Genomic DNA, 144179 nt, shown 5'->3' on the forward strand with positions numbered 1-144179 from the left:
TAGAGGCACTATATCGGTTTTGGGTAATTCTTCAAATTGTAGCCTCCATCGGTTAACTTCAAGTACCAGCACAGTATCAAGCATGGCACCCATTTCCCTAATCATGTCATCATCAAAATCATGGGAGTGGGCCAGGCACGTCTCTAAAGGGTCAGAGAATAAGTTCATCAAAGTTCTATCTTCCACAAAAGAGTCAATCATGTTAATATCGTGGAAATCGTCATCATCCTCTAACTGTCTGCCTATGTTAAAAAAGATATTTAACTCCAATGTTATATTCCCGAAAGATATACTCATGACTCCATTCATACAATTAATGATTATGTTTGAAGTGGTAAAGAATGACTGACCAAGAATGACGGGAATTTGAGTGCTCATGTTACTGATGGGTTTCGTATTCAGGATGATGAAATCTACTGCATAGTAGAATCTATCAACCTGGACCAACACATCCTCAATTATCCCTCTCGGTACACAAACCAAGCGATCAGCAAGTTATAATGTGGTTAGGGTGGGTTTTAATTCACCCAAACCTAATTGTTTGTATACTAAGTAGGGAATCAGATTTACACTCGCTCTTAAGTCAAGAAGTGCGTTCTCAATTCGGTAATTCCCGATTACACAAGGTATGGTTGGGCTACCGGGATCTTTGAATTTTTGTGGCACATCTTCCTTTAGGATAGCACTCACTTTCTCAGCTAAGAAGATTTTCTTTTGAATATTTTGTCGTCTTTTGGTCGTACACAAGTCTTTCAAAAATTTGGCATATGAAGGTATTTATTTAACCGCATCCAATAAAGGAATATTGACATTCCCTTGTTTCAACACCTCTAGAATGTCCTGAGAGTTAGAGAGAGGTTTTGGTGTAACCAATCATTGGGGGAATGGAGCAATTGGCTTGTCTTGAAATTTCGGTTCTAATTCTTATGAAGCAATAATAGATCTATTTTTGTTGTCCTCTTCCAGGTCCTTAGGCTTTCCGGCCCTAACTAGAATAGTTTGGTCAATGGTCTTCCCACTCCTAAGAGTGGTGATAGATTTAACTTGCTCCATCTGATTTGAAGAGCTTGGGTCGCTAACTTCATATTGTGGTTTTGGATTGGGAAGAGGTTGAGCTGGAAGGCTCCCCTTATTCCCAATCGCACTTTTAGTCTCAAGTCCCTGTATGGCCTTTGTGAGGTCTTGAAAGGCTTATAGCATACCCTGATTGAAGAGCTCTTGCTTTTGAAGATGTTTTAAAACTGGGTCCTCTTGAGATTTCTCTTGATGTGGAATTTGATTGAAGAAACCTTAAGGGGTAGCAGTTTGTTCATTGCTCCAATTGAAGTTTGGATGATTTCTCCAACTAGGATTGAATGTATTGAAGGTAGGTCCTTTGAAAGGTCTTTGGTAATTGTTCACGGCATTGCATTGCTCATTAAACACCTCTTAAAAGGCATGTATTATTGGACAATTTTCAATTGTGTGAATGTTGTAAGCACAAACACCGCAAACAGTTTCCTTAGCCTTATCCCTTTTTAATTCCATGGCCTTGAGTTTCCTAGTAAGATTAGCCACTTTAGCACTGATATCATCGTCCTATTTAAGGAGATACATTCCACCCCTTTCCTTAGTTTGAGTCGGCCTAGACATGGTGCTTGGTTTTGGGGAGATATCCCATGATTGTGTGTCTTCAGCAAGCTTATCAAAATAGTCCCACACCTCATCGACACTTTTATGTATAAATTCCCCATTACATATCGTCTCGACTAATTAGCGCATGGGAGATGTCAATCCATCATAGAAAAAGTTTGTGATGCGCGACATTTCAAAACCGTGTTATGGGCATGAACTGACAAGATCCTTGAACCGCTCCCAACATTGGAAGAATATTTCATCTTCCTTTTGGGCAAAGTTCATGATCGACTTTCTAAGGGTGTTCGTCTTATGGTATGGAAAAATTTTCTTTATGAACTCCTTTGTCATGTCATTCCATCTACTAATAGATTGAGGACATAGTGAATGTAACCACGTCTTAGCTTTCTCTTTCAAAGAAAAGGAAAAGAGTTTCAGCCTAACCGTGTCACCAGACACGTTAGGAAAATATAGAGTGGCTATGATCTCATCAAACTCTTTTAAGTGTAAATGTGGATTTTCAAATTTAAGCCCATGAAATTTTAGGAGTTGGATCACCCCTGGCTTGATATCCATGTGTCCAGTATTTTTTAGAAAAACCATGCATGTGGGCGTGCTCACCCTCGCCGGTTGTAAATAATCTCATAAAGTACGAGGCGGGGGTTCTTAATGCACCTTATTCTCATCCTGGACTTCCCTAACCCGAGGTTGAGGTTGTCCTTCTGGTTGATTGGTCAGTTGATTTGTAGCTATAACCTCAATTAACTCTGTGAATCTCGAGTGATGTCTAATCCTATGATGGATAGTTAACCCTTCAACCAATCCATCTTCACTCAAAAGACGTCGAGTATTGTCACGGACCCACTTGGGCATGAAACACTCTCAGTCCTCAATCTCAAAATCTACTTAGACCTAAAAAGAGAAAGGAAATAGAAATCTAGAAATAGAAAGAGAAGGGGAATTAGAAAGAAGTTACCAAATTAGAAGTTCCTAATTTAAGTTCCTACAAAACAAAACAAAACAGGTTAGGTTTTAAAAACAAAAATTCTAAAATTAAAAAGTTTCTAAAAATAAAAATAGAAAGATGAGTTAATTTCTAAAAACAAATTAGGAAAGTTTCTAAACCTAGAATTGGAAAGTAAGTTAGTTTCTAAAATTAAAAGAAATTCTAGAATTAGAAAGTTACTAAAAACCAAAAAATAAAATAAAAATAAACCTTAATCTAGAAATAAAAAGAGATTACCAATTAGAATTTTCTAAATTAGGATCCTACAAAACAGGAAAGTTAGGTTAGTTTCTAAAATAAAACAGAAAAACCGTAATCCTAAAAATAGAAAATAACAAGTCATAATCATAACCTCATTCTAAAACTAGCTAATCTTAGAAAAATGGAACAATTAATCCATAGCAACGACGCCAAAAACTTGTTCACTACCCCAAGTGTAGGGTCACGATATAGTACTAATCTCGGTAAGACCGAAGTCGAATCTACGGGGACTAATCTTGTGTGTTTTCTGAAAATAATTAGAACTATAACTAGAAGAAGATGAAATCTGAATCTGGAATATGTGAGATAGTAATTGTGAAAAACTTAATTAAGAATTTGTAAAATTTGAAAGTGGGAAACTAGGGTTTCCAATAATCCACTTGTAGAGATCAGGGTAATCTATGCTTGATTCACAAACGCAACTAGAATCAGAGTCATATCTTCATCCATTTGGAAGATATCTCATTAAAAACCAAATCTGAACATCCTTTGACCTAGTTCTCAATGGATGAAAGCTATGTGAACTAGAATGGATTCCATCACAAAACCATGCCCATGAGACAGAGTAAACAACAGAATTTACCATTCCACAACCAATCTGAGAGAATTATTAAAGTTAGGAAGGATTCCATCATCCAATAATGCCCAGGAGATGATGGTGAACAACATGATTTCCCAACTTCACAATCTCAATACTGAAAAGAACATATTCAAAGCTATCACAGATTCATTGTAATTTAAGTCACAATAAACCATTAAAAACTAAAAGTGTATCTTATAATCAAACTTAAATGAAGGATAGTTCAACACATGAATCAAAGTCATAGAAAACAACCCATCACACTACAAGCTTCACCTCTTAGCCCTAGCTAAGAGGTTTAGCCAATCATAGTCATGATCAAACTAAAATCTCTTAGAAAACATAAACAAAACAAGAATTAAGAAAAGGAAGAACAACTCTTATTGATGCCAGCCAATCCTCTCTCTCTCTTTCTTGCTCTCCTCTTCACGTTCCTGCTGATCACCCCCCCCCCCCCCCCTCTATTTTTTTTTCACTCAAGAAAACGCACAAACAGCTATGTTTGATTCATTTTTAGGAGGATAGATTGCTTCACTCAAGCAATCCGACCACATGGATGTGGTCAGAATTACCTTCTCCATTGTTTGGACGGTCTGGATCAGTGTTTTGGTCCCAATCTTGATCGTCGGATTGTCTAGATCATCCGATTTTCTAGGACGTGCACTGGCTACGGAAATCTTCTTGCGCTAATGCTTGGTGGGGCCCATGATCGAATTAGACAGAGAAATTCACTCCGTCCATTGGATGCGGCTCGAGATTCTGGTCAGAAATGGATACTTTTAAATCGACATTGTTGAGGCCCACCTGATCGATCTTACGGTCATCCGTCTTGTGTTTGGCAAGCTTAAGGAGGCTTCCTGGTTAGTTTCTAGCGGATTTCAGGCAGGTCCTGGTCGACAACCTGTCACGGCTCGAATGGACGGTTCAGATCACCTATATGGGTCGATCTGGATGGCCCACTAAAATCACCCCCACCCCTATTTGCGTTTTCGCATACAGGGATTTAAATCCGGGCGGGATTGCACAGTCAACGCCCGTTGACCGCCTCTTGTTGGTCCGGTGCACAGCGGGCGCACGCCTGCTGTGTACACCGGCCATGTGAAGTAGGCCCCACCTTGATGTTTTACAGAAATCCGCTCCATCCATCTGACTTCCCATCTAATTTAAGGAGCTAAGACCAAAATTGAGGCATATCCAGAGATCAAGTGGCCCAGATGGCGATTCTTGAGCATTAAATCCATGCTTTTAGCATCCTTTGCAATCCAAGCTCTTGAATTCGCCTGAAACATTAAGCATTATCATGTTCATTAAACTAAGCAATAAGTAGGGTCCAATATGCAATATTTGACCCTCAACAAAAGGTATTCGAGAGATCTTCTCTAAGAGCTCCGAACTTGCATCCGTCCATCAAATGAGAGGGTGAAGGGGTATTTATAGGCTTTCATATGTGTAAAGCCTCGATCTATGTGCCACGGGCCCCATTCTGTGCAACAAACCCAACAAATCTACGTAACAGGTCTATCCGCACTACAAACCCGCGCAACAAGTCTGTCCCCACAACATTTCTCTAGGACTGGGAGTCTGTTTCTACACAACAGGGACTGGGATGTCTGTTTTTGCACAACAGGGACTAGGAGATCTGTTTCTGCACAACAGGGACTGGGAGACCTGTTTCTGCATAACAGACCGGGAGGTCTATTTCTGCTGCATTTTTTGTGCACCAACAGATGCCCCCTCGATCCTTCTTTAATGTGACTAAGCATAATTAAATAAGTGCTCAAAAGAAAATCCCAAACATGAGCATGTATAGTGTTCGGTTTTCCTACTCCACTCCTAACGGACGCACTCAACCCATGTGTACCACATTTCGTTACCCGAGGTTTTAAATCAGGTTCACCTCTAACTTTTACAATCCTATATATGGATCAGCTCCCACAAGAGACTCTATGTGATTTTCTATAGGCTCACCACAAATCTCAATCCTACACAAGAATGTATAAGTGTTCACTCCCGTGGGAGGCTATGGAAAGATACTTAAGTTCGTTTTCTATAGGCTAACCAACAACCTCGGTCCTAATCCAATTACCTATGTTTACTCCAACTAAAGGTTCCATTAGAGACTAAAACATACACAGCTGTGTCCAGTGGCCTACACAAGGACTTTGATTTATGTTCATAAGAATCTAGCCAAGTTTGGCAATTCAAACTCTTACACTTAATCCTACACAAGGAAGGAGTGTACATAGACTCTTATACATGACAACTTACTTGTCGAATTGAGCTTCTTTTGTAACGCCTTCTTGGGTTGCTTGATCGATGCTCTCTCATGCTTCAATCAGCTCCCCTTTTCTCTCATGATCATAATGTTGATGCATTGCTAATGCTTCAAATCCAAGATTAACCACGTTTCTTGTGATGCTCCTTTGATGTTACCTAGGTGATGGAAGGTTGGATGACTCTTCTACAACTAATGAAAAGTTATAATCCTACGGGATTCACTTAGATGAGTCTTCTAGAGAATTTAGACGAAGATTTTATTACAAGTTCAAGTCTAATCCCTAGAAAATGGTGGAGTTTATACTTATCTTAAAGGTAGAGGTTGGAATCCTTATTAGCGTATGAATCTTAAAGAAGATGACATAGATCTCATTGATTTAATGGCTTAGAATGAGGGACATGATCATGTAATTACTTAAGCTTCTATTATACCAAAAACTCATCGTTATGCCAAAAAATTGAATGCCCTTTATAAGGAGTTCAAGCTCCAATCGTTTAAAAAAATGGACAAATAACGGCTCTGTCGATGCATCGAGTATGGCTTCAATGGATCAAAAAAATTAGATTTACAGCTGAATTATTGTTGGACTGCTACCCAATGCCATCGAGTGGTCTTCAATGGGATCGAGTGGACCATTCGATATCATCGATCCTCAAGACCATCAAGAAACTCATATAAAAATCATACTTACTAAACAGATCTGAGTTACAGAAATGATTTCATCAAGTGGTCTTCGATGCCATCGAAGACCCCTCAAGGATTGCTCGATGAGATCAAGTACTACTCAAAAGTTCATTGTTTTATCTAAGTGAATCTTCGTCTTCTATCCTTATTTATCATGTTCCAATTAAAGCTTCTAATGTTAAGGGATGATCAACAAGGTTTACCTATAATGTTAAAGATCATCTAGAGGTTCAAGGAGTTGTTTTGGGTCAAGGGTTAGGATCACCAAGGCACCTCATTTACATGTTCTTTGCTCCTTGATGCTCATGTCCTCTTGTGTCTTCGATCTTCGAGTTCTAAGAGCTCAACCTACTACTTGACACATGGACACATGTGATTGATAAATAAAATGCATAAATCAATACACTAACACTTGCATCACATGCTACTCAAGTCTATTATTGCGAGGATCACAATAGATTTATAGTTGATTGGCATGTTGTTATAAATGCTCCAAAGAGATTGAATCCGGATATCGATGCATATGAAGAACATTTAGTCTCATTGGTGGGCCCTTTAACATTATCACTACGAGAAGATATGACTGAAGACAATGAAGAAAATTAATGTGTTGCATTAAGTGAGTCATCGAATTTAGTCAAAAGAAGGATCCGAAAATATAGATGAACTATGGTGACCTGATCTTATCATAATAATAAGTATATAAATAGCTCTCTCATTGGTTATAGAGAGTCCAGTATAATACCAAAAAAAAAACTCTTCATGTAACTTGCATTTTAATTGATTATGTTTTCTTCTTTCTTTAATATAGATATCAACTAATAGATTTCTAACTGCATAGTGGAGAACTTCTGTTAGTGGGTTGGTTAACAGAAGATCTTCACCAAGCAATCAAATCAATCAGCTGAGTTATACACGAAAGCAAAAAAAAAAAAAATCAATTGGAATCCAATTTACATGACGATGAATTATATATAGTGACATGATCTTATCACTATTATGAGTATGTAGGCAACTCTCTCATTGGTTGGAGAGAGTTCGGTAAAAAAAAATGATCATTTAAAAGTGATTCTTTATAACCTTAACTCAGCTATAATTTTTTCCATCGATGACTACACTTGTTATTTTTTATTTATCAAATAATAGAATTTATTTTTTGTTAATGTTAGTCCTCTGGCCAAGTAACTAGGGCTAATTTTTTTCACTAGGTGATCCTAATGATGGGTCCACTCTATTGGAAGAAGTGAATAAGTTCTTTCTTTGTATCTTATTCTTGTATGTAGACACTATGTCTCAGGAGAGTTTGCTGAAATCCCCTTCTACCACTCCGAGACTGAAAGATATTCATGCCTCATATTCGCGCTCATCGATGCCACATATGGCATCTACTTCGTTATCTGCACGTACTGTAACTTCTTCCCAATTGGCACATGAACCCTCTTATAGTACTACATCTACTGAATGGCGTCATCATGTCAATTTCAATATGATTGGGCAGCCTACTGGGGAGAACGCAATAGAATTTGCTACGCAGATTAGTCAGTATGCAATTAATGGGCAACATCTCTCCATTATACCCTTCATGAAATTAAGTCTCTCCATGCTGCTTGATTTACTTTGGCGTCTTATTCAGTTAATATTTGAAATCTTGTATAATTACTTGAAAGCATTTATTTCACTTTTTATTTAACAAATGTACATAATATTTAATTTGACTTATTTGCTCATCTTCATCACAATCCCACTACAATGTGTTAGAGGATCATTAGGATTAGTACTTAAAAAATGTGGTAAAGCCTAAAATGATTGAAATTTTAGATTAGTCAAGGATTATTAGGAATCTGATGATATTGATATAGAGTGGAAAGAGCATAAACGGAATAAGTGGGTGAAGTAAGAAGACTAGGAGAAGTTCTTCAGCTTGAGATAGACGCAGGAGTCTCAGAAAAAGAGTGTGAACTTCAAGAAACTTTAGAGCAGGATGAAGACCCCACACACCACGGGAATAAAGGGTTGTTACGATTAAAGTTGAAGAGTTGGTAAAAATTTAACCCACATTAGTTATTAATTTTTTTTATATACTTGATTGAAAATTTACGCTTATGCATTTGTTTTATAATAAATAGAAAAAGCAGAAGATGGATGGTAGACCGGTCATAAGGACCAAACTATACATCGATAGCCATAATAGGCCATACTTTGACACCATAGGCGAACGTAACCATTATTAGTGGTCATAACTTTATTTAATTTAAATCATAGTATAGTTATCTTACTTTTTATATTTTTAATGATTTTTTCAAGCATAAATAAAAAACATCACTACAGCTGATCTCACATTTGGACAGGGATTTAGAGCATGATGCCATTGTAGTAGTTGTAGGGAAAGTATGAAAGGACATATAAGGGAAATGGGAGGGGGTTATAATGATGACTGGGTTGCATCATACAACTCTACGGGATTGAATAAAGACAGTGGAGAGCCAGTTGTTCAATGTGACTTAACAAGTGTAGACAATGACAGTGGAGATGTCTTCGTTGAGGCAGCCATCTGCAGGGCCTTCCACGATGCCGACTGTAGAATTTTCTCAGGTATGAATTTTAATAGGTGTTTATTGAAGAATTTATGACTCACTAAAACTTTTATTATTGGAACATTAGTTCATGCTGAGGACCCTGATCCAACTTACTATCATGTCTGCATCGACGAGAACTTCGACCACAATGTGGAGTTGCAAGACAGGATTCAACCTGAGGGGATGACATTTGCAGATGTTGTTGTAGGAGAGGTTATTAGGTAGCTTCGAGCTATGACTAAAGTGATGAGGGGTTGACATTTTTTTAACAAGTCCTTTAATATTTTGATACTTGTTAGTTGATATTTGGATATATGTATATCATTTTTTGACACCATGTAAATTGGGAATGCATACTTGAATTTAAATGAATTTATGAATTTTTCATGGATGGGTTTATGGTTTTTATGGATTTATGATTGGATATGTTTATATTTCTTCTTTCTCTTTTACTAGATGTGCCTTTGAGGTTTTTGACTTTCGATTTGAGGTCGGTTACGATTAAGTATGAAGTTGATGATGGTGGTGGATCTGTGGTGGATGATGGATCATCTTTCGTTGAAGGAATAGATGATAATAGTGCTTGTTGGTAGGTTGTCTGGTTCATCGTCAGGCATTAAGTCAGAGCAGAAGAGTTCCAACGTTAATATTTGGATCATCTTCAGTTGAAGTCTTTTGTTCAACTCAGTGCCTGACGATGAACTAGATAACCCACCAACAAGCACTACTATCATATGCTCATTCAGCGAAAGACGATTGACGTCTTCCACCGTAAATCCACCATCGGTACCAACTTTGCGCTTGACTGTAACCAACTTTGAATCAGAAGTCAAAAACCCCAAAGACACATCTAGTGAAAGAAAAATAAACTATAGTGACATAATCTTATCACGATGATAAGTATATAGGTAGCTCTCTCGTTATTACAGAGAATTTAGTAAAAATATTTTAAACTTAAAACCTTCACTATGAACTAGTTACAATGTTAGTATATATCTTAATAACAAGTTACATTTTTTGAAAGAACTCAAACTTTGTTAAGAGAGCTGCCAAAAGGCGAGAAAATAAAACCTAACACTACATCACAAACGAAGAAGAAAGATTAATAGACTTTGCTGCTTTTATAAAAGGTGCTCATTCCAAACAAGTTACATTTTTCTTCGGTTCTTTTTTAATAAATTTTATTGTTTACTTAAATAAATAAATAAAAAAAGCACATGCATTGAATTATACTCTTCTAATATTTTATGTCACAACCTTTATAACTTAATTGTTAAATCATTATCATAGTCAAAGGTCTTTTTTTTAATGGATGTGTAGTCTAAAGTTTATTGCTGGGAATTTAACATAAATTGAATTATATTCATTTCATTAAAAATCTCTTTGTTCATATTGTTGAAGATTCAAACTCAATGTTATTTCTGAATATAAACATTGCATCTTACTTGCCTCGGTCAAATGCTGATAATGGAAGGAACATTTAATCTAGAAAGGAGAATAGAATCAATATAGAGAGAGGCAAAACATCCACTTCATCACATGTTTCCTAGGACAAAAAATAACCCAATGATTCCAATAGCTAGGTAAACTTCAGTTAACTTTTTTTTTTTTATTGATTTTCCATTTCTCACGCTCACACAACCCTGCCCTATTGTAAGGTTTGTTGGAAGGAATCTCACTCACTTCTTATCCCGAATGGATCAAGAAGAGACTTGCTTTGAAGGATTGCATCAAGCGACAAACTTTAATTTTGAGGTGTTTGTTGTAAGTTTATCCTAACCATAGGATGTCTATAATCTTGGATTTGATTACATCAAAAAGGGGATCCATATTGATATTAAAATCTGAGTTTTTTTTTTTTTGCTCTCTATCGAAAATTCTAGCAAAAAATATTTACTACTAAGGTTGAAGGCAAGACAACAGCCCACCTAGTAAGCAAAGGCCCTAGGTTTCACAGGAGTGTCTTGTGATGAGACTCCATCAAACTTGCCTAATAAGCCAAGGGAAAGTGGTTCTCGAGACGGCAATCCATTAAACTATTTGGGTCTTAAAAAATATGGCAAAATTCTAGGTGTTGAAGGGGCTTGTTTTATTAAAACAACCACAACAACAACAACAACAACAAAAGAAAGAAAGAAAGAAAGGAACAAGCAATTTCATAGAGAAATGTTGTTATTGGATGCCGGCAAAAGTCTTGCATTGCACATGTTAGGCATGCAAGACTACCCATACAATAGATTATTTATCAAGTACTTGGGACACGTGTAGTGGTGGAACACATGTAGGAGTTTAAGATGGTTGTTAACAAATGTAGCATTATGGTGCATGTGCATATTGATTGACATATGACATGTCATGCGCTTAAAGCTTGATGATGGAACATGTGACACATGTGGGTACTTAAACATGAATGGTTATGGTAAGGAAGGACTTCTTATCCCTACACATATGCAACATATATATGTGGGGACAGGAAGTCTTTTCTTATCATAGTGATAATTGCTTTATATCTTACTGTTAATCATGTGTTTTAAGCACATACAAAGCACGATGAAATTGAATACCATTTTATCATAGAAAATGTAGTATTGAGTGCTCTCGTTACATAGTTCGTCTCTTCTTACTTCTCTTATTTACAACAGGTCACCAATATCTTCACTAACCCTCTTGCAAAGGCTGTTTTTAAAGGATTGCGCACTAAATTGGGTGTGTTGTCACCACCACCCTCCAGCCTGAGAGGGAGTGATAAGAAAGAACTTCTTGTTTTCACACGTGTTGCCACACGTATCCACGTTTTGAAGAAGCCTTGCACTTGTGAGGGATTCTCCCTCTCTCTTCCTCTATTTCTCCCTCCTCTGCTTCTTTTATCATTGCAAGATCTTATAAATACAATAGACAAAACAGACGATTCACACAATTTGTATGAAAACCTCTCTCTCTCTCTCTCTCTCTCTCTCTCTCTCTGGTTTCTTTTCTCTCCATGTCGAACATGCAAAACATTTGGCAGATATGATATTTCTACATATATCATTATATTCCCACATGCACCATACAAAACTTTTAGCAATGCAGAATCCATCAAATGATAAACTACTTTTTGTGTAACGTTTTCCTCATTCTCTTAATTTTTTTTGGTATGCAGAAGGGAGCCTTAAACAGCTCCTAAATCTAAAATAGGTGGCATCCAAACATACCTAAGGCATTTCATTTTAGGGATTTTCCCAAGTTAGCCGGCCCTTACCATATCATTTTTTCCCCATTTTGAAAGATACCGAGAGCTTTGTTCAACTCCAGTGTCTTGGTTGGCTAATCCAGATCGCTCATCTGCTGGGCGTCATCCTTGATGGTCCGAATATGGCATAATTACGCAATTCAATTTGCTCATATATGGTGGGACCAATGATTCAGATTTAAAGTAGAACATCCAATTAATCGGATTTGCCAATAAATCTGACCAACGACTTGATGAAACAAAGTTACACATGCGGAAATATCTTAATATTGGTTGCCTGGAGATATATTTATTTCTTATGATGTGACTTGCACCTAATGTATGATCCTATTCCATCTATAGGTTCTGCGGCCACTACAGAAAAAAACATCAATGGCTCAGATTCATTATGTACGTATTAACAATTTCTTCATCCAACCAATGCAATTCGATGCCATGAGAAGGTAGATAGACGGTTTAGATTGGATCCAACACTAAAACGACATTGATTTTCAAAGAAGGGTTTGAAAGGGTGAATAAACCCTCTCTAAAACCTTACATTTTCAAAGAAGGGATCGTTTCGTGCGCTGCATAGCGTTAAGCCCGGACGAAGTTAGCAAAATAGCACCATTTTCCCACCGGTCCATTCCATACATTTTCTTGGAATACAAACTATTTTAACCATGCCAAGGGAGGGAACGCGAGCGAGATCCAAACCGTCCATCGACTGCAAAGCCTCATTTAACCCAGGAACCCAAAAATCAGGTGGGCCAAACCATGGCGAACATTTGGGATGGTGATGCCTACCATTCAGTGTTCGTGGGCCCAACGTGGTTTATACATGATATCCAATCCGTTTATTTGACGTATCCTACAAAGATGATGATGATGGGACATTCCAACAGGCATTCCAAAACTAAGGTATGGCCCACCACGTGAATTTACATAAGCATTATTTACATTATTACGCATTTTGTGACCAGCCTAATTTTCAGTCAGGTCTGATATTTTGGATTATGATCAGATATGGGGTTGCACATGTAATGGACGGTCTGGATGTTATCTAAATAGAACATTCCCCCACGTCAGCAGTACGCTCACCCTCGTAGGCGTAGTAGGCGTAGCTCTTGGATCCTTAAAGCTCCTGACTTCACAAGACTGGGGATATGTTTTGGTGATTACGATAGTTGGTACACATGCAACAAAAAATTGTACATCCATCTTAATTATACTACAATCCATTGGTGATGTGAGAAGGCTTTTCATAAATGCTTTGCAACATCCACATATGCTTATTATACAGATAGATAGTGTCTATGCCAAATACCATATTTCCACTGGCATGAAAACCTTATAAATCTTATCTATGCAACGCTATCCACATAGTTGTGTGATGCCTGCCAAACGGCCCCTTAATTAGTCAAGTGCAAATAAGCTGATTGTAACTGAGACCTCCACATAAAAAAATAAAATAAAAGAGTAAGGGCCTTTTCAGGTGCCACTTGACCAAAAAAAAAAAAAAAACAAAAAACAAAGAGTCAGCAGTACTTATTGTCTTGGAGATCATTTTAAATCCCTACAAAATGGAAAATCTCAAAGGGCTAATTACTGCTAACTAGCATCTCATTCATAAGTGGCACCCAAACAGACCCTTAAGAGGATTCAGCCGCAACCCATACTTGGGTTGGCCAATTTCTAATTTCCTATTTAATGCTGTTTATCACCCTCCCTTGTACATGTTTTCTTTTGTTTAAGGCCCATCGTGACAGGAGAACCCACAAAATTGGGTTGATTGAAGGCTTCATGCCGCCCTCCCTCTACATTAGCTTTTTTGTGTACGCAGAAATGTCACAAGAGAATTTGATGTAGAGGTCATGGGACCCTCCAAAATCGAGATTAAGTCATAATCCTGATCTTACAGGTACCTCACAGATGGACATTAATTGCTCTAGTTATACCTTAATTGCAGGAATTTCGAGGGTCAGTTCCAAATGGTCCCATTCCATATATAGATATATGATCAATGCTCCCACGCAACTAGTTGTGTGTCCAACTAGTTGACGTGTGGAGCCTACCAGTGTTTGTACAACATCTTACCCGTCCATTAAGATTGTCCCATCATGAAAATGAGATGCCCCAAAAATCAGGTTGATCCAACCATTAGGTAGGGTACACCATAGAAAACCATGAAACAACACCTAAAAACTCCACATTCTTGTAAAGAATCCCATTTTCATTGTTGGATTGGCCTGATTTTTTGGGGAATCCTATTTTTATGGTAGGACAACCTTGTTGGATGGACGAGATGTCATACAATCACCATGGTGGCCCCCACACGCCAACTAGTTCCGTGTGAGCATCTCCCCCTCTCTCTCTCTCCGTGCGTGTGCATGTGCGTGCACGCAGAGAAAATTGCTCACTTGCACACCTTTGCACACGTGTCACAGGGCTAAAAAGGTGCACAGGAGCCTAACCCTAACCATTTGCAAACCATGAACCAAAACCTGAACCAAGCAAATCAAGTAACTTTGATCCTTGCAACACCAGTGCCAAAAAAAAAAAAAAAAACAAAGAAAGGTAGCTCATTTTCTGTGAAAAATAAAAAGGATACAACAGGCTGTCGTGATTTCTTATATGAATTCGGAAAAGGCGAACTCTCATGTACAATGGAAGAATGACAAAGCGCATGATAAAGAATCGTGGGACTGTAAATTTATCTATTATTTCAGTTAAGTGGGGTCACTCAAACCTCCACAGGTTCAACCCCTTCTCTAATCATATTTACATGTGTGTATGGGATTTTTCTTCAGCAGATGTTCACAGACACAGGAGGCTGTAAAACACAAGGGGAATAAAAGCATTATCAAGCTGTGCTGTGTAGGCCTCCAACATGCCGCTTATTGTGACTGCTATTAGCAGTGATAACCAGTGCTGCACGCCATACAGAAATGAACAAGTCAAGAAACAAAATGGCTGATGCAAAAGAGGAGAAAAGAAGATGCTATCAAAAGCACCTACTGACTACAATCACTCAATGCTATATGCAAGGAAAGGCATTTATGGCTCAGATATTTTAGTGGTACAGGCAAGAAAAGGCACACATTGCCTAGGCATATGCAAAATAACTAAAGATGGAAAGGGCAAAAAAATTAAAAATAAAAACAAAGAAAGAAAGAAAGAAAGGAAAATAAAAGGTACTTATTGTATTTGGTCTTAAAGGAACCTTGGAGAGAAGGGTTTCTAAACCTGTGCTCAGGGCACAAATTTATTTCACAGGCGTTGCAAGAAACAAGACATGCTACAACAGTCAGCTCATAAGAAGGTTCCCACCACTGATGGGCCACAGTCCTAGAACCATATTGATTGGACAATCTGAACCATTTGATCCTCAATATTGCCAATATTGTTCTCTACTATCCATATGTAGGTCAACTGTTAGGAGGTTAAGATTGGCCAATCAGAGAACTATTATATCCTGGGTGATTCATTGCAGGGCCCACCAGACGGAGGGTTCAGATGACAGACCTTTGTGCCATGGTTTACATTATTGTGAAGCATGCATGAAAATTAAGTCTGTTCGATGCACACAGGTCCCCCATCATCAGCAGGAAATGGTACTATTGAGGTCAACCTCATGGGAGCTTCCCATGAGGTCAAGCTCTGTGGGCCCCACCACGATGTGTGATGGACATCCACACCCTGCATTTGGTAGGTCCCCTCTAGGTTATGGGATGTGCCAAAAATCAACTGTATCCAGAACTCAGGTGGGCCACACCATCTAAAGTCATAGAAAATCATGCCTAAAACATCTAAAAGCACTTGGCGGGGCCCGCCTAAGTTTTGGAATAGCCTAAAATTTGGTGCGACCTCTCATTCAAGTGGGACACACACAAGGAATGGTTAGGATTTTTAGGCCCATGGCTCACCATGCACACAGAGAGAGATGTCCCAAAATCAACTTGTCTTGAGAGGCCAGTGTCCCTGAGTTGGCCAGTATGTCAAAAGTGAGTCTAAATTGAGTCATTCCCTGACTCAGCCTAAGTCACTCTGCCACATGGCAACTGGTTGACTCATCTGGTATTTCATTCCAGAGGGTTTCATTTGAAAACTCAGTCATCTGGGTCAAGCTCACTGAATCAACTCGTCTGCTTATGGCTGGTCGTAGGCTCCACATCAATTAACCCTTTTTTCATGCAAACATGCATGATACTACATTACCAAAGGAAAATGGCCGCAACAGTTTCCCTTATTATTTCATCTACTTTTTTTTCAATCCTCCTTTTTCTAAAGAGTTAGGAGGAACCTGAGAGAGTATAAAACCAGTTGATGCTAGAAGTGGGACGAGAACTGAGCAAGCCACCAGGACGGATGTTATACCAGCTGCAGTACCTTCAACGGTTTTTTCTAGCAAGTGAACATGATGCATGTTTTAGATATCAAAAGGCAGATTTCAGCTTTAAACGCCTCAGTAAATTAACCTTACAGAAGAAGAAGAAAGAAAGAAACTCACTCCCAGTTTTGCTCCACCTGAGGATGCCATACTTGTGGCCAACCATTGATGCCTAAGCACAAAGCAACCAAACTTTATCACAGTTCAATTGTGGAGCTGCAACTTTCCATGAATAATTTACTTTAGTTTAAGGAATAAAAACTAGCAACCTTCAGTGTTTTAAACATTGATAATATCAGCCGATATTATCAGTATTGCACATGCTGATACGAGTGGTACCCCTAGTCGAATAAAATATCAATAATATCATTCAAATACAGCAATATATCAACCATGCCCCTTTATAACGCATCTCCCATTCCAAAGTTTCTAGAAAAAAAAAAATCGAAAGAAATCACTATTAAACCCATTTCTCCCCAACTTTTCTGAGGCAATCTATTTGTGATTGTTATGTATGACATGAAAATTAAATATGATATGCAAGATCTCAAGCTTTAGATCATACTAATTCAAAACAATCACATAATAATTCCACATCCTACACAAAAGCTCAAGCATTCAAACAAGGGGAATCTGCATAGGTCCAGGCCTACACAGGCTAGGGCTGGATCTGTAAAAAATTATAAACCAAACGATGCATAAAGATAAGTAATAATCATCCACACATGCACAGCAATCAATCCCTAATCTAAGGGATTCACCAATTTCAATTCAAGGAACCCTAAGGTGAGAAAATGGGCAAATAAATTAAGGATAATGTAATCTAGGGTTAAGGTTTATGAAAAACAGGTGTGAGGGTAAAATAAGAAGAAAACCTAAACCAGAAGACAGTTCCCGCGAGCGGACAACGGGCCAGGCCTGACACAAGTGCGCAAGGGCCTGACCGCACGTGCGAGGGGGTCCCACACCTGGAAACCGACTCCTTGGCTCTGGTCGGCCAGGGGTGGGCTCCAAACCCCCCAAGTTTCGGGTCGATCCGATCTACGGGCTGTGCCAATTAACCACTTGCTCTAAAAGCTCGAACTGTTAGAGTATGGCAAATTAATCATTTTATCTCATAGCCCAGGCCCCACATCTCATGGGTTTAGGACCTCGGCCGAACCCCCTTCGTGAGCCCCAAAGCACATGCGCCGCTCACCCCGAGTGTGTCCTTGCATCCCACGGGCTACCCCACTCAAGCCCGATGTGAAATGCCCATTAATCACCCCTAGTGAGGAGTCTCGAAACACAAGACCTTCCCCGTGGGCCCCAATTCACATCGGTCACCCACCCTGAATGTGCCCCTGCATCCCGCAGGCGACCCCACTCAAGCCCAGTGTGAAAATGCCCCTGCATTAATCACCCCCGGTGAAGAGTCTTGAACACGAGACCTCCCACTCCGATACCAATTTGATGTAGGACATGAAAATTAAATATGATATGCAAGATCTCAGGCTTTAGATCATACTAATTCAAAACAATCACATAATAATTCTACATCCTACACAAAAGCTCAAGCATTCAAATAAGGGGAATCTGCATGGGTCCAGGCCTACACAGGCTAGGGATGGATCTATGAAAAATTATAAACCAAACGATGCTCAAAGATAAGTAATAATCACCCACACATGCACAGCAATCAGTCTCTAATACAAGGGATTCACCAATTTCAATTCAAGGAACCCTAAGGCGAGAAAATGGGCAAATAAATTAAGAATAATGCAATATAGGGTTAGGGTTTATGAAAAACAAGTATGAGAGGGTAAAATAAGAAGAAAACCTGAACCGGAAGATAGTTCACGCATGTGGACAGTGTGCCAGGCCTGACGCACGTGCGCAGGGGGTCCCACACCTGGAAACTGACTCCTTGGCTATGGTCGGCCAGGGGTGGGCTCCAAACCCCCCAAGTTTCGGGTCAATCCGAGCTACGGGCTGTGTGTGGTGCTCCGCAGAAGTTTCAGGCCTCCTGCAGGGCCAGATTCTGAAAACTGGTTGTAAGGAGAAGATTCGCTGCAAAAACTGCTGGATTCGAGGCAAGGATGTTTGTAGAAGGTGAGAAGTATGGATGATAGGCGATAGGGGCGGATTAGGATAGATGAAGGGAGGGCTTCGCACCCAATTGGATTTTTCCACAACTCAGGAACTCAGAGGAGTAGAAAAAAATGCAGGAATTTTTTAATTAATCTTCAATGAATAAAAAAGCTACAAGGGGTGCCTATTTATAAGAAAAAACCTATACCCCAAACTCGTGCCATGTGCACAACCTATTACTTGGTGATGAAGTGAACTAAAATAAAAACTAATTAAAGAAATCTAATCCGTCCATGATATTCTAAATAACATTATTAAGCAAAACTTAAAATATGTGATCAATCAGACTAGTGAGCCACGATCATGAGATCCCATGATGGGCTTTACTTGACTATTGGGCCCACTCCAACGAACCAAAACTCCGTCTTCTAACTAGGAGGCCCTCCCTGAACGTCGTCATCAATCCAGATCGACTATAGGGTCCTCCTCCTGGCATACGTGCGTAGGGGGGTGGAGTGCGTGTGCGTATGCACGTGATGTCCCCATCAAATTGGATTTAAGCAACTCTTTTGAGTCATGTTTCAAAAGAAATCAAGTTTTGGGTGGAGAAATCTCAATCTACGAGTGGAAATGGGCTAGAACCCATTCGGTGATTTTCTGTAGTTGTTTATTATTCTTTTGTATAGATTTGGTAGATTTAATTAATTAATCCATTTCTATGCACATTTTCTATGCAAAATCATGAATTTTATGCTTCAATTTTTTAATTTGGGGAAAACTGAATAATTTGGGAAAATCCAGAAAATCTTCTATTTTCACCCATTGAAATTGCACATCAAGAAATTATATAACACTACTTGTAGGCTGATTTATAGATTGGCGGCAGTTTCTCAAATTTCAAAAAAAAAAAAAAAAAAAAAAAAAAACCCTTTTTAACTGAAAAGAGCAAAAAACTAATTGAAAATTCATCTTTTTAAATATGTTGATCAACCGAAGTTGGCTGATCTATATGTTCATTGATGAGAGTAAGCTGATCTAAATATCAACCACATTCTTTTGTAATTTAAAAAATAAAATCACTTCTAATAAAAATTAGTGTGCAATTTGTAAAATAATACACATTAATTGTACCCAATTTATATAGTCAATCTTTTGTTGTATTGTATACTTTCAAAATATATTAGGGATTTGAATATTTATTAATTGATGATGACATTGAGCCGCCTCGCAACTCTGGATTTGAGGCAAAGGTATTTTTTGTTATCTTTAGTTTATGTTTATATTTTTATTGTATTACTTGTACAGTGTACTAAAGGAAACTTGAATGATATGAATTCATTCCAGATATCTAACCGCATCACCTCTATCAGCACTTCACCACTTCTATCAGACAATGCATGGCTTAGGCCCTTATACAATGGAAACTTATTATGCATACTTGCTTTTTGGAAATTTTTTGAGTTCTAAGTATTTCACTTTGAACATTTCCTGAATTTCCATTGATTCCCAATGTTTCCTTCAAACAGTGATATGTTATCCAATACAAGGGATGTTCCCTATGTGGTACTGATATGTTTTCGTATCCCAAAGGTAAGATACATGCATCAATGCGGACACTTAAAACATTTGCAACCTTCATACCAATATACATGTAGATACATACAACTACCAAAATCCATTGCAGTACAAACTATAGTGTCATACTTGAGGATTCACCAGGATTTTTATTTAATTTAAAAACAAATATCTAATAAGCAAAATAAAGGTAAGCTTCCTAGTAGAGCATGGTACGACTCCTTAGTAATGAATTCTCCATTCAATGAGTTAAATGGTACTTGTGTAATTATTTTTTTAAAGTTGTGCCATGATGATTGCAGTATGTATGCAACATTCGATAATAATAATAATAATAACAATAATAATAATAATAAAAGATATGTGCTGCTGAGCATATGGTAGCTAGGTGCGTGCACCTGATTATTTATAATTCACTGGAGTATCACGTCCTTCCTCTCTTTCATTTTTATTTCCGAGACTAAGAGAGACGACAACGCTTCCATTTTTGTTTTTTAATGTCCTTCTGAAATGAGGGAGTAGTCTTCTCAATTTTAACAAATATGTTAAAAAGAAAAATAAATAACCAGTCAAAAAAAGTACAATAAATAAATAAAAGAAGACAATAAACATCAAGAAAATTTTAAATCTTTATAAAAGAAAAACATTTTAAGTTTTAAGCATTCATTAAGATTGTGAGAGAGATGGAGAAGGAAACTTTATGATCTTATCTTTTCTATATCATCTTTAATCATGTAGAAAATTGTTTTACATTTTAAATGCAAAACAAAACATTCTTTTTATCTTCTTTAATATGATCAACCATACTACAAATGTTTGGTGAGAGAACTCAAATGTTTTCAGGTGTCTCAAAAATTGGCTTCAGCTGAGAGAAGAATCCAGCTGGTCACATGTGTGCCAGTGATGATTTCTTCTGAGCACAAGGTACTACTGCTTTAAAAAACTCATGGAACACAGGTTCATACTGTCATACTAGATGAAATACCAAAATATCCAAAACAAACCACTTGGTTTTCAATATTCGTACACTGGAACAAGTGATGTTACCAAGGCATCTTTGTATCAAAGCTTTCTAAGCCCACATGCATGTGTAAGGCAGCAGCCCATCTACATACCACAATATGTGTCAACAAGGAACACGTGTGCAATGCCTAAGCAGTCCATCAGGTGGCTTCCACCGTAAGGATGGCTTGTCCCAAGAAAATAGGCCAGTTGATTCATTAGGTAGGCCACAGTGTTCGAAACAAATCAAGGGTAAGAAACTTGGCAATTTTTTCTTTAGCCACCTTTTTATACTGAACACTGTGGCCAGCTTAATGAGTGATCTGGCTTGATTTCAGGATGGGGAATATACATGTTGGAGACCACCAGATGGACAGCTTCAATTTGCACATGTATGCCAGGTGAGCACGTGGTGGCAGGTAGTTGTGTTGCCTTGAACGCTCATGGGTGCTTAGCAAATCTCCTCAGCATCATTGCCTTGTACACTCATGGGTGCTTAGCAAATCTCCTCGGCATCATCTTACGCTTAGTACCTAACTACATATTACACCTTGAGCACTTTCCCTCTCATCAACATTTCTGCACAAAACTGCTGATACATACACAATCAGTTTGAAGAAACCATGCCATGTACTTTGTCTTTCACGAAGGATGTAAAGTTTGACAATTCACAGTACCCAGAAAGTCTCATGTCTGGCTTTCCAAACCTGCTCAATTTCTAAAAGTAAATAACTGGAACTATTTAAAGGACTTCTCAGTTTCATATCATATCTAATCATCATTTCATACCAAATCAGCTAAATCGCAATTAGCTCTTCAAGTGAAAAGACTTAGATGATGATACCCAGAGCCTGCTAGCAATCATTTAACTAAGAATTAATTTTAGATAAAAGACATAGTTACACAGGCCATAATAACAAATCCTTGAGAGGAAAGAGAAGTTGGAAGGATCTCCCAGGTTTTTTTTTTTCTTTCTTTCTTTCTATATTTCTTGTTTTATATTAGACTCATGCTACATATTTTCACTACAAAATAAGGAAAATCTGAATTAGTACTTGAAATAGGTCATTTAGATGCCGACAAACAGAACTCCTTGAGCAATCTACCAATGCAAATACAACTATTTCTAGCTAGAAGACATTACTCACCATTGTGTCTCCAATTCCTAGACTCAATATTCCAGCAAAAGGAGTCAGTGGACGATCATTGAACCCAGAAGACAACCATTTTGGAAGTGCACAGCCAAGTAAGAGGGAAAAATGGCTGATCAGAAGGAACAAAAGTAAGAGATTTATATAAAAATAAATAGATGCAGAACTTGGCATAATCAGGAAAAGAAATGAAATATCATACCTGACAATAAGAATATCTGAGTCACGATGATCTGTAAAAGCATTCATGAACTGATGTACAAGGTGCCCCAAAGGCCAAACTCTCCAAACCTGCCTATAGATGTGACGGTTACGCAATGTTTACAGAAAATATCCTCATAAAGTCAGTAAAATGTAATGATGCACATGCAAACAGTTTTGGTATTGTGTTTATAAAGCTCCATCTCAAATGCTCCGGAAAAAAGACAATTGAAAATCATAAGAATTGAATCATAGACTTTTAGGCTGAAATAATCAAATGACAAAAATGCCTCAGTATGTTGCAGATACTGTAAATGAACAGGGTCCTCTTCGTGTACAAATTGCCCAGTCATACTGGACAATATTGACAACTATGGTATCATTGAAAGAAAAAATGAAAGAGGCTGGATATTGAGAAAAGGGATTGTTTTTTTTTTTTCAATGTATGATGGAATACCTTTACGAGTATTCTGGGCTCGAAGCCTAGAACAATGTTGAAACACACCCTGTTTAACATTGAGCAACAGGCTCGAAATATTGGAGAAAGATCTAATGTGTCATGTGGGAGCATCCCTTGTACAAAATGACGAACGATGAATACCATCTTTTTGTGAGGAACTTGGTTGTTGGAATCCACACGAAGTTACCTTGCACCAAACTCCATTAAAATACATATATAATTTTTATTTTTATTTTAAAGGCTAAAACCCATCTAGACATACTTGAAGATCTCAAAGAACTAACCGCCTGGCAAAGGAAGATTCGAGCTTCAGTTTCCCTGCCTTGATGGTGTCACACACCTTGCAAGGTCAGGAGAAAAACATCTTGATGGCCCCATTTTTATCTGTAGTAATCCCCCGACTCAGGAGGGCCTCATACAACTGACTGAAAGAACAACAATGCTGTGTTTCCGAAATACCATCAAAGAGCAACTCAAGGAGGTGATCTTCCTTGCATACTACTCAACACCACAAATTACCTTCCCCCTAACCCTATTACAGTTCCATGGTAAAAGAACAACTTTCTCTTAGAATACATGTAGACTCTTTACATCTACACATGCATACATTGGATCAGATTTTTCATCTCATTTTCTTTTTCTTTTCTTTGTTTCTTTTGTTCTTTTTTTTTTTCAGCTATTTTCTGGAATGAAAGTGTCAGTGTAAAATTTCGCCAAAATTCAATTTTTGTTATTTTGTTTTGAGTGTGGATTAGATTAGATTTTTCATCTCATTTTCTATTTTCGGCTATTTTCTGGAATGAATAGCGTCAGTTTTAAATTTTCAGCAAAATTTTATTATTTATTAATTTATTTATTTTAGTGTGGTTGGTTGGAATACATGAAGACCCATTACATCCTACACAACATGCATTAAATCAGATGTTTTTCATCTTATTTTCTTTTTTAATAATTTTTTAATTTTTGAATATTTTCTGGAATGAAACCTGTAGGTGGATTCCTAATAGGGATTTTGCAATCAATCCAAGCCTGTGAGGTTTACAAAATCATCGAACAGGTCGAGATAGCATTCTTACCAAAGAGTGGACTGTTACACTATCTTGAACATGTTCAAAACCATAAAAGAATACATATTTGGAATTGTCTAAATATTTGAAAATTTTCCCAAATATTTTGGGATTTTTTCCAAAAACAATTGACCGTTACGCCCCTCGTAACTGACATAACAGCATATAATCGTTTTCACCAAGGCTGTTACAGTCACTGTTATTGTCACGAAATACCTTGGTTGATGCGGATGGCCAGAGCAAGGGCCAAGAATAGATGTTGAGGGTTGGGCCGGACTAGACATTTTTTTGGATATTTTGTTTACTTTTTCAATTATAGAAATGAATACATATAAATGGACGAAGGATTTTCCTTTTTGAATTATACAGATGAATGCATGTACAAGGGGGAAGAGTTGACATTTTGAACTTCGCTTATAACATAGTGACACATTTATACACTTACAAATACACATTATACATTGAGCACATTATAATATCACGATTAGTACTGGTTTTTAGTAAATATTCATGAGAAAATAGATGATTGGATGTGCTTTTTTATTTTTCTCATTTATTTAGAATTTTAAAAAAAAAATTATGATAATTTTTAAGGAAAAAATAAAATCTTATGACTTGTGATACGATTTATCCCCGATTATGATTCACGACACCGTAACAAATATGACAACAGTAGTCATTATCATCATTATTAACATCACCTTAGCATTTTCCTAGTTGTATACCATTATGATTTGTAAATAACAAAATATACGAAACTGCTAAACATATGACCCTAACAAATGTGCTAAAGCCCAACCTCTATAAACCATTTTTCCAACAAAAATACTCTTTATCTTGATTTTCCAAATTTTCATACCTATGAACTCTAGTGACTTCCTCCAAACCTCTAATTTAGCATTCACTCCCATCGACTCTTATCGCATCATCCAAAAAATATACACCAAGGGTTCCCAACCTAAATATTGATTTGTTTATAATAAGTGCAAAAGGATATGGGCTTAACACTAACCCATGATGAATACCAACTGTTACGGGAAACTCATCTACCTCACCGCGAGTTGTTCTCATTCTTGTAACAACACAAAATGCCTTCAATGATGTCAATATATCTTCCCAAAACCTCTTTCCTTCTTGGAACTGCATAACCGCCCTAGATACTCCATCACATGCTTTCTCCATAACTATATTAACCATGTATAAAATTTGCCTATTCTCTATATACTTTTCCTTTAATTGTACTTGTAAGCAAATAACCTCGAATATTTACTTGGAATGAGGAATGAGGCAAAACTAATTCTCGTAAGTCCTTATTTCTTGTCTTAGTCTTTACCTCACTACCCTCTCACAGGGCATCATACTCAAAATCGCTGCAACCACCACCACCTTCATCATCATAACATAAGTTGTATATCATTTCTAACTTACATGAAATAATGTGTCTGTAGTGAGTATGAGAGTCCCAGGCTCCTGTGAGCAGTGCTACATGAGACCTTCCATGCAAGCAAAGGGGTTGACAGCCCGAATGGACCCCACTGTGATGTGTATGTGGAATCCACTCCAACCATCAAGTGTGTCACCCCATATTAGGCCCAAGAACCAAAAATAAGCCATGTCCGTAATTCAGGTGGACCACAAGATTGGAAAGAGTGCAGAGGGCAACACCCACACTCTAAATTGTTTCCCTTGGTGTGGCCCACTATAATCACGAATGGGCCTGATCTTCTAGTCCCAGGCCTAACTTTTGTTGTGGCATCTAATGGTTGGAGTGGATCTCACATAATCATCATAGTGGACCTTATAACAATCAATGGCAGAAGTCTCTCCCAACTATTTCCTTTGGTATGGTCCACCTGAATCACAAGTCAGCCTGATTATTTTAGCCCTAGGCCTAATGCAAAATGACAAATATAGTGGTCGGAATGGATTTCACATACACATCATAGTGGGCCCATCAAAATCAAGGTGGTCTCTCCCACCTATGGACAATTCCCTCCGAATTGTCCGATATCCACATGCACTCCTCATCCAGATTTATCACTGAAGTTGAGATAGCTGATTTGATGTGATGCCTAGCCCAGGCTATGGGTCATCCTCTTTACCTGCTCCTTTCCTCTCTTACCCCTTCTTTTTTTTTTCTCTTCTCGGTTGCGCCCAGGGTGTGGGTTTCTTCTTTCCCTCTTTTTCTTTGTTAGGGTTCACCCCATCTATTGTATCTTTTCAGGCTTTGCCCTAGCTAAGTAATAAGAGAGTATTGCTCGCTTTCTTTCCAAAAAAAAAATCTAAGTGGGTTTTCCCCTCCCAACTATTTCCCTTGGTATAAACCACCTGAATCACAAATTCACCTGGTTTTTTAGCCATGTTCCTAAAATTGGGTCACGCACCTAAAGGTCAAAGAGGAATTCAAACATCCTAGTGGGGCCCAGTCAGATGATGATAAACTTCTTCGTTCGAATCTCGAGCAGGTTTATGCGAATCATCTAAATGAGGACAAAATTAAGTGGAAACCAAGATCAAAGGCTAATTGGTTAAAGGACGACGACCAAAAAAAAAAAAAATCCCCATTGCATAGCAAGCGCTCGGGCAAGATGTAACAAATTGAGTAATATAACTATGGGGTCAAATAGAGTGGAGAAAAGGGATAAAGTTTGTTCGACGATAGTCGGATTCTATAAAGAACTATTGAACAAGGATGGAAGAAGCCTGGATTGGATAATTTACAATTTAATAGTTTCTCAAGCAGGGAAGCGGCCTCTCTTGAGAAGGAATTTTCGGAAGATGAGGTCAAGAAAGCTGTGGATTCTTTGGGAAGAGATAGATCGTCGAGGACTAATGGGTTTCCCTTAGCTTTCTTCAAGTTTTTTGGGAGACTGTGATAGGGAATGTGATGAGTTTCATGCAGGAATTCCATTCGAGGGGGAGGCTATCTAATTGAGCAGTTGCAAGATTATAGACCCATAATCCTAGTCGGGAGCATATATAAAATTCTTGCGAAGGTTTTAGTGACTAGATTTAGAGGCTTGCTTGCAAGCATTATTTCTAAGTTTCAAGGTGCCTTTATGGAGAGGTGGCAAGTCATTGATAGCACCCTTATAGCTCACAAGTGTATAGACTCTAGACATAAGGGCAAACAGAAAGGGTTGTTTGCAAGCTACACACTGGAAAGGCACATGACCATCTGAATTGAGCCTTCCTAGATTATATGTTTAAGACAATCAGGTCTCAGAGGAAGTGGAGGGATTGGGTAAAGGAATGTATTTCTTATGCAAGATTTTCGATGTTGGTTAATGGTTCGCCAAAAGGTTTTTCCATAGATTAAGAGGAATTCGGCAAGGGTGTCTACTTTCTCCCTTACTATTTGTAGTAGTAGCAAACGTTCTAGGAAGGATTTTTTAGCATGGTCAAGAGGTGGGTCTGTTCTGGGGGTTTTTTATGAATAGCCTAAGGTTTTCGATTTCTCATCCTCAGTTTATTGACAATACCCTCGTTTTTTGTGACGCTAATGAGACTAAGGTGGAAAATCTGAGAAGGATTATTCAATGTTATGAAGTTGTTTTAGGTCTGAAGGTAAAAATCAGTAAAAGTGTGACCTTGGGGGTTCTTAGGTCAAGGGAAGCATCAAAGTTGGCAAATGTGTGCGGGTGTGACGTAGGATCTTTTTCTTTCTCCTACCTAGATTTGCCACTTTGTATTGGGAAGCCAACCAAGCATCTATGGAATGTAGTGTTGGGGAGGGTTGGAAGGAAATTAGCGTGGTGGAAATGCTATTACCTACCGCTTGGGGTTCGCATAACTCTTATCAAGGCCACGTTATCAAATCTATCGATCTATTTTATATAAATGGTTCAACGTACGAAGTCAGTTCTAGATCAGCTTGATAGATTGAGACAAGATTTTTATGGCAGGGATCGGAAGGTACATCTAAATTCCATTTGCTACAATGGGATGAAGTGATTAAACCATATGATGAGGGAGGGAAGGGAATTAGGAGCTTGGAAGTGATGAATAGGGCTTTATTGGGGAAGTGGATTTGGAGATTTGAGACAAAGGAAGATGAGTTTTAGAGACACTGTCAATAGCAAATATGGTTGTGATGGGGAAGGTTAGTGCATTAGGGAGACATCTACTTACAGAGCCTCAACAATATGGAAAGGGATTCTCTCAGTAAAGTCATCTTTTGGGGAAGGTGTTGGTTTTGCTTTAGGGGATGGGGAGAGGAACCCGATTTTGGGAGGAAGCGTGGATTGGGGATGTGGTGGTGTAAGTTCTAGTTCTCGAGGATTGCCTACTTGTCATTGGCCCATGATATTGTGGTAGTGCGATGTTTTTCAACATGTGGGAATTCTAGTGTGTGGGCCCTCCTTGCTGCTCTTTCTTTTCAGATGAGGAGGTGGTGGAGTTGATTTCCCTATTGGACCACATACATTTCACTTGGAAGGCAGTGTGAAGAACAAGATGATTTAGCATAAGGACAAATCTGGAAGCTTCTCAGTCAAGTTGTTCTATTATATGCTTCACAATAAGATGCATGGGTGAATCATACACTGATACAAGCTATGTTTGGTCTTATGGTGCTCCCCCAAAGGTTGCAACTTTTGGTTGGCTCCTGGTCAGGAAAGGGTGCTAATGGTGGACAATTAATCGCCAAGAAGGGGGATGGTTTTACCTAATATATGCCTCTTGTGTGCAACAAATTCAGAATCGGTCCACCACCTTTTTCTTCATTGCTTGTTCACTTCCGAGGTGAGGCATAGCTTTATGTCTAAGTTCAATATATGTTGGGTAATGTCGAAGTCAACGGGTGAATTCTTTTTGGAGTGGCATAGGTTGGAGCTTCGAAAGAAGGCAAATATCTATGGTGGTTAGGTCTGTTGGCATGCTTGTGTGCGATTTAGGAGGAAAGGAATCATAGATGTTTTCGAAATGTAAGACATAACCCTAGTTGAGTGGTAGCAAAGGCGATAGGTTTTGTTGTCGAATGGAATTCGTTTGAGGGAGAGGAGAACGGTGTCTATATGTTGCTGTAATTTTGAGATGTTTCTTGGTGTTTAATTTGTCTGTATAGTTATGGCGCCTCCTCAGCGCTTTCCTAATAAAATGTCACCTTTCAAAAAATAAATTCTTGGTGGGGCCCACCCTAGCCACTAACCATTTTGCTCGCACGAAAGAGTGTGTGTGTGTGTGTGTGTGTGTGAGTGTGTGTGTGTCATGTCCCCATACCACAGTGTGTGTCATGTCCCCATACCACAACAAATATATGAAACGCCTCAGCTCTATAGCTACTCTTGCTAAAGTTGCTTTCAAAATACTCGTCTTCATTTCACTAATTTTCATTACTCTAAACTCTAGCGACTTCATCCAAGCCACCAACTTAGCATTTATGCCCTCTCAACTTGCACCTACTAGCACCACGTCATCCATAAAAATCATACGCCAAGAATTCTCTAACCAACGTTTTATTATTGGTATGATGCATCCATAACACCCTTGGGATACGAAGACATATCAGTATCGCATGGGAAATATTGCACGTGTTGAGGAATTATCGTTGTTTGAGGGAAACATTAGGAAACGTTGGGAAAATTATGGAAATTTTCAATGAAACTACAGAAGATGTTAAAAGAGACATGGTTACACATTTAGAACTTAAAACATTAAAAAATAATAATAATAAACTAGATTTCATAGTAAGTTTCCTTTGTATAGGGCAACATTTTAAATATCAATGATATCGGCCGATATATCCCATGATACATCTTGTAACCCACCTGTGCGATACAAAACACACAAGTAGTACCAATATATCCCACATGTTCTATCCGGTGAGCATTTTCAATTTTCGATCCCCTTTTTTTGTTGAAATTATGTTAAATCGGTGTGAAATGGCTACAAAATACATTGGTTCTTCATGTTTTGCATGAAAAATCATGGAGTTGGAGCTTTGATTTTGATATTCATTGGTTCTTCATGTTCTCCATTTTTTTTCGAAACTTCCCTTCAACCAACTGTCAACTAAGACTAATTTCGAAGTATTTAGGAGTATTTGATGAAATTATCATCACATACAGTTAATTTCGAAATTTGAGTGTAGGTAGTCCAATTGGGGAAAATTAGAGAAAATTCAAAATTTCCCGAATTTCTCCAAAATTGCTTGCAATGTTACACTCCAAACATGAAATCAAGCATGTATGAGGACTGATCTACTGATTTGTTTAGTCCTTGTCAATTTTTGAAAAATAAAAATCATTTTTAATTAAATAATAATAATAATAAATTATTAAAGTATTAATTTTTTTTCAAAATTTCCCTTCAACTAGTTGTCAATTGAGACTAATTTCGAAGTATTTAGGAGTGTTTGATGAAATGATCATCACATGCACTCTAAATGTTATGCGTTCAATTTGAATATAGTTGCATTAATTCAGTCAGACAACGCATAGCTTAGGACCCCGTACAAAGGAAACCTATTATGCGCACTTCTTTTTTGAGATGTTATGAGTTAAAAGTGTGTATTAAGGTCTTTATTAACAATCCCTGAATTTTCATTGAAAAATTCAACCATTTTCCCTATGTTTTCCCATGTTTCCCAAAAAGTGGGATAAATTACCCGATACAAACGATATATCCCGTGCAATAACCAATACGTATCTGTATCCCAAGGATGCGATACGTAACACGATACCGATATTTCGAACACTGGGATAGGGTACTAAACTATGTGATGTCTAATAGAAGTGATGCAACAAAATACAAAAAGAATTGTATAATTCATAAATCATACAAATAATACAAGTATCAAAACAAAAATAATACATCCAAAAACCAAAAAAAAACAAAAAAGAGGAAACAAAAATACATTTGTGCCCCTACATCGCACTAAGAGCTTTCACCAAAAAAATCCCTTTCTTTTCAAAAAAAAAAAATCAGGTTTTTTTTTAATTTTTTTGCCTCCCATGCACTGCTTCAATATCGTTGATTTGTATCGCATGTGTCAAAGATAACAAAGAATTTTAAAGGAATCCTAACAATATACCGCAATATGTCAAAATATAGTCCGATATTGTCGATAAAATGTGACATTATCAGCGATACCAGATTATTTTATAATTTGATACTGAAAACATTGGCACTACCTAATACTAGCAATCAATTTGTCTATAACAAGTACAAAAGGATATGACCTTCACACTGACACATGATGAAGATTCATGGCCATAAGAAACTCATGTCTCACCAACACAAGTTCTCGTTGTTGTAACAATGTGTGCATACCTTTAGCAATGACGATACATCCTTTCCAAAAGCTCTTTCCTTCTTGGCACCCACCACATAACCTCCCCAGGTACTCCATGGTATGCTTTCTCCATATTCATAAAAACCATGTTTAAAGGCTTCCTCTTCACTTTGTACTTTTCCATGAATTGTCTTAGCAAGAAAATAGAGCCAACCTTTTATTTATTGGGCATGAGGCCAAACTAATTCTCTCTAGTCGTCATTTCCTCTTTTCGTCTTTGATTCACTACCCTCTCACAGAGCTTCATAACACCACTAGCACCACCAGCACCTGAGCTTTGTCCTAGCTATATGCCATTTTCGACTCATAAATCACAAAATATACTAAAGTATTATATATACAATGTGTCCATATACCTTGACATGTGGGTGTCAAGTGATTCCGACACCACGCCCCAAAACGATAACCAGGTAACCTAGGCTTTGTACTACCAACAAAACTCCAACTAACTTGAGAATTAGAAAGGACAAAGGGGCCTTAAATCCCAATAATTACTAAATTCCCAAACAGGACAAGAGCAAACAGAAAGAAAGGAAACAAGTCCTTTCAAATGTCCAGGAGATTTTTTTTAACGATGAAAATATTACTTCTAATGAGCCAAAGCTCAAGCTTTACAAATGTACAAAAACTGAAAAATTACAACACCCCCCAAGAAACCAAAAAAGAACCTATGATCTTTGAGGATAAAGCCCATTCTCTTACAAGCAAGGTATTTTGTATTGGTAACGGTGGTCATAACCAGTGTTCGAAATATCAATATCGTGTTACGTATCGCACACTTGGGATACAGATACATATCGGTTATCACATGGGACATATCGGTTGTATCCCGTAATGTATCATTGTTGTTGGAAACATTGGAAATTAGTCGAATTTTTCAATGAAATTTCAGCGATTGTTAAAAAAGACATCAATACATACTTACAAATCAAAACATTACAAAAAAAAACAAGTACACAATAATAGGTTTTCTTTGTATGGGGTCCTAATCTATGCGTTGTCTAACTGAATTGATACAAGTATATTCAAAGTTTATTCATATAATTTACAAATGTAGGAAGACATGCGGAAACACAAGCAATACATTCAAAAGCAAAAGAAGAATCACTAGATCAGGTTACATAAATATTTGATTTTATGTTTGGACACAAAGATTGCAACCGATTTACGAGAAATTTGTAAAAGTTTGATTTTTTTTTCAATTTTCCACAACTCGGTCCTCCTCCAAATCCCAAAATCGAAGCTCCCAATCCATGATTTTCATGCAAAACATGAAATATCAATGATTTATAACAATTTGACAATAATTTAACATATTTACAGAAAATAAAAAATGATCGGAAATTTTTTAAAAAAAATGTTCACTGGATCAAACATGTGAGATATATCCCACTACTTTTGCGTTTCATATCGCACAGGTGGGATACAAGATATATCGTGGGATATATCGGCCGATATTGTCAATATTTAAAACACTGGTCGTAACAATCACCATCATTACCGATACGGGTATCGACTGTAATATTCAATATAGGGGCGTAACAGTTGAAAATTTTCTTTTGCCCGAAAAATTCTCAAGAAATATATAGAAAATCTAGAATAATGTAAATATTCCAAATATGTATTCATTTTTTGTTTTGAACATGTTTATGGTAGTATAACGGTCCACTCTTTGGTGAGAGTGTTGTATCAAGTTGTCTAATGAATTTGTGAACATGATTATGTCTCTAACGTTGACACATCCCAATCAAGCATTAGAACTAGAAATTATAAAAATTAAAAATTAAAATTTAAAAAAAGGCATAAATACTACTTTTTCAATTTTTTGAAAAAAAAAGGGCCCTTGGAGCTTCTATTCACTCAAATTACTTCAATTTATGGTTTTAACCTTAAAAACTATAGTAAGAGTAGTCGAAATCTATTGTAAAATTATCCAGGAAAGTTTTTGGAATGAGAAAAATGAAAAATTGATAAAAATGAATTTTAAATAGAAAAAGAAAAAGAGAGATTTTTCTCCTGTAACAGTCGTTATGCTCCGTAACGGCCTTTATGGCCACCATAACGGTAGATACGGTCCCAAAAAATCAACTGCCCCGTTTCACCCCCATATCGTGCAATGGTCATGGCCGTTACCTATACGTATCAGCCTTTACGAGCATATCGTAACAGATACAGAACACCTTGATTACAAGAGATTTTGCTCTACTAATCACCTTGGAAAACTACCTATTACCATTCCTGAAACATCAATTATTTCTTTCCATCCATATGGTCCATATGCCAGCAAGTAGATATAATCACCAGATTTTTCTCCCCATCTTCTTTGAACCCTCTCCCTGCCACGTTAGGAAGAAACTATCGACAGATTCGGTTGCGACCCATAAGACTCCAAACAAAGTATAGCATTGAGCCCATAACCTTTTTGCAAAAGGACAATGAAGGAAGAGGTGATCCACTGATTCCTCATCTCGCATACACATCAAACAAACATTCGGAAGAATTTACGTAGATTATCTATTGTAAGCACCTTCTTCCTCCCCACTAGCCACACAAGCGCCGCTACCTTTAAAGTAGCACCATAACATCAAATGAACAATGTCGAGCAAACCCCACCAAGATTTCTCTTTTAGCCAAATAAAAGAATCCACATATGAAATTACAGAGACATCTTTCATAATATTTACAACAAACTAATAAACTTTGTAATCTCTTCATCTTCCAAATTCCACCTGCATGGTGGGGCGCATACAATCTTCTCCCCTATCGAAAAACAATTATCCACCCTCAACCCCCCTTTGGCTGCTATCCAACCGATCATGGGAGAGAATGCTTAGTTTTTTATTCCCCCACGGCACCACCCACCTATCATCCCAAAATCTAACGTTCTTCCTATTCCCCATCAAGAAACCAACCCCTTCCCATACTCTATGTTTAATTGAAGCTATCGATTACCAAACATTGAGCCCTATTAATCCCTCAAGAGATGAATTTAAGTGGGGTCATCTAATCAATATAATTCAACATGCAATATGTTGGTGATGCCAAATAATATAATATAATATATTAGTGTTTTAAATAGTGGTACCGTGTTGCGTAGCGTTCAGCCTTCTGTAGCATAAGTAGCATAGCGTGTAGCGTAAGTCACATGATACTATTATTTTTTAATTTAAAATTAGAAAAAATATGATAAATAGTAAGAAAAAATTTATATATATATATATATATCAAAGATGATTCTTTTTTTCAAGTACAAGCATGTTCAAACAAGCTATTAATCATCATTTATCAAAAGCTAATTCACATACATAAACCAAATCAAATTTTTATAACATCAACAACTTTTTAAGCAAACTATAATTAATAATGTCTAATCGAAACCACTACTCACAAGTACGAAAATAAATTAAAATCCCACAGGTTGAGAGTATTAAGTATGAAATACACAATATAGTTACCATTTATTCACAAAAAAAAAAAAAAAAGGCACAGTGTACGCTACACGCACACTCAATGTTTCAAATAGCGCCCGTAGCGTAGCAGTGGCGTACGCTACGTAGCGTAGCGTGGCCGTAACACTACGTAACGCTACGTAGCGTCCCAAATAGCATAAATCCCCTATAGCATACGCTACAGGGGTCGTAGCATACGCTACAGCTACGTAGCGTAAGCTACAATGTATTTTTTTTACTATTTTATTTTTTTATAATTTTTTCATGTTTTCTTTGTTTCTAATGTTGAGGAATGTGACACTTGTATTATACTTGATGCTTTTAACCTATGAGATTTTTATTTCTTTTCATAGTTGTGACTTGTGGTTTCAATTAGACATTATTAATTAAAGTGGTTTGCTTAGAAAGTTGTTGATGTGATAATTATTTGATTTGGATTATATATGTGGATTGACTTTTGATAAATGATAACTAATAACTTTTTTGAACATGCTTATAATTGATAAAATGAATCATCTTTTAGGCATTTTTATATTTTTTTTTCCTTTTTTTTTCACTATCTATTATATTTGTCCTATTTTTAAATTAAAAAATAGAAGTATCATGTATCTTACGCCACACGCTACGTACTTACACTACACGCTATAGAGGGTTAAGCGCTACGCATCACGCTACCACTATTTAAAACATTGCACATACTACATACACTACGACACTACATACGCTAAGCATAGGCTACAACCCCTGTAGCATACACTACAAGGGATTTACACTATTTGCTAATGCTACGAGCGCTATTCAAAGCACCACACACACACACACACACACACACACCTTCATGAATATAGATTCTTTTGTATGATTATTAAGCTCTGGAAAACAATATGATATTCTTTAGGGCCAAAAGAATTTTCACTATTAACTTCATAATGCTCTCCTCTTGATGAATTGGCTTTAACGGCAAGCAAAAACCACGGGGAAAAAACCTTCACATTCGGGAAAAGATTTTCATTCTGCAATTGGAATTTGCTCCGAACTCTCGACAGAACAATCACACTGCATCGTAGAATCTCGAGGATGGGAAGAAACTAAACCAAGAGGGAGAAAGGGAAAGGGAAGATCAAGGACAAAGGCACGGCTATTCCGTTAGGTGCGTAGGAAGAGTGATGGATAGTAGTGACCAATAAGAAGAAATCCACGAAGAAGCTTACGGGTCGCTCGTTAAGGGATTTTCCGACAATGTTTGTATAGAAGTTTCCAGCAGGATGGGATGAGGATCACCTCTAGTGCATTTTTTAAGCGCTTTGGAAGTGTCACGAAGGTCATCATTCCCCAGGACAGGAAGTAAAGATCAGTCTAGGGTTTTGCCTTCATGCGTATGCAGTCAGAAAAGGAGCTCAGGAGAGTAGTTGTAGAGGTTCATGGCCGATCCTTTGACAGGAGGGCGATCGTTGTACAAAAAGCACACTTTGGCCCGAATAGGATTTCGAAAGCTAGTTTCTAGGGTAAAGGTGGGTTGGGGAAAGTAGTTAGGGGATGTACAAGAAGGTAGGAGTGGTTAAAGAGAGGGTGAGGGACCCAGTGGCAAGAGGTAAGAAGATATGGATATGGGTTCCCAAAACCTTTGTGGAGGTGAAGAAAGGTATGGAAAAAGATGCGGCAAAAGCTTTAGTGGAGTCCCAGAAGGTTTCGGAGCTCAACAGCACCTCTGCGGTTTGGGCTTGGAAGGAGCAGCAAGAAAGTAAGGGTCCGTTTGGCCGGGTGGATTGAAAGGGATTGAATGGTATTAGGGTGGATGGCATGGATTTCTAGGTAATGATGGTGTTGTCAGTTGATTGTCTTGAGATCTATGGGATTGCTATATCCAGTCTGTTTGGCACGCCCGGCCAATCCCGGGATTAAACCTTCCTATCCCTTCCAATCCCTCCAACCAAACACGTCTCAGGCAAATTTGAATGGATTAAGGTGGATTGGATGGGATTTAAAGGTAATGATGGTGTTGTCAGTGGATTGTCTTAAGACCCATGGGATTGGGATCAGATCACCTACTCTGTTTGGCACGCCCGGCCAATCCCGGGATTTAACTTTCAATCCCTTCCAATACCATCGAATCCCTTACAATCCGACCAGCCAAACGGGCCCTAAACCAGTCATTAGAGTCAGACCTGAGGTTCTAAAGAGGACAAATGGACAGACGCACCATTCTCTTTTCATCCTCACCAGAGCCAAAGCTTCCCTCAACAATATACAGGTGTGGGTTGAGGTTTGTTGCAGGCTCAAGGAAGAAGACTGCATTATCAAGCCCTTGGGTGAGATGGAGGTATGGGTGTCTGTCATGGACTCAAGGTAAACGCCAATGTAGACCAGATAGTTGTTGCAGGAGCCTTATTTAACGATGGTATTGGCATGGAGGTCCAGGGATGGGCTGAGAAGTCTTTCTTTGGAGAAGTGGAGGTGTGGTTTCTCCTGTGAGGAATCCCGCTTGAGCTTTGGGTGGAAGAGTTGTTCAAGGTAGTGGGTTTATGCTTGGGGAGGTAACAGCCACCAATCCCACCACATCAAAGGGAGAAGAAATCAGCACTGCTAAGGTTTGTGTGAGTAGACGAGCCATCTAGGTTGATCCAAAATTAGTTGATCCTTGGGTTGGAGAAGAGAAAGTGGTGGTGAGGGAGCTGAGTTAGGGGTCCCATGCAGATGGGAGGAAAAGTGGAAGCGGAGGGGACGCAGATCGAGGTCAAAACGGGTGGGTTTGGTGGTGTGAGAGGAGTATCTATTTAATATTCACGTAGTGTACGCGAGTAGGGGGGTGTTATGTGTCTTCATCTCTCTTGACACATTCAGGAGGTAATGTTCGGGGGAAGCAAAGGGATGTTGTAGATAGCGGCGGGCCGCCCACCAGTGGGGCGACAATAGATGTCATAGATGGTAGTGGGCCACCCACGTGTGGGGTGACGATAGTGGAAGACCGTCTAATTGTTGAGCCTCATCCGGAGGCTCGGGCATAACCTTAGGTTCAAGTGATTGGAATGGTAATAGCTGGAGATGGACAACCAATGGTCGATCCAGATGATAGGTTCGGAGCTTGCTCCTTCTCTAGACCCCCAACTCAGATCAATATGTGTCGTGACGAGAATCGTGGGAGAACTTTTAATGAGAGGTTTTCCTCTTTCGAAGCCAGGCGGCGTGCGTCAGAGGAGTCTCTATTGAGATCGGTAGGCAGCCCTCTCATTGTGACATGTGGTGATGACCCTTTACACGTGTTGCAAGCCATTGCACGTGCCTCTTCTTCAACAGATGAAATGGCACTCGGGTCCTTTGTGCCACACGTGACTTGTGAATCATCGAGTCAACACGTGTTGTTTAGCCGGTCATATGTATTTAACTCTTCTTTTATAAGAAAATTTGGGTGCTTTGTTTTATTCCAAACTGATAGTCTCGAGTCATGTTCGCATCTTTCTTCCAGCCAGTTAGAAGCCAGCCTAGTGGTCTCTACTTCTCAAGATTCCAAACCCGACAAAGATAAGACCTCGTCTCTGAGCTACGAGATGGTGATGGAAGTTCGTGACAAGTTCTTTCATGAGGGTGAATCTTTCCCTCATCTTGATGAGGTCATGAGTGCAAAATGCTTCGATGACGCACTTGATGATACCCCTCTACAAGCAGTGAGGGAGCTTTAGTTTGAAACAGTGAAATCTCTCTCCTCTTCTAGAAGATTCCCCATCTTTTCAAGGTGTGCATTCAATGTCAGAGAAGATTTGAGATGGTACAAGGATATGTTGGAATGTGTGAGCAAGAAGATAGGGCCCTTTTGTCGCTTTTGTAGAAGATAGAAGTAGCATGAAGTCTAAAAAAGGCTTAGTTGTAGAAGGCTAAACCGAAATTCCCAAGAGGCTACTGGGAACTTCTGAGACTTGTTCTATGAACTATGACTCCACCAGCAACTGCAATGGTGATAAGAAGGGCAATGGGACCTTGATATGGTTTCCAATGAAGATTTTGTATTGGAATATTAGGGGGCCAGGAAGCCAAGGAAAAAAAAAAAAGAATCCAAGTCAAATAGGCATGTAAGAAATATAAAGTCTAGATCCTCTCTCTAGGAGGCTAAATTGCAAGCTTTTGATGACAAATTTCTTGGTTCCATTTGGGGGATTAACAATAAGGGATAGTTAGCCTTGAATGTGGATGGTTTGATAGGAGTGCAGTGATTGCTTGGAACAAAGATTTTTGGTATTCGGAGGACAGTAATATTGGTGTATTTTCGATGTCAGTTGTTTTTAGGGAGAATTGAATCATGACAATGTATGGCCCATGCCTTCCAACTCGAAGACATTTGTTTTTGTGCATAATTGAATCAAGTCAGACTTGATTCAATCTGCCCAATGGTAAGATAGTGCGGTCTACCAGAACATCATCAGATCATCGTCCTATTTTACTGGAAGTTGAGGACGAAAGCTGGGATCCTAAGTCCTTTTGTTTTGAACTCACATGGCTGGAAGTGGATTACTTTGCTGAAATGGTGAGAAACTGGTGGCAGTCATTCTCGTTTTTAGGTTCAGCTGGTTTCCAGTTGGTCCAAAAGATTAAAGGTCTTAAAAAGAAATTGTCTGAATGGAAGAAGGAATACTTTGGAAAAAAAAAAAAAAGACTGATAAAGCTGAAAGCATCGTCAATGATCTTATTGAGATTAAGACTAAAGAAGAGGGGGTTGACCTATCTATAGAAGACCAGAATAGACATTTGTTCCTTTCGGCAGAGTATTTGAAGTACCTTAAGAAAGAAGAAATCAATGAAGAGGCAAAGATCAAGAGCCTTATGGCTCAAGGAAGGCGACAAGAACCTCTGTTTTTCCATGGTATTGCTAGTGCTCGAGCTACAACCAACTAAATCAGTAGCATCATGGTTGATGGTCAAAGACTAGAAGATAAAGATCAAGTTTGCTCCGCTATTATTGATTTTTATTCCAAGCTATTAGCTAGTCACATTCAGAGGAAACATTACTACAAAACTTGGCCTTTCTTGGAATTTCGGTTACAAAAGGCGAAGGTCTCGATAAACTAATTATGGAAGAAGAAATCAAGTGTGCCATTGACTCATAGGATAGATACAAGGCACCAGGTCCCAACGGTTTTCCCATAGCCTTTTATCAAGTTTTTTGGGATACAATAAAAAAGATGTTGTGGACTTCGTGCAAGAGTTTAGCAAAATGGGTTGGCTCACTAAAGAGATGCAGGCTTCATTTATAGCCTCAATTCCTATGAGAGAAGGGGCAGAGTCCCTCTCAGATTTCCTGCCTATTAGTCTAATTGAAAGTCCTTACCAAGATTTAGTGAAAGTTTTGGCCAATACATTCAGGTCAGTTTTGTCTTCGGTGATATCAAAAAATCAAAGCGCCTTTGTAGTGAATAGACAGATTTCAGAGAGTGCATTGCTTGCCCATGAATGCATCGATTCAAGACACAAGGCAAAAAAAGGCATGGGGTGCAAATTGGACATTGAGAAACCATATGATCATGTAGATTGGGATTCTTTGGACCAGAATATATGCTCAAAAGAGTAGGTTGCAGCAGCAACTGGATAAGTTGGATTCATGAATGCATGTTGTTGGCCTCTTTTTACTCTTGATCAATGGGTCTCCAAAAGGCTTTTTTAAAAGCATCGTTGGGCTTAAGGCAAGGAGATCCGCTTTCTCCTCTTTTGTTTGTAGTGGTTGCGGAAGGTTTGAGTGGTATGCTATTTAAAGGTCAAGCGGTAGGTCTCATATCTAGTTTTAGTGGATCAAATAATGGGAATAGATTTCTCATTTACAATTTGTAGATGACACACTATTATTTTGCGATGTGAATGTGGCCATGGAAGACAACTTAAGGAAGATTTTGGGGTGCTACGAAGAGGTTTCGGGTTTGAAAATTAATGCTAGGAATAGCAAGATGCTTGGTGTTGGGCTTTCTATGGAAGAAGTGTCTAGTTTCACAAATGTTTTTGGGTGCGGAGCAGCCTCCTTTCCATCCACTTATTTGGGTCTTCCGTTGTGTATGGGTAAACCTCCCCTAACATTTGCGGAGCAAGGTAGTAGAAAGGCTTGAATGGAAGCCTTCCAAGTGGAAGGGGAGGCATTTATCATTGGCAGTGCACATCATATCAAGGCGGCTATCTTTAACCTTCCTATATGTTTCATGTCCTTGTACAATTGTCTGAAGTCCGTGTTGGTTAGGCTAGATAAATTGCAAAGGGATTTTTTTATAGCAAGGGGCTGAAAATAAGCACAAGTTCCACTTACCCGAGTGGGAGGAGGTATGCAAACCATTAGCCAATGGAGGTGCAAGTATCAGAAATATGGAATCTATGAATGTGCCTCTTCTTGGCAAGTGGCATAGAGGTTTGCATCTGAAGAAGGCAAGCTATGGAGGAAAGTCCTTGCCTCCAAGTATGGTTTGGAAGAGGGGGGTTGGGAGGTCAAGAAGTCTTCATACCTGCTAAAGCCCTTTGATATACATTGATACACCCAACGTTTTAAATATCGACGATATCAGCTGATATATCCCACGATATATCTTGTATCCCACGTATGCGATACGAAACGCACAGGTAGTGCCGATATATCCCACGTGTTCGATTTAGTGAGCATTTTCAATTTTCGATTCCTTTTTTTGTTGATATTTTGTTAAATCAGTGTCAAATGGTTATAAATCCATTGGTTCTTCATGTTTTGCATGAAAAATGATTGAGCTATAGCTTTGATTTCGATATCCATTAGTTCCTCATGTTCGCCATGTTTTTTTCTTTAATTTTCCTTCAACCAACTATCAATTGACACTAATTTCGAAGTATTTAGGAGTATTTGATGAAATGATTATCACATACACTCTAATTTCGAAATTTGAGTGTAGGTGATCCGATTAGGGAAAATTTAGGAAAATTTTAAAATTTCCCCAAATTTTCCTAAATTGCTTGCAATGATGCACTCCAAACATGAAATCAAGCATGTATGAGGGCTGAACTACTGATTTGTTAAATCCTTGTTAATTTTTGAAAATTAAAAATCATTTTTAATTAAAAATTAATAATTTTTTAATTAAAATATTAAATTTTTTTCGAAATTTCCCTCCAACTAGCTGTCGATTGAGACTAATTTTGAAGTATTTGGTATTTAGGAGTGTTTGATGAAATGATCGTCATATACACTCTAAATAATTATTATGCATTCAATTTGAACATAGTTTCATTAGTTCAATCAGACAGCGCATAGCTTACAACCCTATATAAAAGAAACCTATTATATGCACTTCTTTTTTGAGATGTTATTATTTAAAAGTGTATATTAAGGTCTTTTTTAACAATCCTTGAAGTTTCATTGAAAAATTCAACCATTTCCCCATGTTTCTCAAAAAGTGCGATAAATTACCTGATACAAACCATATATCCCGTGCGATAACCACTACGTATCTGTATCCCAAGGATGCGATACGTATCGCAACACCGATATTTCGAACACTAGATACACCATCTTCTAACGGTTGAGCTTTTAGAGAAAGTGGTTGTTTGACATGGTATCAAAGTGAAAGGTATTGTGTTTGAATCCCGAGAGCAACAAATATGCCTCCTTAATATATTTTCCCACAGAGGGCCATTTATGATGTGAGTTGTGAGTGTCCCTCCACCCTTGCTCAGTATGTTTCCGTGCAAAGTTCCACCCCACACATGCAGGGGAGAGTGAAAGTCCCTTGATATACATTGATACACCATCTTTTAAAAGCTCGAGCTTTTAGAGAAAGTAGTTGTTTGACAATACCATCATGCTTCTAGAATTTGGAGGCCATCAACTCGATAACCCCTTTGTTAAAATCTAGGTTAACCTTTTCTCTCGGCAATAGTAATCAGATTCATGTTTTGGAGGACCCTTGGTGCGGTGATAGGCCTTTGGCGGTAGAATTCCCATTGGCAAGCTTATCCCCCTTAAAAAATATTCTGGTGGCTAGTTGCTTTTCCTCTGATGGGGGGAGGGGTGCTTGGTGCCCCCCATGTCGTAGGGACTTAACTGATGAAGAGGCGGAGGATTATGCTAGATTATTGGAATGGGTTCATACTCTCCATCCTTCTCCGGCCTCTATGGACTCCTTAGTTTGGAGTGCTTCTACATCTGGAAAATTTTCAGTCAAGTCTTTTATAAGAAGATTCAGGGCTTGGATGATGCTAGAAGCTACGAGTTTTTTCACGCTTTCTGGTTCTGCAGTGCTCCCCCTATGGTGGCTTCCTTTGCTTGGCGAGTTGGAAGAAAGCGTATCCTAACTGTCAATAACCCTCAAAAGAGAGCCATGATTCTTCCCAACATTTGCCTCCTTTGTAAGAATGACGTGGAGTCAATCAATCATTTATTCATTCACTGTCCATTTGTGAGTCAAGTGTGGTCGCACTTTCTAAGGATTTTCCGCATTCACTGGGTGATGCCTCATTCAATAGGCCATCTGTTCTGGATGTGGCATGGTATTCACCTTCGTAAGGAGAGGCCCGTCCTCTGGCGTTTGAGCTTGCTCACTGCCCTTTGGAACATTTGGGGGAGCGCAAAGCGCGTTGTTTCTGTAACACAGTGGGGTCGTGAGAAGAAGTCTTTTGGAAATCTAAAAGGGATGCATTAGATTGGGCAGCTGGACTCAGTCATGTAAATATTTGCGCTGCTCTTTCTGTAATGGGGATGTAATAGCCTTCTCTTTTTTTGTTTTTGTTGTATTCTTTGCTACCATGACTTCGTATAGCAGCTTCTTAATAAAATAAGTTCATTACCCTTTCAAAAAAAAAAAAAAAAAAAACAACGGAAATCATAGACATTACAATGTAACACATGGAAGTAACAGTTTTGATCAACCAGAAAGTTCCTGCTGGGGTTTTTTGTTTTTTTTTTACCTACCTGTGTTTCCTCTGTGTTTTTTCTTTTAATGAAATCTCACAATATTCATTAAAAAAATAAAAAATAAAATAAAAAGACCAGAAGATGGCAACATGCTGAAATTAACTGAAACCAAATTATTGAGTCTACTTTTACTGGAAAAGTTTATGTTTCAATTATTAAAACAAAAAAGGTAGCAACAATCAAAATGTAAACGGAATCTATGGCATGATGCTCCATTAAAATGTTAGCCTCACATATATATTTGCATGAAGAACGACTTACTCGAATCATTTCTAGTACCAGGAAAACTGCCAAAGCTGCACCAAATGCTAGATCCAGAAATTTTGGCTGCAGTTATTAACATGCTTAGTAATAAGAAACTTTGGATAATGTGCATGAGAATGGAAATGATCCTATAAGACTAGTTTGTGACCCATATTGCTATGGAAATAAGATGTATTCAACACATGGATACTCCAGAGAATAGATCTTGATTTTCCACCCAGTCCAACCAATTCTTGTGCAATAATGCCATAATCACACTGATCGAATAATCACTCATTTTCACAAACCACCGATCAGATGTTTAGTATTGTCCAATCAAATTGGTGGTTGATACACATAAGCACTGAGGTGGGTTCCACTGGAGTGACTGCATAGTTTGATGATTGGGACCTCTCTTGGTAATAGCTTATCTAAGTGTCCATTTTGCAAGACATTGCTCAGATGGTTACGACTGGCTAGTCAGTTTGCCTTTCGCTACATGGCTTATGCTTCATTTTTAAAAAAAAAAAAAAGGTCAGTCTGATTGGATGGAATAGATTGACAATTGGATTGTGCAGCAGTGCATGTATCCAACACAACCAATCGGCATCATAATGCACCAGAAACTAGTTTCATTAGTCCCAAATGTCTGTATGTGTATGTTGGAAATGAACCTATGAAACCAATTTGCACCTTAGTATGGTTAAAATCAGACGCAATGGACATGTGGACAGTCCAATCATCAATTTAGATCAACCATTAGGGCTAACCCACCCTTCATGGTCAACCAAACCAAAATCACAATGATCAGATGACCCTAACCATCCTTTTAACGGTTCAAAAATTGACAGTCCAGACGAGTTGCAATTTAAAAATAAAAATTTAAATTAAAAAAAAAAAAGGATATAATCACCAGAGTTAACTATTTAAACCCTCCTTGGGTTGCTTATCTCTCTCAAGAATCACTTTGACACCACGATCCTAACAGTCTGATTTGTTGTAACCAATTATAACAAAAATGCCCAGTGCTCGAACCATTTGGATCATAAGATCAGTGTGATTTTGGAATGGTAGGTCGTGAAAAATTGACTGAACTAGATGGATGGCTCAAGTGGGGAGAGGGAATGATTTTAATCAACCTAACCTGTTGATTTTAATCAACCAATGTAGTAGACTATTAGATAGCGCTTGATTGTTATCAACCTATGTAATAGTCTATTGCATTGGGCCAGTGGGAGTTTTATGCTCTCATTGCCGGTCCCCAGCCTGGATAAAGGAGGAGGATTGCATCAGGTTGGCAGCCGGTGTCAAACTTATGCCATTACTTCCAACATGAACCTGAACAATAATATTTTTGATATGTCCACATGTTCAGTCCAGTACAACTCAGTTGCACCATAATAAGGTGCAAAGCAGTTGTATACAGGAGTGTTCTCCTACAAATCATCAGATGGTAACCATCCATACAAACCAGCCCCGGCCTGCTTGATTTCAAAATCGCTTTCCTCCATCTGGTATATGGAAAGTAACAATGCCATACATATTTATGTATCATCATCTTAACCTTTCTCCCAGAAATTTGGGGTTGGCTTCTAATGGTAGAATGGAAAAAACTTTTATGAGTGGCTTGGCTACCCACTAGGCATCAACCTTTCTTTTTTACCAAGGTTCTAGGAAGAGGCCATGCTAGAGGCTCACATTGACACCAAGCACATACAAATGTATGTATATCCACATGTATGGGAATGTTGGTGCCACCAATAACATCAAATTATTTGTAAATCACCTGAAAAAGAAGAGCGGGCACAAACATTATAACTGCAACTAGATGGTAGTATTTTCGAAGAAGAATCCTTTCGATCTTGCTGTTTTTTGAAATATTGTAGAACCGCAAAACCGATGCACATATAACACATATCCAATAGATACATAGTGATAATCGTTTGAGTGGTTCCGTGAACACAAAAGTAGAAATCCTGTTGAAAACAATGAATACAGATAATTAATGCCCACAACATTCTAAATAGCAGGACTAGATTGAACATTTCTAGACAAATAGAACAGCAGAACATGAGAAAATAGACATGACACAATTATATTTTGCCAAAATAAAAGTACTCTTAAGAATCAGAATCTGTTTGTAAAACCTAACAGTTCTAATTTTTTCTCCCTAAAGCAAAATTTGAGGAACCAGTTAGGCACAAACAGGGATGGAGGAATGACACATGCAAGTAAGGTGATTTGTGCATGCCAACTTGAATAGTTTGAGCATATTTTTATTTTTTGAGATAGGTAAGTTGGGCAGGGATCTGAGACCTCAATGTTGTAACTCACATACACCATGCAAACCCCCCAGCCCGCTTTTTCTGTGTTCCCTTCCTCCTCTATGAGTGCATGTGTGTTATTTGGAATCAGCTGACTCAGCGTTATGTTTCCCCAAAGCATACTCAGGCATATCCATATGTACACACATGCATGATCCATCCATCCATACATGCATCCATACATGCATGCATGCATGCATGCATATACACACATACATACATGCATTTCATCATACAACCATGCACCCGGAAAAAAAAAAAAAAAAAAAAAAAATTGAAATGGAAATTTATTTTAATAAATAGATTTTTGGCAATGTTATCAATAATGCCACCAATACATTGGTGTTATAAGTGACATCTAGAATTTATACAGTTGAAAATATCGCGATACATTGGCGATACTTTACAATATATCGTCAATATCACCGATACCTGAAATTTCAAATACTGCTAGTGTTATCGGATATTGCCAAGCTAGCAATACCGATAATATGGGCGATATTATCGATAATATCGTCGATACTCGAAAGTACAATGCCTCTAACCAACCCAATCAAGACTCCCTGTCTCATTATTTTATCTCCAATTGGTACAACACCAGAGATTCTTTGGATGACCTTATTCTAAATTCTTTTCTGGTAGTTCCATAAATACGTCTTTATGTTCTCAACATCCTCATCTCTGCAACATTCATCCTCTATTTATGTTCATCTTAATTGCCCAACACTGCCCCATGTAACACATCGAGTCTAATGGTTGACTTACAAAATTCCCGTTATGTTACATTGGCGTACGTTGATTAAGTAGCACTCTAGAAACAAATCTCTACTTCATCCACCCAGCTATAGCTCTATTGGAAGCATCATCCTTGATCTCTCCATCATTTTAAATGATAGAACCAAGAAAACTAATGCCTCAAATATATGACTCTTCCAAATAAAGTTGCATTCCAAATACTCTAAGTAGTTAGCTCTGCTAATTTTAAAACCTCTAGAATGAAAAACCTTCCTGCAAACTTCCAATTTGGGATATCATCTCCAATCTCATCAGCCAGCACCACGTCATAGGCAAACATGTAGATCAAAGGACTTCAACAAGTTAGGCACATTAACATTTATGCTCCAACTTGAGAGGGAGTATTGAGAATATGTGCACATTTTGTATTTTGTGTATGTGTATATACTTTGTATACTCTGCTGGAGCACCAAACATGCTTATGTTTTTATGTTATGACAGTTGTGTGAATAGAGGATATACAAAGATTGCCCATGCCGTTTTCTCACTTCTTTCTCTTTTTATCCTTTCTTCCCACTTCTATTGATTTCTCCTCTAATATACTTCCACTCATAGTGCACTAAACTTCACATCGGTATTTGAACTGTTTGATAACAAGGGGAACCTCAAAAGGAATTAAAAGTATTTTATGATATTAACGTGATGCAAGTTTAAAGGCAAGTGTACCATAGCACAGGATGACCATGAAAATCCTGGACAAATTGCATCCATGTTGGAACAATTATAATCAAGGTAACTGCCATAGAAGCATAAAAGAGAATCGATCTCCCAATCCCTTCACATGTCATTCCTTCAGCTGCATGAGCTCCATGGTTGATCAGCCTTGTGAAGTGTAACCAAATTCGAAGAACAAACTTGTAAAAGATTGGCAGAAGGAGAAGGCCAAGCAACACTCCCTGCAAGAAAAATGTTTAAAGTAAATTAAAGGAATTCATAATAACTGTGTACCTTTCACAGAATCCTACCTGTGAAATGGTGCTTATCTCACTTCTTCTAATTCCAAGTTGGATAGTAGTTAATTTCGATGACAGTGCATACTCATTGATCTGTCAAAATAATGACAATGCCAGTAAAGCGTGAATAAATTTCTTCAGCAAAAGAAAGAAAATGAACACTGATCAGAACTGCACAAACCAGACCTTTGCAAGAGTAAATGCCAGCATATCACCGAAATAAAATACAAGACCACCAGTAACTAAAAGTGCTTCCCCTGCAGAGAGAAGGAAATCAAATAAAACTGATAATACTACATAATTTGGCATCATCAAACACAATACAAAATAATAATGCTCAAAAGGACACAAGTTTGGAGTAGATTAAAAGAGCCAGAGAATAATGAACAATTTAGAAAGCACAAGAGTGCATTTCCAACAGACAAACAACATGGAACTCCATAAAAGACAATTTATACTATTTGTCAGCATTGTTGCTAGAATAAAAGGACATCTTCCACCTTATCTCCTTTTGTTTCTTGTGAAGGACGAGTGTATCCATTGATCATACATTTGACTTTTATTTATTTTCCAATTATATGGAAAATTGCCAGAGCAATATCACATCATTCCCCAAGGTTGGGAAAAAACTTGGCTCCTGCAAATTCATTCTCTTTTCTTCTCTCATACTCCAGCAGTATCTCATGTATCAAATTCAAATCATGACCATGCCTTTCATCATGATCATCATCATCATCAATTCTAAGCCTCATCCCAGCTAACTGGGGTCAGCTATACGAATCCCGTTCTACCTTTGCAGTCTAATTTCGCAATTAATGACCTCAGCTTCCCCATATCAATACCAGGACAAATACTTCAGATTTGGTAATTTTGTATCTAAAAACTCCATAATCAGAAATTTCAGATGCGATATCTCGAGTCAATACCTCAGGCTGAATTTCCATCTGTACACCTGACCTTTAGGAAAATTAGGAATGACAAAAGTTGGGAGAGGCACGGGTGGTTATTTGCAGCGTAATAGCTTGAATGTCTGTAAGGCGCTGGATAGCCTTTCGATCACATCCAGTTTGGCTTCATTCAATCTCTCAAGCCAACATATCCTTATGGCTCCTCGATTATGCCTTTGTTCGGCTTCCCTACAATATGTTTCAAGTCCTCTTTACCTTACCGAGTGAGATTTCTCTTGTTAAATTAAAGAAAAGTAAGCCATACCTATACCTTTTTTATTTCCCTTTCCAGCCCTCATGGATATTCGCTAGTGTTAGTTCCAATTACTGGTGGCCCCTGACAGATCCATCACACCGCCGCAATGAGGTAAACTATCAGATGATAAATGCAAATATCCAAGTTAGTTATCAGGCGCTCAATCTTGATGTGTGAGGCACACATGTACAACATTGGAATGTCCACTTGTATGGATGGGCTAGACAGCAAAACTCACAGGTCAGGTAATCCTGGCCTCCAATTGTAAGAATATTTTCCCTTCTTGGCCTCCAATTGTAAGAATATTTTCCCTTCTGAATTTTGACCCTTGGTATCTTTTCTTACCACCCAATTGTAATTCTCAAAGAACCATTTTTAAACTGGATTTTTCTCTGAAATTCTCAATAGCATCGAGGTCCCTTCCATGACATCGAAACTTATGTTTCGATGACATAAGTTTCGATGACATCGAAGCCATCTCAATGACATCGATTGAGAGTCCAAATTGTCCAACAAGTTTTTGGATTTTGCCTCTCACTCTCTCAATGGCATCAAAGCTCCTTCAATGACATTGATGACTTGATGTTCGATAACATCGAAGGTCAATCGATGACATCAATAATGGTCCAGAACTGTCCAGCAAGAAAATATCATATATTGTTTGGATTGTTTGATAGCATCGAGGAACCCTTCGATGACATCGAAGGACCTTCGATGACATCGACAGAGCCGTTTTCTGCCCCTTTTTTACCGTTAGAGTTCGAACTTTTTATAAAGGGCATTCAGTTCTTGGGCATTTTGATGGGTTTTTGGAGCAACCAGAGGTAGGGTGATTCCATATGCATATCCCTCATCCCATGCCCCTATTCTATTGAGTTTCAAGCAATCTCCCTTGATATTTCAACTCTAATGAGGATTCTAAACTCACCTTTGGAGATATGCTTGAACTCCTCCGTTTCCAAGATATTGCGCTTAAGATATCTCGGCAAACCATTGTCCAAATCTTCTAGGACACCCATCTAATTGAATCCCCTAGGAAAACAACTTCTCATTAGTTGTAAGAGATTCAACCAATCTCACATCACCTTAGTCACCTCGAAAGAGCATCATATGCAAGGTGATTGATCGTGGAGCTGAAGCCTTGGCGAAGCAGTAGCGACATGATCAAGGGAGCATCAGAGAACTGATTAAAGCACGGGAGAGCAGAGATCAAGCAACCCAAGACGGAGCTACGAAAGGGACTCAATCTGACAAGTGTCATGTGTAAGAGTCCAAGTTTGTACTCCTTCCTTGTGTAGGTTGGAGTACAAGAGTTTGTATTCCCAAACTCATCTAGGTTCTTTCGTAGGACCTTGGCCTTTGTGTAGGGCCTAAATCCGTGGTTCTTGTGTAGGACCATTGGTTAGCCTAAGGAGAAACCAACCAAAGCCTCTTGCGGAAGCCTCCGGCGGGAGAATACGTATAGGGTTCTTGTGTAGGACCTTGGCTCTTGCGTAGGGCTTAAAAACTTAGGTTCTTGTGTAGGACCTTGACTCTAATGTGGAGTCTAAGTTCCAGGTTCTTCTGTAGGACCTTGACTCTTATGTAGGGCCTAAACATTGGGTTCTTGTGTAGAACCTTAGCTCTTGTGGAGAGCCTAAATTTAAAGTCCTTGTGTGAGGCTGTAAAGGTTAGATGTGAACTTGATTTAAAACCTCCGATAGTGAAAACTGGTACACTCATGGGTTGACTGCGTCCGCCGAGAGTGGATTAGGCAAGTAGCCAAACCACTATATATGATTGTGTTTGGGATTGTCATTTGCGCACTTGTTTAGTTATGCATGTATTTAAATGTTTAATTATACATACATGACTAGATGAATGCTTAGTGATTGAATAGGTAGCACATCCCACACACACATTCACTATCTTGATAGACTAATTGCTTATTAGCAAATCTTTTGTAGTCTATGTGATTGGACCCTCTATTGGCTTGAAAGCCTTAGAGTTATATTTCGTTGCTGAGTTTAAGCTAGGCAATTTGAATTTTAATTGGCACGTTTTTAAATAGGTCCTAATCCCAGCCCCCGCCCTCCCCTATAGGACATAGCCTTCATTCTCTAACTCCGCCAAGTTTCCGCATCAGCCTTCATTCCCTAACTCCGCCAAGTTTCCACACTTAATGCATTGCGGCAAAAACCGCAATTTCAGATTGGCCTAGCATGCAGTCTACTATGGGCTATCATATCTTTGTTAGTTGGCAAAGCAAGAAGCAGAGTTCCATGGCACATTTGAGTGCTGAAGCAAAGCGCATGGCAACGGCACGTACCATATATGAACTTATGTGGTTAAAGTCATTGATGAATGAGTTAGGATTTACAGATCAAGGCCCAATCAAGCTTCATTGCAATAGTCAAGCTTCTTCACACATTGCTAACAATTTAGTCTATCATGAGAGAACAAACCATATCAAGGTCTATTGTCACTTTTTTAGAGAAAAAGTTGCCAACAAAGAGAATTGTATGCCATTTGTGAAGTCTCGGGATCAATTGGCAGATATATTCACTAAAGCTCTTAGAAAAGCTTATTTAGATTGTCTTCACCGAGCTGGGTATAAATGATATCTATGCTCCAGGTTTTTTTTTTTTTTTTTTTTTTTTTTGGTGGGGGGGTTAGTAGACCGTGATGAACAATCATGATTGTATGTGGCCCGCCTCATATGTAAATGATGGCAAGAAGCTTATATGTGGTCCACATGTGATGTTACTCAAAGCTTTTAGTCCTTGTGAGCTATGGTTTAGATTAGTGTTATGGACCTTGGTTTACGTTTTGCTCAAGTAGAGACGATATTATTGTAATTGTACATCTAATATGGGGGTGAATGGTTACTTCGACCAGTTTTGCAACTAACTGTTCAGCTCGTAGCCCTCCTTTCATCATCCTACTACTTTTCAAATGATTGCTAAGAGGGAAATTCATTGGACTTACCCCCCACTGGACCCTAGCCCTCCACCTTCAGGGAGATCTGACAACTCCAATCCTTGGTTTCCGAAGGCATATAGCCCAATCCCCCAAAATGAAGCTCATTTAAGGCAGTCTTCTCCCCTACTTCACCGAAGGAAGTAAGAACCAAAGTTTTAAGGACATTAGGGTTTGGTCCCAATTGTACATCTATTATGAAAGCCCTATTATATTAAAGTGGGAGGAGAATGCACATGACCTCTTTGAGCTCCCTCTTTTATCATCTCTTCACTTTCTTCTCTCATTTTCTCTTCTATTCTCAAAGAACCATTTCTAATTCTAACCTTAGTGTTATAGACCTTAGTTTACGTTTTGCTAAAGCATAGAGGGTATTATTTTAATTGTACATCTATTATGAAAGCCCTATTATATTAAAGTGGGAGGAGATAGCACGTGACCTCTTTGAGCTCTCTCTCTCTTTTATCATCTCTTCACTTTCTTCCCTCATCTTCTCTTCTATTCTCAAAGAACCATTTCTAATTCTAACCTTCCTCATCTTGCCACTCATCCATATCAACATCCTAATTTCTGCTATGCTCATCCTATGAGCATGTTGTTCCTTACCACTACCCAACATTTTGTCTTATAAAGCATGGTTGGTCTTATAGCTATCTTATAACATTTCCCATTCAGTTCCATTGGTACGCGACGATCACATGAAACTCCCAAAGGCATGTCTCCACTCCTTCCACCCAACTTGAATTCTATGTGCAACATCCTTCTCGATCCCTCTGCACCCATTAATTACCAACCCAAGAAAACAAAAATGGTCATTTTGGGGTACTTGGTCAGCAATCTTAACTAGTTGCATCACTTCATAGTTCAAGCTTTGTGTTTATCTCCTCCCTCATCTCATCAATCAAAACTATGCCATCTACAAACAACAGACACCACTCACAACAATCATATCCACAAATTTATCTCCAAGAAATATATTGTTCCTCTCTTCTCCTTCCACTAGCCTCACATACGGACGACCAGTGTTCGAGTTGTCGGTGTCGCTACAAGTTTCGCTGGCCGGAGATAACGATATGATATCGTTATCGCCGATAACCGGAAATGCAGGGAAAAAGGGGGAAACATGGAGAAAATGGTGGAATTTTTCAATGAAACTTCAGGACATGCTTAAATACACATATTTACATATTCAGGAATGGAAAAATTGTAACAAAAATGCATTAAATAATAAGTTTCCATTTAATGGGGGCCAAAAGGCATGCGTTGTCGTAAGAAATCACTCAATTAGTAATCAAAATGAGTTTCAAGGGCTAAGATGTTAGATCAAATCAAAATTTCATATAAGTTACAATTGAGGAAAGAGTCTGCAGATTGCATATTGAGTAAACTTTATGGGGCCTATTGTGATTTATACATACAACATGATGGAGTAAAATTGACCCATCCACCGTTGCGGCCAATGGAATCCTCTATGCATGTGCATGTGAGAGCATGCATCCGCGTGCAGGGATGCACTCTGTGGGGCCCACCGTGATGCATGGATTTTATCCACGCCGTCCATCATTTTTTTCAGATCATTTTAGGACATGATTCTAAAAATTAGGCAATCAGGCAGTTCCAATGTTCAAGTGGACCGCCCCACACTAATCAGTTGCGTTAATAAAACTCACTGTTGAAGCCTTTGTAGGGACTACCGTGATATTTATTTTCCATCCAACCTGTTCATATGGTCATATAAACATGGATGAAGGGAAAACACAAATATCAGATTAATCCAAAACTTCTACCGCTCACAAGAAATTTTTAATGGTGGCAGTTCAATCCCCACTGTTTGGTTCACTTGAGCCTTTGATCTACCTTATTTTTAGGTTCATATCCTAAAATGACATGGAAAAATGGATTGACGGCATAAATAAAACTCATACATTAAGGTGGGCCCCACAGAGCCTTGCAAGGGCAGGATGTAATCTGCGATTTGATACACTGATTTGAAAAAACTGTGGGATCAATCACACCCACCGTTGTAACATTTATAAGGCCCACCATTATGTATTTTTTAGATCCAACCTCATCATAAGTTAACATAGAGATAGATGACGTGAAAACAAAAATATAAGCTTGATCGGAAACTTCTGTGGCCCCTAAGAAGTTTTGAACGGTGGATCACTGTCCCCACTTTTGGGGCCCACTGTGATGAACCGTATCTAAAGCTCAAGTGAACCCAGGAAGGTTTCAATGGTATGGATGGCACCTAAACATCACTGTTGAACCCAGGAAGGTTTCAACGGTAGGAATTTCCCAAACCACATTTTCCTTTAGTACAGCTCACTTGAGCTTTGGATACCGTTCATTTTTTAAAACAAGTACTAAAATGAAATCACAAAACGGATGGACGGAGAGGATTTCTCACAGCCATCACAGTGGGCCCCACCCAAGCTTGCAGCGCAGGAAGAGCGGGAAAGGCTTCCGCAATAAATCCGCGTCCCTGGTCCATGCGGAAAGGAAATCAGATTGTGTACTGAGTTACTCAGTACGCTTTTATGGTTCTGAGTAAACTCAGTTGGGCCCACCGCGAATGCATGTGGTTTATCCACACTGTCCATTCGTTTTTCTAGATCATTTTTTGGGTTCAACCCAAAATTGATGAATATACAAAGCTCAAGTGGGCCATACCACTGGAAAAAGTGGAACTATTGATTTCAACCGTTGAAAATTTTCTAAGGCCCCCAGTGATGTTTATTTGTCATCCAACCTATTCATAAGATCAGAAGGACATGGATGAGGGGAAAACACAAATATCAACTTGATCTAAAACCTCTGTTGTCCCCAAAAAATTTTCAATGGTAGATGTTCAATTTACACAGTTTCTGGTGGTGTGGTACATTTGAGGGTTGGATATACTCCATTTTTGGGATAAAGCCCTAAAATTATGTGTTAAAAGAGATGGACAGAGTGGATATAATGCATGAATGACACGGGCCCACGTAGTTTACTCAGTACGCTTACCGTACTGAGTTACTCAGTACGCAATCCGCTTCCTGCGGAAAGGGATGTGGCTACTCCCCTGCCATGCTCTGTGGGCCCCACCACGAGGTATGTGTTTCATCCATGCTATTCATCTATTTTTATAGATAATTTTATGATATGAGAAAAAAAAAAAAGCGGTATGTCCCAATCTCAATTGGACTACATTACAAGAAACAGTGTTGAATGAATGTAGACCATTAAAAGCTTTTTGGGGACGATAAAAGTTTTGGATCAAGCTGATCTTTGTTTTTTCCCTTCATCTGAGTCTTTATAAGCTAATTAACAGGTTGGATGTCAAATAAACAGTACAGTGGGCCTTGGGAGGATTTAAATGGTGGATATCCAATCACTACTGTTTTCCCGTGTTGTGGTCCACTTGAGTTTTAGATCTAACTCATTTTTTGGATAAACATTTAAAATAATATTTCAAAATTAATGGCTGGCATAGATATAACAAACAGTGTTCGAAATATCGGTATCGCACTATGTATCGTACCCTTGAGATACAGATACGTATCGGTTATCGCATGGGATATATCGTTTGTATCGCATAATTTATCGCACTTTTTGGGAAACATGGGGAAACATTAAGGAAATGGTTGAAATTTTTAATGAAACTTTGAGGATTGTTAAAAAAGCCTTTAATACACAATTTTAAATCATAACATCTCAAAAAAAATATGTACATAATAAGTTTCCTTTGTCTAGGGTCCTAAGTTATGCAATGTTTAACTGAACTAATGCAACTATATTTAAATTGGATGCATGATATTTATAAATATATCATAGTCATGTATGAAAACATAACTATTTGGAGATATCATTTTAGGCCATGAGAAAAGAATGAGTCAGATCAAAAGCTCGAGTGGACCCCACCACAGAAAACAGTGGAGAGAGTGACGCCCACCATTAAAAATTTCTAAGGACCACAAAAGTTTTCGATCAAGCTGAAATTTATTTTTTCCCTTCTTTCATGTCTGTCTTAACTTATAGACAGGTTGGATTTCAGATAACATCATAGTGGACCTTTGGAAGGTTTCAACGGTGGGCGTCCCTCTCCCCACTGTTTTCTGTGGTGGGGTCCACTCCAGATTTGGATCTGACTCATTTTTTGTCTCATGCCTTAAAATAATATAGCCAAATGTATGGACGATGTAGATACACCGCATACATCATGGTGGGCCCTATAGAACTTGGTGCGTCACTTCAGTAGCCAGTTTGGCTACGCAACTTGTCAGGACGCGGATTGCGTACTACCCCTGCCCATCCTTAGCTTCGAACGGGCGGTTCTGTGGGCGGGCCCACCATGATGTATCTATACATCCAAGTCGTCAATCCCTTTTCTCATATTATTTTAAGGCATGAGCACAAAATTGAGGCAGATCCAACGTTCAAGTGGACCACACCAAATAATAAGCTTGGTTGCATTAAAATGCACAAAGCATTAAATGTCAGTTGCATTAATGCTAGTGGTCGGTGCTCTGTGGGCCCCACCATAATGTATTTGTTTCATGCATTCCGTTCATCCATTTTTACGGATCATTTAAGGGATTGATACAAAAAATTATAGGGATATAAATCGTAGGTGGACCACGCCACATGAAAACAATAATGATTGGATATCCACCATTAAAATCCTCCTAAGGCCCACTGTACTGTTTATTTGACATCCAATCTGTTGATTGGGTCCTAAAGACCCAGATGAAGGGAAGAAATAAATATCAGGTTGATCCAAAGCTTTTATGGCTCCCAAAACGTTTTTAATGGTCACCGCTCATTCAACACTGTTTCCTGTAATGTGGTCTACTTGAGTTGCGTATATGGTTTAATTTTGGGCTCAACATCTAAAATGATCATTAAAAATGGATGGACGGCGTGGCTGGACCACATACATTAAATGTGGGCCCAAGTGAGTTTATTGAGTACCATAAGAGCGTACTGAGTAACGCACCACGCACCGATTGCATTTTGACGGAAGCGGACTGCGTACTGAGTAACTCAGCGTACTGAGAAAACTCTGTGGGGCCCACCGTCATTCATGCACTGTATCAACTCTGTAAATAAGCTTTATAATATAATTTTAGGGCTTTAAACCAAAATTTAATCATATCCAGAGTTTAAGTGGACCACACCACTTGAAATAGTGTGAATTGAAGTCTACCGTTGAAAAGTTATCGGGGCCCACAGAAGTTTTAGATCAAGATGATATTTGTGTTTTCCATTCATCCATGTCTGCATGATCTTATGAACAGTTTAGATGACAAATAAACATCACCGGGGGCCTTAAAAATGTTTCAACGGTGGAAATCAATACTTCCATTGTTTCCTTTGGTATGGTGTACTTGAGCTTTTGATATACTTCAGTTTTGGGCTCAACCCCTACAATGATCTGGAAAAACGTATGGACGGTGTGGATAAATCACATGAATTCACAGTGGGCCCAACAAAGTTTACTCAGTACGATGAGTGTCTAAATAACTCAGTACACGTCCCGATTTCAGTAACCCATCAGCGCGACCCCTTTCACCCATCCGCGCCTCTCTCCTTCCCATTCCCTCTCCTTCACGAACGCATGCCTTCCGAGATTCCGGCGAGGTTTCCTCAATCCGGCCTGATTTCTCGCTGGAATCTCGAAAAAATTTCCACGGACACTCTCCAATCAGCGAAGAAAGAGGGAAATGGAAGAAAATTGCAAGAAAAAGAGGGAAAGCATATTTACCTGTCGAATGGCCCACCTCCAATCACCGATCTTCGCTGTAGCCTACAGGTACTCTTCGATTTCTCTCTTTTTTCTTTTTTTCTTTTTTCTGATTCAATTTTTTTTTTCCGCGCGATATCGACGATATATCGGCCGATATCTGGATTTTGGGTTTTTTGGTATCTTCCGGGGGTTATCGCGAGGGTTTCGTCTCGCAGGGGTGCAATAACGATAATATTGGCCGATAGTATCGATATTTCGAACACTGATAACAAATGCATCATAGTGGGGCTCATGTAGCACCGACCTGCACCCGCCGTGGTGGGTCTTTTGAACAGCGTCAGAGTGAAAGTGAGCTGCACCGTCAAAGCTCACTTGTGGGGTCCACAGTGATTTATGTATTTTATCCACTCCGTCCATCCATTTTAACAGATAATTTTAGGTCTTGAGCCTAAAAACGAAGTATATCCAACCCTCAAGTAGACCACACCATAGGAAACAGTATGAATTGGACATTTACCGTTGAAAATATCTTAGGGGCCACAGAAGTTTTGGATCAAACTTCTATTTGTTTTTTCCCTTCATCCATGTCTGTGTGATCTTATAAACAGGTTGGATGAGAAATAAACATCACTGTGGGCCCTAGAAAAGTTTTAACGGTGGAAGTTATTATTCAAACTGTTTCCAATGGTGTGGTCCACTTGATCGTTTAGTACGCTTAAATTTTGGTCTTAACCACTAAAATAATATGAAAAAACGGATGGACCGCATGGATAGACGCGATACATTCTCTGCGGGCCAATAGAGTGTACTCGTACGATAAGAGCGTACTGAGTAACCACGTACGCAATGCCATTCACGGCGCCCGATCCCAAAATTGCGATAAAACCCCCCAAAATCCCTCTCCCCTTTCAAAATTTTATCTCCTTTCCCACCGATTTCTCTGAATTTTCAACCTGAAAATCCCTCTCCCTTATCCCAAATCAAAAAAAAAAAACCTCTAATTTCAACCAAGATCTCAGCCCGCTGGCGGAATTAAGACGTTGCAAAGGATTTTTGGACGAAAAAAAAGGAAATTTTGGGGTCGAATCTTACCGAAAATGCCGATCTGCACTCAACAGCAGCTGAATTCGCGTCTTCCACCAAATCTGGGCGAAAAAATGGGTATTTCTTATGTTTTTTGTGATTTTCTCGCCGACAACGACCCCTTTTATCGATAAAAGGGGGTTGTTAGCTACAGTTCCCACCCATGGTTGGTGGGAACAGCGAAATATCAGCGTCCTTTTAAAAATACCGACAATATCGGCAAGATTTCGGCGATATTTGGAAGCGAAACGAAATAATGGGGTTTTGGTGTCGCTGCACTGGCGACACCGATAATATCGGCGATATTTCGATAATATCGTCGATAATTTGAACACTGCGGACGACTGAACACAACATGACATGAGCAATTACCATTAGTAGACCAACTCTCCATCAAGGCTGGAACAGAAGCAGGCATTACCAACTAAACTAAATCGCCCAAAGAAAATACTTCAAATAGAACACAAAATGGAACAATGAATGAGAACATATCCACCCACCATGGAACAGCTAGAAATTACAGGTTCCATAAATCCAAGGGCTCAACGCTGATACCGATTGGGGCATTTCAAGTTTCCAACATAGAATGAAGGTTCAGTTGGATCTTTGGCACAAATGCATTAGCATCACAAACTAAATCAGCTCTTCTTTTGCCAATCAGAACATATTCTTGCTAGAAAAATAATGCAACATCTTCATAAAAATAATCAGACGTGTCAAACTTCTACTATGTCTATGAATGAAATCGAATATACACTAATACACATACCTATTGATGTACACAATGGAAAAGTATGAAATATATGCTGGATTAGTATCAGTGATGCCAGCCCATGGCAAACTATCCATAGTAACTTCGTCCATATGTGCCAACCTGCAAAAAGAAGGAAAAGAAGGATGAAACAAATGACTAAACTCATACAACTCCAGTGCATTTTAAGAACATGACACCCACGCTGTGTTGGGCATAGGGCTAGCAACAGCTATCCATTTACCCGATTACCCAACATATCCGACCTTCGGACACGGAGATGGTTTTCTTTATCCAATTAAAATATTTTACCCTATTTACCCAACTTCTAAGCCGGCTGGATACAGATATCGTAACATGCACATCTGCTTACCCAATTAACTGAGGATATTTTCATAATTCCCAAATAATAATATACTTATAACTATACTATTAAATAATAATATATGATTGGTGTACATTCACTGGGTGGTTAAAATGAAAAAAAAAAAAATGATTTTGAGATCTTGAGTTAGAGAAAGTTAAAATGAAAATCCAATGGCTCTATTATTACATACAAGTGCCCAGGAATCAATGGTTAGGGTTTCTCAACTAACATGATTTTGAGATCTTGAGTTAGAGAAAGTGGGTTTACACTATTTAGTCAGTTTAACTTGGGTTAATGTAAACAATTTATAATGAACGTGCATTAGGCATCATACTATGCCTGTGTACCAAATTAGCAATTGAGGAATAGGAATGATTTAAGATGTTATGTAAAATCAGGAGACAGTTTATAGTAAGCACTAAGCACATACAGCATGGTATGTTCCGGTTGCGTGGGACCTTCCAAGATATGTGAGTTCCATCTAACCCATTCATTCCATGAAAACCCTGTTGTTGGGCATGCACCCCAAATTTCATCCTCATCCAAAACTCAGGTGGGCCACATAAAAGGAAACCATGCAGACATTGTTTTAGGACTGATTGCGCATTGCCTAATGTGGTGTCCCACCCAAGTTTTGGATTAGGATGATTCTTGGGATGTATCAATCTCTCTCCTCCCTTGCATGCTACTACTGTATCAATCTTACATTTTTTTTAAGATGATGGTCATGGTGGTGATGATAAATTGGATATCCAGTTAACCAACCATCCATCAGATATGGATACGGATTCGGATATTATCTAGAGAAGTTGATATATGGCGAATACAAATATCAATAGTCCAAGTCGGACTTGGGTATCTCATATTGCAATATCCAACCCCTTCACATCCATAGTTGGGCACGGTGACACAAAGGACCATGGAAAACCCACAACCAACTGGTTTGCACAGATACATAGTGATTTTATTTTATTTTTTGGAGAGATGGTACATGATGATATTCAAAAGTATATATTACTATACTAATCGGAGTCCATAGATAATTAAGTGCATGAGATACAGAAAATGTATGTGAGTCACTAAATATACATTAAAACCATATAAGTAGAGCATGAATATTGAAGACTGCTAAATAGAAGACATTAAGATTTTCTTTTCAAATAGCTGCATTGACACTGACCCAATTATTTGGGATAAGGCTTAAATGATGATGAGCAGTGAGCTGCACTGACGAGTCTGACACAGGAAAGGACACAGGAATTTGTTAGTAAATAGAGCGCCCTTGTTTCATAGGAGAACGTAAATTAGTGATTTGATGGATGGCGAGCGAGAAGCAACTAGAAAGTATAAAATATGGCTATCTACAATACATTAACACAATTTTCTTTAACCTCAATTAAATGTCAACAGAAAACAGAGAAGAATTTGGAACTAACCACTATATGACTTTGATGAAAGAGACATATAGCATACTGCTGCATAGAGAACCAAGTAAAGTAAGGTACACAATGAGTCCTGCACACTGCCTGAATGTGAAGAACTTGTGGCCGAATGCCATATAACTGCATAAAGCAAGACAAGCACCCCAAAGCAGCTTGCAGATACAGCCCAATATTGCACATTCAGAAATTCTAGTTCTGTGTCAGCAAACAAACATCAATATTAGATATGGAAAGAGGATAAAGAAATGCATATGTGAAACAGGAATACATATAAAATCAACAGGAAAGAAAACCAAGTATAGAAAAACTTAAGAGCAAACAGAATTCTTGAACAAGTAGACTTCTCAAACCATTCACTATTTACTCTTTATATTTATTGCTGCCAACCTTAAATATGCAGAAAGTAATTTATTTTTTTCAAAATCACTTTACAATTCCTGTTCGTTACTTTAATAAGCATCAGCGTAATCTTACCATTAGAGACTGCAAAAGTACAAAACCACAGCTACAAACAATAGTTGCATGAAGTGAGAAGAGAAGCAGTATCAGATTTGGGTGTCGGAAGGGGAAACATTTGGTTCAAAATGTTAACAAGCATAAACAGCTAGGAAGAGTGAGTGGGAATGCAGGAGTGCAAGTCCAAAGTGCATACCAAATCAGGAAAGGCACCTCATAAAAGGTTTGTGCAACTAAAGATACAAACTAATCTCCAAGAATGAGTAACCTGATATGTTGTGTTACCCTTTTGTGTGCACTAGCTCAAACCTGAGGTCCAGCAAACACATGTTCACCTTCACTCTTTTGTCCCAAGGGTTATTCCAATATTGAGTTTGACACCCACTATGTTCAGTCAAGTATCAAAAGTCCTATCATGAACATTTTAGGTGATGCTGGAACAAGACATATCCAGCTGTTCAGTCAAACAGTGAAATAAAGACCTTGGTTCACTCTAAGAACAGCATGCATCTACTTTTTTTAATGAATAACAGGGTACATCCACTTCCTTGAACCAATGTTCGAAATATCGGTATCGCGTTACGTATCGCACCCTTGGGATATAGATACGTATCGGTTATCGCATGGGATATATCGGTTGTATCGCGTAATGTATCGCTGTTGTTGGAAACATGGGGAAACATTGGAAATTGGTCAAATTTTTCAATGGAATTTCAATGATTGTTAAAAAAGACATCAATACACACTTATAAAACAAAACATTACAAAATACAAGTGCAAATAATAGGTTTTCTATGTATGGGGTCCTAATCTATGCGTTGTCTAACTGAATTGATGCAAGTATATTCAAAGTTTATTCATATAATTTATAAATGTAAGAAGACGTGTGGAAACACAAGCAATAAATTCAAAAGCAAAAGAAAAATCACTAAATCAGGTTACATATATGTTAGAGTTTATGTTTGGACACAAAGATTGCAACCGATTTGCGAGAAATTGAATTTTTTTTTAGTTTTTTTCAATTTTCCGAACTTGGTCCTTCTCCTCCAAATCTCAAAATTGAAGCTCACAATCCATGATTGTTCATGCAAAACATGAAAAAACATGAATTTGTAACAATTTGACTTTGATTTAAAATGATTTACAGAATAATAATAATAATAAAGGATTGAAAATTTAAAAAAAAAAAATGCTCACCGGATCGAACATGTGAGATATATCACACTACTTGTGCATTTCGTATCGCACAGGTGGGATACAAGAAATATCGTGGGATATATCGGCTCATATCGTCGATATTTAAAACACTGCCTTGAACAACAATTATTTAACTTGAAGAAATTGCAGGAAAAAGTGTTTGGTATTCATCAGAAACTCAAAAAACTCATGAGAAGTGAATGTAAAAATAAAATAAAAAATAAAGAGAAGAAGAAAAAGCGGAGGAAGAAGATAAGAAAGAAAGAGAACAGATGAAGACACTAAGAACATTATTTGCTTCATAATTATGATTTTCCAAGTCAGCCCAGATCATCATCATCTTTTCTCTTTTTTCTTTTTTTTGAAAAGTAATGGTAATTTATTAAACGAGCATAAAAGCTCAAAACCTACAGAATCTTGTCCAGATCATCATCATCATCATCATCCCAGTCAGCCCAGATCTTGTCCCAAACACTTTATCTTTCCAGAAACATCGATGGTGAGTATTTTATGACTGTTGTAATTTGTAAATCAAAGACCCCATGCTCAGAGAAACATGAGAATTGATCTCATTGGTGATTGGTCATCTTAATCAACTTGAAAAACAGAAAGATCAGATAAGAATTGGCGAGATCAATAGTGGTTTCAAAAAGGGGCTACAGAGAAGCGAAAAAATATATACAATCTGAAATATCTCTATGGAAGGTTCTGAAACTGAGCTACACAGGGCTCTGGACTTCCACTGGATCTGAAATAGACATGCACCAGATCTGAAACTCCCATGTAAAAAAGGATCTGAAATCAGGTCTTGCACTTCCAAAAAATGGAACTATATCTACAGGAATTGATATGCATAGAAAAAAAACTATTCCCTTTTACTTAAGTAAATAAAATGCTACCTGAACAATGAGAAAGGGTGAAATAAAAACAGACTACTATGTTCACAGGTATCTTGAGTTCCTAAAACAATCCAAAAGTGACACACATTTAGAACCTTTACATATCCTGGCATTCCATTGAAAATGATGGAGAATCGAGGATGCTTCCAATAGAATTAGAGGTTGGTGGGTGAGGATGCTAACGGTTATGGTTATGCATGTGCCAAGATGATATCTTTATCAGGCTTTTCAATGATTGTTGGCTTGTTGATTTGTCTCTGGTCATGAGAAACTAATGAAGGTCTTACTATCTTTCCTTTCATACACCATCTAAACCAATAGCTCCTATCATGGGAACTCTATAGAGAGTGAGGTGGGGAATATTTTCAGTACCATAGAGGATGTTCAAAAATGGATCCATGGGAAGACTAAGAAGAATACAATTAAGAGCATGGTCATTAAACTTTGCAGTGAAAGGGCCTAAAAGGAGGGCAAGAAGAAGACCTGAAAACCTGGATAGATGTTGTGAGAAGGGATATGGAGGCTTTTTCACTTACCCAAGATGAGCTATGATAGGAATGTTTGGCACAACATGAGTCTATGACAGGAATGTTTGGCACAACATGATTCATAGAATTGAACCCAAAAAGCTGGGAAGGCAATGATGATGATTAGTTATAGAGGCAAGGCTTTAAAAAAGATAAATTTAAATTTTAAAATAATAAAAAATTAAAAAAAAATAAAAAACGGAGGCAATGCTTTAGAAAAAATCAATGGCTAGGCTGAAAGCAATTTTTTTGTTTTCTTTGACTTCCAAAGGTGGAGAAATCAGTGACGAAATTTCTAATAGAACTAGAACTAGGTAGAGGAAGTGGAGATGTGCCTCCATAGCATGTTGTGCCAATTGAACTCAAGAGAAAACTTTACACCACTGTTAAGTATGCTTTATGGGGCAGAGTGTGGACCACACTGGTGAAAACCGTTACAAATATGAGGACGTTTAGATCAATGTGTAGGAAGACTAGGAAGAACAGAATTGAGGAAGTCAAATGGAGCAGCCTAAGAATGGGAGAAACACAAGATGAATTGATGGAAATAAGATTTGAGTCGGTTCATCAATGTGCTACAAAAACCAGAGAAAGTCACCGTAAGGAGGGAACTTTGATAAGGTTTAAAAGGCATGAAAGGGTCATGAGGGGAAGACCTAAAAGGACTAGGATCAAGGTGGTAAGAAAGGATACAAAGGCATCTTCACGTACCAGAGATAAGGCCTTAAATAGGAATACTTTGAAAAAAAAAAAACAGGATTCATAAAGCCAACCCACATCACTGAGACACGGCTATGATGGAAGATGACATCCTGCTGGTCTGCTTCTTTTTACATACAGAAAATCAGGTGTAAAACAAAAACAAAACAAAAAAACAGTATATTTAGTTTTCATAACAAATAAAAATATAAACCTCAATGAAATCATAATCAACAAAGATCAACAACATGCAGGCAAATACTGTATAAAGCATTTTTATATAAATTGATAGCAATATGCCACCAAATGATAATAAAAACTCAATCAATACCTTCAGGTTCTATAGCGTGTTCTGAGAGTGCTCTTGACAATTGTATCAACCGTGAGAGCATGACAGTGGGCAGTGTAACTGTTCCAAGCAGTATCCCTGACGAAGCCCCTGGCCTGAAAAGAATATAACAAATTACAACAAAATCATCATGAGTGTCATAATCTTAGCCTTTCTCCCAGCAATTTTGGGTTGGCTTTTGAATGGGAGATTGGTTAGCCTTTCTCCCAGCAATTTTGGGTTGGCTTTTGAGTGGGAGATTGGCAAAAGTTTTACGATCGGCTGCCCACCAGCATCAACCTTCTTGTTTTACCCAGGCTCTTGGAACAGTCCAAGTCAGTCACATATTGACACCGCTCACATGCCAGCACAGCCCCAACCAGCATTGACCTCAGCCCCACTGGCTACTACTACACATAAGCCCCAAGAGCAAGTGAGCAAAATGAGGTCATGGAGGGGCAGGTTGCCAAGCAAACCCCTAGACACAAAGGAGAAGCTTAAACTGCAATAAAATAATAATAATAATAATAAATAAAAACTGATTTTTTTTTTCCATGTGATGTGCTTCTCTTACGAACATTGACTGTCTGAAGATTAAAAGTAGGTGTACTGCTAATCTGCTGATAACTTGCAGAACATGGCTGCATTAACAATAAAACAGACACAATACAATGGAATTTGGATTGTGGTGCAACCCAAATATCGAGTCAATGAGATCTTGATTCCAAATTACAAAAAAAAAAAAAAAAAAGTATACCCACAAGAACAATGGAGTAAAGAGGCAGAGAACTTTTATTGATATCAACCTTCTTCTCTTACAAAAACTTTAAGAAACCTTACACTTCAAAAAATATTCAAATGACTAGTTCCTACACCACTATCCATTTTACAGATCCTAAATGAATCTTTAATTAAAATCCCCACCTAAAAGATTGATTTCAAATCAATCACAATTTATTTTAACCAAATCTAATCTTCCTTAATATGGTAAATATCTATTAATAAAAAAGCAACCGTGGAAAATAATTATCTCTAAAACTAGCTTATATGTTCAATAATATCACCCACATCTTCAAATCCTTGATTTAGGCTCCCAAATCTGTAAATAATCTGCCCAAAAATCAGCACATGTTAGGCCCTCCAGTGAGCTATGGGCCTACGATTTCTTGAGCCCTACAGTGGGCCTAGATGGGCCATGGGCATGCATCAATTCTCCTCGGCTTTGAAAGTACTCGTCCTCGAGTTGGAAATCAACCTCAACCTTTAGACTTATAATACCTCCATGATATATCGTGTTCTTCTTTGGTGGAAGTTGATGGTGTAACCCTAAGTATCGGTTGGGCAGAGGCTTCGTTGGAGTCCACTGTAGACGATGTCCTTTTTTCATGCACTTTTGTCGATGCCAACTTGTTTGATGTAACTTTAAAGTTCTTTGCGGATCTCGAAACATTTACTCCGTTTTTTTTTTGTTTTTTTTTTTTTTTTTTTGCCACAATCATCTTTTGTAAAAGTGTTTCAAGTTGAGTATTGAGATCTACTTGCATGTTTATCAATGTGACTGTCATTATCAGTGGATTCATCAATTGATCCATTGGTGAATTCGAGTGTCGGTCCAATGTTAACGCATCGATCACTTCATATGTCTAACTTTTCCTTCGACTCCACGGACCTCTTAGTCGTTTCCGGAATATCTAATTTAATTCTGAGTTCTCCGTCATATTCCAACAATCAAAGGATCCGATTATTGGTGTCTTCATAAGCTGGGGCTGCCTGTTATTGATTAGGACATTGGCGGAGACATTCCCCTACGTGTCCACATACTCCAACTTCAGTCTCCGAATTCCCTCCACACAGAGCACCCCCACTTCATTAGTGAGATTGCCTACCACATGCGTGAGTTGATTTACCCGCTCTGTGAGTGCACGAATTAATTGGGTTACTTACACAATCTTCCTGTGCCACCCCCTTTAGAGCCCAAAAAGTGGATAAATCGATATTGAACTAGCAAAAGGAAATTAACCAACCATTTGATGGTTGAATTTTTCACAGTCTACATGAATCCATGAAAAGATAAATTGCAAAACAAACACACAAATTTCCTAACGGAATACACAATTTCTCCTTATGGAATACACGGTTTTCCATTTTCTGCAAATTCCTAATCAGTTTTTGATACCCAAAAAATGGTTCATAAAAAGATAAAATAAAAGCATGCCCTAGGTTTCATATAGTTCCTTTCAGTCATTAAGACAAGATTCCTATAGACACCCCATTTTGGCATACATCCTACAAATACAATTCCTCCAGTACTTATTTTTAAATAAGCTATCAAATTAACCTTCCACCACCACTACTCCCAATGGATTCATTTCATTTTGTTTTATAAAGATTAAGGCCAGTCATCTTGCCTTTTGATTTAGAAAATTTATTTTAAAAATAATAATAATAAATAAATTTAAAGATCCAGGCCATTCATCCAAAGGGACCCACTGTGGATAAGGGATGCCCAAAATACTTCCAAATAGATAATCTTTCAATCATTGGCCTTCCTATCGACTATGGATCATTGCTAAAATATTCAGCCATGATTGCCAACCTACAAGCCACCAAACAAATGGGTTAAGAAATTCCAATCTTTTTTTTAAAGATAACTGAATTTTATTAAGAAGCCGGACCAAGCCGGAAAAGAATACAAGAAAGGAGGAAAAGACAGGGGCTACAGCCCAAGAAGAGCAATAAGGATGCAAGCATCCACATCCTTGAAGCCCAAGACCCATTCTACAACCCAATGAATGGCCTTTCGAAAGGTCCAATCTTCAAAATTTGCTCTGTTTTCGAAGCATCGCCTATTCCTCTCTCCCTATATTGCCCATAGGACAGCCATACCTGCCAACCTCCAGATCAGTTTGCCGACTTTACCAATACCTTCCCCATGCCATAAGGCTAAGAAAGAGGGGACGGACTCCAGCATCGACCATAAGACATTGAGAGTGCTGAGAAGTTTGTCCCAAATCCTCTTCGCAAAGGACTTGTGAAGTAAGAAATGATCGACCGATTCTGCGTCTCTCAAGCACATGATGCAAACATTAGGAAGCAACATACCTCTCTTTCATTGGTTGTCCACTATTAGAATTCTATTTTTTGCCGCCAACAAAATTAAAGTCGCCACCTTCGAGGGGCTCCATACTTCCAAAAAATGAAAGCACTACTCGGAGGAGTTATCGGGAAAAGAGAGGTATTTATAGAAGGATCCAACGGAAAACTTGCCCTAAGTATGCTTGGACCAAACCACCCCATCTTCTTCGTCCTCTCCTCCTGAAACCATCTTCAGTCTCTCCAGAAGAATAAGAAGGTCGCCAAGCTCTTCATCCGAAAGCCCCCTGCAGTAAAGGTTCCTTACCTCTCTTCTCGAAACATTCGACAATGGGGATATTAATGGCTGGGGCTAAGACCGCCAGCAAAGGAAAAGCCTCCTTGAGCGAGCAGTCTCCAATCCATGGGTAACCCAAAACCGAATCTGTGAACCATCACCCACCGAAAAGAAGATGCCTTCCCTAAACTTAGGAGCCAAAGATAAAATCGCTTTCCACACACTAGAAACTTTGTACCTCGAAAAACCTTTGGTCCACCAACCACCGGGTCCTGTCTTGTATTTCAGCGCCACCATTTCCCTCCAAAGGCTTTTATCCTCCACTGCAAATCGCCAAAGCCATTTGCCCAGAAGAGCTTGGTTCATAACTTCCAAAGCCCTCAAACTTTCCCCTCCTTCAGATAACGGCTTGCACGCTTCGTCTCATCACAAGAGATGGAATCTTTTCGTTGGGTCTTTACCCCTCCATAGAAAGTCACGCCTGTTTTTCAAATTTCAAGAGATGGAATTTTTTTTGTTGGGTTTTTCCCCCTCCATAGAAAGTCACGCCTGAGTTTTTTTAACTTGATTAAGACCAATATTGGGCACTTGAATAGAGACATAAAATACAGGTCAATATGCCCATAAAAACCAATTTTGAATTTATTTTTTTTTTTTTTTTTAATTTCGCTCATGTCTCCTCTTCCTTTTTTTTTCATTTAAACCATGGAAGAAGCTTAAAAACTCATTTTAAGCTAGATCTAGACCTATTTTGGGGTCAAAACAAATTATTTGAATGGGATTCGACTAATCAAAGCAAAGTGGACCATTATGGAAAAAAATTGGGAAGAAGGGTAAACCTTCACTTTATTTTTTATGTTTTCATCTTTTTCTTCTTCTCCTTCTTCTTCTTCTTCTTTGGTATTTCAATGTAATGGGTCATTGTTCACCAAATCATGCTTGATTTGTGTTTAATTATGGCTCATTTAGTTGACTTTCAACAAGTCAAATCAATAGACAACATTCTCATCAAAGAATGGTCTGATACACCATTGAATACATGGTCAAAATACTTCTTCTTCTTTTTTTAAGATAGATTCTTGGATTATTTTTTTTTCCTTTTTTCTATTTTTTTTTGTAATTTTTGCTTTAAAAAAATTATGACCAATATGGGCCGATATAGCCCCAACACCGATACGCGACATCATGTCGTATCATTTTTCCACCAGGCCGATATGCAGACCTACACTGACATTCAGAACCATGCCCTGAGGTGATCTTTGCTAAATCTGCAGTTTTGGAGATTGTCTTTAACCAATAAGTTTCAGCCATGTGTTTGAAAGAAGAATTCATATACTCTTGGCAATCGTTAGAATCCATACATGTACAACATTAACAGTTGCATGTACAACATAAAAAGTCGCATGTCCAACTTCATTTGTTTGTTAGAACGAATCAATTTTGAATTCTTTAATTCGACAAGATCATTATTGCTTTTTTTATGTTTTTATGGTGTTTTAAGGGTACTACGAGGGATACAACATGAAATTCCAAACCTACTCCATAAAGTCTCAAGTTTCAACCAAACTAGAGTGGATTTTCAGTTCAGCCACAGTTCTACAGACAAATCTAACTTTTTGTGGTCCATAGTCTACGTATATGGATGACCCTTTTTTGTAGTTCTCCTTTTGTTTTGTTTTTAATAAAGTTTTATTATCTTTCAAATAAAAAAGAAAAGAAAATCTTACCCACCCAGTAGGCAGATCTTCTTATAATTCAATATAGGCCACTGGCTAGGCCTTCCATTTGCACAGCACCAATCAGACCATTAGGATCACCCAATCGAGGAGATTGGGGAACAGCTCATCCACAAGAGGCTAACCTTGTCAATGGCCTGGATTGCAAATGGGTAGTCCCACCAACATGCCAATCAATTGGGTACTGTAGCATTATATAATCTTTTTGTTTAAGCTTCCCGTGTGTGCTGCAAAACCTAGCTTCTGAAGATTCATGACCGTGTCTTTGCACAGTAAGTGCAGATTCCAACTCTAACAACTGGAGCATATGGTCCGGCAATCAGGACCGTTGGTCGGTTGCTTCCCACCACCACAAAAATCTCCTTCAATCTTAACCTTTCAATTTGTGGCCTACTGAAAAAGTAAAGTCCCAATATTGGCCGCTGAGATATTCCAATATTGGAGATTTTAGAGTCATGGTCCACCAACGGAAAGGCATAACAGAGAAAAACTGTGGATTACAGAATAAAGGGCCCCACTTGCAAGAATTAGACACTTGCAAAAAAATTTCTGACCGCAAACCATACAATCCCTCCATCAAAAAAATTATCAGCGCTAAAATTGGAGTAAATTGGGTAATAAATCACATCCCAAAAGAAAAATCCATGCATACGAAGGAATTCAAGAACAGACAGCAAAGATCGAAACCCTAAATGAAAATTCACCGGAATTTCATAGTCAATTCGGTTGAATTCCAAGAACGTCTTAGGGTTTTAAGCATATAGAAAGATAGTGGGACAGGAAGATGATCTGACCTGGTTTTGAAGCGATCGAGAGCGTTGGAATACTCGGCGGAGATCTCGACGAAGAGGCCGGCAAAGGCGAGGAGAAGGAGACCGATCGATTCGTAGAAGAAGAGAGAGGAAGGTAAGGAGGAGAACATGACCCGAGATATGTAGAGAACAACGACGGCTCTTTCGCCATTGCAGAGCGAAAAGGCCATCTCCGGAGAAAGGAGAGAAATGAAAAAAGCGCGGATTTTAGAAGACGTAGGAAAAGACGGTAGAAAGTGGATCATATGATACTTCAGGCAGCGTGACTCGGTCCTGGCAGGGGCTCTGTGGGGCCCACTGTGATGTATGGGTTTCATCCACGCCGTTCATACATTTTTACATATCATTTTAAGGTATTTAGCCGAAAATGAGATACATCCTATTCTCAATTGGACCACACAGTAGGGATTGAACGCCCACCATTAAAATCTTCCCGGGCTCCACAGACGTTTCGGATCAATTTTATATGTGTTTTCTCTTCATCCAGGTGTCAGTGACCTTGAGAACAGATTGGATGGCAAATAAACATCACGGTGGGCCCCAGGAATGAACGGTATAGATAAAATATATACATCGCCACCACTGAGCCGAGCCCCTTCCTGGACCGAGTCCGTCCATGCCGTGTGCTGGACGCAATCCGCTACCGCGTAGGAATACGCCGGCCTGCCTACGCGCAGTCATCCGGAGGGCCTGACAGCAATTAACCGAGACCCCTTGGGAAGAATGTACATCAGATTCACCCCGTCTATCGGATTCTTTACAACATTTTCACCATGTATACTAAAATTAATTCTAATCAAATATTTATTCGACCATATCATAGAAAATGATGTAAAGTTATGGCTAAAAACCGTAACTTCACTTGGTGTGGCTCACTTATGGATTGGAGTGTTCTGAATTTATGCAAATCCGTTCATCCCGTTGTGCCACTTCATATGAGTGGATGAGATGGAATATAAAAAGCGTTAAGGATCCTACGCAAAATTTTGATGATTTTAATGGTGAGAATTTCTATCTCAAGTTTTTCCTTATGATGTAACCCACCTGAGTATTAAATCAGCTTGATTTTTAAGGAATACTGCAAACATATGTTGGCCATCTGATAGACGGGGTGGATCTCATCAACGTCAATCCTTCATCCACGTCAGTCACGCAGAAGGGGATTCCGCGTAGTCATGCAACGTGCTCGTTTTGCGTGAACTTTGAAGTTTCTCCACTTGGTAGGTGTGCCCACCACAGCCAGCCGAGGACGCCGGCTACTGACAGTTTGAGTAGCGAGACTCGCTACTGACGTGACGTTACCCAGTTACGTGGGCCAACCACGATATATGTATTGTATCGGCACTGTCTAACTGTTCTGAGATATTATTTCAGGGTACGAGACAAAGAATGATGCGATCAATGGTAGTATTGGGCCCACCACAGTAATAAGTTAGATAGATCGACCCCACTTTTGAGTGGCAATAAAATTTTTCGAGGATGTACGACTTCACACGTGCATCAATTCTGAGAGATAATTTGCAAGGGGGAGTTTATAAACAATAAACAGGACGAAGCATTGGACCATTTTGACATGTTATCTGCATAATATGGTGAAACTTCGAGTAAGTCAACTCGGCCAAAGAAAAAAGAATGAATTTACATCTTAAGGGCATTAGACGATGTTAATGATAGGGTAATCAGCCTCACAAAAATAGTTGAGGACATTGAGTTGAAGAAAGTATAAACGGTTAAACCTAGTGAGACTATGGAAACTATTTGTGGTATTCGCGCAAGTGATGTGCAGTTGATGCAGGAGTCTCTTACAATTCCTCGTTCTAAGAGTTGTTACATAAGTAATCCAATGCCATGAATAATTATTAATAGCCTTTCAGTTCTCCAATTTCAAACACATATAATTTCAATTAGCGGAACCACCCAAATCTCATTTGGAGGAATGGACCAACAGCTAACACTGATAAGAAACCTCAAAGGCCTCTTTCTTCAATCATTATCTCATTTGTAACGCCGAAAAAGACACAAGAGGATCCAGTTCAAAGGTTCATAAATTATTAAAAGAAATTAATCAGAATGTCATATAAACATTCTAAGATATCAAAACATCATTAGGGATGTTCGCATCATCCATTCAAAGATTAAAGTCATAATTAACTGTTAGGGAGAAAGAGAAGAGACTCTTCCATCCCAACCTCTACCTAACATAAAAACCTCAATGTGAGATAAGTGACCCTAACTCTTCTACTCAACATGTGAAGCAAGACAAATCTATCACCACTCTTAGAAGTGGAAAAATAATTGACAAGAACATCCTGATGATGAATGATAAACCTAAAGACTCGGAAGAAGCCTAACAACACCCCATATGACAAGGAACTGGAACAAGAGTATAAGCTTCTAACTCTATTCCCACAACGGTTGATCTAACCCAAACCTCTACCCAATACTCAGGATATCTTAGAGGTCTCAAATAGGTGAAAATCAACATTCTTTTATTGGGTATCATATATTAAATTTTATCATATGCCAAATTCCTTAAGGACCTTTGTACGGTCAAGAGACGTCGCAATGTTCAAAAGAATATATATTTTTTACGAAGAAAGTAAGTATCATCATCAAATAGGATGTGCCCCAAAAAATATGAAGACCCGAGTAGCCCAACCAAATCAGGTATGATTGGGAATTACCGGATTGAGCATGCCTTTATTTGGTGGCGAGCGTAAATATGATTCCTTATTCAGTTTATGAACAACTTGCTCTGGGTGAATTAAATCCCACCAAGACCACACTCCAATTAGTTGATCGTTCAATTTGTATACCGAGAAGGATGATAAAGAACGTGCTTGTCCAAGTCAATAAGTTCTACTACCCAATGGATTTTATTATTTTGGACTCGCGGCCAGTTGTTGATGCTAATACTTAAATTCATGTCATCATTGGCCGCCCATTCCTAACCACATCAAATGCCATAATCAAATGTAGGAACGAGATCATGAAGTTGTCCTTTAAAAATATGACCATTTGAGTTGAATGTGTTTAATATGTGCAAGCAACAAGACGATGGTGATGGGGTCCACGATATTAATTTGATTTATTTATTCATGGAAGCCAAGTCTCTTCTGACTTTGTACTCTAACACCTTAGAAGCATGCTTGGCCCCATCGACCAATCTTGATGATAATATGATTCAAGAGACGCATGCCTTGCTTGATGCGATGCTAGTACTTGAAACTAACCGGTGGAGACCTCAATTTGAACCTTAACCTTAACTAAGTCAAAGCCTCTATCTTTTAGTGTTAAAGCACTAAAGCTTGACCTAAAATATTTGCCTACTGAACTAAAATATGCATATCTAGATCAAGATAAGAGATATCCAATGGTGATTTCTTCCCACTTGGATAATGAAAAAGAGAGTAAGTTGATTTATATTCTTAAAGAGCATAAAAGAGTTCTTCGATGAACTATTGCAGATCTCAAGGAAATCAATTCCCTGATTTGTATTCATTGCATCCACCTCGAAGATAATGCAAAAACATATAGGCAACCACAACGCCGTCTAAATCAAAACATGAAAGTCATAGTTCAGGCTGATGTGTTAAATCTTTTGAATATGGGTATTATCTATGCAACACCCCGCAATTTCGCATGCTCGGGTGTTACTATCATAATCTAAATTTGCGTATTTGTGTGAATATACACATAACATATGTTATTAACCATCATTTGATAAGTCACAACCCACCACTTAATTTCTACAGTTAGAATACCGGATTCACAAATACAACCACTAATTTAAAATAAATTGATAATAGTACATTAAGACCCCTGTATTATGACCCACTTACAATTAAAATAATCAAATCTTTTTAATCAAAACCATATAAGGGGCTACGTGAAGGAATAAATGTCACTGATCGATGTGTGACCCACATAAGCGAATTAGAGAGAAGTAGTAGAAATTGTATAAAATGATAATAACAATAATAATACTAATAATAAGGTTATTAAAAAAATTATAATAATGATATTTAATGTTATAAATGTGTATGGAGTCATCTGACCCCAAATCAAGTCATTGATCTTTAGCTAAGTGGTCCCTTGGAAACTTTTTACCATTAATGAACAAATTTGGAATGATTCGACCGTCAGATCGACAGAAATCCACAATTAAAGCTAAAAATTTAGAGATAGGGCCCCTGATCTTTGAATCTACCTAACCTTTGGTTAGAGGCCGTTATTGGGGCCTCCAAAGGAAATGGACAGAGTGGATTTGTCAAACCATCTTTGTGGGCCCCAAAATCAGGGTGTGTGTGCACAACCTGTGCACTCACCTGCGGTGCACCGAACCAATGGCTTGGTCAATTAGGTGTTGACCCGATGCATTTCAAAAAAGAGAAATTTTCTCTCTCCTTCATTTTCGCCCAACAACAACACGCACGAACGATGTTCGTTGCCTAGATCGTGGCCCACCATTAATGACCAAGGGAGTAATCTAAGTCGTCCATCTTATAGGAGGGCCAAAGACGACTAGACCCTGGGAAGTTTCATGCAAATCAAGACATGAGTGTGCACACAAAGATTGGCACAAGCAGAGCTACGTGTGCGGCATTTTGCCGAAAATGGAAAATTCTGTTTTTAGTCATCAGCCTGGCAATCCACATGCGAGGGATTCTTCCATCCTAACCATACGTCACAAGAATCCTATCCCTTTGTTTTAGGGCTTCCATTGCTTATAAGAGCCACCGCGACTCAACAGAATCGAACCCACCGAGACTTTGTGGAATTAATGTCCAAATGGTGGGGCCCACAAGGTCTTTGAGACCCATCTAAGCCATCCAAAGGCATCAAATCATAGGATCATCCGCCCGTTGAGAATTTACCATTGACGGTGGATCTATCTTCCCCGTTTGGCCAGCATCCCACCATCTGATCATGTGTCATAAACACCGATCAGAGAAGATTATTCAATGGGTTAGGCAACCAGAAATCCATGCATGTTGTCCGATCACAGCCATGCAACCTATTTTAATATGAATCATCAGATTGCCACCGTGCTGCATTTAGATTCAAAACCGACTCGGCTAATGTCATACCCCAAACTCGGAAACTGGGCTTACAAAATTTTCGATCACTGAATCTGGTGTTGACAGCCTCCGTAGTATCTCATTCTCGGCTCCCAGCGTCCATACGCCAGATTCTGATCCTAGGATCCTATAAGGTGGATTTTTCAATATATATTTAACTCGTAATAAGCATAACCACAAGTTTACTCAAATTACAAAGGCAACATCATCATCACATATCCACTAATATAATCATTTAAATACAATGCTGAAAGGAAAATACATATATCAAAATCAAAGCTCCAGAAGACGGCTGCACACCCCAAGCTCAATGCTGCTGCGACTTAACGATACTGCACGCATCTATCGTGCATAAGCTTCTAAAAAGCTTAGAGGGTGGTGAAAGTGTATGCGATGCACGTGCCAAGTATATAAATATCAGAATAAGCAGAAATATTGGCAATCCATAAATCGTACAATATCAGAGTAATACGGAAACATGCTGGCAGGTTCATAAATACCATCAGCTTTATCCAGGTTATGCGATGTAAAAACATAATAAGTAAATATCATATATTAAGGAAACAATGTAGATCAGCTATGCAATGTAGAGACATAGTAAGCCAAATATCAGATACCGAGTCCACAAATGCCGTTAACCTTAATTATGTTATGTAATATAGAAGCACAGTAAACCAAATGCTATGTACTGAGTATGCAATGCAATATGATATGCGATGCGAATGAAATGACCAAGCTGTAGTGTGAAGTCAGGATGATAGTATGTAGTATCGCAAGCTACGGGTCTATAAGGGACTTCTATCTAAACCAGTCACATACATAAATTTAGATAGTCAGACTCAATGTGGTAAACTCCTTATCTCAGGTTAGTCGCGCGCCCCAACCGAAAAGAAAAGAAGTCCTACGTTATTTACTATGCAAGTAGAACTCTAAACCCTACCAAGGTGAACTACTCCACTACCGAAAATGAACTCTTAGTCATAGTGTTTGCTTTGGATAAGTTTAGGTTCTACTTGATCAGATCCAAGATAATAATCTTCATTGACCATGCGGTGTTGAAGTATCTTCTTTCCAATAAGATTGCTAAGACTCATTTGTTGAGATGGATCCTTTTACTCCAAGAGTTTGATTTAAAATTTTAAGAGAAGAAAGGAGTAGAAAACATAGTGGATGACCATCTCTCTGATCAAACCCAAGGGTGAACAACACCAAGTGCAGGGCTGCAATGTAATAATAACTCGAGGAGACCAAGGTCGTACTTACAAGGACTTGCAATTGTATGATTTCTGAAATACTTTAAAACTATAATTAGAACTAAACTAACTAATGGATTTTTTTTAAAGGAGTAATTGTAAGAGAAACTACCAAAGATAAAATACTAAAACGATGAGGATTCACTTATATCTATATCTTAATGTTAACTCTCTTGATTCAATTAGATTACTCAATTGGAATCGAAATCCTATCTTATTCATCCGAATAAAGGAGCTATGAAATCATCATTCATAAACTCAAAATATATTTAAACTTTAATTGAATTGGTTCCCACATCATGCGCCAAAGTATTAAGCATTTATCGTGCCCGTAGTTTATGATGAATTAATGGATTTTACTGATCAATCACTTGCAAAAAAAGATAAGAAACTATTCTTAGTTTACCAAATCATCTTTAACACCCTGAACTTTTCAATACTCAGTATTGAAAGTTCTCGAGTGTTACCATGAAATTTAATTTAGTATATACATGTGTATGTCATCAATTTAGTTTATCCTAACCTTATATCTTCTCACTAACCTGAATCTGACCGTTAGGAATAATATTCATCCATAGATCAAGACATCTGACCATTGATTTGTAAGACAGACCATCATATATCCAAGTATTCTCATATGTCCATCATAACCAACCATTTAGTCAAATATTCATCGGTAGATAAAGGCATCTGATTGTCTACTTTGATTTTAGACCACCTGATCATTGTAAACTATCTTATCTCTACATTTGTCTGTACATATATCGAATCGAGATTCTGATCCGTTCATCTTGTTCACCACCTATGAATATACTTCACCAACCATCAAAACTACAATATGAGGAACTTAAATACATGGACAAGTCACTTGAACCTAACGGACATGCTCTACCTCTTGACCACTCCAAAAACCTACTTGTGTTCATCCGTTTACAAAAGTGACCGTACACCCACCTACATATATGATCAGACTATTAACCATCAAGTTTTTTTTTAATATGTCATCTGACCTTCCATCATATTTGGATTCGCCAAATGGGTTGCCCAAACATCGGAATAAATTGCTTAGATCGAAGATCGTAAGGTATATGTCATGATTACCAACTAACTTCTCTATTAGATGATTGAAAGTGTTGATTTAGATATCGGGGCAGTATAGCCCATTAAAAAGGCATCTTAATCATCTGTAAGCGATCAAGACCCAAACTGGGGCGATAGAAAGAGTATGAAAAATAAAGAATGCATGTCAAATTTCAATACATTCGGATGGTGTAGTCTGACATTACAGACAGTGGAGTTAGATAAATAAAATATGGCAAAATCATAAATACTTAATGCCATTATGGTTCTTATAATCCATTTCATGTGAAAATTTATACCATACCTATTTATCATAAATTAACCATATACGTCTAATTTCAGCCTTCATTGTAAAAGTGACCCAATTGACAAACCAGCCCCTCTATTGTTGATTTTGATCTCCATCGAGTGAGAAAAGCTTGTGGGTAGTCATAGTAGGATTTAATTTTTTTTTATATGCGAAGTTAGCCATTTTAGGCTTACTAACTCTTCCAAAATCTGGAGCTTCTGATTGACCCACTTTACACCATCTATTGCAATTCAAATTTGGACCATACTTTGGCTTCATATGACTACGAGATCACACAAAATTTAGACTCCGATTTATGATCCTATACCGTTGAATGATGACCGCCTTCACTCCAATTCTTTCATTTTGGTACAAAAGGTGAAATTTCGTATTTAGGCCTTTTTCATCATCGATCGACCACCAACTTTTGTTCAACCGTTTGCCTATCCTGACTACACATTTTTCCCAAAATTAGGCCATGATCATTAAGCGTGGACCGTTAATTGAAATCAAGTTCATTTTCACACCCGTTAGGAGAATTTTCAAGATAAGTCAATCTAAATTTTGGATAACTAAGAAAATCATGTATCCCGATTCTATTTGATGACCCCGACACCGTGAATGAATTAGATTTAAAGAAAGATTGTCAGAAATGACAAATTAGAGAAACCAAATTCAAGTGGGATGTGAAACATATCCCCTCTCACACACCCACTCCCCTTCTCCACTCACACACCCATACTCCCACACCCAAGAGAGAGAGATAGAAGGAAAGAAAAAGAGAAGCCTAGATGTCGTCATCATCTTCTCCACACATGTGGTGGCTCCCTTTTGCTCGAGCGATGTCACGCTTCATGTAGAAGCTTTCCTACATCGAGATGTACCCAGGGTTCAGACCTAAGGCTAAGGTGAGGGATTCCTTTAAGCTTACACTAATTTGAGTTGATATAATTTATCTTGTTTTTCAATACTTTCATATTACTGTGATTTTTCATGCAATTGATTGATGGACCATTATCAATTATTTATCATTTTGAAAATTATGGTTAAGGTATGATTTTAATTATGCGTGATTTTTAAGAATTTATGTGGGGTGATGGATACATGTCTTGCCCTTTGTCAATTTTGAGAGCGACACATGCTTCCATTCTATATTGAGTTAGCCTTTTGCTCCTCTCCCCTTATTTTTGTTGAGTTAGCCTAATGCTACTATTCTCCTTTATTAGGTTGGCCTTGTGCTACCTCCCTTTATGGCTTGAACATGTATCTTGGAATTTCAAAACTCTCATATTTTAACTTATTTCTCTTTTGATGCAAGTTATGGGTTATAGGCCTCACATATAGTGATTCATATATTTTATTGTGAACGTAATGCACTCTCGGTAGTGACCCTCTTGGTTGACGCGTAATTCCATGGATTTTGGATAGTAGTTCAAAAATTGATGTAAGTAATCTGCAATGCATGTTACATCATTTCTGGGATTGGATGTTATAAATAGTCGTTCCATGAACAAATTGTGTCACATAATTCATCCGATCCATGTGTGGTATCGTCTCGAGGTGTCCACGTAAATCCACAGTAGTGTTGGACATGCCGACGAATCTCCGTAGTATGGGATGCGGGGCGAGTCGGGTTTTCTATGAATTATATTCCACATTGTGATGATCACTACGTATGATGGATCACACACACTATGCTAGGCATGCATTCATATAGATTATTTGCGCATACCGATAGCACTCGCAGTGGTAGAGTACGAGATGTATCAGAACTTTTGCATTACTTTTATGAATATCTTGAATTCTTGTTAATCTTAAAGGATAACCATCACTATGAGTAGGGCATTTACCCTCTCCAACCATACAAACATTGCAAGTGAAGCACAAACTGAAGATGTAGATGTTGATCGCTCTATAGAAGATTATTTCGAATAAATGAAAAGGACAACATTACATTTAAATTTATTTTCCGTTGCACACTTTTATAATTTAATAAGTTCCCTTTTGAGAGGGCATTAGACAAGTAACTTAATTTTATGCCTTGATGGAATAAAAAGTAAGTTAATTTTATTTTTGTGATTGACTACATTCATGAATGTGATCTAAATGAAAAGAAAAAATAAGGTGCGATTTGAAGCATTCAATTATTATACTATTAACATATGAAATTCTCGGGCATGAGTGTAAACTCAGGCCGTGAAAACTCGGGGTGTTACAACATCAAATGTGCTCAGAGTCGACAATGGATCGAAGTAAACTAAAGATATATCTTCTTTCAAACCAAATATCAATGAATTGTTTAACAATAAAATCAAACACTTGAATCAAAGTAAACTAAAACAGTGGGTGTACTAACAAGCTAAAAAAAGAGAGTAAACTAAGACATTAAGAATAACTATAAGCTTCACATCTTAGCCCTAGTTAAGAGATTAGACAAGACATGATTGAACTAAAACTTCTAGAGAAAAATATAAAAACTAACTAGAATTGAAAGATTTAAGGAGGAGGACTTCATCGAGGCTCCACAACTCCTTGATCTACCCCTTCTACCTTAATTCGTACTCTAGAAAGCCTAAAACATTCTTTTAAATAGGAAAAATCAGCACCGATTCGAAACCGACTTCAATTTACGCACTTTTGTTACGCTTTAGCTGTAGTTGACGATATGCTTCGGTTACATTGAACATAGCCTTCGGACGCACCGAATTAACTCTCAGTTGTAGCCGAATTGCTCCAATTTTTATCTAAAGTCTCTGTCTTCCTTAGGTCGAACCAAACATCACTTCGATGACCTCAAACCTAACTTCCATCGGACCGAATGTCGAGCCGAATTAACTCTAAAAATCATAATTTCTTTCTGAACTATTTTATGCACATTCAGTTGAACCGAACCAACCTTAGGTAGCACCGTACAGTCTGTTATTTCTGTTGTAACTCTTTGTGATTTCCTCAGTCTTTTATCTCTCCTCTGCATGCACTTGGTTTTCTTGGATCTTTGGTACTTGAATTCTTCGTTAATCACCTCCAAGTCTCCAAATCTTCTTTTAGTAATTTTTTGAGCTTTAAATCATTCTTTTCATCTCCACTCTCCAAATCACCTTGCATAGGAAAACATACATAATCAGATTGATTAAGCGCATCTATGCTTATAAACCAATGCATAATAAGTAGGAAATATATAATATTTCACACTCAACACTCTCACGGCTTGTTCTATCAGATCCTAAGGAAATGACACCCATTAATGACATGTTCATTGATGAACAACTCGTTAAAGTTTTCCAATTACCTTAGTACGCTGACATTGCTAACTATCATAATATATGTATGATTACTACTCATTGGATTGTGCAAGATAAGAAGAATTTTTCACATGGGATGATCTTTATCTTTTTAAATATTGCCCATATCAAATTCTAAGGAGATGTGTTCCTGATCATGAGCAACACAATGTCATCTTCTTTTGTCCCTCATATGCATGTGGTGGCTACTTTTTGGCTAAAAAGACCGCATCGAAAATTCCATAGTGTGACTTTTATTGGCCCACTGCGTTCAAGGATACTAATGAATTTTATAAAGGATGTGAGTGATGTCAGAAATTGAGAGGAATATCCCATTAAAATATGATGTCACTAAATCCTATTTTGATCATTAAGGCATTTGATTCCTCCGGCATCGATATCATGGGACCATTTTCCTCATCATTTGGAAATCTCTACATTCTCATTGTCGTCGATTAAGTTTCCAAATGAGTTGAGGCAATTTCGTGTCGAAATAATGATAATTGAATGGTCATTAAGTTTCTGAAAGAAAATATATTTATCTAGGTTCAAAACGCCTCGAGCCACATTGGTAACGGAGGATCTCACATTTGCAATAGGCCATTTGAAACATTAATGAAGAAATATGATATTACGCATAAAGTGAGCACCCCCTATCACCCACAGATGAGCGGCCAAGATGAAATATCAAATAGGAAGATTAAACAAATCTTAGAGAAAATGGTGAACCCAGATCACAAGGATTGGTCACTTTGATTAACCGACGCGTTGTGGGCTTACTGTACGATTTATAAAACCCCTATTGGTATGTCACCCTATAGACTTATATATGGGAAGGCTTGTCACTTGCTTGTGGAGTTGGAGCATAAGGCGTATTGGGCTATAAAGACTTTTAATTTTAATCTCGACAAAGTTGGATCGCTGCGCAAACTCCAATTGAATGAACTTGAAGAAATTTATAATAAGGCTTATGAGAACTCTCAGATATACAAGGACAAGATGAATGTGTTCAATGACAAGAACATCATTCAATTTTTATTTTTTTAGCCGCATCAGAAAGTCCTATATAATTCAAGATTCCTGTTTGTTTGTTAGTTTTTTTTTTTGGAAAAATTGACATCTTGTTGGACAAACCCCTTTATAGTCAAAACTATTTATTCTCATGGGGCTATCGAGATAGAGAATTCAACGAATGATAACATCTTTAAAGTGAACTATCAACGCCTTAAGCCATTTGCAAAGAATTTTGATTCAAAGGACATGTCCATTCCTCTAAAAGATCATATTTACCAGGATTGACCTTCTAGTCTGATGGAGATCCCTCTCCCCGTTTACTACTTTCTTAGGTTAGGTTAGAGTAGTTTAGCTTTTGTTTTATTAGTTTGTTTTTATTTGACAACCTGAAACCCTCCTTAATGGATGGAGAATATATGCAATTACTTCGATCCTTCTCAAGTATTCTCTCTTACTCACTCCTCTTTTATTTTCATTGTCTCATGTTAAGATGGATTACATATCTTTTTACATTGAGGACAATGTAGATTTTTGGTTGGGTGTAAGATTCAAGTGGAATTGTCAGCATCTTTACGGTTTATGAGTAAATTTTATTTTTTTAAAAATCAATTCTCAAATTTCAAAGCACTTTTTGAAGACTGATTTTTTTGTATGTACCTAAGTGTGTTTAGGTATGTGATGATGAGATAAAATGTAATTTTTAAAAGCCTAGAGTCTAGTTGATTAGTAGATTTTTGAACAAATTCCTTTAATGAATTGATTGACAGGATGTTTCAAACATCAATTGAGTCTAGTTCACAATTCACATATGACTCGGTCTTTAATACCAAACTTGAACCCATATTACTTATGTTGATTATTGCTTAAAAGTGTTAGGAACCAAGCCTGTAGATCCCTGTCTATCCTGATATAAGAAGAGAATGACCAGCTAAAAAATAGAAGAATTGAAAAGGACTACCTATTGCATGTGCTTAAATTTTAAGAGAGAGAGAGAGAGAGAGAGAGAGAGAGAGAGAGAGAGAGAGAGAGAATAAAAAATAAATGTGATAGTGTGAAAGTGGTCGATGGAAAATCAAAAGCTAGAAAAATTAGTGAAAAGGGGAGTTGGGTTCGAAAGCTATGACTTGTGTTGATCTCACCGCTTCTGGGTAATCGTCCGACCCTATGATGGGAAGACTAATTTTTATTGATGACGAGTTAGAATTCATTAAGCACACTAGGAACTCAATGTTTGAATGCATTCTATTAGTTAATTAATGAATGAGACATTGGTTTAATTATTTACTAGTCATATTAGGATTTGGACTTGAAGCATATTATTCTTGTCTCTAAATTCCTTAAAACATATGCATTGGATCACAGAAAATTAATATTATTCTTCTAAAAGACGATCGATGTCCATGGACTTGGACTGAGGCAGTAGGCCAGCAGCCCACCCTGCTGCCATGGGTCAAGTGCCACTAAGGTTGCCCCCACTGACATGTGTTAACTATATGGCTGCCATTATCTAGCAACACACACTGGCACGTAGTGATAATGTGGCAAACATGCATAGACATGCACACATTCAGCAACCATAAACAGACAACGAGCCAGCCAGGTAGCTACATGGCATGCGTCTAACATGAACAAGGAACAAATGCAGAACAAACATTTCCAGAGAAAATGGCTACAACACTATTTAATGCAGGGCCATCCAAACACGCCATTAGTTTAGGCCGGCTGTCATAAAAAAAGAAAAAGTCAGCTTGATTATGTTATATGCAATAACGCCGCTTTTGTTTTTTATTTGTCTTTTTCCTTTAAAAAATAATAAAAATAACTACACATGCTCTTTTTTGGGTTGGCGCGGATTCAATATTACTCCAATTAGACTTAGCGGACGGTGCTCTCAGGGAATCTGTGGGTAGGGCTGAAAGTTGGCTTGAACTCACCCGTGATCGGCCCAACATCGGGTTGGGCTTGGGCAGGATATATTGGGTTTGATCTCGGGCTTGGGCTATACAAACACCAACCCAATAAAACTTGAGTCGGGCACTGGTTGGGTCTCAGGTTGCCCGATCCAACCCGAACCCGATTGATATATATATATATATATATATATATATATATATATATATATATATATATATATATATATATATATATATATAGGTTATAATTGAGTGTGGATTGTTTGTATTGAAGGCATAAGAAATTTCAGTGCCACCAAGTCTCATTGGTCCATGTCACTTCTGATGACTCAAGCTAACAAGATATGCCGGATCTCTCCTAAATAAATTGTGCCACAACTTTTAAACCAGACCAAAATTCCTCTTGGAAACGGTTGAAAACCGTTCCTAAACTATTTAGGAACCGTTTTAAACTGGCTAAAGAGGGTGTCGCAAAAAATTAGGGACGGTTGAAAACCGTCGCAAATTTTCAACTTTTAGCCCACTTTTGAATTTGGGAATGGTATTTTTTCTTATTTCGGAACAGTTTTAAACCAAAAACCCATGCAATGGAAAGTGAACATTGAGTTAATATTCAAGTGAAGATTATAGTCAACATTGGCTTCGAACACACTTGAAATCTCTGTACTAGCTCGTGTGAAACCGAGTCATACTTCAGAATTATCAATCAGCATGATGATAAAACAATAGCTTCTACATGATTGTAAAAAGAACATGAAAAGCTTATATTGAAATAAATATGTACTCCAAGGAATTGTGGCATTCGAGGAATTATAGCCAGTGGCACCATATCCTATAAAAACTTGCCACATAGAACAACTCTTAACCTAACTTCATTCATGTCAGCTGCAATGGAAAGTGAACATTGGGTTAATATTTCAGAGATAGTGGTCCAACAAACCGATCAAACCTTGAAGTTATGCCATAGAAGAGGCATCATATCCTCTCTCACTATTTTCCATATATAATATTTCTACTGGTTCCAAGATCTGGGACCACAGTTGCCAAATCATGCACAACAATATTAAGAACAAACAAATTCTTATAAGACCCTCAGCATCAATCCAATATAATATTCCTGACACAACCTTCAAACCATAATCACCTTTTACAAAAAAAAAAAAAAAATAGATGGATGATGGTCTCTTTTTTTTTTTTTCTTGGAAAGGTGGAATCATTCCACCTGAATTTTATTTATGTGAAATTGGAATGAACAGCCCTAATCACCTATAACATCGAAGATTGCATCAGATCACATTGTTTCATGCCGTAGTTTCACAAAGATCGCATCAGATCTAGCGGTTTAAGACGTGAAATTCTGAAAAAAAAAAAAAAATCTAATACAAAAGTCAGATCTAAAAGAATCACATTTTCTCAACAAGGAAATGTCTAGCAAATAAGGATCAGAAGAATCTTACCATTCGGAAAGACATGGCTGCAAATCAAGAGTAGAAGGAAATGGAGGAGAAGAAGAGAAACGATTGTTTAAAAAGATATTTTGAAACAAATAGATAGTATCTGCAATGCAAAGGGTTGGTTTAGAGAGGCCTTCATAAGAGTATCTGCAATAGAATTGGTCTACATCACGCTAAGCTGAAATGAATAGATATGCTTGTTAAAACATAACAACGTACCCATTGTAGTTTGTGTGGCTGTGAACAGGTCATGCTTGTTAAAATGCCCATGATTCTCTCCTCTATCACAATCTGATAGGTCTCAACCATAAAATAAATAAATAATAATAATAATTAATTCAGATGCCTTAAAGCTTCCATCTGTTAAAAATGGATTGATCAGTACTACATCATACATTAGACTTCTAAACAGGCATGTGAAAATCAGATTAGAGAAAGTTTCAAAGTTTCCTATGTACTTTGAAATCGAACAAGTTATTGTAACTCAACCTCATAAAGATTCTTGAACAGAACTTGCAAAGAGAAGTTATACAGGATAATCCCCTGGAAAGTTACTAGTATAGACTATATAGAGTATGGTCAACGATATGGCAAGAATCAAGTCCAAAGATTGGTTTGTACAACAAGTACAATGCTGTTAATATATTAACCCAACTAATACATTGTTAAACATGCATTGGGAAAAAAAAAAAACAGAGGTTGGTTTGTACCTAGCTGGTAGAGTTCGCTGTAAATTTTAAACTAGTAGTCAGCCTAGAACTAAAAACCAGGCAACGTTGAGCGTCGCAAGTGGCAAGGATGACTAGGAAGGGGACAAGCAGATACCTTATCCTTACTCAAGCATCCAACTGATTATTTGATTATAAGGTTGGATAACATATTAACAGTACAACTACTTTTCATTACAGCTGCTTGAAGATCATGATTTGTATGCTCATTAGTTGATAAAAACAGCAATCCAGATAAAGTGTATATAAACAGCCTAGAGAAGCAAGAAAAATTTGCATTCTTTCAATATAACATGTAAAAGAGTATCAACTTATGAGTCTGATTGGTGACGAAGCAAAAAAGGCATGGAAAACGCTAGCTGCCACAACTGGAATGCTCTGAGCAGTGCTGTGGAGAGAGGAAATCAAACAGGAAGCCTGAAGGGCTTCGAGGATTTGGAGATCGATCCAAAGTTTGAAAAATGGATTGTATGTTTATCAAATGCAACAGATGGTCTGTATGTTTATCAAATGCCATTTATGAATAACTACCATTTATGAATAACTACCATTCCATATTTATCAAATGCAACAGAAAATGTGAAGGCTACTCACAGGGACACATGCCAACACAGAATATATGTGAGAGAATAAAATCCCACCATGAATGTTCTCTGACCAAACAATAAAGCCAATCCACTAATTGGGTGGACCTCACTTGTAATTTCAAGGTAAACTGCTGCTCAACATTTTTTAAATGTCCAGCTTCTCCATACATGAATGCCAACCAGTTTAGTGAGGCCGAGAAACATGCTTGGTGGGTCTATCTGATGGATGGCCCTCACAAAGAAATACATATGACATGCTAGCAAGTCTTCTCCGGAAGCAACATAAAAGAAAAGCTTTGTCACTAAACCCATCATTTTCAATAAGAAGTTGATCAGAAAATCACCTGAGCAGTTGCAGGAAGATTCTTCATCTGTAAAAATCAGAATTATATAACACAATCCTAATTTTGGAAGGTGTCCTGTCCAAACAAAGCTTTAACCAATTGAACAGTGAGAATGGCAAAGCAGACATCAGTGTTTCACCATTCATTTCAGAAACTTATGAACTACCGAAGACTAAAAACTATTACCTTTAGCTCGACCAAACTCCTCCAACAACTTCGCTTTAAGTAACATTGCCTCCAGAAGAAGGCTCACTGAAGGCATTGACATTGCAGGTGCGGGCAAGTTATGTCAAAGAAAAAAGAGGCTACAAATAGGTTTTTCTACCCAACTCCACCACCACCGTTCCATACACCTCCAAATGTGTAATTCATGTACATATTGATTTGTTAACTTTGAGAGCATTGACAGCATCCCTCCTGCATTTGATAAAGCTGGATCCAGAATGTGAAGCCAACACATCATACACCGATCCGCCGTATGTATAAGACCCTTCAGAGTTGCAGAGAAGTTTCAACATCATTTGTAAATTGCATGATAAATAAATACAACTAGCAATAAGATCAATTCTATAACATGTTTAAAGCTGTGTTGGACTCCTGGCCATTTGAGAAATAATTTGTGATTTTGGATCTTCTACTCTTCAGTAGAATTTCCAAAATTTGTGAGATGGAGCTCTTTTTTGTCATATTGGAAACAAAGAGATCTTACTTGTACACACAAAAATCATTTCATGTTTTCCCAGAAATTCTTATACGTGTAGTAATCCCAAAAACTAAGAATGATTTTTCCCATGGCTTGAGCCAAATGCAGCCAAAATGTCAAGGGAATTAAATTTTTTATATCATGGAATAGGCCAATTCCAGCATGAACAAACAAAACATCTCAGTATTATAAATGGGAAGATGAAGGTTTAATGGAGCTGAGCAATTCAGGCAATGATGTTGATTTTTCTAGTTTCTCCCATATTTAAAAAGAAAAGTTGGAAAAGGGTGCAGACAACATTTCTAAGAAATTTAAAAATGGGGACAGCCAACGTACCATGATAACCATCCAAAATGCATGGATTATCAGAGCCCCCCACAGCCTTGAATATCTCAGCTCGAGCTGCTAATAAACCATAGTTCAAGTAACTGCATGAGAGAGGAAAGAGCGATGTTAGTTGATACATATTGGATGTGACATACACAATAAGCAGACAATGACAAAGCAAATTTTCTTCTTTTTCTTTTTCTTTTTCTTGTCTTTTTCTTTTTTCTTTTTCTTTTTTTTCTTTTCTTTTGAGTAAACATGGCAAAGCAAATTTTATTAACAACAAAATGAAGAGGAAATTCTAGACTGGTTAAAATTCGGTTTTTCCATTCTCTCCATAATTCCAGACAATGCTGGAGTCGGACAACAAAGATTTCGTGGGGACCAAAATAGTGCGCATATTCAATCCAACCCGTCCATCAGGTCCACATTTACAAGATGAAGGTAGTCTCCGTTAGTTAACCTTATGCTAAACTCAAACAGGTCTCACCTTTGGACTTGCCGTGAGTCTGCATTTTTCGCCATGGTGGGGCCCACCAGAGTTCTGGATCTAGTTCTGGATCTGTAACTAAGAATTACAAGAAGAAACAATCTGCCACAGCCAAACTTCAGTTAGTACACATTCAAGACAGTTTTTTTTATTTTATTTTATTTTTATTTTTAAAGAAGTTTAATGTATTTTTATTCAATCCTCCACGATTGATCAGCCATTTTAGTAACAATTAACGAATTTCAACAAACATGAAAAGGTAAATAAAATGCAAACTCCTGAAGCTATAGTTAATTTGGAAATTCAGGCTATTAACATTTCAAAGATGTGCTAAATGGAAATTTATCGAATGTTGTACTCAGTAGAAGCTGATCTACATGATTTGATACTAACCCAAACCATTATCATCAGTTTCTAGATATGCAGGACCAAAAACCACCACCAGATAATACCAAATACTCAAAAGAAAAAGAAGAAGAAGAAGAAAGAAAGAAAGAAAGAAAATGTTCCTGTGATTTGATTTTAAATGATGATGATCATGAAGTTTATTGTGGTGGTGGTGATAGAGAACGTCAGGTGGTTTTGTCATTTGTTAGGGCTTCGGTCATTCTTCCATTAATTTTGACAGTGATGAAATTTTAAGATCCTCCAGGTTTCATTATTTATCATCATAAAAGAATTATTTGAGATCAGCTTTACGAATCTCCTGTTCTGTGAATCACATTCAAAGAATTCTCATGATGTGTGTGTGTAGAGAGAGAGAGAGAGAGAGAGAGAGAGAGAGAGAGAGTCAAAATATACAGCAAGTGCTCCCCTGGTTTGCTTCTGCAAACAAGTAGAGAAGGACAAAGGAGAAGTAATGGGAACAGATGCTACATCCTGCTGCAATTAGCATTATTTCACAATGACATTTGATTCGTTCTGATGCCAACACGCACGGAGGACACTTCTTGGAAATTAATGTTATCAGTCTTTCAATCTTGGAAGGCTGACCACAGGATCACAGGTGTTGGCTAAGCCATCTTTCAATCTTGGCAGGGTGACCAGAGGATCGCCCATCGCTATTGATCTTTTTTGGCAACAATTCCTTCCTAGTGTTCTAGGGAGCAGTGGCCTATTGATTTGTGGCTCCTTATTTTATTTGTGTGTGTGTGGGTGTTGTTGGGTCACCCATCTCTGCCGATCTTTTTGGGCTTTGTTTCTCTTTGTTTGCAGTTTATTCATCAATTTCAAAAACCTTTTAAAAAGAAAAATCATTGAAGGGGGTTCTCGGTGAAAAAAAAAAAACAAAACTAGAGGGTAATTCATCAATTCAGAAGCATCTCTTTAAATTCCAAAACCAATACCACTTGGGGCATGTTTGGATATATGGAATCCAGGGGAAAAGAAAAAACAATAATTATCCAATGATGATTTCCAAGAGAGCTATTAAAACATGGATTCCAATTTTGAGTTCTTGCTTGGGTAGCAAGTGGAAATCTCATATTCCTCTCAAAATACTCTACTAGTTTCTTGAGGATGGAAAAGTGTAATTATTACTAGGTGGAAACCATCCTTTCTTTGCCATCCAAACAAAACAAATCTTCATATCAAAGGCAAACCCCCATTGTTAGGCATGGAATCCATAGTTTCCAAACATGGCCTAATGGGAAAACAACACCAGGTATTTCATCACTTCAGAAGCATTACTTTCAATTACAAAACTTCACAGCAATCTTCTTGCACTTGGTATGTCTAAAATAGTGAGTTCTGAAATTTGTCCTCTTTTGAAAACCTGGTGATGATAATATAAATAAAAGAACCACCAACGGTGCAAAAGAAGTTACCTACATTCCTACGTAAAGCATAAGGGAGTTTACTAGGGGCATGTTGTATCAAGTCCCAGCCAGTGCAGCCTCACCCCAAGGAAGCAACAGTCTCTGCTTCAGCTCCGTTAAGAATGGAGATCCTTGTTGCCTTGTCTATGGAAATTCCAATAGAAAACAAAAATCAGGAAAATATTACAATTGTTGGGTAAATATTACATAGGGTACATATGTTTTACATTTGAGACGGTTTGAAACCGTTTAAAATTTAGAACGGCCTTTAGCAGTTCCTGAACCAAATATGCATCCGTACCAAAATTACAATTTTTGTTTAGTGGAATGAAACGTAGGGAAAACATCTTTTTACAGGAATACATAAACGAATTCAATATTAAATAAAGGAAAAAAATATATGATGAATTAAGGATTTGTTTGGGTAACCATGTCAATAAGTTTAACACCATCCCGCCAGTTTATCCAACATGGTCATTTCTTTGAAAGCGGATGGCCTAGTAAATTGCTGTTTAACATTTTCATATCACCTGAAACACCATTCTATGTAGATAGTATATGCTAGAGTGCACACTTCAAGCTGTTCATGAAGCTGTTTCTGGACCTCTATTTGCATGCATAGAGCCTCTGCAACTTCCATACCCCTGTAACAAAAATTGACAAATAAGAGAGTAAAAATAAAAATTAAAAGAATACTAAATAATGAAGAGTGACTTGACAAATTTGTGGGTAAAAGAACAAAAGAAAAAGAAAGAAAGAAAAAAAAGAAGAAAAAAGATAGGATGAAGGCTTACCTTTGGATGCGTGGATCAGATTTAGTACCAATAGAAGCTCCCTTCATGTCTTCAGATGAAGCCTTTTTCTCTATACAACACGTAATCAAAACCAAAAATCATAAAGAAATCTAACTAAGTTCCACTACTACATAAGGACCTTCCTATGAAAAGTACCCTTCTGTGGGGTTATGAATTTCTCTACAAATATTTGTTTTTTTTTTTTTTTTTTTTGGTGCCATTTCAAGGTTCCAAGAGCTCACAACATAGATGCTTCCAGTTTAGAGAATGCGATGGTGGAAAAATCATGCTTGCAACAGCAAGAAATGAGGTGTTCTCCCAAATACAAACAATTACCCAAGAATAAAATGAGAAAATACATAACTAAAGACAGGACTGTCAAAAGTAAAGAGACAATTAAAGTATGCCTCTAACTGGTGGTTAACATATCGTGTTACTAGATTACGTAGTAAGCACTTCATTACCCATCATAAGAGCAAGTCAATATGTGTTATCATATATTACCTTCTTTTGCCTCCGGAAGATACTTGGCAAATTGGTATTTCTGTAAGTTACGAACAAAACTATTAGGTATTAAATGGCATAGGAACTGATTCAATATTAAAGATCTAGGTAATTCATGAGAAGCTGAATACATAAAATAATTGAATGTGATAGCAGCTGAATGAATTTTTAAGATAACGACAATTCATGGAAAAAAAAAAACTGAAAATACCTGTAGATGGCTTTTTACATGATAGATTGTCAAACCTTGAGCGTTCATTTGCTTCAATATGCCCTTAGGAGTTGCCTCTGCATTTCATACTGACCTGCGCGAGATGAAAAACGCCTTGTGTGTGTGTGCGTTACTTGAAGTTGTGCACTCACAAATACCCTCGACAACCGAGCAAGATGACAGTGGTTAAACCCTCATAAGAGGGATCATCAGTCATGAGACCAAATACTGTAGTTTATTTTGTGCTGGATCCGGTCCAGAGAACTGACCTTACTTGACAAAAAAGGAAAAAGGAAAAAGGAAAAGAAGAAATTATATGCTCATTCTCAGCCCCATCAAGCTTGTTAACAGCTTCCACAAAATGCTCATGGAGCTCAGGCGTCCATCTCAACTGTGGCTTGTTTAGAGCTGCGGCCACAGAAGTTGAGGGGCTTGAAGGGATTTGAACTGCAAGAGAGACCAGATGCTGATGGGTATCATTGCATTTAGATCCAACTACTGGGACAGGTGGAACTTGAGGCATTTCATAAATTTCCTACATAAAGTAAGCAACAATGTCAAAAGCAAGACACTGCCACAAACTTATTAAATAAAAGATGTTGAAAGAACATGTTCCGGTTAGCACCTCCTTCAGGGGAGAAAAAAAAAGGCATATGGCAAATGTACTCACATCCAGCCCAGGATTTTCCCCATTGCCTGTGATGGCTATGTCGAGCTCCTCTGACAAAATCTGTAGGTCCAGTTGTTCTGTAAATGCTAAACTTTTGCTTGTGTAAGTCTCATCATCCAAGTTGCCGTTAGAAGCATCCCCAGGGAAATTAAGGAAGTCTTTCATCAGATCCTCTGAGCAGTCTCCCTCATCCCATTGATCACCTAGAACCTCACCCAAATTCAATGGAGACTTTGAATATACAGGCTGGTCCCACTTCGGAGGATGAGGAAGGAAGGGTAGGTTGCCGAGCTGCCAATGGATCTCTGAGCTTGTTGAAGATGATAAGTACAGATTGGTACAGAAAGAAGAAGATTGAGAACAAATCTGTTTGGGGTCTCGGGGATGAGAGCTATAAGAAATAGGACTGCTTGGATTAGAGTGTGGGCTTAACATCTTAGGTCAGGTCCTTGCTGTGGTCTGGATGAACCAAGTGACTCTGATTGTACATTCAAGGATGGATGAGTGGATGAAAAGCTCTTATCCAGCACCTTTTGGCCATTTGATTCAGCATTGAATAGATTATGAATTGAAGAGGGGGCATTACAAGAAGACAGCGATACTCCTTTATGAGATTCACTTTGTTTCAAAGTAATGATACTATCGCTACTCATGATCTTTGACAATGGCTCAGTCACTTACTGGAGTTTTAAATTGAGAAAATGCAATCTTCCAGTCCTCGTAGAAATCTTACCTCCTTACAATACCCACTAAAACAGTGAACTTTCTAATGGATGGCTTTGAAATGAATTGAAGATAATAATGGACGACAAGTAATTGCATTTGCATACAATCGAAGTTTCATAATCAGATTGTACATGGTCCACCAGAAGAGTAGAGAATATCTGGATATTTACACAATAATCCAGAAACTAAGAACATGATTTTCTCTTAAGAGAGTTAAAAATGCATGTCTGACATTCATTCAATAATTTGTACCCCACGATAGGGGCTTCTGTCCAATTCAACAGCGGAGAAGGGAAAAACAGAGCCACATCCTAGTCTGATAACCTAATTGCTTTATGGTTTGAATGATTATCATGTGTCACAAACATTAGACATTGAAAAAAATAATAATTATCTATTAGCCAACCTTCAGAAATCAATTATGAATTTACATTAGAACCACCCAATCTCATGCTATTTATGTCCCCAGCTTTAAATTCACGGTCCAAGGAAGAAAGGGCTTCAAATCTATGCCGTGTGAATATGTTGCCACAAGCAGAAGCATTAACAACACTCTTTTTGATCATGAACTGTAACACAAGCCAGCAGCCAAATGATCAATGCCATCAGATTCACAAGTAGCTTGGGAGTTAATGTGGTCCCTGTTAGAAATGAAAGACAAAATTGCTAAGTAGGATACATTATTCAGCCGAAGCATAGCTCCACTAGTCATAAACAGGTATTTAGACCACCATATTGAAATGAGGTTGCCAGATGTCGAAAAATAGGGAAAATTGACATCCAAAGGAGTTGCCATTCCTCAGACCTTAACCGTTAAACAATCTGTATTAAGACATTGAGAAGGTCAAGGGTTTCTGCAAAGGCATCAGGTACCTTCCAAGGGATGACAAACCTCTTGCCAGCCCCAAAAGAACACCATCGATGGTGTATCCCTTGATGATTGAAAGTGAGACAGAAAGGTGCATCTCAAACCCATCTAAAGTGACTTGACTAAGCCACTATAACCATTTCCTCAAGAAAAATGCAAAAAAAAAAAAAGAAAAAAAAGAAAAAAAAACCTTTTGGAGCTGATCGAAGGTGATGTCAGCTCTGTGCTTAGACCAGATTCCGTTCGCCGAAACCGATTTGACAAACGACAGGGGAGAAATACAGAACCCAGCATTCTTCTGTGCGAGGCCGGGCATTTTTCAATCTCTAGGAGAACCGGTCCTCGAGCTCTCCATATCTCCGCCATCAGATGTCGTGATCGATAGAGAGATCAAATCTGTTATTGAGACGTGTGGTTCAATTGAAATCGGATCGAGAGGGAGGGAGATCGGGAATGTGAGAGAGAGAGAGAGAGAGAGAGAGAGAGAGAGAGAGAGAGAGAGAGAGAGAGAGAGAGAGAGAGAGAGAGAGAGAGAGAGAGAGAGATTGGGTGTGGCTGGGGCTGAAAGTAGGGTTTTTCCTTCTAATTAACTGTTGCAAATTTGGTACAGTCTTAAGCCGTACCAAAACCAAAAATATTATCGTTCCTAAATGACATTTTTGGTATAGTGGTTGTTCTATATTTTAGTTTGTTCGTTTAGAAAAAATGTTCTTTAAGATGAATAACGACATATGTAATTAATAAAATCATAGATACAAACAATAAGATGTGTATTGAAATATAATACACTAATGCAATAACAAAAATATTAGCATGTATCTACCCAACCAATCTAATTGAGCCCACTTGGGTTGGGCTTAGGTTGAGAATTCCCAACCCGAGGTTGGGTTGGGTTGGGTTAAGGTTGAGGTACAGGAACCTTGGGTTGGGCTAGGGTTGAGCACCAACCTGACCCAATCTGCCTAACTTTCAGCCCTATCTATGGGGCCACCATGATCTATATGTTTTATTCATGCTGTCCATCTATTTTGACAGATCATTTTAGGGCATGAGCTTAAGAAGAAGACAAATCAAAGGTTCAAGTAGACCCCATCATATATAGCAGTGAAGACTTAAAGCTTATGTTGAAAAATTTTTGGAGGCACAAAAGTTTTGGTTGAAGCTGATATTTATGTTTTTGACCTTATGAGCAGGTTGGATGGCAGATAAACATTAAGGAGCCTGTGGTCCACTTGAGCCTTCAATATGCCTCTTTTTGGCTCATGCTATAAGTTGATATGTAAAAATAGATGAATAGTGTAGACAAAAAATATACATCACGATGGCCCCACAGAGACCCTAACTGTACCGTCGGTCTCTAGCTAGCTAGGTCCTGCTGGGGTGGGGGTAGTACCCAATTTATGCCCCTTACAACCAGTTGGATGATAACTTACTGTCCACCTAATGACTAAGAGATCCATCCCGTCCAAAATTTTGCCCAATCATAAGATCATGTTGTATAAAAATCACTCAACAGGTGGACTACAATTGTATTTGGTTATATGTAAGACGATTACATTATATCTTATAACGTGGCCCACCTGATGAATGGGTCAGGTTGGTTTTTACACGCGGGGCGAAGCTATATTGGAAAGGATGGATCTCACACACATACAACTGGTTGGATGCGAGCATTTTTCATTACTATTTAGCCCCGAAAGGGTCACGAGTGTCATCAACCCAGGAGCACAGTAGGTGCGGCCCAGGCCTAATCCAAAGACGGTGCAACCCTTAATGTGGGGCCCACCTTGATATTTGTATTCTATATCCACACCGTCTATCCGGGTTTTTTTTGGGATTATTTTAGGGCATGAGCCATAAAGATGAAGGGTCCTTGCTCTTGCTCCGGTGGTAGACTCTTAGGAGTTTCAACACCTGGTCAAGGGTTCGAGTACCCATAGGTGGTGAAATCCCACTATGGCATGAGTGTGTGTTAAAAAAAAAAAAGAAGCCATAAAGATGAAGTAGATCCAGTTCTCAGGGAGATCATACTGTAGGAAATAAGGGTGTGTTGAATGAATATCTTCAACTTATGCAGAAACATGGAATATCAATCGATCGACAACCATGCTCAATTGATCAAATCTCCCCGAGATTAGACAGATTGCTCTCTGGATGTTTTAGACCATAATCGATCGATCGATCGAACCATCGGGTCGATCAATTCATGTGTTCTCTGAGTGTTTTTGTTTGTGTTTGTGTTTGATTTCATCTTGTTTGATTGAATTTAGGTTTGCTTCCGCAATATTCTCAATAAGTGGTATTAGAGCTAACATTGGGTGTCGAGTTCTAATACGAGGCATGTCGACGAAAGAGTCTAACATAAAGTATAAAACGGAGAAATTCACTGATAGAAGTAATTTTGAACTATGAAAGGTGAAGATAAGATGCCTTCTAGTTTAACAAGGATTTGGCAAGGCAAAGCGTCCTATGTTTATGAGTGATGAAGAGTGGGATAAACTTGATGAGAGGGCTACAACCTTGATTCAATTATGTCTAGCAGAAAATGTTCTCTACAATGTCCTATATCAAAAGACTGCAATAGGGGTATGAACAAAACTTAATAGTTTATACATGAAGAAATCTATAGGTAGTCGTCTGTATCTTAAGAAATAATTTTATAATCTTAAGATGACAGAGGGATCTGATATCAACGAACACATGAACACATTTAACGAATTTCTTTATAAATTAATGAATGCGGAGGTTAAGATCAGACATGAAGATCAAGCCTTAATCCCGCTGAATTCGCTTCCACCGTCTTACGAGAATCTCGTAGTCACACTGATCCATGGTAGGGATACCATCAATGTTAAAATTGTCATCTTAACCCTTCTTGAGAAACAGTTGAGAAGGAAAGATAGTGACAATGGTACATCTACAGATACGTTGGTTGTCAAGAGAGGAAATTCTGAACGTGAGAAAGAGAATTTTCGATCTAGATCCAAATCAAAAGGGAATGACAGAATGTAGTATTAGAATTGTGGCATGATAGGGCACATGAAGAAAGATTGTCGAAATCCTAAGGCTCAAAAGGAAGAAGAATCTAATAATATACTGAAGGAAACCAACAAAGTGAAATCTAGCGAGGAAGTTGATGGTGGTCATGTTCTCACCCTATCTAAATACGAGTATCTCAGTAATAAGTGATTTTGGATACGAATGTCTCATACCACATGACTTTTCAGCAAGATTGGTTCATTGGTTATAGCGAGTGTGATGGTGGACAAGTGTTTATGGGCAATGACATTGCTTTTAAGGTTGTTGGAATCGGTTTGGTGCGCATCCGAATTTTTGATGTGGTGGAGCATATCCTCGGATCTGGGAAACGTTTCTGACCTCAAAAAGAATTTACTCTCTTGGGGCATTAAAGGCACTTGGGTGCAAATTTACTGGTTTTGATCGGATCCTTAAAGTTTCTAAAGGGATACTTATATTGATGAAAGTGCCGCGAAATAACAATATTTACAAGTTAATCAAGAATACCATATCAGGTTGAGTTGAGGCATTTGTAGTAGAGTCCATGTCGACATGTTTGTGGCATGTGTGTCTAGGTCATATGAGCGAGCACGGTATGAAGGTACTTTATGATTGCAGCTTGATTCTTGTTTTAAAAGCATTGATTTTCATATCTATGAACATCGTATATATGGTAAACAATCACTGTTAACTTTTAAGACTGAAAAGTATGTATGTAAAGGAGTGCTTGAGTATGTGCATTCAGATATGGGGTCTGTCGCTCATTGTTTTCGTTAGGGTCATCATTTTTTACTCATTCATAGATGACTACTCTAGGAAATTGCGGGTTTATTTCTTGAAAAACAAATCTGATATATTTGCCACATTTAAGGTGTGGAAGGAAAATGTTGAGAAGCGGACAGGGTAGAAACTGAAGGTTCTAAGGAGAAATAATAAAGGTGAATTCACTTTATAGGAATTCAACCAGTTTTGTAAATATGAGCTGATTATAAGGCACAATATAGTGAGGCATACACCTGAACATAATGGTGTAGCAGAATGAATGAATCAGACTCTCTTAGAGAGGGCCTGAAGCATGTTGAGTAATGATGGATTGAGCAATGAGTTATGGACTAAGGCCATGAATATAGCGTGTTATGTGGTGAATAGGTCCTTCTTTACACCTATAAACTATAAAATTCTTAAAGAATTGTGGAGTGATCATGATGTTGACTACTTAGGATTGTGTGTATTTGATTGCGATGCTTACTCTCTTGTACCTTCAATTGATAGAGATAAGCTAGACCGAATGGTGAAGAAACTTACCTTTATGGGCTATGGTGATTGTGTGAAAGGATACGGGTTGCATAACCGAGTCACTCGAAAAATCACATTGAGTCGTGATGGCAAGTTTAATGAGGATTCTTTGTTTTGCAAGGATGAAAGCAAGGAACCAAGCAAATTAGTAGTGATTAATGTTGAAATTGAAAGGGTTGAGATGCAATTTGAAGCTGAGCTGTAGAGGAGGTACAAGAATAGGTGAAGCAGCTACCTCACAAAAGAAATCTGCCGAGAGATCACATAGTACCAATTAGATACTGAGATGACTCGAATGTTACATTCACCCTCATTACAGATGAGAGGAATTCATCTGCTTTTTAAGAAGCATTAAATGTCTCTAATGCTGAGAAGTGGATGGCGGTAATGCATAATGAGGTGGACTCTCCACATAAGAATAAGACATGAGAGCTAGCGGAGCTTGTAGTAGGGCATAAATAGATCGATTGTAAGTGGATTTACAAGAAGTATGATAGATACAAGATGAGATTGGTCATGAAATGGTATGCGCATAAGGAGGGTATCGACTTCAGCGAGATTTTCATGCCTGTGGTCAAGTAGGTGTCTAGGGTTCCAGTCCTTGCCTCAATGATAGACTCTGAGGAGTTTCAATATGAGATCTTGGATTCGAAACCCATAGGTGGTGAAATCCCACTACGGCGTACGTGGGTCTGTGTGTGTAAAAAAAAACAGGCATTTATCAAATTTATGTTGGTGTTGGGTGCCCAACACAACCTAGAATTGGAATAGATATATGTGGAGATTACTTTCCTACAACGGGAGTTAGAGGAGTAAATTTACATGAAACAACTAGAAGGGTTCGAAGTACAAGGGGCTGAGAATAAAGTTTGCAGGTTGAGGATGTCATTATACGGACTAAAACAGTCGCTTAGGCAGTGGTACAAAATGTTTGATACTTTCATGACGGATCAACGATTTACCAGGAGTGAGTATGATCATTATGTCTATTACAAGACATTGGACGATGGACAATTCGATTTACCAGGAGTGAGTATGATCATTGTGTCTATTACAAGATACTGGATGATGGACAATTCATTGTATTGGTATTATATGTGAATGACATGCTTATCGCCGATCATAGCATGTTTAAGATCAATACGTTGAAGACTCAGTTATTAGAGACATTAAAATGAAAGATCTGAGGGCTGCAAAGAAGATTCTCAGTATAGATATTCATAAAGATAGACAAAGGAGCATGTTACGGTTATCACAGGCATAATACCTTGAGAAGGTATTGGTCAAGTTCGGTATGAACAAGGTGAAATCGTTTAGCACACCACATGCTACTCACTTTCAGTTCTCTTTATAACAATGTCCTACTATAGATGAAGAAAAGCAAGTGATGTCTTGTGTGCCCTATTCAAGCGTCATTGATAGTTTGATGTATATCATGGTCTTTACAAGACCAGATATTTTATATGCAGTGGGTGTTGTGAGCAGATACATGACTAACCTCGACAAGTAATACTGGGAAGAAGTGAAATGGCTACTTCAGTAAATTCGACGTACCATGGACTACGTCTTGACATTTGAAAAGCCAAAGGACGATTTAATAGACTATGTGGATGCCAATTACGTGGGTAACGTGAATAATAAAACGTCGAATTTTAGCTACTCGTTTATTCTACCGGGTGGTGCAATCAGTTGGATGTCAAAGCTTCAATCTGTGGTTGAACTTTCCACAACCGAAGCTAAGTATATTGCGGTGATGGAGGTGTTCAAAGAAGGTGTTTGGTTTGGAGGAATGATAAATCAACTTGGGCTTCAGCAGAAAGTCATGCCAGTTAATTGTGACAACAAAAGCGTAATCAATTTGACTAAAAACTTGGTTTATCACTAACGTAATAAGCATATTGATGTTCGTTATCATTTTATTCGACATGTGCTTTAGGAAGGCAGTGTGATTCTAGAGAAGATTCATACATGCGTGAACTACCCGATATGCTTATGAAGGTAGTTCCTATTGAGAAGTTCAAGTTCTGTGCGATTTTTCAAGGCTTGGTGAAGGCTTAACGAAGATGGAGTGTACACGAGAAGTAATGATAAAGGTATAATGGAAGGTGATTAGAGATAATGACGGTGGAGCAATGCAACATGAAGATTGAATCCATGGTGGAGATTGTTGAATGTATGTCTTCAATTTATGCAGAAACAGGGGACATCGATCGATCGATCGAACCTTCTCGAGATTAGACAGATTGCTATTTGAACGTTTTGAACAATGATCGATCAATTGAACCATCAGGTCAATCGATCGACAATAATTCGAAAAATATCCCAAACTCTTTGGACTGCTTTTCGCATGTCCGATTGATCGAACATGCATCCTCGATCGATGTCGATCGATTGGGTGGATCAATCGATGATGCGCATGGAACTGCATAAGTGCATGTTTTATTTCTAATTTCAGTTGTGTGTGTGTGTGTGTCGGGTGTAATCGGGATTAGGATATTCGTAGTGAATGGTAAGACGTTCCTAAGGGTTTTAGAGAGAAAAAGATAGGGTTTTGGGTGATTCGAAGGGGTTTTCGTCACTGTAAGTTCTCTATCTCTTGCCATATTGTTTCATAGTGGATTGATTGTTGCTTTGTGCCGTGGTTTTTTCAAGAGAGTTTTTTCACGTAAATTTCATGTGTTCTTGCTTGTTTTTATTTGCGTTTGCGTTTGCGTTTGATTTTGTCATGTTTGATTGAATTTGAGTTTGCTTATGTGATATTCCCAATAATGTAATTGATCATTAATAGGCAAATAAAGTATTGAATTAAGCTGATATTTATTTTTTTCTCTTCATCTTTACGTGACCTTATCAACAGGTTGGACGGTCCTTTATCTAGGTTTATGTGACCTTATCAACAGGTTGGATGATGGCGGATGCTCTCAAAGTTGTGGAGTTGGGAGGTGCGGTGGGAGTTGTCTTGGCTCCGTATTTCTCCTGTGATCTATAGCCCGCGTAGTCATTCTCTCATTCTGATAGGCCTTCAACCCTATCTATCATATCATACTATCCAGTTTCTATGGTAGTTTGGCTATTGGAAGGATATCCCACACTTTGCATTCTTTGCCTTTGGTTGTCGTCCCTACCCTCAACTTATTGCCGACCTTAGGATTTAGGTGGAGTTTGTGGGTCGGTTGCTTAATTGCTGACATGCTTGGCTTCAAGTCATGGGGTACTCTGATGACGACTGCCCCTTATTTGAGATGGGTTGTTGAGGAGTCATTGTTTTGTCATCTTCCTAGCTAGCATTTGACCAACGAGACAGATGAGTTAGACATCTTGGGCGACGCGAGGTCATGTACTGGTTCTTATGAGCCTTTTGAGTAGCATCCTTTTATAGATCTGGGTTTCTTGTCTGCCACCCATGGCCGCTTGCTATTTGAGATTTCTGCTCTCTAATATCATTGTGACGAGATGTCTTGAAGATTGATTGCTTCTCGTCGAGTGGATGAGGAGGAGCGGACTATCAACCATTGTACCGATAGATGAGGTAGTTTACCTAAGCATGGATGTGAGCCGATTGAGAGATAGACTTGCATTATATGAGTCCAGGGAGAGATACTTGGTAACGAGTTTGAGGAGGATTGAGATATTTTTTTTATTCGTGGTTTTATTGGGCCGTCCGTACACACTTTTGTATGATACATGTGCTTTGAAAGACATATACATGTAAAGAGAACCTATAATGAAAAGAAAACTTTTAAAAATTATTTATGCCCTATGTTATCTGTGCATGCATGAGTCTGGATTTTTATGTCGAGATGTAAGAATCAGAACCGTGGCTTAGCTTGTCTTGACTTAGACTCTGATTTGACCCCTGGGGGTTCTTGATTTCCTAAGGGAATGAGCAATGGTAATTGTTGTCTTTTGAGACTTAGTAGATTTTGTCAAACCCTTATTCTTGGCTTCTTTGTGTTTCTCGTTGTTCTTGATTGCGTTGCCTGAGCTGTCTTAGATTCTCTAAGCTGTCTTTTGGTACATGCTTTTTATATTTTCTTTTTCTTTTTCAAGCCATTTTTGCACGTAGCGTCCTTTCCGGTTTTACCATAACTGGATTTTTCCTGTCATTTTTTCCTAGGATATTCTTTTTAAGTTTTCACCACGTCCCAGGTATTTGATAGTGCCACCTCTTGACAACTATGTTGTTTATACCCTTGGTGCCCTTTTAGGTTTTCACCAAGCCTACTATTCACCCATTGTTTTTACTTAGAGCACCCTTCTAGGTTTTCACTCCGCCCTTTTTATTTGGACACATTTTTCCTTTTTGTATTTTTTTTTAATTTTCTATAGTAGCTGAGGGTTAGAACTCTATCCTTGTCGGCCAGTCGGCAGTCTTTCTTGCCTTGTCTTGGATTGCAATGGCAATGCGGTTGACTTAGGCCATACCCATCTTGAGGGGTGAAGGGACGATTGATTGTGCTTTGGGGTTGATTTTTCTATTCTTCTTTTAATTTCTTTTATTTAGACTCCATGCTATTTTTATTTCATCCTTATTTTTACTCTTTTTTTTTCCTTGTTTTTCTCTTGCTTGTCTATACTCTTTTTCTCCCTCTTTTTGACCCACTTAAAACACTTATTAGGGAACAAGAAATGATGAGTTTCAAGGTAACCATCCTTGGTCAGTTGAATTTAACTTTACTAATGTAATCTTGGACATGATTAGATTGACTTACTCATGAAAGATTTCCACGTTATCGGCGTTGATTGGCTCTGGAAGATCCTCTCCCTTTATGTTGTTGAGTCATAGGGCAACTCTTGAAAATACTTATCGGATGATCAATGGTCCTTCACATGAGGGTTTGAACTTTCCTCGGGGATTTGGTAGATGTGACGGTTGAATGCGCTTCATGACCATATCACTGACCTTGAAGCTTCTCTTTTGAACTCTCTTATTGTAAGCCCAAGCGATCCTTTTCTAACATCAGTGGGAATGACTTAGCTCATGAATGCGCTTTTCATTTGCAAGATGCAGCTGGTCATATCTAGCTTTAAGCTATTCCCCTTCCTCGACCTCACTCTTAAATAATACTCAGAGATATGGTATTTCTACTTTAACTAACAAAACTACTTCTATTATATATGTAAGCTCGAAAGATGTGCCTGTAGCAGACTGTACAAATGTTCGATAAGCCCAGATTGCGTATGGAAGCATCTCAAACCAATCCTTATATGTTTTGACCATCTTCTTGAGTATCCTGATAAGCATCTTGTTGGAAACTTTCACTCCTCTATTCTTTTAGAAGCGGTAAGAGGTTGACTGTTGATGTTGAATCTTGAATTTTCTGAGGAAGTCGTCCATTTTCTTATTGATGAAGGGCGAACCATTGTCGGTGATAATGGCATGCGGGATTCCGTACCAGCATATCATGTTGTTCTTCATAAACTTGATTACTTGAGATGTTGCGATAGTGTAGGATGCTGCTTCTACCCACTTGGTGAAGTAGTTGACGGCCACAAGTATGTATTCATGACTGTTTGAAGCTTTTGGGTTTACCTTCCCGATGATGTCAAGTCCCCAAATGGAGAAAGGCCATGGCATAGTTAGATTGTATAGTTTTAAAGCTAGGGCATGGATTTGATTTGCATGCTCCTAACACTTGAAACACCTCATAACAAGCTGACAACAGTCTATTTCCATAGTTAACTAATAGTAGCCAAGTCGTAGAATCTTCATTGCCATTATGTGCGCATTCATGTGAGGGTCACATAGTCCATCATGGATTTCTTCCATAATATTCGAATCTTTATTCTCGTTGACGCGTCGAAGGAGGATCTGGTTATAAGATCACTTATAGAGAACTTCACCGTTGATCGTGAACTGACTTGTCAAATGATTCAGTGATCTATTATTGTAGCTTCTTCCAGGCATTCCTAGCTTTTCAAATACCGTTTTATGTCGATATAATAGGGTTTACTACTAGGGGTAGCTTCGGCTTCTTCTATTTGCAAGCAAAAGGTTGGCTCATTGTTGAGGGTCAAATATTACATATCAGACCCAGTTATTGCATGGATTTACAAGCATGATACCGTTTAATAGCCTGATTTAATCGTGTTTGTGATGCAGAGTGTATTTACAAGCATGAACTGAAAAAGGGTGCTTAAACCATGGATTTAACGCTCTGATGACACCCAAAGCAAGGGACGGACTCCAGGGGACCAAGATCGATGGAATTACACACCAAAGATCCGAGGAAATCAAGCCATTCACGTTAAAGAGGCCCGAAAATGGTGAAAAAATACAAGATCACATAGTTCTCGCCATCTGATTGGCTCAAAACTTTATACATGGCCTGAGGGCCATAAATTAACCGTACATATCAAATTTCGGCCCTCAGATCACTATGAAAGTGCCCCAATTGACAGATCAGCCCATAAACCGTTGATTCTGGGCCCGCCTGATATCTGGAGCTGCCTAAAATTTGGTATTGACGGTTTAAATAAGATGAGAAAGTAAATGGATGGATCAGATTTTCGAATCACATCACAGTGGGGCTCGTATGTGAGGTGTGTACACTGCACGTGTACACGTACCCGAGCCGCACCGAACCAACTAAAGCGGGTCAGTGCTGACCCGCGTCTTCTTCCCAATATGGCAACTGCCGTTTGACGTTGTTGAAACGGACGAAAACTGTCCGTTTTGCGGACGCTAGTGGGCCCTACCCATGGCCTGTCCGACCAATCTGAGCCGTCCATCTTGTAGAGGGCCATGAATTCTTCAAACCCATGCTGAACTTTTGGACCCATGCAAGCACACGTGCGCGATACAGAGGCCATAAGTGGACTGCCCTGCAACGTTCAAATTGATGTTTGGATGATTTCTTCTCTGATTCTGAGTCAATGGACATGAAAAACCATTCGTTTCTTACCGAAATTTTGAGGGCAATCTAATGGACGGGGTGGATTTCTCTGAAAATACCTTTGTGGGGCCCACCGATCACGTCAGCGCCGGACGTGCGAAAGGCTACGTACGTCCGCGAAATCTGATTTTTCAGGCAGTTGTGGCCCACCATCTTTGATCATATGGCAGATCTGAACCGTCCATCGTGTAGGCCAGCCAAAATACCTCCAAGAGACGTTGATTTTACAGGAATAACGTAAGGAACGCGAGAGTTATGAAGCCCCGATCTTGGCTGTGAAAAGGCTTTCGCTGCGCGTGCGATAACTTCCCAAATCCGATTTCCACCATTCCAAAAGCTATAAAAAGAGTTTTAAATGTGGAGAAGAGGGGGTGCTTGAACAAGGGACGTCAGATAGAGAAAGAGAGGCGGAGAGAGAAGTGTTTGGAATTTTTATGTATTTTTTCTTTATTTTTCTTCTTTTTCCTATGATTATGTTAGGCTAAATCTCTTAGCTAGGGCTAAGAGGTGAAGCTTGTGGCGTGATGGGAGCTTCTACAGGTTTGATTTAAACTGAACTGATTGACTCTGTTTTGATTTAAGAAATTCTTTTAGTCATTAATGGTTTGTTGTGATTTAAATTACAGTAGATCTGTGATGGCTTGAATAATTCCTTTCTTTATATTTTGATGTTCGGAAACCTTGTTGTTCGCCATCGTCTCATAGACATGGTTGGATGATGGAATCCTTCCTAACACTCATACATCTTTTAGTTGGTTATAGATTGGTCTAAGTTCTGTTGTTTACCTTGTCTCTTAGGCATGGATTTGTGATGGAATCATACCTAATTCTTATACCTTTCATCTCTTGAAAACTATATCGAGTAAGTTCAATATAATATCCATGAAGTAGGCATAAGATCTCCCTGATCTCCACAAGTGGATCCTCTGAATCCCTAGTTCCCTTTCTCTGAATTCTTTAAGTTTAGATTAATATTTCACCATTATTCCTCAAATCACAATTGGTTTAGATTTCATCTTAGCCTAGTTCTAGATCTGGTTATTTTCAGATAACGTATAGGTTTCAGTCCCTGTGGATTCGACCTCGGTCTTACCGAGTTTATTACTACATCACAACCCTGCACTTGGGGTGTGAACAAGTTTTTGGCGCCGTTGCCGGGGATTGACGGCTACGTTTCCTGAAGTTCTGGTTTTAGGATTAGTTTAAGATTAGGACTTTTTTGATTTTTAAGATTTATTTTAGAATTTTCTAATTCCAGGTTTTTCTTTAATTTTTAGAAATTTTCTATTTAAATAACTTTCTATTTTTAGATAGTTTCCTTTTTTTTTTTTTTTTTTAGAAACTAACCCAACTTTCTTATTTTGTAGGATTCTGAGATAGGTTTCTAAATTGGTAATTTCTCTCTTCCTTACTATTTCTAGATTAGGATTCATTTTTAGTAAGTTTCTAATTCTAACTCTTTTAGAATCTAATTTTGTTTCCTATTTTATTTTTAGAAATTTTCTATTTTAAGACTTTCTGTTTAGAAACTTTCCTGTTGTAGGCTTATTAGAAATTTCTAATTCGGTACGCTCTTTCTAAATTTCTACTTTCTAATTTAGGAATTCTTCCTTGTTTCTTTTTATTTCTATATTTCTCTTATTAGGAATTTTATAGGCTTGTTATTCTTAGAAACTAACTTGTTTTGTTCTATTTTGCAGGTTTCAATTTAGGGACTCCAATTTGGTAACTTCCTTCCAACCCTCTTTCTCTTTTTAGATTTTTTTTTCCTTTCTTAGGATTAGGTTTAGAATTTGATTGAGGGCTGCGAGTGTTTCATGCCCAAGTGGGCTCGTGACAACACTCGACGTCTCTTGACTGAAGGAGGATTAGTTGAGGGGTTAACTATCCATCGTAGGACTAGACACCGCTCGAAATCCCCTAAGTTAATTGAGGATATGGCTCGAAATCAACCTCTTCTACCCCAACCTAGGGAAGAAGATCTCCAGGATGAGAATGAGGTTCATCAAGCACCCCCGCCTCGTACCTTACGAGATTACTTACAACCGGTGGGGGTGAGTACGCCCTCATGCATGGTTTTTCCTGAGAATGTAGGACGCATGGATATCAAGCCAGGGGTGATCCAACTCCTCCCTAAATTTCATGAGCTTGAGTCAGAGAATCCTTACTTACATTTAAAAGAATTTGATGAGATCATAGCTACCTTATACTTTCCTAATGTGTCTGATGACACGGTCAGGTTGAAACTCTTTCCCTTTTCTTTGAAAGAGAAAGCCAAGACGTGGTTACATTCACTACGTCCTCGATCAATTGGCAGATGGGATGACATGACAAGGGAGTTCATTAAGAAGTTTTTCCCATACCATAAGATGAACACCCTGAGAAAGTCGATCATGAACTTCGCCCAAAGGGAAGATGAAACATTCTTCCAATGTTGGGAGCGGTTCAAGGATCTTGTCAGTTCATGCCTACAACATGGTTTTGAAACGTGGCGCATCACGAACTTTTTCTATGATGGACTGACATCTCCCATGCGCCAATTAGTCGAGACGATGTGTAATGGGGAGTTTATGAATAAAGGAGTCGATGAAGTGTGGTATTACTTTGATAAACTTGCTGAGAACAGACAATCATGGGACATCTCCCCTAGACCTAGTACTACGTCTAGGCCGACTCATTCCAAGGAAAGGGGTGGAATGTATCTCTTGAGAGAAGACGATAATATTAATGCTAAGGTAGCTAATCTCACTAGGAAACTCGAGGCCATGGAATTTAAGAAGGATAAGGCTAAGGAAATTGTTTGTAGCATCTGTGGTTGCAACATTCATACTACTGAAAACTGCCCAACTATCTCTGCCTTTCAAGAGGTATTAAATGAGCAATCCAATGCTGTAAGCAATTACTAAAGACCTTTCAGTGGGCCCACCTCTAACACATACAATCCTGGCTGGAGAAATCATCCAAACTTCAGTTGGAGGAATGGACAAACCGCTACACCTCAAGGTTACCTAAATCAAAATCCAACTCAAGAGAAACACCAAGAGGATTCGGTTCTGAAACATTTTCAAAAGCAAGAGCTTTTCAATCAGGGTATGCTACAGGCCTTCCAAGACCTAACAAAAGCAATACAAGGACTTAAGACTGAAAATACGATTGGGAATAAGGGGAGCTTCCCAGCTCAACCTCTTCCCAATCCTAAACCGCAATATGAAGTTAACGACCCAAGCTCTTCAAATCAGATGGAGCAAGTTAAATCCATCACCACTCTTAGGAGTGGAAAGATCATTGCCAAAACCATTCCGGTTAGGGCTGAAAAGCCTAAGGACCCGGAAGTGGATAAAGAAGATGGATCTAGTCATGCCCCACCAGAGTTAGAACCGGAACCTCAAGGAAAGCCGGTTGCTCCATTTCTCCAACGGTTGGTTGCACCAAAATCGCTCTCTAACTCTCAGGATATTCTAGAGGTGTTGAAACAAGTGAAGGTCAACATTCCACTACTTGATGCCGTGAAACAAATACCTTCATATGCCAAATTTCTGAAAGACTTATGTACGACCAAAAGACGGCAAAATATTCAAAAGAAAATCTTCCTGACTGAGAAAGTGAGTGCCATCCTAAAGCAAGATTGCCGCAAAAATTCAAAGACCCCGGTAGCCCAACCATATCATGTGTAATTGGGGATCATCGAATTGATCACGCACTTCTTAACTTAGGAGCGAGCGTTAATCTTATCCCCTACTCGGTATATAAACAGTTGGGCTTAGATGAATTAAAACCCACTTTAACCACACTACAACTTGCTGATCGCTCTGTTCGTATACCAAGAGGGATAATTGAGGATGTGTTGGTCCAGGTTGATCGATTTTACTACCCAGTTGATTTCATCATCCTGGATACCGAACCCATCGGTAACACAAGCACTCAGATTCCCGTCATTCTTGGTCGCCCATTCCTTGCCACTTCAAACGCAATTATCAATTGCAGGAATGATGTCATGAGTATGTCTTTCGGGAATATGACATTAAAAATGAATATCTTTTTCAACACAGCCAAACGGATAGAGGAAGATGACGATATCTATGATATTAACATGATCGATACTTTCGTGGATGACAGGACACCCCTTACCTTATCCTCTGATCCTCTAGAGACGTGCCTGGCCCACTCCCATGAGTTTGATGATGACATAATTAGGGAGACGTGTGCCATGCTTGATGCGGTACCGGTACTTGAAGTTAACCGATGGAGGCCACAATTTGAAGAGTTACCCCAAACTGATGAAATGCCTCTACCGTCTAACCTCAAGCCACCGAAGCTTGACCTAAAACCTTTGCCCTCTGATTTAAAATATGCATACTTAGGTCAAGATGAGACATATCCGGTGGTGATTTCTGCCCACCTTGAGAAAGAACAAGAGAGTATGCTCATATCTACTCTCCCGGAGCATAAGGGAGCCCTTGGATGGACAATCGTGGACCTCAAGGGAATCGACCCCTCGATTTGTACTCACCGCATATATCTTGAGGATAATGCGAAGACCACTCGGTAACCACAACGTAGACTAAATCCAAACATGAAGGAAGTGGTTAAGGTCGAGGTTCTTAAACTATTGGATGTGGGTATCATATACCCTATATCTGATAGTCAATGGGTGAGTCCAACTCAGGTGGTTCCTAAGAAGTCCGGGATCACCATCGTAGCCAATGCCAATAATGAACTCGTGCCGACTAGAGTCACTACTGGTTGGAGGATGTGCATTGACTACAGAAAATTAAATACTGTCATGAAGAAAGACCACTTTCCTCTGCCCTTTATTGATTAGATCTTGGAAAGGTTAACTGGTCATTCTTATTACAGTTTTCTTGATGGGTATTCGGGCTACAACCAGATAGAGATCGCCCCTGAAGATCAAGAAAAGACTACGTTTACATGTCCCTATGACACCTTTGCTTACCGAAGGATGCCGTTTGGACTATGTAATGCTCCTGCCACCTTCCAGCGATGTATGATGAGCATATTTTCTGACATGGTGGGGCAATATTTAGAGGTCTTCATGGACAATTTCTCTGTCTTCGGTCCATCTTTCAGCGAGTGCTTGGAAAGTCTTAAATGCGTGCTGAAAAGATGTGAAGAAAAGAACTTGGTACTTAATTGGGAAAAGTGTCATTTCATGGTTCAGAAGGGAATTGTCCTTGGGCACATTATTTCATCCAAAGAAATCGAGGTGGATAAGGCAAAGATCGATCTTATCTCTAACCTACCTCCACCCAAGAACATAAGGGACGTGCGATCCTTCCTAGGACACGCCGGGTTTTACAGAAGATTCATAAAGGACTTTAGTCTCATCTCTCGTCCTCTATGTAATCTACTTCAAAAGGATGCACCATATGAGTGGATTGAGCAATGTTATGAGGCTTTTACTAAGCTCAAGGGCATGTTAACTATTGCACCTATCATGCCGCCAGTCGACTAGAGCCTTCCTTTTGAACTTATGTGCGACGCGTCTGATTATGCTCTTGGGGCAGTTCTAGGCCAGAGAAAAGATAAGAAACCCTATGTTATTCATTACGCAAGTAAGACTTTAAATCCTGCTCAAGTGAACTACTCGACTACGGAAAAGGAACTCTTAGCCGTAGTGTTCGCCTTGGATAAATTTAGGTCCTACTTGATTGGATCCAAGATCATTATTTACACTGATCACGCAGCGCTTAAGTATCTTCTGTCTAAGAATGATGCTAAGCCCCGCCTGATACGATGGATCCTCCTACTTCAGGATTTGACCTAGAGATAAAAGATAAAAAGGGAGTAGAGAACGTAGTGGCTGACCATCTTTCTCGCCTTAATCCTTCTGATTCCCTTGAAACAACACATATCAATGACATGTTCCCCGATGAACAATTGTTCAGAGTCTCCCATTCACCTTGGTTCGCTGACATTGCTAATTATCTTGCCACAGGTTCCATACCGACACATTGGACTGCGCAAGATAAGAAGAAATTTTTCACCAAGGTGCGCAACTTCTTCTGGGATGATCCATACTTGTTTAAATATTGCCCAGACCAAATCATGAGGAGATGTGTGCCAGACGATGAGCATCAGAGTGTCATCTCCTTCTGTCACTCACAGGCCTGTGGTGGTCACTTTTCTGCAAAAAAGACCACGGCAAAAATTCTGCAGTGTGGCTTCTATTGGTCCACTATGTTCAGGGACACTCATGAGTTTTGCAGAGCTTGTGAGCGTTGTCAGAAATTGGGAGCATTATCCCGTCGAAATATGATGCCCTTGAATCCCATTTTTATCATAGAGGCATTTGATTGCTGGGGCATCGATTTCATGGGACCATTCTCCCAATCTTTTGGGAATTTATATATTTTGCTTGCCGTATACTATGTCACTAAATGGGTCGAAGCGATTCCGTGTCGAACTAATGACCATCGCACGGTCATTAAATTCCTGAAAGAAAACATCCTTTCCCGATTTGGAACGCCTCGAGCTATCAATAGTGATGGGGGCTCACACTTTTGTAATAGACCATTTGAGAGTTTAATGAAGAAATACGGTATCTCTCATAAGGTGAGCACCCCATACCACCCACAGACAAGCGGGCAAGTTGAGATTTTCAATAGGGAGATCAAACACATTTTGGAAAAAACGGTTAACCCTGACCGTAAGGATTGGTCAATTCGATTGACCGATGCCTTATGGGCGTACCGTACTGCTTTTAAAACCCCTATTGAAATGTCTCCCTTTAGACTTGTTTATGGAAAAGCTTGCCACTTGCCTGTGGAGTTGGAACATAGAGCCTACTGGGCGATCAAAAGTTTGAATTTCAATTTGGACAACGCTGGCTCGCTACGCAAACTTCAGTTAAATGAACTCGAAGAAATCCGGAACGACGCTTATGAGAATTCGAGAATTTACAAGGACAGGATGAAGGCGTTTCATGACCAACATATTCTATGGAAATCATTCACACCTGGTCAGAAAGTCCTTTTATATAATTCTCGGTTACATCTCTTTCCAGGTAAGCTTCGATCTCGTTGGACTGGCCCTTACATTGTGGTCACTGCGTATCCTCATGGGGCCGTTGAGATAAGAGATCCTGACAATGGTAAGGAGTTTAAAGTAAATGGACATCGCTTAAAGCCATTTGTCGAGAAATTTGATTCAGAGGACATGTCCATACCTCTGACTGATCCTGTTTACCAGGATTGATCTCCTAGTCTGATGGAGGTATAGGTAGGTTTCCTGTTTTCATAGGAATATGATAGTTTCCTTTATTCTGTTTGAGGATAGACGGTAAACTTAGCGCTCCTGGGAGCCAACCCAGCTTTTCATTCTGTTTCATTTTCCTAGTTAGTTAGTTCAATGTTTGTGGGTAACATTGCTGCAAACCCTCACGAGACTACAACTCGTCCACTAGGGGCAACCTAGGGGTTTAAAGGCTTGTTGCATACGCTAAATGCAATCAAGAGTACCTACGAAAGTGGTGTAGGTAGGATTTCATTCTTGTTATTTTTATTTTACTTCTGTTGGTTTCTCTCTTGTGCTGACCCGATCTTACGTAGATATCTTTAGAAAGCCTTTTGATTCTTTCGTCCAAGTATTATCTTTCCATCACTCCTCTTATATTTTTGTTGTCTCATGTGTATTACATGCTTATTTCTTTTACATTGAGGACAATGTAGATTTTAGGTTGGGGGTGGGAGATTAGGGTTCCTAATCAGCATTTTCTTGGTCTTGAGCAAAAATTGTGAATTTTTTTTTAATTTTTCTGGACTTTCTTGTGAATTCGAAGGGATTTTAACGGCCATCTAGGGCACTTGGAATTTCAAGATACGTAATGTTGGTAATTTAAGACGCTTGGATTCAGTATCTGTTAGATTTCATAGTTAAGTTTGAATTGTTAATCCAAAATTAGAAGTTGTAAACATTGATTGAGTTATGATCTCACATGTCACATCTCACTTTCACATTAAGGTTTCAGTTTGATATTGAAGGATTTACTTGGTACTCACTAAGCTTGAAAGGAACCAACCTGAGAAATTGAAAGGATTGGGCGAATGGTCTACACCATAGGTTTGCTCCCTATAGGTGTAGATTTAATTCCCTATGAATGATATGTGAAAATTTTGGGTGTACAGTCTTCATCATAGGTTTGCTCCCTGTAGGTGAGGATTTGATTCCCCTTCTTGGCGTCACTTTTAATGGAAAAATCAAAAGCTGAAGGAATGAAAAGATGATCTGTGAGGCAAGTTTTGATTATCATGAATCTTCTTATTGGTTACCAGTGATATCCTGAAATGGAGAAGTGAATTTTAATGATGATAAGCTGAAATTACACTGTACGCTCATAGATCTCAATGATTAGAATTTTTCTAATTAATGGAATAATTTTTTGAACTTGATTATGAAGTTTACCATGCGCTTGAGTCTAGGAGAAAGTAATATCCAACATTCATGAATCTGGGAATTCTCATATCTGGATTATTCTACAAAAATCACTCGAGTTTATAGAAATTGTTCTGTAATTCTCAACTTACTTTTCGCATATTTTGCTCGGGACTAGCAAAATGCTGGTTGGGGGTTGTGTTGAGGGTCAAATATTGCATATCAGACCCAGTTATTGCATGGATTTACAAGCATGATACCGTTTAATAGCCTGATTTAATCGTGTTTGTGATGCAGAGTGTATTTACAAGCATGAACTGAAAAAGGGTGCTTAAACCATGGATTTAATGCTCTGATGACACCCAAGGCAAGGGACGGACTCCAGGGGACCAAGATCGATGGAATTACACACCAAAGATCCGAGGAAATCAAGCCATTCACGTTAAAGAGGTCCGAAAATGATGAAAAATGCAAGATCACATAGTTCTCGCCATCTGATTAGCTCAAAAATTTATACATGACCTGAGGGCCATAAATTAACCGTACATATCAAATTTCAGCCCTCGGATCACTATGGAAGTGCCCCAACTGACAGATCAGCCCATAAACCGTTGATTCTGGGCCCGCCTGATATCTGGAGCTGCCTAAGATTTGGTATTGACGGTTTAAATAAGATGAGAAAGTAAATGGATGGATCAGATTTTCGAATCACATCACAGTGGCGCTCGTATGTGAGGTGTGTACACTGCACGTGTACACGTACCCGAGCCGCACTGAACCAACTAAAGCGGGTCAGCAGCGCTGACCCGCGTCTTCTCCGCAATACGGCAACTGTCGTTTGACGTTGTTGAAACGGACGAAAACTGTCCGTTTTGCGGACGCTAGTGGGCCCTACCCATGGCCTGTCCGACCAATCTGAGTCGTCCATCTTGTAGAGGGCCATGAATTCTTCAAACCCATGCTGAACTTTTGGACCCATGCAAGCACACGTATGCGATACAGAGGCCATAAGTGGACTGCCCTGCAACGTTCAAATTGATGTTTGGATGATTTCTTCTCTGATTCTGAGTCAATGGACATGAAAAACCATCCGTTTCTTACCGAAATTTCGAGGGCAATCTAATGGGCGGGGTGGATTTCCCTGAAAATACCTCTGTGGGGCCCACCGATCACGTCAGCGCCGGACGTGCGAAAGGCTACGCACGTCCGCGAAATCTGATTTTCCAGGCAGTTGTGGCCCACCATCTTTGATCATATGGCAGATCTGAACCGTCCATCGTGTAGGCCAGCCAAAATACCTCCAAGAGACTTTGATTTTACAGGAATAATGCAAGGAACGCGAGAGTTATGAAGCCCCGATCTTGGCTGCGAAAAGGCTTTCGCTGCGCATGCGATAGCTTCCCAAATCCGATTTCCACCACTCTAAAAGCTATAAAAAGAGTTCCAAACGTGGAGAAGAGGGGGTGCTTGAACAGGGGACGTCAGATAGAGAAAGAGAGGCAGAGAGAGAAGTGTTTGGAATTTTTATGTATTTTTTCTTTATTTTTCTTCTTTTTCCTATGCTTATGTTAGGCTAAATCTCTTAGCTAGGGCTAAGAGGTGAAGCTTGTGGCGTGATGGGAGCTTCTACAGGTTTGATTTAAACTGAACTGATTGACTCTGTTTTGATTTAAGAAATTCTTTTAGTCATTAATGGTTTGTTGTGATTTAAATTACAGTAGATCTGTGATGGCTTGAATAATTCCTTTCCTTTTATTTTGATGTTCGGAAACCCTGTTGTTTGTCATCGTCTCATAGAAATGGTTGGATGATGGAATCCTTCCTAACACTCATACATCTTTTAGTTAGTTATGGATTGGTCTAAGTTCTGTTGTTTACCTTGTCTCTTAGGCATGGATTTGTGATGGAATCATACCTAATTCTTATACCTTTCATCTCTTGAAAACTATACCGAGTAAGTTCAGTATAATATCCATGAAGCAGGCATAAGATCTCCCTGATCTCCACAAGTGGATCCTCTGAATCCCTAGTTCCCTTTCTCTGAATTCTTTAAGTTTAGATTAATATTTCACCATTATTGCTCAAATCACAATTGGTTTAGATTTCATCTTAGCCTAATTCTAGATCTGGTTATTTTCAGATAACGTACAGGTTTCAGTCCCTGTGGATTCGACCTCGGTCTTACCGAGTTTATTACTACATCACAACCCTGCACTTGGGGTGTGAACACTCATCTTGTATCTCAATTGTGAGCTCCCATTCTAAAGCTCCTCTTGGAATTTTTAGCATTGATGATAAGGTGGCGAGAGCGTCTGCGAACTAATTCTTGGCTCGCAAAATGTATGAGAAGGTGACTTCTTTGAATTCTTCAATTATATTTTCAAGGTTTACAAAATATGGTATCAACTTCCCATCTTTTATCTCCTAGTCGATATTAGTCCGACCGATGATAAGCTGCGAGTCTCCAAATACTCGTAGCTTCTTCACACCCAAGATTATGGCTTCTTTTAGACCAGCAATGTATGCTTCATATTTTGCCACATTATTGGTTCATTCGAATGCTATTCGACTTGAGATAGGAATAGGGATATCATCAGGGGAATAAAGGATAACTATGATTTTACTCCCCTTGGAATTTGTCGTATCATCAAAGAATAATGTCTAGTCATCTGCCTTCTTTTCTTCTTCTCCCTCGATGAAGAGCAGATCTTCATTAGAGAAGAAGGTCTTCAGTGGTTGATAATCTAGTAGTGAGTGGGTGGCAGGATGATCAGATAGGGCTTGCCCCTTGATTGCTTTATGAGTGACATAGATGATGTCAAATTTAGATAGAAGTAGTTGCCATTTGGCTATCTTTCTAGTAAGTGTTGGCTTCTCGAATGGGTATTTGAGCGATGTCTATATGAGCAAAGAGAAGAATAGGATATCCAATCATGTATTGCCAAAGTCGCTGAGTTGCCCAAACTAGAACGAGGCATGTCTTCTTAAGCACTAAATACCGAGTCTTGTAGTCGATGAACTTGTGACTTAGATAGTATATTGCCTGTTCCTTCCTATTTCATCGTATTGATCGAGGACGCAGTTGATCACGTCTGCTGCTACAGAGATATATAATAGTAGTGGTTGTCTGGGAGTTGGCGGTACTAGAACAAGTGGATTTATGCGATATCTCTTAATTATGTTAAAGGCTACTTGGCAATCGTCGTCCTATTCCTTTGACAAATTCCTCCTAAGGAGCTTAAACGTCAGCTCACATATGGGCGTGAGTTGTGCAATGAAGCGGATGATGTACTGCATCCTGCCAAGAAAACCCTTAATTTCTTTTTCTATCCTTGGAGGAGGCATTTCGATGATGGCTTTTGTCTTCATTTCTTCGACCCTGACGCCTTCCTCGCTCACTACGAAGTCGAGAAGTTTGCCTCTAGTTGCTTCGAAGACACTTTTGAGGGTTAAGATCTTGAACTTTTCTAACCTATCGACAAGATTCTTCAAGTCTTTAAACTATCATTCAATCATGTGAGACTTGATGATCATATTATCTATGTATACTTCCATTTCTTTGTTCATCGTGTCGTAGAATATGGATGTCATTGCTCGTTGATATGTAGCTCCTGCATTCTTCAAACCGAACGACATAACCCTATAACAGAATGTTCCCATGGTGTGATGAACGAAGTCTTCTCTCGGCCGTCTATGGCCATCTTAATTTGATTATATCTGGAGAAGCCATCCATAAATGAGAAGATCTTATGTCCTATGGTACTATCAACCAAAGTGTCAATGTGTGGCAAGGGAAAATCATCTTTGGGACTGACTTTATTTAGGTCTCAGAAGTCGATGCACATCCGAACCTTGCCGTCCTTCTTTAGCACTGGCATGATGTTAGCAAGCCATTCAGGATAGTTGAAGACTACCATGAATCCCGCATTATACTTTGGATAACCTCTTCTCGAACTTTTAGGGCACATTCTAGCTTCATTCTTCTCAGCTTATGCTTTACTGAGTTCATCTCTGGCTTGGTTGGTAGATGGTGCATAAAAAACTCTTTATCGAGCCCATGCATGTGTTCAAAGGAGAACCCGAAGTTGGACAACCTTGAAGTTAGGAAGTCTACCATTTTGTACTTGTATTTTAGAGAAAGGACTTCTTAATGCGCATTTCCCAGGGAACCCCAGAAGTCTCCAAGTTTACAATTTCAAAGTAATCCGCCACAACAATAGCCTTAGTTTCAAACTTTTGAAGGAGAGCCTCTAGTTAGGAAGTCGTGTCATCATCTTCTCCATCCAAAACTTCATTCAAACCCATGAGTTTGAAATCTAACTCAATGTTATTGTTGTCACAAAATCAAGCCTAGATGAATACCAAATTCATACTACCTAATAAATATGTTATCAATTCAACAAACATATCATATGAATCACATTCGTATAATAATTCTAACATTTGAATATATATTATTTCAATCAAAACACAAAATTCACCAACTGAAACGATTAAATGACGATAAAAACTAACTTAAGAGAATAATCATCATGTACGGATACAATTCCCCGTACTAACAGCGATTACGATTTAGAATCTCAAGAAAATCCTAAAATCCTCCATAAATTTCAAATTAAATTCAATTAGAACAAAGAAGTCTTAATTCAAAACGTATGTATATATCTTGGCGTACATAATTGAAAAGATTTCTAGCGTTACTCGAATACATTCGATACCCTGAGTATTCAAAAATCCAGAATGTTCGGTCTCATTAGTAGCCAAAACCATTGAAATAAATGTATTGCCAATGATCTGAGCCAATGAACAGTGCGGCCAACCGGATGGGTAGATTGACCTGATTTTTTTACATTTTATTTTTTGCTAGGAAATCTCGGTAATGGTTCCCATTTTTCGAATGGCTTGGATATCCCGCACACAGGGCGTGTTGGAAGCTTAGAACACAGGATTTCAATTACATGAGTTGAGGAATTATATGATCCGTACGTGGCGCGCATCTTTTCACAGTACACCCAAGTTGTTATAAACTTTAACAAATGGGGTCTACCGTTTGGTAATCCAGACCGTTGGTTTGTTGAATCCCAGCGGGGTGGATCAGGCACCGATAATCCCCCACAATCGAAGATCCCAGCAACCGAAATTAAATCATTGTCAATCCAAGGTAAGGACATAAGAGATCAATGGTCTGGATGACTGAAATATATGTCCCAGATGCCAGAACTGAAAACTTTCGTTTGTGATGCGTGGCACTTGTACCATACAATTCCTAACAGCAAGCTATTTTTGTCATCTTGAAGCCATGGTCTGGCGAAAACAGTTACATTGGCCCACAGCGTCAGAAGCCAGAGAAAAAGTCAAAGCAAGCTTTTGGTCATTTTGGTAATCTAACTTCATGAACGTTTCACGTTAGAATCGCTCTCTCCCCCTCTCTCTCTCTCTCTCTCTCTCTCTCTCTCTCTCTCTCTCTCTCTCCAACCTGCATGGGCCACAACAATGGCGGACACCAAACACAAGCTCCACGCCCTCTTCATCCCTTACCCTCTCCAAGGCCACTTAATCCCGGCCGTCCATCTCGCCATCAAACTTGCATCCAAGGGCTTCACAATAACCTTTGTCAACACTCAAGCCATCCACCACCAAATATCCAAGGCGAAGTCCAGCTCTGGCTCCAGTAATGACAACAATGATATCTTCGCCCATGCCCGTCAATCAGGCCTCGACATTCGGTACATGACTGTGAGTGATGGCCTACCTGTCGAATTCAACCGGTCGCTTAACCATGACCAGTTCATGGCCACGCTCCTCCACATCCTATCAGCTCACATTGATGATCTCATCAGAAAGATCACCCAGGAAGGCCCGCCAATAGCTTGCATGATCGCAGACACCTTCTTCGTGTGGCCATCCACTATTGCCAAAAAGTATGGCCTAATCAACGTTTCTTTATGGACCGAGCCGGCGCTCGTGTTCACGCTCTATTACCACATGCATCTTCTCCGCAGACATGGACACTTCGCTTGCAATGGTAGTGAGTGAAATATCCAAATGCTTCTATTGTTATCGAAGGGTGCATTTGGTTGCACTAAATATGAAGATTTTTTTCACAAAATAGACTGATTAATCATGAAATTGCATGTTGTTTGGTGCAACCAAACACATCATAATAAAATAAACCTGAGTTGCTCTCACACCATGCATTTTCTCAAGTATAAGTTGCTCCTGGTGCAGATAATCGCGAAGATATTATCGATTATATCCCAGGAGTCGCAGCCATCGATCCGGCAGATCTACCATCATACCTTCAAGATGCTGATATCTCCACCGTAGTTCACCAGATTATTTTCAAGGCATTCGCCGAAGCCAAGGATGCAGACTATATCTTGTGCAACACGGTGTATGAACTCGAACCTGAGACGATCTCAGCCCTCCATATTAAGAAGCCATTCTACGCGATTGGCCCAACTTTCCCCTTCAACTCTTCTAAGAGCATTGTGGCTATGAGCCTATGGCCTGAGTCTGACTGCACCAAGTGGCTCGACTCTAAGCCGGCGGGCTCTGTACTATACATCTCTTTTGGGAGCTATGCTCCTGTTAGGAAGAAGGACTTGGAAGAAATAGCAATGGGGGTCTTGCATAGCCAAGTTAACTTCATTTGGGTGCTCCGACCTTACATCATGAGTTCCGATGCCGAGGATCCATTGCCAGTTGGATTCATGGAAGAATGTCGAGAGAGAGGGATCATCGTCCCATGGTGTTGTCAAATGGCGGTGCTCTCCCATCCTTCGGTGGGAGGATTCCTTACCCACTGTGGTTGGAATTCGATACTTGAGAGTGTGTGGTGCGGAGTTCCAATGTTGTGTTATCCACTGCTAACCGATCAATTCACTAACCATAAGTTAGTTGTCGATGATTGGAAGATTGGAATCGATATTCGAAGATGTAACAGGTCGGTCACAAGGAATGAGGTCTCAGCAAAGATAAAAGCTTTGATGGCCACAGAATTGGGTGATGATCTAAGAAAGGAGATTAAAGAAGTGAGGAGGGCATTGGAAAATACATTGAAACCGAATGGATCATCGGAGAAGAACATCGATCTCTTTATTGAGGATCTAAAGAACAAGGTTTGCGCACAATATGGGACCGCTACCAGCACGTCGAGCTCTTTTAATACAAAACCGCACTGAATTTTTGACATGGGCTGATATCAGGATCGGATGGTTGTTGATAATCGGTCGAATGCAAGGCCCACCAGCTTAGGATGTGTTCTGTGCCAACACTTCACCGTGTTAATGCACATCTAACTGTCTATTATGGTTTTTTCACTGTCTTGATTTTGATTGTTTAACACTTACATTGTAATTTACTCTATCATTTTGAGGTTCCCCCTATAAAATATGAAATTCACTCACTATCGTTGTTTTATTTTGGAGAAAATGTGAATTACATAATTCTTTTCTAATGCCTAAAATACATCAGAAAAAAAACATCTATACTACATGGGCTAATTGCAGCTACCTCCACTCAGTTATATCAATTACATTTACCTCCCTTTCATTATGAATTATTTCAGGTACCTTCCCTCCCTTACAGATGACAGAGGAATCTGTACCAAACGACAAAAATACTCTCACTTGAAGAGTCTGATTTGCCATGCATTTATGCGTAAATGGCAACCAAACCGTCTAACAAGGTTGCTCCACCAAAAATATTAGATGCCCAAAAGAGGACTTATCCAATCATCAGGTCAGCCACGACGTAGGAAGCAATGGACAACCAACCAAAAAACCTCCAAATTCATGTAGTGGCCCACCTGATAGTTGGATCAGCTTGATTTTTGGGCTAACCTATTTTCATGATGGAGTGACCATGCTAGGGTCGGATGACGTACACTCATTGTCTAGGGCCCACACATCTACAAATAGTTGAACATAAGATAGAGTAAAATGTTCAATTCCTCAAAAATGAGGTGCTAATTGACAGTTTTTCCTTGTACAGGAGAAGTATATGTAAACCTAAAAAAGAGGGAAGGCATAGGTTCAATTAACCCATGGTAGATGAATGAAAATCCTTGGATCACCTTTTTCCAGAACTATCATTCTATTTGAAAACTTTAGAGTCAAATAATATATGAGTAGTGTTTCAAAGGGCAAGTTTTAGTCATTTCCTCTTCAATTTTGTTGACTCATCTATCTCTCCAATTCTACCTTTAGCATGTGTGTGTACACATATATAAGTATACAAACACACGCACACACACACACACATACATGCGCGCACACACACAAAAGTATGTATTTATATCTATATATGTGTGTATATTTATCCGCAGGTGTGTAGATATACATACATGTGTATGTAGGGCAGTCAACAGGCCGGGCCGTTGAACATGCTTCCGCAAAGAGTACAGTTTGAAGTTGGTTTTAGATCCAAATTTCTAATACCTAAGGTTGATCTGGGTTTGTTGTGGCTTGGGATAACATCATAATGGTGTGAGATAAGAGCCAGAACTCTAACAGCTACTCCCCACTCTCCCCACACATCTGCGCCAGATCTGGGCCGTTCAAGTGTGCGTCTGCTTCTAAATTATCAAGAACATTTTCTCGGTTGGATGATACATGAAGATGACAACTTTGTGACTATTTGTCGCACCCCAACTTTTCATTGAAGAGGAATTTCATGGTGGCGAACCTTGTACTTCACCACATAAACCTTTATTTCTTATGAAGGCATCGGCAGATGCCTTTTGGAACGCTCTGCTTTTAGGAACAGGGCCCACCAAGTTGTTGAATGACAGATTAACACATGACAAACTGAGCATCTCATTGAAAGAGGATAGAATGAGTCCTGAGAGTGTATTGTGGGAGAGATTCAGGTTTTCCAACTTCTGCAGTTTTCCAAGTTGTGATGTTATCTCTCCTCTAAGTGAGTTATGACTAAGATCAGGGAACACCTGTAGCTGTATAGATTACCAATTTGATATGGAATTCTTCCATTCAATTTATTTTTTCTCAGGTTTGGATTTATTTTTAAAACTTCAGATATATTCCCTGTAAGCTGGTTCCTATCAAGAAAAGCATTGGTTAAGCTAGTGCAATTTCTCAAGCTTTTCATGATGGGACCTTGTAAATGATTGTCTGTTATAGCCAAGTACATCAGCCATCCTTCTCTGCACATATCTTACAGTAAGTAGCCAGAGAAGTGGTTTTTACCCAAGTTGAGGTAAGAGAGATTTGTCAGATTGGTTAGTTCTTGAGGTGCCGAACTGAATAACTGATTATCAAATAGGAGAAGAATGATTAGCTTCGTCAATTTGCATAATGATGGAGGTATCGGACCTGTGAGATTGTTTATTTCCATACACGGAACTTTCAGATTTCCCAATTCTTGAGGGATGGGGCCAGTGATCTGATTTTGGTACAGGTACAAGAAGGTAAGCTGAGTCAAGTTGCCTAAAGTGGAAGGGATGGAATGTGTTAGAGTGTTTTCTGACAAGACCATTCTTTCCAGTTTTTCAAATTTCGTACTTCTTGAGGGATGGGGCCAGAAATCCAGTTCATGAAGAGGTGCAAGATTGTGAGGTTGCTCAAGTTTCCTAAAGTGGACAGGATGGAACCTATTAGAAGGTTAGCCGATAGTTCTAGTTTAGTCATGCAGTTCAAAGCACCCAACTGTGGAGGAATTGTGCCAGAAATCTGATTTTCATGGAGAGAGTAGCCTAAGTTCAGTCAAGTTCCTAAGGTGGATGGGATGGAACCTATCAACTGATTATTGTATAGGGATATCTGGGACAAGTGGTTTAAATTCCCTATCGGTGGAGGAATTGAGCCAGGAATCTGATTTTCGTGAAGATACAAGAAACTAACCTCGGCCAAGTTGCTTAAAGTGGAAGGGATAGAACCTGCTATAAGGTTTGTTTGCATGACTATTTCTATTAGATTTGTAAGATTTCCAATTTCTAGAGGAATTGAACCAGAAATTTTTTTCTCATGGAGCCACAAGTTTGTGGTGAAAATGGTGAAAATGCTCGAAAATGTCGTTTTAATATTTCAAATAGAAAGGTTGATATAAAAAGATAAATAGCTGATTTCAGTCAATTGCCAACTTAGCTTTCTTACTCTTATTTTCCCAAACTAGCATGTTGGAATTGTGGCTTAAAGATACTATAGCATTCTCAGATGGAGGATTGTACAAGTCCCATCAATGAATTACCATTTCCCTTTGACACTTCTGTCCTGCCTGCAAATATGCATACCAAGCACAGAAAGATGAGATATGCATTAAAATGGATGCCCAACATGATAAGATACAGATTTTCCTAAAATCTAAACAGTGCCTAATAATCAACACATATAAAAAGAAGGCATGTATTCAGAGAAAGACATCTGCGCAAGAGACTCCTTGGAGTAGGACATACCCCAAAATAAATAACAACCAATGTAAATTTCCATCTGCCCATCACTGAAAAGCGCACAAAGTCAGTTGAAAAGAAACAATCTCAATACATCAGAATTAATGTGAAAGTAGATTTTGAACAAATATAATATTTTTCTTGCTTATTGGACAAAAGGAGAAGAGTTTTGTATCACGATGGAATTTTTTTCTTTTCCTTCTCTAGATCTGTTACAACAAAATGCTGGAAGACATCAAAGAGGAATGATAGGAAAGAACAGGAAATTCTGTCATCTGTTTTAGGAAAAGGGTATCTTGCTAATTTCTGAAAGTACTAAATAAGGAAAAAAATGCTAATATTCTAACAAATTGTTGTTTTAATGAAGAGAAACATTTGAGGAATTGAGAAATGCAAAACATTAATTATGTAAACATTAAAAGGCATTATTAGATTTAGAATGTAATATGGCCAAGATAACTGGATTACAAAAGTACCCACTTGATGATATATTTTCAAAACTAAAACAAAAAAATAAAATAAAATCTATATTTGTGTATTTGTTGCCATCACTTGATGCATGAACAGAGAACTATTTATAACATTTTAAAGGAAGCTCTTGATTTTGATGAAAGAGTGAAAACAAAGCATGAAGCTCATGCTAGGAAGGGACACAAGTTCCATGAACTCACTTAGTGGGCAGTCATCACCTGGGAATTTGCGATCGGGACAGCAACCATCAAAGGCCATCCTACAAGCTTTGCCAAACCAAAGTCAGATATCTTAGGATCGAGATCCTTATCCAACAGTACATTGTAGCTTTGATGTCTCTGTGAAAAATTTTGAATCTTGATTCTTCATGGAGATATGCCAAACCTCTAGCTATCCTGACACATATATTGTGCCTCATCGACCAACCCAATTTCAGCCGACATTCTTCTGGGCCTATGGATATCCAAAAACAAAAATCACATGCATTTTATTCACACATCATACACATCACGACGCCAATTATAAAATCTGGTGAAGCAAATCATACCAAACAGCGCACAAGGAAGTTATTTGATACTCCAGCAGCACATGATGCCTAATATGCAGGCACATCAACATGAACAAGTTAACTTCACACATCAATGCAAGCAGCTCTTGCTGTCTGCATTCTCTTTAAAGCTGTCCAAGTATCTGGTTGAAAATTATTGATAAAGATAAGAAAAACAGACTGCAGAAAGGACAGATCAACCAATTCAGAACACATATTACTTGACTGATTTATGTGCTGTTTGGATGGATAATTCACGCTTACAGTCCAGATTGAGTAATTACTCCACTCATGCCCTCTGGTCCTATTCCTAAAACAGTTCTCAACACTAACCAATTTAAAAACCATCCCTTCTAACACGCTATTCTAAAGCTTCCTACAAAGAACCTGAAAACAGATAATTGACACATATTTTCAACAGGAAAAAGAAAGATTATTTTTTTAGGGGGCATTGGATATTCAAATTCTTTAGAATACCCATATTTGGAAGTTGCTATAGTATATAGAATACCCATATTCTTGGAAGTTGTAGAATGTATAACCAAAATTCCCATACTGGAGCCAATTTTGGTTGTATCACCAAGTTGGTCACCAAGCTTTAGAACTATGATGCAAACAACACAAAGTTGTAGACTGTATAACCAAAATTCCCATTTTCTAAAAACTAGTTATAGAATAGAGATGAGGTCTTGGACTTGCCATGGAGTCATCAGTATATGCAAAATCTGAAGCTTCAAAGTTGACCCCATCCAAAACAAATGCCGATGAATTGATCGGTTGGGTAGCAGCAACATACTGCAGTAAGTCAAGAGAAATTTTAGTTAATCCTTCCAATTCTCAAGGAAGAAGGCAACCATTATCTTCTTCTTCTTTTTCTAAAAAAGAATGATGAGATACTGGGATGCCTATACACACCAGTTGCAACACTTGGGTGTTCTTTGTAAATATTCTCCCTCTGAACTGCATGCTAACACCAAGGAAGACGGCCAGGAAAAATCCCAGAATAATGCTCAACTCCAAAATAAAGCACCTTAAGTACTAAGAAGAGTCTAATACCAGTAATTCTCTAACCAATTAGGTTTAGTCTCAATATATAGCTGTCTAAATAATAAAAATAAATAAAGAAAATTGAGAAAAGGAAAGTTTTTTCATTTCTTTTGTATAGAAAGCAATACTGTACCTGCAATACTCGAGACGTGGAGGCCATTGTTTTGCTGTTTTTCTCCACTGGCAAAAGCGGATGCAAGTATTGCCTGAGAGGAGTCACCATCATTGAGTTTGACTATAAACGATTCCAAATCTAATCTAGTTTTAATTCATTTGTGCTGAAGGACATCGACTTCATAAAAAATAGAGCATTTTAGACTATAATATGTGGATCTAAGGTAATTGGAAGTAGCTGATTAGGAATATATGAAAACCATAATGGACCATTTGGTTACCATCAAATTTGTATTCGGTATTCGAACGATGCACACATGCCCTGTCCAGACAATGCTCTCCGAATAATATATATTTTATTTTCCAGTAACCAAATAGCCCCTAAGAGTTCCTCAGGGAGTTCTCCAAAAAAAACAGAAGATCAGAAACACTCCCCCAAATCAAAATTGGGTAAGTGTGACTCAAAGCTTCCCTGAACCGACTGGTGGTTTAGCTAGGAAAAGTGAAGAAACTGGAATCCACTTAATGTGATTCCCTTTTCCTGCTATGCCCAAAACACAAGGCGGATTGGTTCCCATAAAGAAAGCAGAATTAATCAGAATTTGGGCTGACTTACACACTGGAAATCTTATATTATACACCATTTAACAAAGATGGAATGCAGAAAAACAGACCGAGTAGGAACTTAAAGTGAAAGGAGAAAACGGAACTCAGATCATGTCAATATAATCAAGCTCCCCAACCATCAGAAAATTCAAATGAACTACAACATGTACAATAATGAAAGTCTAGCAGCTCAAACCATATGCAGGTCATTCGTAATCACATGGAAATCCTGATTTCTTTTCTTTTTCCATTTTCTGGTAAAAGAAAATTCGTTAAACCGATGGAGGATGGAGAACAATGTAAAAAGTGTCTATGTAGCAGATATAAAATCCATATTCACATTTAACAAAAGAGCGCGACCTGAATGTGCAGAGTGAGCATTGAAAGTCTGTGGAGGTGCACATATTATCTCCCACCACTGAATATGGTAGTAAGCATTTCAAAATGTAAACCTATCATAAGATAATTATGATTCCATTTTGATAAAAAGGCCCACTTCAAATGAGTGGTGCCTAACAGAAATGAATCAACATCCACTTTTTCTTCCTTTTTTTTTTCAAATCCGAAACATAACACAGTTCATGTATTTCAAATACAGATGACCGTTGAGATGAAATGGATAACCTTGAGCACGACACAATTAAATTACCTAAGAATGCAAAAGAATATATGTTTGAGGGTTGCATTTCTGTTTCAATACAACTAATGTGGTCACCCAGTTGAGGGTTGCATTTCTATCTCAATCAGAATATTAAATTAAAATAAACTCAAGCATTAAGATTTATGCTCTCCTTTATAACTTGGACCTATATTTGGATTCTTTCTCCAACCCATTTGACTATGGAACCGCTAATGTCCTTCTCTGCACCTGCAAAGTCTGAAGGGAAACAGCACTAGCAAAACCGAGAAACAATAAAATGGTGAAACCAATTGTTGGATAGAAGGTCCCCAGATAAAAATTCAAATAAAGGTGGCCAGTATGGAGGTTCTTCAACTAGCAACAGAGAGGATGCGCTCCGCCAAATTGTGAGTGGGATATAAGAATGGATGTGATTTGGACCTGGAAAAAACAAAGGAAAAAAAAAAAAGACAAACTGGTAGCCTGTCTGGTGTAGTTTGCATTTCAGCTCACCTCAAATGCAAGACAGATTGGCTCCCAGGCAAACTTACAAATACGTTCTTGCCCATTGAGATTGGAGCGGGAAAAGCAGTGAATCTGGAGTCTGTCAATGCAGTTCCCAATTCCCAGATCTGCTCCAAACACAAGATGGATTGGCTCCGCTGCACAAGTGGAACAAATTCCATTTGGACGCACTTTCAAATGGCCAATCAAGTGTTTGTTTGAGATTTCTGAAATCTTCAACTCAGGAAGAGTTATAGTTGTAAGAAACTACAAATTTTAGGCTGTGATGGAAATGTGGAGTGTTTCTCTTACTGATCTGCAATGAAGGAGACAACTCTTGCAAGAAGTGAGTCCCTGAAGCTGCCTTACCCCAAGACTTGCAAACCATTGGAATGACAGTCAAGAACACCTGAAGAGAGAGATTGTTGAAGATTAGCTGTAGAGCATCTGGTATCAGCTCTGCCCAGCAACGGATTTCACCACTCCCATCCATCTAATCTTCCTGTAAAATGAATAATAACAATAATAATAATAATAATAATAATAAAGGAAATGGAAAGACCCAGATGAGGAAAATGAATAGAAACCAAAATAAATTATACCAGGGAATCTGAGATAATGTAATATATATATATATATATATATATATATTTTAAACAAAGAAAGAAAGAGAAATTTTAAACCAAACAATGATTCAAGAAGTTTTTAAACTGTAGTTAGAACAAAGAAGGAATTCAAGAGAAATCAATGAAATGACTTCAATCATTAAAAACCTCAAGAGATTTCTGCCAAGAAATTTCAACCAAACCTCAATATATTACTTCCAAGTTGACTCTAATCAAGTGAAGAAAAAAGCAGAAACTTTACTGCAGATTTACAGCAAAGGGCTTAACAATAGACAAAGATATTAAAAAGAGAGAAAGAAAACAGAAACTACAACAAAAGCTACAAGTGTTGCCTCTTCATCTGATTGTAGTATATTGTTCACGTGCAGGGAAGTTGATGGCAGATTCCAAATGAAAAGTAATAGCGAGGTAAATTTATTTACTGAGATTGTTGCTGCCACCTAAAACAAAGACGGCTGAAAAGAGTGCCCAGCAATTTCATGAAATCACGATTGTGCCTTGCAATTTCATGTAATCCAGCCTATATAATGTATGTAGCTGTAGCAACAAAAAAAGATGTGAAATACTTCATCAGACAGGCCTAAAACACAAACATGAAGAGCAGCATTGATAGATATCAAGAAATTGGTACAAAACCCAAAATACACCGCTTACAAGCAGAGCTAAACTCAGAACAGCAGCAACTTCCAAACTAATGAGATTTGGACAGAAGCAAGCTTTACAAGAAATAATGTAAAAGAAGGGGAAAAACCATGAAACATTAAATATAGAAGGAAAAAAAAAAAAAGCACATAACCATGATCATAATCAAAACAGCCACTTGAAATCATACTTCCTATCTAAAATCATAAGATAGACACCCCAATGAGGGAAAGAAAAAGAAAGAATGGACTTGGAAAGAAACTACAATCAATTCCTGCATTATGAAAACTATCTCGGTGGGAGGGCTGTGTTTGCTCCCTATTTTACTGCCCTTCTTTTTTCATTGAACAAGCTTCGCCGCTTTCTTGTACTCCATTTATCCCCAGATCTCCAAAATCACAGTCCTTCCAAGCCTCGAACCATGGTCCTCCAGACGTATAACGTACGGCTTTGGGCACCGTTGTTGGGTCATTCTCTTCAACATGATTATGGCCCACAAGGAAATTCCACAAACGGGATCAACCCAATTTCAAAAGGAGAGAGAGAGAGAGAGAGAGAGAGAGAGAGAGAGAGAGCTTAAGGATTTTTTGGGAAATGAGGAAATGAGAAGAGGGTGGGTGGTGTGAGCATGGGCACGGCAGATGGTTTGGGCGGTAACAGATCTACCGGATCTGGAAGCTTTGGCTGCTGGTATCAATGGCAGATGTCGGGTCTAAGAATGGAGACAATGGTGGGGGAGCTTGGCAGCGACTGGGTGATGGAGTAAATGCTGCTCTCAATCAGTCGCTAAAGGCTAGTTGCAAAGACAATGAGAGATAAGGTGAGCGAGATCGAGAGGGAGAGAGAGAGGGCGGGTGGTGCCAAGGAGGTTGCCAGACCTGGAGAAAGCAGGAGGGGTGAGAGAAATGTTGTGGATGTTAGGGTTTTTTTAGTTGGTTTATTTGAGAGGGAGAGGGAAAGGGAGGCAAAGAGTGATTTGGGACCCATTTTGTGTTTTAGGTTGTACAGGGGATTGCAACGGTTAGTGATAGGCCAAAACCGTCACTATTTCTCTATTAGCAACGGTTTCTGACGGTCGAAAATTTCTACCGAACTTTTATTGGCGACGGTTATTGGCCATCACAAACATTAGAGACAATTAAAACCCATCATTAAACCAAGCCAATTCCTAAATCTGCAACAAAAAATCGTAGATTTTTGCCATTTTTGGCGTAGTGTGTCAAAAGACAATACAATTTTTATGCATAAAGAAATATATTTTTAAATTTAACTCTTTCCCGAGTGCAAGTACCTTGAAGTCATATCAAAATCCCTGGTAGCCACAACCTTGAACCAATTATTTCTATGTGCAGGTAATGGCCAACAGTTCTTCCTCGATGAGGTTATCTATTATTTTTAGTGCCGAAATGTTTCACTCATCAGTGACTTGTGTTTACCCATTGAACCTAGACTTAGAGATATTTTAATGTTGGGTTGGGTTTTCATCACTAGTGAAACTTTGAGTGAAGGGTTTTAACTACATCTCTCTAAATGATATCCTTACTACCTCTCTTATTAGAGGTTTAGTGAAAGGATAAGCCAAGTTATTGCTTGACTTCATATATGAGATCGCAATGATTCCATCTTGAACTAATTGCCTTACATATTCATGTCTCATACTAATGTACATGAACTTTCCATTATGTGTTGTTATAGGTTCTTGCTAGAGTAGCTTCACTATTGTAATGAAATGAAACAATCGGTATATGCTTCACACAATGAGATTTTTAGTAGAATATCCCTTACCCACTTAACCTTTTTGCATGTTGTAGCCAATGCTATGAATTTAAGATTCCATCGTCGAGTGCATTATGCAGGTTTGTTTGTTGGATCCCTAAGAGAGTTGCAACTTCCAAGATAAAAACTCACCTTGTCGTGGACTTGCTGTCCCTTGCACTTGATATCTAACTTGCGTCAGTATATCATTCTAATACAGTCAGAAACTTTAAGTAGAATAGACCTAGTTCTCTTGCTCCCTTTAGGTAGCATAAAACTTTACCAATAGCCTTCTAGTGTTCTACAGTAAGATTATTTATAAACCTACTTAGTTTATTTACAGAGTATGCTATATCTGGTCGTATGCATTGCATTACATACATAAGACTGCCTATAACAATAGCATACTCAAGTTATCCAACTGTTCTTCCATTATTTTCTTTAAACTTGATACTTGGATTAAATGGGGTATTTGCCTCTTTGATTTTCAAGTAGTTAAACTTGTTCAGTATCTTCTCAATGTAATGAGACTGATATAGCATACAACCCCCACTATGTTTTTTTAACTTTGATGCCTAGCATGGTAAACACTTGTCCAAGATCCTTCATTTTAAATATGGAAGAGAGAAACTTCTTCGTTTCAGTTACATATTTCATTGTATTATTGGTAATTAATGTCATCAACATATAGACATATAATAATGATGTAATAATTACACACCTTAGAGTAAATGTATTTATCAGCTACATTATGCATGAAACCATGAGAAAACACATTTGAATCAAATTTTGCATACCACTGTTTAAGTGCTTACTTCAATCCATTCAATGACTTAATTAGCTTACACACTTTATTCCCATTTCTTGACAAAGTAAACCCTTCTGGTTGCTCCATGTATACCTCGTCATTAAGGTCATCATTCAAGAATAATGTCTTTATATCTATTTGGTGAATGTGAAGATGATGTATGGATGTCAGTGCAAATAAAATCATAATCGATGTTATTTTAGCCATAGGTGAATATGTGTCAAAGTAATTAATTCATTATCTCTAATGGAATCATTTTTTTACTAGCCAAGCCTTAGAGGTCTGTATAGTACCATCAGTGTAGTATTTCCTCCTGAATACCCACTTGCACCCTATAGTTTTGGAACCTGGAAGTAGATATACCAGTTCTCATGTTTGGTTTGACATAATTGAGTCCATCTTATCATTAATAACTCCTTCCAAAAGGTAGAGTCTCTTAAAGATATTGCCTCATTAAAGGTTTTAAGGTTATCTTCTACAGTCAAAACTATAGATATCTTCCTAATAACCTTCTCTATATCACCCTTAACAAGACGAAACGAGATACGCTAAGAGTCTATCCGATCAGGATCAAGACTCCTTTCTGTCATTGCCCTCTGATTGGTATGAGGTTCATTAGGAGTTTCAACCTTTTGTTGAGTTCCCTCTATAGGATCACCACTAGGAGTTTGGATCTCAGTATCCATTGTCTCCATAGATGGTATGTTCTTAAAGAACTCTATATCTCTAGATTCTATAATCACATTATTCTGAGTTTAAGAGTCTATAGGCTTTACTATTTTGTGCATAACCCACAAATGTGCACTTAATAGCTCTAGGTCTCAACTTGGTTCTTTTAGGATTAGGTGTTCTGCAATACGCGAGACACTACCACACTTTAAACTATCTTAAGTTTGATTTCCTTCATTTTCATATCTCATATGGAGAGATCTTGGTCTTCTTAGATGGAATCATATTTAGGATATGATATGCTACTAGTAGTACTTCTCCTCACAAACAAAATAACAACTTTGCTTGTATTAACATTAAATTGATCATTTCAACAAAGGTTCTATTTTTTCTCTCAGCTACACGATTTTGGGCATTAGTGTATTATGTCATATTTTTCACAATAGCTAGAGAAATCATTAAAGAAGTATTCTCCTCCTCTGTCACTATGGAGAATTTTTATCTTTTTATCTAGTTGATTTTCTATCTCGGACTTATATATCTTAAATGTATTAAATGCTTCATTCTTTTTATCTCAACATGTACATCTAAAGTAATCATCTATGAATATCATGAAGTATCTTTTGCCTTCTCGGATAAAAATATCATTTAACTCACATATGTCTGTATGCACTAAGTCCACTTGAGTTGATCTCTCAACACTTAAAAACGGTTTCTTCGTCATTTTTACCGTATGCACACTTCATATTTATCATTCTCGCTTTCATTATATGAGATTAATCCATTCTTTACCATGAATCATATGGTACTATAGCCTACATATGCTAATTTACCATGCCACAAGGATACAAACTCAACCACATAAGCAAAAGAATTATTTTCATTTAGCTTGAACTTGATCATCCCATTACAATCATACCATTTTCCAATAAAATTTGCATTCCTGAACAAGATCAACTTACCATATTTATATATTAAGTACCATAATCCCGGGTTTACCTAAAAGATCTCCTGAAACTAAGTTTTTCCTCATGCCCAGGACGTGCAACACAATGGTCAAGATTACCTTCTTTCCAGAGGTAAACATAAGTTTCACGGTTCCTTTGTCGACGACCTTCGACTGACCTTCGTTCCCCATTTGAACATTTTGACCATTTTTCACGTCTGAATAGGTCTTAAAGGCAGATCTGTCGTAGCATACATGGATTGTGGCAGCTGTATCATACCACCAACCAGTGACTTTTCTTTGAACCATGTTCACTTCAGTGATAATTGTGATCATGTCATCTTTCCTTACACTAGCCTCTTTCTTAGGCTTCTTAAGGTCCTTAAAGACTTGATCGAAATGTCCGGTCTTTTCGCAGCCATAAAAATACCATTTTGGTTTTTCCTTCTTCTTCTTTTGGGACTTTTTGAATTTTCTGCTACTTCATTGAGTGTTAGAGATTCATTCTTCTCGAGATTATTCTTATTCTATGATGACCTTTTTACTGCATTCACCTTAGATGATGATGCACCATTATCATCTTTCTTATCTTAATGATCTAACTCTCTTGTGTTTTTGTTGTCCCTGATGGGAGGGTTTTGTTGATGGGGCACAGACAGTTAAGGAGGTTGGAATGGATTCCATGTCATAGGGTGAGCATGTCTCTCAAGATAAGTGGGTCCTGGATTGGATTGTGCATGTGGTTATCCAAATTGGAATTGGGCAGCGCTCCCACTGGGGGAGGTGACTGGAACTGGTTAGATTGAGACTAGCCAGAGTATGCTTGGCAAAGCACTGGTTGGCTAGCATTTGATTGCGAATGGGTGGGACTTTGAGCTCTTACAAGATATTGGAAATGGACTTGGTTTCCCTTGGAATAGATAGGTTGGAACTAGTTAATGGTAGGATATGAAAGATCCACATGAGTAGGAGTTTGTTGTGCACTACTGGGGGGGGGGGGGACTGTTGGCTACTATTTGAAAAAAACTAGATCATGAAATTCTCTATCCTATTCATGCTAGAATCTAGATCAGCTATTGCAAGGTCCATCATTGGTAGAAGGTTTTTTGTATGGGTGAATCAGGGTAGGATCCGACAAATCTCTCTAGACTGACATGTTGGCTTGTGAGAATGTTCGGATGATGCTTCGATAGGCTAGCTTTGCAAGGCGTCGAACCCCTAGATGCCTTTTGGGTGCAATGATTGTAGGATGGTTTAACTCTCCCTCTCTCTCTCTCTTTTATGAACAGAATTAGAACATCTCTTGGAATATCTTTTCTTCTATTCTATTGTGAAAGAGATTGAAAACAAAATAGAGTCAGGGAGTAGCTCTGGCATGGAACAATTTATAAAAAAAAGGAGAAGAGTGGAAAGCCTGCGGGATTCTGCAAAGCTTTTAATTACTGGCAGTTAAGATGCCTTTGCTTATGGCTCTCCCTTCCTGGCCTTCTCTATGTATTTGCTCTCTACCTTCTCTTGTTTTGTTGCCTTTCTCTTTTGTTTTTGAAAAATGTGTGTATGTGTGTGTAAGAAAATGGATGAAAACACAACAATGGAAAGATAAGAATATAAAGACAGGAATGTAAAGGGACCAGTACAAGACTGGAATGTTGAATGTAAAGACATTAATGTAAAGGGACCAGTACGAGACTAGAACGTTGAATGTAAAGACAGGAATGTAAAGGGACTAGTATAAGACTGAAATGTTGAATGTAGAGGGATCAAAATGAGATTAGAATGTTGAATGCAACGATAGGAATGTAAACTATGCTAGTAGATGCAGACTAGCAAAATACTGGAAGTTCGAATGAATCCCATTTTTAACACTAACCCAACATTTCGAGTTGGGCCTTTGGCTATGAACCTCTCCCTAGTAGAGTTGCCATTTTATGAACGCTCTCAGGGAAACTTTCCCCTAAGCTACCCATTAGGCATCCGGGTTGGACCATCTGACGGTTGCATAAGTCAAACGATATATATATATATAGGAACGGATTACATGAAATGGAGAAATACATATAAGTTTTTCATTAACAGAAAAAAAATTATAAGGGGAGGAGAAACAAGGGAAGGAAGGAAGGAAGGAAACTCTCTCAGGACTTACTTTTGCCTAGAGAATGAGAGGATGGCCTCCTTTTATAGATGGGGAAGTCTAGATTTTTCATCTCTTCAAGTCCGCTACAGTGACCATCAACTAAGGATCTAGATTTTACAAGATTTTTATTCTGCTACAGTGTTCTACCGATATTAATTTTGGTACTTTTGCATCCGCGGATTAATAAAAGTGTAACGCCCCGAAAATCGAGGGTCGAGCAAAGCTCGACTCTCAAGATCCAACGCATCACTTATGCAACATAGATAATGATGTTTAAATGTTGTCCATATTAGTGCATTAAACATGAGTGGGATTACACTAAAACAGCATATCATAATCCAGAGATAATGAAATTAAGCGAGCGGAAGACTGAGATATGTATATAAAGTATGTAAGTGTTTCTCAACCCCCAGAGTATGAGTATGATACCAGGTTGAATATATACATGTATTGTTCTAAAATTTAAAAAATCTCAAAGTGTAAATATTCAACTAATCCATAACCCTATAATCCCGGCGACACAGCTCTAGGTTTACAAGGACCCGCCTGAGAGCTGAACGTAGGAGAACTCCTCCTTGTCTAAGAAATCCGGCTCCGTCGCGTAAGCCTCATCATAACCTGCATCTAAATCAGAGTCTGGTTAGTGCTTTAAAACACCGTCCCAGAGTGGGAGTGAGTGATCAACTCAGTGGTACTATAAGGCAAAGGTTAACATGTTATCAATTCAATCAAGCAGTAATGATAAAGCAATACAACAATCACTTTCTAATTACTCTTGTTAATACAAAAATGATATGCAGTAATGATGCATGCCCTCGCCTGCACTCCCTCAGCAACTTTATCTCACGATCGCGCATGGCAAACTCCCTAAACGTACGCTTCCTCACCAAAGCATATGCAATGCGGTGCATAGTCGTGTTAGCCAAGTATTTGGTTAGGCTTATTCATACAGCAAATTCGAAAAGTTAAGGCACCTCCCTTTATATCATTAACCCAAACGAAGATCCATCTAGGGTCATCAATCCTAGTTAATCACATACGATAAGCAAGTTGTAGGGCATCACTCCTAATGAAAAGCAGTGGATAGGTAAGTTCACGAGTTTATACTCGAGGTCACTACGGAGAGGCTCGTCACCTCAGCGTAGGCCTAGTTTATACTCGAGGTCACTACGGGAAGGCTCGTCACCTTAGCGTAGGCCGACAACTCAAATACAGTATCCCATACCACCGTATTCAGCTCACGAGTTTGGTTGCTCACTAGTCACTACGGGGAGGCTCGTCACCCCAGCATAGGCCGATAGCTTGACCAAGGTGTCCCATACCACCATGTCCGACTCATGATTCTTAGTGGATCGTGGTACCATGGTTGAGACAGGTTTTACATTGGTAAGCGGTACCTTAGATTCAAGTAGTAGCATCTATACATGGTAAACACACAATAGGCCAATCGGGTTATTTGACAAGTTCGATTGGTACGAGTGCACGCTGAGGTAATCGACATGGAGCGCATAAGCACTCCACGTGGCCTAACCACTATTGACAGTCACTGTACGGCTCGGATTCGTCGAACGTATCCAATGTGGCGAAACTAGTTTGGCCACTCAAATGAGAACCGTTGCCGATTGCACTATGTAGTAGTCTCAATCATACTCAAACGCACTAAGTAGTTACATATGTTATTCATAACAACATTTAACAAACAATTTAAATAAAATTCTCATTCAGCATTTTATCAAACACATAGAACATGTTACTATACATACGCATTTCATCCATGAATCACATAGTAGCAATTTATATTACATGAAGGAAATTATAGATGTGGATAAGGTAGTTGAGAATCCTATCTCAACGCCCTCATTAGAAGCGATTCAACAAACACTTTCTCATTCAGATATTTTATCAAACACTTAGATTACACATTACTACATACATGAACTAATTTAGTTATAACATATATTATGGCAAATCCTTTCATAAAGGAGTTGTCATCCATACAACAAATATATATTCTAGATTAATATTCATAGCAGGCACAAATCATAGTTTCAATTTCATTCAAACGTTTCGACAAACACATGGAATGCATTATATATTCACATAGTCCACACACATGTATAATTTATTGAATACATCGTAACTAAGATCATATGGCAGCAATCAAGTCAGACATAAATCATTGCTGACATTGAAAGCCTTGAAAACCATAACCTAAATGTTTATAGTCTGCACCTTTTATCGGATTGCTTATACGAACTTGGTTCGTATCCTACGCTCCCGTCTACAGAACAATGGTTACCTAAATCACGAAATAGGTTAGCTATTTCATCGATTCCTTTATTCGGATTCCTAAAATAAGATTAGGGTTTGGATTTCTTATCCAAATCAAAGTTGGAATGGCTCGTGTAGCGATGGGGGGGAGGCGAAACGGTGTATGGAGTTGTGGGAATGAATCTCAGCAACGATCCCCCTATCTCACTCTCTTCTCCTCACTCTTTTCTCTCCTTTTCTCTCTTCTCCCTCCTAGGGTTAGAGAAAATTCGTATGGGAGAGAGAGAAAGGTGGGTTTAAGGGCCATATATAGGCTCAAAAGTGGTGTAAATGGCCCCAAGGCCATGGTATACTTAGGTTATAGTCAAAAGGTGCCTGTTTCCGATAAACGGGGCCCATCTGGAGGTCCATTACTTGTTTATGTCATGGAGTAAGTTCCCTGACAATGGATCTAAGCCAGGACTGGGTTTTCAGTGCGATTGGATAGACAGATCGACCGTGACAGACCTATATCAGATCGATGGTCGTCGTCACTTGATCAGGGCCACAAGTATACGGATATGAGTAGCGAAATTTTCCTGACCCATGGATGCATTTGGGTCAGAATCTGATGGTCTGAAGCTTTCAATTTCGCCCGCAAGCGAACGGTCCAATTCACTTAAGTTTAGGTTCGTTTTCTAAAGATATTCGTATTTCTCACACACTTCGCTCAAAGCTCAAGTTTTGCGTTCCTGGATACTATTTGGGCTTGATTCCCATGAAGGTTGTCAAGCCCAGTAAGATGGTCATAACCTTATAGTTTTGCGGTCATCAGACTTTCGATGTGCGGTCCAGGTCCGATACAGAGTTTCCATGTGCTCCCGAGAGCAACTGGGTTTTAAGATTTCTCCTAGATTTTCAAGTCATGTTGAGTTAGTGATTTTAATGGTTTTGAGTCTTGCAGTTCGCATAGATAGTGGTTCAAGCTAATCCACCAATTAATTTAGTTTAATACTTAATTAATTTTCGTCTAATTTCCACAGTATACGGTCTTTAGGGATTTTTGCCTGAGGTGGTACTCGGGTCTTAGTACGGATTTTTTCGAGACGTTACAAAAAGAAATCTTTTTTTTTTCACAATTGGAGTTAAAGAATATGGAAAAGCGAAAAACTGAAATAAATGATGGCATCCCATGGTGGAACATTTTCCCACATCCAAACTATACACTAGTGGGCCTATTAAAAAATTTATTGTTGCAAGTAAACAGCTAATTGAATGAATTAACAATAATTGGAACCCCTAGCCTATTTGGAAGACCGTACACAAAATACACAATAGTTTTAGAGTCTTACAAATGGTGTTTAGAGTTGTACTTTACAGTCATGTGCAATATCTCGGCTTCATAAGCACTCTAAAGAATTATCCCAATTCTAATAAAAAGTAGCCTGACTTCCAAACTCATATAGGTGAGTTATATTAACGATGTCTGTTTAATAACAATCGTACCACCTTTTAGGCTATAAACTCATTAAGGGATAAAACCCAACCTTAACCTGTTATAAAGAACAACATTACATTGTTTTGAACTCCTCTTAGTGAAATGATTTGGGCTACAAGGAAATAGTGAACTAGTTCTTGAACTTTTTTAAAATTTAGATATTACATGAAACACACATAGTAGTTTTAGAGTCTTACAAATTGTGTTTAGAGTAGTACTTTATGGCCATGTGTAATATCTCGGTTTTATGAGCGCTTTGGAAAATTAGATCAATTCTTATAAGAAGTAGCCCCACTTCCACACTCATATATGTGAGTTCATCAATAGTGTCTCCACAACAAGTATCAACCCACCTCATAGTCGATAAACTCATTAAGGGATAAAACCCGACCTTAACCCGTTACAAAGAATAATATTACTTACATCATAGATAGGGACTTGAAGAAATAAATATTTTCATTAGTTCATGTAATGCATTTCAATCAGGAATAACATAAAAACTTATTTTTTCATTGAACATAATCTTGGGATATCCAATCTTTAAGTTAGGATACTATTTTTAGTGACACATTTTTCTATGAGTTCAAGTCTCATCTCACTCAATATTTTTCAGGCTTTTCCCTAGCTAGTTTTTTAGTTAATGAATTTGCTATGTTATTGTAGACACTCCACTATCAAAACATGACTACTTGGCTTGATCAAAGCAAGTACACGGCTCAAAACACGCCAGACAAGCAGCTAATGGACCAGATTGGGGCATACATGACAAAAATGGCCCTATCGAGGCCAATTTTGCCAAAATGACACTCCTCGGGGCCAATTTTCACAGTTCTGTGCAGAACCGGTCCTAGCTCTGCTGCTTGTGGTCTTTTTTACAATTTCATGTGCTGGCTCTGTCTCAGGCTTGCGCTGGCTCGATCTCAAGCTTTGTTGCTCTTATCTCTTCAGTAGTGGTTCGGTTTTCCCAAGCTTGGCATTAATGCCAAAACCCAGGGCTCGAGAGAACCGAACCTGCTTAATCCTATCTATTCAGTCTTACATGTCCTTCTCCAATTACCTACAAAAGGGACCCCACACTCTTATATGAAAAAGGGAGGTGCTAGAAGAGATTTCTGTTTCTAATTTAAAATATCTCCAGAGTGAGATAAAAAGCAATAGCCTGTCTCCGATTCTGAGACAGTGACAGAGACTAACTCTCTATTATCTTGATCTCTTATAGTTTTTTTTTTTTTTAATCTTTCTATTCTATTTCAACTTCAAAGTCAACATCGTATTATTGATTTATATTTTTCCAGATTGTATATTCTAACCATACTACTCTAAACACTAGAGGTAGTAGGCTCTGCTCTGATATCACGTAAAGTATTCTCTATAGTTGCCTCTCTTGAGGATTTTCTGTATCAGAATACGTGACTTGAAGGAGTAACCAAAAACTCTATGTTATTTTCCTTTTCCGCACTTCTATCGAAAAGCTTCTAACATTTTCATTTCAATTTCGGTTTATCTTTTGTAGCTAGGCATTTTAGTATTTTTACTGGAAGTTCCTTGAACCCCCTTTAAAAGTGTATATAGCCTAACAAAGTAGAGACCATGTTTCACACAGCCGGTAAAAGGGTGTCTAACCTACTGTGGATTTTAGAGTCTTTCTTTATTTAGTGACGACTCCAAAATAGGGCTCAATCGAGCCACTCTATCAATATTGTGAAAGTTAGTGTACAACCCAAAACCATACCAAGTTATTATTGTTGTTTTTGAAGTCTTAAATCATTTAGAAACAGGGCGGGATTTGTTTCCTATTTTAATTGTGATTCTTTCAAAGGCTATATATATTTGGGTGTAATAGGGATTGGAAGGTAATTCCAAGGCTTTCTAATTCGTTCTAGGGTTTCAAGGGTGTAGATTGGGTTAATTCGAAGTTGTTTGAATCGGGTAATCTCTGTACTTTTATAATTTTTTGCTTTCATAATGATATATGTCGCTTTATGTCGTGGTTTTTTTTCGAAAGGGTTTTTCCATGTTAAAATTTGGAGTGTTTGCATTGAGTTTTCTTGGTGTGATTGGATTACTCTACTTGATTCATATATGTGTGCTTCCATAGTCCTCTTGTAACACCTGGTCCATTCGGTACTATTTTCCATGCATATGTGCATGATGATCGATGCCCTTAGCTAGACCTGGATTGGCCGTTCATAGTACACACTCAACTGACCGGAACCCCAAGACCTCGAAACCTATCCCATATTGACCGCCCCATCGCCGCGATCGTGGAGGTACCACCCGTGCATCGGTATGATACTCCATTAGTGAGATACGCCGTGAAGAATAATAAGTGTATCATGTGCGCATGGCACCATATATTTCATTTCACATATGTGCACAACACATGTCAAGCACACATGTACATGCCACACATGGGTGAGAGAATCTCTACCTATGTGTGTGATGTCACATACCTATACCTCTTCTCTCTCATGTGCATGAAAAGTCAACCTTTCTCCATGCCATACACTATGCATGACATCACCACACCATGCCATCCCATGCTCCTTTAATCCACCATTAATTGCAAAGCATGAATTAAGTACCATAATCCTAGCCTAAGCTAATATTAATCACATTAGCTTAACTTAACCAAAATTTTATCCATTTCTTTATAAATACCCCTCCATCCCTTAGCATTTCACCATTTTTCCATGAGAGAGAGAGAGAGGAGTGATCTTGGTGGGCCATCAACTCCATCAATCCCATACCTTCCATCCATCTCAACCATCAATTCCATCCCTTCCATCCATCTCAACCATCCATCTAATTCATTAAGGTGAGTACACCCACTCCACTCTTGGTTTGTTTCTTTTTTATTATTATTATTTGTGGTGACGATTTGATATGATCAATGGTGTGGATACATAAGGAGAATGATGTGTTTAATAGTGTGTTTAATGGTGTGGATTCATGGGAGAATACATATAAAAATAAAAATAAAAATAATAAATAATAAAAATAATTTCATAAAGAAATGATTTTTATAGACTTTATATGGGACCCACTTATTGTGGGCCCCACTAGAATTTTTGTAGGCTATCCAAACCATCCTAAAGTATGGCCCATTGGGCTGGCCAAACACACACATGCCCATGCACACACGTGCACACAAC

At 38.5% G+C, this 144179-nt stretch overlaps 3 protein-coding genes, 2 long non-coding RNA genes and 2 other non-coding genes across 13 annotated transcripts; 2 read left to right on the plus strand and 5 right to left on the minus strand.

Moving 5' to 3' along the window:
* The first annotated feature begins 1810 nt into the window (after positions 1–1810).
* LOC131232082 (small nucleolar RNA R71) lies at positions 1811–1917 on the plus strand. The gene has a single exon (XR_009164686.1). It is a non-coding gene; the product is annotated as a small nucleolar RNA R71 (small nucleolar RNA).
* Positions 1918–14779: 12862 nt separating this feature from the next.
* LOC131231879 (dolichol kinase EVAN) lies at positions 14780–71877 on the minus strand. 5 transcript variants are annotated; one of them, XM_058228218.1, is made up of 14 exons: positions 71628–71877; positions 65731–65843; positions 61616–61816; positions 59831–59935; positions 48276–48346; positions 48102–48182; positions 47803–48032; positions 45804–45993; positions 44036–44101; positions 22601–22689; positions 22396–22510; positions 16721–16772; positions 16588–16614; positions 14780–15141 (listed from the first exon to the last, which is right to left on the minus strand). In XM_058228218.1, the coding sequence occupies exons 1-14, from the start codon at positions 71813–71815 to the stop codon at positions 15074–15076; spliced, it is 1596 nt and encodes a 531-aa protein (XP_058084201.1). In that variant the 5' UTR covers positions 71816–71877; the 3' UTR covers positions 14780–15073. The 5 variants fall into 5 exon arrangements, with proteins under 5 accessions (XP_058084201.1, XP_058084199.1, XP_058084200.1 ...); XM_058228216.1 differs by having other exon boundaries at positions 16514–16614; positions 71628–71876; XM_058228217.1 differs by lacking the exon at positions 44036–44101 and having other exon boundaries at positions 16514–16614.
* A 9940-nt stretch (positions 71878–81817) lies between these two features.
* LOC131230532 (protein PHOSPHATE STARVATION RESPONSE 3-like) lies at positions 81818–95848 on the minus strand. Its single transcript, XM_058226442.1, has 12 exons — positions 95318–95848; positions 94186–95069; positions 93762–94050; positions 93516–93592; positions 93305–93344; positions 92801–92870; positions 92581–92650; positions 92016–92150; positions 89709–89800; positions 88670–89159; positions 86341–86441; positions 81818–82446 (listed from the first exon to the last, which is right to left on the minus strand). The coding sequence occupies exons 2-8, from the start codon at positions 94618–94620 to the stop codon at positions 92064–92066; spliced, it is 1068 nt and encodes a 355-aa protein (XP_058082425.1). The 5' UTR covers positions 94621–95069; positions 95318–95848; the 3' UTR covers positions 81818–82446; positions 86341–86441; positions 88670–89159; positions 89709–89800; positions 92016–92063.
* Positions 95849–109364: 13516 nt separating this feature from the next.
* On the minus strand, positions 109365–109471 carry LOC131232151 (small nucleolar RNA R71). The gene has a single exon (XR_009164762.1). It is a non-coding gene; the product is annotated as a small nucleolar RNA R71 (small nucleolar RNA).
* Positions 109472–120858: 11387 nt separating this feature from the next.
* On the plus strand, positions 120859–122782 carry LOC131231635 (UDP-glycosyltransferase 86A1). The gene is made up of 2 exons (XM_058227892.1): positions 120859–121405; positions 121609–122782. The coding sequence occupies exons 1-2, from the start codon at positions 120874–120876 to the stop codon at positions 122562–122564; spliced, it is 1488 nt and encodes a 495-aa protein (XP_058083875.1). The 5' UTR covers positions 120859–120873; the 3' UTR covers positions 122565–122782.
* Positions 122783–125375: 2593 nt separating this feature from the next.
* On the minus strand, positions 125376–126948 carry LOC131231636 (uncharacterized). Its single transcript, XR_009164477.1, has 3 exons — positions 126807–126948; positions 126460–126712; positions 125376–125616 (listed from the first exon to the last, which is right to left on the minus strand). It is a non-coding gene; the product is annotated as an uncharacterized LOC131231636 (long non-coding RNA).
* A 555-nt stretch (positions 126949–127503) lies between these two features.
* Positions 127504–130280, minus strand: LOC131231637 (uncharacterized). Of its 3 annotated transcripts, XR_009164480.1 has the most exons (5): positions 130009–130278; positions 129380–129633; positions 127987–128059; positions 127722–127820; positions 127504–127601 (listed from the first exon to the last, which is right to left on the minus strand). It is a non-coding gene; the product is annotated as an uncharacterized LOC131231637 (long non-coding RNA). The 3 variants fall into 3 exon arrangements; XR_009164478.1 differs by having other exon boundaries at positions 129380–130270; XR_009164479.1 differs by having other exon boundaries at positions 127512–127601; positions 127704–127820; positions 129380–130280.
* Between the last annotated feature and the right edge of the window lie 13899 nt (positions 130281–144179).

The sequence above is a fragment of the Magnolia sinica genome, chromosome 17, assembly GCF_029962835.1.
Source record: "Magnolia sinica isolate HGM2019 chromosome 17, MsV1, whole genome shotgun sequence".
Lineage (NCBI taxonomy): Eukaryota > Viridiplantae > Streptophyta > Magnoliopsida > Magnoliales > Magnoliaceae > Magnolia > Magnolia sinica.

Excerpts from the sequence above, each read along its gene's own strand:
- LOC131231879 (XM_058228216.1), bottom strand. The coding sequence starts at position 71,815 with ATGGCCTTTTCGCTCTGCAATGGCGAAAGAGCCGTCGTTGTTCTCTAC. Across the intron at positions 65,844-71,627 it reads CTCGATCGCTTCAAAACCAG|GCCAGGGGCTTCGTCAGGGA; the intron begins GTCAGATCATCT and ends TATTCTTTTCAG. Across the intron at positions 59,936-61,615 it reads TTCATCAAAGTCATATAGTG|GTTGGCACATATGGACGAAG; the intron begins GTTAGTTCCAAA and ends TTCTTTTTGCAG.
- LOC131230532 (XM_058226442.1), bottom strand. The coding sequence starts at position 94,620 with ATGTTAAGCCCACACTCTAATCCAAGCAGTCCTATTTCTTATAGCTCT. Across the intron at positions 92,871-93,304 it reads TCTTCCGGAGGCAAAAGAAG|AGAAAAAGGCTTCATCTGAA; the intron begins GTAATATATGAT and ends CGTGTTGTATAG. Across the intron at positions 92,651-92,800 it reads TCTGATCCACGCATCCAAAG|GGGTATGGAAGTTGCAGAGG; the intron begins GTAAGCCTTCAT and ends TTTTTGTTACAG.
- LOC131231635 (XM_058227892.1), top strand. The coding sequence starts at position 120,874 with ATGGCGGACACCAAACACAAGCTCCACGCCCTCTTCATCCCTTACCCT. Across the intron at positions 121,406-121,608 it reads TGGACACTTCGCTTGCAATG|ATAATCGCGAAGATATTATC; the intron begins GTAGTGAGTGAA and ends CTCCTGGTGCAG.